Genomic DNA, 144,179 nt, shown 5'->3' with positions numbered 1-144,179 from the left:
ACCAGTGTCATTTGATACTGTCAGTTTTTTTTTTTTATTAGAAGCATTCCAGCATATGTCACAGTGGTATCTCATTATGATTTTAGTGTGCATTTCTCTAAGCACGAATAATGTTGGGCAACTTTTATATGCTTATTTGCTATCATAATATATTCTTTGATGAAGTATCTGTTCAAATCTGCTGCTCAATTTTTATTGGATTGTCTTCTTTTTAAAGGACTTATAAGAGTTCTCTATTCTAAATGCATGTCCTTTATCAGATACATGATTTGCAAATGATTCCTCTCAGCCTGAGACTTATCTTTGCATTTTCTTAATGATGTATTTTGAAGAGCAAAAGCTTTCAATTTTAATGAAACAAACTTATCATTTTCTTTTTTACTAATTTTGTTTTGCTATCATATTTGATATCATTTCCTAATCCAAGGTCACAATGATTCTCTCCTGCATTTCTAGGTTTTCTTTTTGAAGTTTTTTATGTTAATTTATTGCGAACATTTAGTCTATAATCCATTTAATATTCGTGTATAGTGTGGAGTAAAGGCCTAAGTTCATGTATATATATATTTTAGTATAGCCTAGATAGCCTGTGAATTATGTATTACTGCAGAATTTAAGGGAATTTACTTATAAAGCCACATAAGAATAGAACAGTGAGTCTCAAACCTAATTGTACGTTAAAATCACCTAGAGAACTTTTAAAACTCCCAATGCTCAGGCCACACCCCTGATGAAAGAATTCAGAATCTCTGAATTCCAGATTTTGGCATTTTTACATGCAAAATAGAATAAAAGACTCAGAGGTTTATAAAGTTTGTGCTAGATCAAATATTTTCTGGTTTTGTCGATAATTGCTCCAATAGTAAATACTGATTCATCTGTAATCTTTTTGGCACCAACTGATGGAGTCCAATAGAAATGTCAATAACAACAGTACTATAAGCTAATTTCTCTGCCTTTATTTTACTTCAATCATACACCAAACTACTAAGGTAGAACAGATAATATAACCACTATTTCGAAAGCTAATAAAATGAAATGTTGGAAGGTTAAGTGGCAAAGCCTCTTGACTCCCATCACTTTGGTATTTCAATCAATAATAGAGTCTAAAATCCAAACAACAAAGCAATGGTTAACATACAAGAAAAGAAATACGGGTTCATTCACTAATCAGGAGGTCTTATTTCCAAAGGGTAAATCTGATTACATTGCTCCTGTTTAAAACCTTTCAATGGCTTCCTTATGCCTAAAAGAAAAAAAAAAAATCCAAATTCCTTTGTGTGGCATAAGAGGCTCTTTGTGTGACACAAATCTGGCCCCTCATCACCTCTCCAGCCGTATTTCTCAAAGGGCCTCTCGTTCTCCTACACTCAGTCAAGCAAAATGTTCCGAGGTTCTTCAAACGCTCTGGCTTTTTCTGGCTTTTTCTGTGCCCACGGCTTTGCTCAAGTTATTTGCTCTTTCTGAAATGCCCATAGTCCAAAACCTTCTTTTCCCTCCCTCCCTCCAGCTCTGATGACCAGCTTATCTTTAAAGTCTGATTCTGTTTCAGGGCCACCTCCCCGGAGACCTCCCTTCCCTTCCTGACTGCTTCTCGAGTTCCACCATAAAACAGTGACTGCCCAAAAGGCAGCGACTGTTTATTAATCATCCTGTTGCCTAGAACAAGGCCACAGATGGCGTTTAATAAAGGCTTATGAAATCAATGAAGACTGTCATTATTAGTCTTGACCCTGTGTGTTTGAAATATGTGAAATACACAAAGTAAAATAGAATACAATTTCCGATAGGGACTGTGATTATCAGGGACTGCAGGAGATGTGTCAATTGAACTCAAGGTCTTACCTATTAAATGAAATCTCTGCTGTGCCCACTTTGTGCTCCTGGATTATCATGGGGTCTCAGTGGAACTGGGAGGCTGGTGAAGCTGGTAGCCATTTCCTGTGTTTACTCCTTTCCTCAAATGTGATCATACTAATTCAAGAGAATCAATATGCTCTTCACTGATAAAAAAGTAGAGAATCCTTCTGTAGTTGGTTGTTACATTTTTGATGAGGTAAAAATTCAAACAAAACCATAATTGTAAAAATTATAATTGTTTTTTCCTGCTAATAACCATAGCTGGCTGATTGGATTGTGAGTGTGTGGCATGTGCATATTGCGTATGTGATTAGTGTATGCATGTGGGTTAAAGTTTACATCTGCTGATGTGCTTAGATGCACACCTGCAATTTACAAGACAGCCCCAGGTCCTGATGTGGCCAGAGCTTTGTAAAAAGCCTGAGACATAATTCCTCTGCACAAATTCCCACCCTGGGGTGCTCAGCTCATCCTGTTGTCTGTGTGCTCTGTGGCTACACACCTAGCTGAGAAGAGAATTAATGTTGATGAGAAACGTGCCTGATTCTCTGCATAAAAGATGATGTCTAAGTGGAGGGTGGCCAAGGGAGGATTAAAAGCAAGAATGTGGGAATGTGCTCAGGAATCCGTGCGTGAGATGATGAGCTTGTGAGCTGATGTTGGCTTTGTGTAGTTCCCAGTGTCTTATTCACGGGCAAGATTTTCTTGCTCTTCCTTCAGCTTTCAACATTGTAAGTAAAGATTTAAAAAAGATCTAACAGAAAACAGAGAGCCATGTTGAAACTTGGGCAGTCTGGATCTGGATAACTACGGCAGATTGGACAAGAGCTGAGAGCAGTAAGATACTTGGATGTTTCTTATTATCTGAGGCATGAAGAATGGCTGGGACAGGGGAAGGCAGTGAATTCTTCCCTGATCACTCCCTCCTACGACAGTCTGTCCTTCTTTGATTTGCACTTAGGAGTTTTGCACAGACTAGTACTTACTAGTCCTTTAACTGTATCATCTCTCTTAGTTTTCCCTTTCCACTAAGATTATAATATCTTTGAGAGTAGAAAAAATAGATGGTTGTTTTTTGTAGTCTAGCACAGTTTGAGGCACGTTAGAAACTAATACACAGGTGTTAATTGGTCAATTTATTACAAATGCTTTAAAAAATGAAGTAATGTCTATCATTTAAAAATGAAACCAGCCTAGCACAGTGGCTCACACCTATAATCCCAGCTACTCGACTTGAGGCCAGGAGTTTGAGACTAGCCTGAGCAACACAGTGAAATCCTGTCTCAAATAAATAAATAAATAAATAAATAAATAAATAAATAAATAAATAAATAAATAAAAATAAACCCCAAAACCAAATTGTAAAGAACATCTCCCTTCCCATTAATGGAGACTTTCCATGGATTTTTTTTTTTTTGAAGGAGTACGGAGGCAGTGGGCTTCTTGAATTTTCAATTGAATATTTTGCTGCCAAGTAAAGAACCTTAGGGGAAAGGAAACTTGAAGCAGAACAAAGCTGATATTTTTCAAGTGCTCATTTAATTTCAAAACCACAGTATCTTTCATTGCTTTTTACCTTTAAAAAGAGAGCAATGCACATCTGCTCAAAATTCAATCCAGAAATGCAATTATGAACTAAAGCTGTGTTACACATGTACGATGTAGACATCCTCTGTGCGTGCAACAAGCCTGCCAGATGACACGCTCAAACAGCCCGGTGTCTGCGCATGGGGTGTTGCCAAGGGACCAGACACACGCCTGATGAAAATCATTCATCATTTCAAAGAAGAGATGCTGAATTCTTGCAGACTTCTGTTTTGAACAATTCCATTTGAGTTTATATTGGAACAAGCTGTTTTCCATATTCAGTCCGAGCCCTAGACACAAAAAAGTAGATAGAACAGGCATTTCTCACTCCATGCCTCCATTTGCAGGAATTCTAAGATTTTTTTTTCGGAAGTTTGTTCATGTTAGCCTAGTCCCTGACAGGATTAACTACTGAGTTGTACTTTAATATCAATTCTTATCCCCTTCAATTTGTGCAAAAACTCATGGAGGATATTGTCCATCATTTCTTCACTTAAAGCCACATCTATGAATCATTATATAGAGCAATTCTTTTTAGATTCAGATTCTGGGAAAAAAATTTAAAATCCACATTATCGCTTCTGTCTGCTAATAATATTACACACATTTCTCTTATCTCCACTTTTACTTTGGTTGCCAGGAAACTCAGAACCACATTTTGTACTCAATTACAGAAACTATGTTATATGCTAGCTTTACCATATTTCCTATATTCTTTTCTCTTGATCCTTAGTTCCCATTTCCATTGTTTTATTAAGCCTATCATATGCTTTTTGTTGCAAGCTCTATCAAAACCCTTTTGGAGAAAGACAGAGTTCGCATAAATTATCATGTATAAACTTTTATTGTCAAGCTAAGTGGTCTTTGTTTTAGATCATATGCCCTTACAAGAATGGACTGTCTCTTTGAATAACATAGCTTGCTTCTTCATGAAGTTAACCATGGATGCATCATCCACATGATGCAGATGCCCGATGCCTCACCAGGACCGTGTTTGATAACCGGGAGATTTCTCTTACGCATTCTCAGCAACTTTCAATCTCTCAAGTTTGTTTTTTTTTTTGTCTTCTATATTTATTTGTGTTACTTTTGAAACGTACACAAGGTTCTTCTCTAAGAAAAGATATTTAATAAAATTACATGGACAAGAGCAACTAAGAATGAGTATGACTGAATAGAGCAAAATTGTATTAAATAAACTAAAGGAATATGTCTGTGAAACATTAAGAAATATACTGACTCAAATAAACAGTACTGAGACGTGTCAGCAGGTTTGCTTCAAAGCCCTCTAGCATTAAGCTGGTGGCTGCCGGGTCATCTCGGTGGGCAGCAATTTCCCGTAGGAGCTTAAAGTTGACCGTGTCAGGCACAGAAACTCAGCACTTAAACGAGGATTGATGTTACAGCTTGGGACACTGACTCCAGAGGTTTCTTTGATGCTTCCGCGTCTAAGAGGGCCACGCACATCAATCATCTCTCATGATCCTGTCCTAGTAGTCCTTTAAATCGGATCCTTTATCAGACACTCGAAAACAAAAGCAGACTTTGTCAATTACTGGTGGAGGAAGTGCAGCAAAGGGGCTATGCACGAAAAGAAAGGCAACGCGGCAGGATTTCAGGAAGCCTCTGGGGTGATCTCAGCGGGCACCGATGACATCACCCTCACTCGGGACACCCTTGGGCACTCTGCATTGCACAGTGCAGCTGCAATTAGTTAAGCCCTTCTGGGTACCACGTGTTTCGGTGACCTGCTCTTCCTGTGTTTTGTACCCATAATCTTTCCCACTACATCAAACGTCCCTCCAGTCCAGGGACAATGCTGACTTTTCCTCCGTCATTCTCTATAGCACACAGTGAGCCTTCTGTCCCCTGGGCCTTCCTGCGTCCTTGCCGAGCTGGGAGCGCCCCAGGCCTCCCCCTGGAGCCTGCCGGGTTATCGGATTCTTTGGAGAGGCATCACCTTAGTCACTAAACACCTGTGCGCTTGGACAACCGGAGTCCTCAGCCTCCACGGCCTTCGTCTTCTCAGTCGCAAAATGAGGAGATTGGAAAAGGCTCCTGTTTTGAACAATGTCATTTGACTTTATACGCGGGTCTTTTCCCCAAACCGCTCTGCAGCAGCCGCTTTGAGCGCGAAAGTCTTTCTTCGCTAAGCGGTACCGCGGCGCCCTCCCGCGGCCGGAGGCAGAGCCGTCCGCGGCTCCCGGGCGCCCGCCGGGCTCGGAGGAAAACGCGGGCCCGGAACCGCAGAGCGGCGAAGACGGGTACGTAGGTGCACGAACCCACATAACCCGGCTACTCCGGAAAGCGCCGAATCGCCATGCAGACCACGTGCCCAGTGTAGACGCCTCGGTGTCACAGCCTGGAAGTAGCGGTCCTGCACTTTGAGTCCCACTTCTGCGCGGCTGGCGGGAAAGGGACTGTTGCTTGTCAACACAAGGCAGTCCCCTGGGAGCCGCGCCGGCCGCCGCTCCTCCGGGACTCCGACAGGCCCCCGGCCCGGCTCGGCGGCCGCCCCTGCTCCGCCCGGCCACCCGCGCGGCCCCCGCGTCCTGGGGGGCGACGCCAGCCCCGCCAGCGTCCCTTTGCTCCACACTAAGCCAGGTCTGAGCACGAGCTTTGCTGCGAGGCTGAAATGCAAGAACAAACGCAAAGTCCCCTGAGTCCCCTGCGCTCCATAAACTCCAGGTCCCCTCTGACAGCTCAGGGTGTTCAGACTACTTCTAAACTCCTTTAATGCAACGCAACATCTACAGTTAGTGAAAAAGACCCAAGTTATAAAAGGGGAAAAAAGAAAAAGGAAAAATCGGAGCTTTGGTTTCTAGACAAAGTCGAAATGCCTTTCCTCAGGAAGCGATTCGGCAGACACGTTCCCAGGTGGTGAGAAGACTGGCCGTTCATCCAGCGCCTGTCCTCATGCGCTGCCACTGGGAGAGAGAAAAGGCTAAAGGTGGTAAAGTTGGGTACTTATCACCATCATAAGTGAACGTTTACTGAGCACTTACTATGTACCGTGATAGATGCCGGGGAATACTTAGAAGAATAAGGCAGGGCTGTTTCCAGGCCTTCCCCGACAGCCACCCGTCCAAGGCTCACTGTTGGGGCTCCCATAAGCACTCTAACGGTCAGCCCCTGGGCATTGGCTTTTGGTTCTGAAAGATGCTATGGATTTAAGACACATTTTCTGCTTTTAAGAGATGTATATTTTAGCTAAAAAGAAAAGGCAGATGTATAAAGAGATTAGTAATAGCCAAGATATTTTTTGAAAATTTTCAGTTGTGGTAAGATACACATAACAAATTCACCATTTTAATCATTTGTAAGTGTGCAGTTCAATAGCGTTAAGAACATCCACGTTGTTGTGCAACCACTCGCCAGAACACTTCCATCTTGCAACATCTTCCCATTCCCTCTCCCCCTAGCTCCTGAAAACCACCATTCTACAGATGCTCCTCGACTTACAATGGGGTTGTCTCTGGATAAACCCATCATAAGTTGAAAACAGTAAGTCAATAATACACCTAACCTACTGAACATCAGAGCTTAGCCTAGCCCACCTTAAATGTGCTCAGAACACTCACATTATCCTAAAGTTGGGCAAAACCATCTAACACAAAGCCTATTTTAAAATAAGGTATAGAATAACTTAATTATTTAAAGTAATTTATTAAATACTGTACTGAAAACGAAAAACAGAATGGTTGGATGGGTCCTTGAAGTATGGTTCCTACTGAATATGGATTGCTTTTGCACCATTATAAAGTCAAAAAATTGTAAGTTAAACCACCTTAAGTTGGGGAAGATCTGTACTTTATAAATTTGACTATTTTAGCTACTTCATATAAGCGGGATTGTACAGTGTTTGTCTTTTCGTGTCTAATTTATTTCACTTACCATAGTGTCCTCAAGGTTCATCCATATTGTAGCATGTGTCAGATTTCTTTTCTTTTTAAGGCTAAATAAAATTCTATTGTCTATTTATATCATTTATTTTCTCCATTTGTCTATCAGTGGACACGTGGGTTGCTTCCACCTTTTGGCTATTCTGAAGAATGCTGCTATGAACATGGGGGTAAAAATATTCGTTCGAGTCTCTGCTTCCAGTTCTTTTGGGCATATATCCAGAAGATCATATAGCAATTCTATGCTTAATCTTTTGAGGAACCACCATACCACTTTTTACATAGTGGGTGTACCATTTTGCATTCCCACCAACAGTGCACAAGGGCTCCCAAGATATCATTTTCAATCTTTAAAAAAATTAGTTTCAAATTTACAGAAAAGCTTCAAGAAGATTACAATGAACACCTGTATTTTTTTCAACCACATTCCCCAATTGTTAGCATTTTACTGCAATTACTCCGTCAGCCTTTGTCTCTCTCTATATAGACATATTTGTTTTCTGACATGATGCTCATCATCCCTAAATACTTTGTGTGGACCTCCCTAAAACTAGGACACTCTTGCACGTAACCTCCACACGACCCTCCCACCCAGGAAATCGACATCCAGTCAGCACCATCTGAGCCTCAGATCCCATTCACCTGTCACCAACTGCCCCAAGAATGTATTTCTTTCTTTCCTTTTTGGTCCAGGATCAGAACCATGTGTTGCACTGAGCTGTCACATCTTATTAGTTTCCTTCCATTTGAAATATTTCCTCAGTCTTTCCCTCTCTTTCATGTCTGTATTGGTCTGCATGGGCTGCCATAACAAAGTACCACAGCCCTGGTGACTTCAACAACAGAAATTTATTGTCTCACAGTTCTGGAGAGCAGAAGTCCAAGTTCAAGGTGTCAGCAGGAGTGGTTTCTCCCGAGGTCTAATTTCCCTGGTTTGCAGATGCCTGTCTTCTCCCTGTGTCTCATGTGGCCGTCCCTCTGCGTGTGTCTGTGCTAATCTCCTTTCCTTACAAGGACACCAGTCGTATTGGATTAGGGCCCACGTCGATGGTCTCATTTAACTAATTACCTCTTTAAAAAAACTCTCTCTAAATACAGTCATATTCTGAGGTACCAAGGGTTAGGACTTCAACATATACATTTTGGGGGGACATAATTCAGTTTATAACAGTGTTCTTGAGAGTCTTAAAAGGTGCGGGCCCTTCAGCCTGAAAGATGCTGCACACCTGGGTCCGTCTCGCGTTACCTCACGAGCAGACTCAGTCCACACGTTCTTGGCGGGATACCTCAGACATGGTGCTATGGTCTTTCCAGGGCCAACTGAATCACCCTGACCCGCTTCTGTGATGCTGACCTTTGTCAAATGATCAGGTTGGTGTCTGTCCGTTCCTTCAAGATAAAGTTACCATGCTGCACTTCGTATTTGATTAGCGTCTGAGGGGCGCTGTTGCACGTTATGTCCATGTCCCGTTCTGGGCCAAACCTCCCTGATCCTTCCTCTGCATCCAGTGAAGAGAGAAGGAAGTGTGGAACGGAAAGAAAAGAAGGAAAGAGAAAGAAAGTTAAGGTGGTATTTTAAGGTACCTAAGTAGGAGTTTTTAAAAGGGGAGATTAAAACTTGTATTTCCAGTTGCTTACATTTCTTGTAGAATTGCCTTGGATTGCTGTAGTAGTGCTTACATAAATCAAGAAAATGTGCTCTAAAGACATATTTAATTAAACAAAATCTCATTAGTGTGCTGATTTTTTGAGAGTTTATTATGTGCTAAGGTTTCTGTAGGTATTAGTTCTTTTAACTCTGATTGCCACTGGATCAGGTGGCATGATTGTAATTTCTGTCTTACAAATGAGGAAGTGGAGTTTAGAGAGGTTAAGCAACCTGTCCAAGGCCCCACAGCTAGTGAGCTTCCCTGGAGTGTCGAGGACTGAAACCTGTGATTGTCATCTTTATCTATATTGACATGTAGATATATCTAGACAGCTACTAAGACACTGCCAGAGCTTTGCAGTCCTACATGCCCAAAAGTTGACTTCAGTTCTAATTTAGAGTCAGAATAACAGAATTGTTTCCAAAATTGGAAAATGAGGTTTCCATCCCCTATTCTAGTTAGAATTCTTGAAATATTTTCTTTGTTTTGATTTTCAATTTTCAAATTTTGTTTTTCAGAGAAGGTAATGTTTTGACTTTCCATTTCACCTACCTAGCTCAAGAAGAGGATTGCATTCTCTTTTTGGAATAAGTGATGACCTGCACATAGACTACAACTCAGCAGCGGCAAGTGCAGGCCAGAGACAGAATCAGCTTCATAAACACAGAACAGGGCTCGCCGGCCAGGGGAGGCCTGAATGCTGGCTTCAGCATGTCCACACACCAGCCCCATTTTCTCTGAAAGGAGGAGAAGAGCAGGTGTCTCTTGAAACCGTCTGTGTGCTGAGCTAGGAGCTTTACACACTCTGAACAACCACATGAAGTTGGCATGTGGTTCAGAGAGATTCAGCATGGCCTGAGGTCAGTGCTGGAGTTCAGATTTACACCCACGTTTGTCTGACTATCTCCAAATCTCATGTTTTTTTCATTCATATCATGCTGACTACTTTTAGGTGAGTGATAGCCCACTAAGATTTGAGAATTGTGTTTCTTGACTCCCCCCAGATCACTTGCTAAGATCTCCTATAATGTGATCGTACTGCAGTGGGTTAGAACGAGGGACCTAAGAGTGCGGGTACAGCTGCTGGCGGCGGGAGTTGGGGGTGGAGAATCTAGACCACACTTACAGCAGGCTGACTTTGGGTACATTCCTTAACCCACATGTCCACTGGTGTCCTCATCGTGAAATGGGGATTACAATATCTGACACATAGAGCGAAGGTGATCAGATGAGATAACCCATATCACATGCTTAAGACAGAGCCTTGCAAATAGTAAGTGCTCAATAAAAGTCAGCTGTTCTTAATATTTATTATAATTGACTGGTCTGGTCAAAGAATGCTGATCACATTATCCATTTTAACCTGGGACACTTGCTGCTCCTAGAGGGTTACAGAACTCTGCCCTAAGCATACCCCCTTCAACACCTTAAAAGGGACTTGAGTGAGTGTGTGTATGATGGACATACTCATCAAATTCAGGACAACATGAAGCTGGGAGGAGCAGCAAACTCACTGAGCGACAGAGTAAGATCCAAAAGCCTGCAAAGCTGGAGCAGTACACCATGCACAGCTGGGTTAACAACCACCACCAACTCAGTGGCTTAAACTGGCACTTACCCGTTGTCGCCTGACCTCAGCTCTAGACTGGGGCGCTTGAGCAGGGGCATCCATGCTGCATATACATATCTCTCTCATCCTCCTCTCAGACCAGTGGCCACCGCAGACACGGCCTTCTCACAGTGGTGGCAGAAGTACAGCGGTGCAAGTCCACTCACAGACACTTTTCAGGACTCTGGTTCTTAACTTTCCTTCGGGCAGAGCAAGCCACATGGCCACGAGGAGGGCTGGAGAATCACGCCAAGCTCCCGGGGTGAGGTCACCACAAAGCCACATGATAAAGGGCACAGAGAGCACAGAAGAATTGTTATGACTAGTGCAATCTAACGTAGGCTGGATCCAAGAAGATGCATCCAATAAGATGGATACATTTAAGATTTTTTTTACTTGGTTCCAAATTTTGTACCAAGAAGACAAGCCTAAGCACTAGCATCTGTAGGAAAGATGCAGTTGACACCATGTTTCGTATAGGTAGGGGGAACATGCAATTGGTCATCCAATTTGGGACATTTGAGAGCATAAAAAGGAGCATTACTAAATGGTTTCAAGTGTCAGGATGGCTGCCTTAGCAGGTAAGGAGACCATCTGAGCTGGTCAGAGACGTTGGGAACCTCTGGCAAGGATGTGGTAGAGAGGTTTCAAGCAATGCGTGAATCCTCCACCAGATTGTCATTAAGGTCTCTTTCACCCCAGGCAGTCTGCAATTCTGCTGGAGAGGAAAGCTCGTGGCAATTGTGTAAAAAGAGAGCATTGGATAGACACTGATCTAATCTGTGGCCTGGGATGGTGATTCAGGGGATTTCGTGTTGTTAGATAGCATCAATCCTCCTCCTATGAGGACCTGCTGGAGGTAGGTCAGAATCATGCCTGTTGAGCTGCTTATTCTGCTGAAATGTTACCTTTATTTCCAAGATCCATTCTGGGGCATGAATGTAAGTGAAAGAAACAGGCTGGGTGCACACGGTGTGAGCTGAAGCCAACACGACCCATTTAAAGAGGAACAACCGCATCGCAGCCTGGGCTAATTGCTGACCACTGGCCGTTTGAGAATATGGGTCATGTGTTTTTAGACCTTCCAGTTGTCAAGGGAAGCCAGAAATCTAGATTATAAGTGAACTCCTCCAACTTTTAAATGTTGACAAAATTATTTAAATGTTAAATTATTTATTAAATGCTGGCCTGGCCAAAAATGTAAAGGCCAAATGAGACACGTCTGAGGCAGGAGTTCAACTAGGAGACAGGGAGCATGGCCAAGCCCCTGGGCACATTCTTGGAAAGTGGCCTTTTTAAAGCAATAGGTTTACACATTGGTTTTTAAAACTATGATCAACAACAATAGCCACCAAAAAGACATTAAGGAAAGTACCATGGAAACTAGGTATCAAGACAGCTAGAGAAGTTCCTCAAAGGGTGACACTTTAAAAAAATTATAATCATTTTCCCACCATTCTGTGGAAGAGGCCTTCTCTCTCAGATTGCCTGTAAACACTTGTCACTAATATCTTAGCGTGATTCAGTGTATGTAATATTAGTTTAGTTTTTTTCCACCAGAAAAAGTAGTACAGAGCTCTACAACACTCTGACTTGGCGTAGACCAAATTTGATTAAAAGAGAGAATGATCAGTTGATTGGCCTAAAATGCAGAGCGTGGCCAAAGAGATTGCAAGCCTGACCGGGGAGCCACCCACAGTGAGTGTTGAACAGCTAGCTTCCTGAAAGCTCTTGTTTGTAGCATCTGGCTATTATTACCTTGGTGTAAATTCTTCCCAACCGTGACTGATTTCAAGCTGCCAATGTGATGTCACTGAGAGCAGGGTTGGGGAGAGATGTGCACAGGTGGCTGCAGCACACTGCTGGACCCCCCACAGTGGGAACCCGGAAATCTAGCAGAAAGCAAGAAGGCACAATCACCAGAGTTTTGGTGTGAGAAGGCCCCATGCAACACGGCCCGAATGCCTCCTTCTCCGTGAGGCTTTCTCTGTATCTGTTGTATCAGACCGTAGAGGTGTATCCTTAACTGGTTAGGATATCAAACACAAAATTTCATTATGTGACATAGCATCCTGATTGGCAGTTGTGGATGTCCATGAGTGATTAAAAGAATTCGTTAAGGGGATGAGTCAAACTCGGTGCAAGAATATGGGCTCCACAAATAATCCTTTCTATGATATGAGGTGTAGAGTCCGCCTTTACGTGGCTCAGCCGAGCAGGTGGTCATAGAACAATGGGTCTGGAGGTGTGGCGCTTCCGGGCTCAGGTCCCAGCCAGTATCTCTGGTTGTCAGGCACCCTCAGCAAGCTGAAAAGTTACTTTGAAAATTCTTGGGGTCACGTAGTTGTCTTCTTAGTGGGTAAGCACTTTTTAACTATGGGAAGTTTATGAATTAAATATGGAAATATTTAAGGGTATCAAGCCCTTCAACCTTCTGGTATTTATAGTTTAGTGCTGAGAAATAAATTGTACATGTTTGGTGTTTTAAGTATTTGTAATGTTTAAATAAATTGGCACACTGGAGTAACAGAGTGGCCTTGTGATTCTATTAAAATACGTTATTAAATAACTCAGATTGACTTGTTTTAGACTGAATGATATACATTTAAGATATTTTAAGAATCATTACATGCATAAGATTTTTAGATTTGTGGGGAATTTTTTAAGTACTCAAAAAGATTTTGATTATTATAGCACTAAAAACGGAAGTTGAATATTTTACATCTATAAGTAAGTTTGAACTGCTTATGGCAAACTAATTAAGTTGTAAATGTTTCCTTTGTAGAGATCACTGAAATTTGCTACAGCCATACTATTCATTTTATAAAATAAGATTTGTGAGTTGGATTAAAAGCTAAAGAAAAATTAGATTTTAAAATTTGTAACTGAAATGAAATGAATGTTAATTTTGAAAACAAAAATAACCTTTGACTAATATTTTGGTGCACTAAAGCCACTCTTGGGAATATCCAACAACCTTTCATTGACACCTGACCACCCCCCCACCCCCCCCCCCCAGCTGAGTTAATGTCTCCCTCTCTGTGCCTCCTCCCTCAGTGCTTGGTAGATGGGTTGTGGTCACTGTGTCGGGGTGTGCGATTCCCTTTTTCCTGAGACTTTGTGCTCCTCTGGGGCAGGGACCATTCTCATTTCTCTTTCAATTTCCAGAACCCAGTGCAAGGTTTGGCACTAGGGAGACTCAGGAAAGTTTTCCAAAAGGAGTAAACAATGGGGAGGAGTGTGAGGAGGGGCAGGAAGCAGCCCCGGGATGAGCCTGGGAGCAGGTGCATGGCGGGGAGCCTGGGGCTGGCTTCTCACCCGTGTTCCTGGCCTGGCCTCTCACACAGCTTCTCTCCCAAGCTCCGCGTGACTCTGCAGCTGTTTGTGTGACGTGCAGTTGGGCTCCATGTTTTGATTAGTTGCTGTTCTCCACATTCCAAATGCTCATTCACCATGTGGTTATGCCAACACTTGCCCGGTGGTCATTTGTACACAGATTCACCGAATTGTGTCACCCGTGACCTCATGCAGCTGCTCCTGGGCCATCAGAAGTCACCATCTCCTTGACAAAGTGGCCCCTATGAGGAAACAACTGCTTTCTTTACTGTTGCAGAGGAAGGAAGGCCAGGCGTCAATCTTGGGGTGTGAACAATTTCTTTTTATTGAGTAGATTTGTTTTAGCTGGATAGTTGGCTACAAGGGTAAAAGAAAGCCCAGAGTCTTGAGTGGCTGTGTCCTTTTCTTGCTGTGATTCCACCTGAAAGCACAGCACCTGGCATCCGGTAGACATGCAATTAAATATTTGTTGCGTGAACAAATGAGAGAATGAATGAATGAGGAACCGAGCCTTAAAGTGAAGGGTTGAAGTCTATAAAAATGCTGCTGCAGAAAATGGCAGTGAGTGGTAACTGCCAACTCTTCTATCTGCTTACAAGGGGCCCTTTTCTTCGGGAGCTCCGTCATTTCAGGTTTGCGTAGGAGTTACCACCTTCTGCAAAGCCCCCGCCCTGCCTGCAGTGATTGGACGGAGCTGGGCACCTGGGCCAACCTGGGCCAATTGCGGAGTCCCATGAGTCCTCAGCCAGGAAGCCTGTCATTTAGTGCCTCCCAGGAAGAGAATAAAACTGGCCAAAGAGACATTAAAGACATAAAAGAAGACAGACAGGGAATCCTGTGGCATTTTGAGCCCTGGTTGTAGTAATTCCCGCGGCCAAATTTCTTCCCTTTTTGAGTTAGTTTCCTTGAAACAGAGTCCTTGCTAAGCGAGTAAGCATGGTGTGAACAATCGCAGCTCATGTACTGAGTGCTCACCGTATGCCAGGCACTTTTCTCAGGGTTTCATTATCAGCTCCCTTAAAGCTCACAAAAGTCATACTGTGAAAGTTTTATTATTATCCAACATTTTCAGATAAAGAATCAGGACCCACTAAGCTAGTTAACCTGTCAAGGTTCACACAGCCGGGACGTGTCAGAGACTGGAATCAAACCCAGGCCGTCGGCTCGAGAGCAGCCCCTCCCGGGGTGCTGTGCTGCCAGCTGCTCTGTGCTCCACACTTGGTGATGGTGGTGGCCTTGGTGACCCCCATGACGTCGGGAGCAGGTCCCAGCCCACCAGCAGAGTGTGCTGGGGAGTCCCAAATGTCACCAATCACTAAGCTGGGTAAAGGTGGGGCGTGCACATTCACATTGACCTTGATGTTTGTGTGGGTTGTCGTTTGCTGCTGAACCCATAGACATTCCTGGACTTGGGAGATTTTTCTTGGTTACTGCAGGGTGTTCAGCTGGGTGAGGATGGGCCTGGGGAAAAGGAAGGACAATTGTCTAGAATGAGCCAGAGACAGGGGGACAACTTGGTACTAGGCCTGGCCAAGTTCAGGATGCTCATGGTCCCTAACGTTGGTGCATAAATTCACAGTTGACAAGTACATTCTATCTTACTTCACAATTATTATTGCTATTGTGATGGTTAATTTTATGTGTCAAAATTGATTGGGTTAAGGGATACCAGATAGCTGTTGGAATATTATTTCTGGATGTGCCTGTGAAGGTGTTTCTGGAAGAGATTAGCATCAGGATCAGTAGACTGAGTAAAGAAGATCTGTCCCCGCCCCCTTGTGGGCACCATACAGTCCACTGAGGGCCTGGATAGGACACAAGGCCAAGGAAGGGTGAATTCTCTTTCTCTCTGTCTGAGAGGGGACATCACGTTCTCCTGCCCTCAGACGTCAGAGCTGCTGGTTCTCAGGACTTTGGGCCCCAGGACTGACACCAGCATCCCCCCAGGTTCTCAGGCCTTTGGCCTCGAAGATGAAGTTATTCTCTGCTTCTGGCTTGTCAGGCCTTGGGACTTGGACCGAGTGATACCACTGGCTTCCTGGTTCTCCAACTTGCAGATGGTGGATGGTGGAACTTCTCAGCCTCTGTAGTTGTGTGAGCCAACTCTCATAGCAAACCTGTCTGTATTTCTATCTGTCAATCTCCTACTGATTCTGTGTCTCTGGAAAACCCCAACTAATACAGCTTTTATTACTATTAGATAGTACTAATCAAAGAGCTACTTTTACTCCTGTTTGTTAGGCACCCACTGTGAACCAGTCCTGGGTATTGGGGACACGTTCCGTGGATCCAGGAGCCGTCACTGCTGTGGTGGAGGTAGGAGAAGAGGGATGAGTGAGGATGGTGAGGAGGTCCAGGAGAGGCGCCAGCACCCTCCTGGTGCAGGTGGAGATACAGAGTCTCCAGAGACCCATCTGTTTCAGTGGGGTGGGCGGGGATCTGTGGGCCAGAGGGGGCAACATTGGCAAAGGCCCGTGGGCGAGAGGGAAAGGGAGAAAGGAGGGCGAGTACTGAAGGGGGCAAGTGTGAGAGTTGGAATTGAGAGAGCCCAAGGGGGCATCAGGGCAGGAGAGCAGCCCAGAACACAGAGGCTGCGCTCAGAGGAGGGGCCGGAGAAGTACACGGGATCATGGCATGTTCCAAGGTGCACGGGGCCGGGATTCAACACAAGCGAAAAGAAAAATGCTCTGTCAGTAGATCCGTTAGTAGGCACAAACTTCCCTGTTGAAGTTTCTCACCCACCCACAGAGAATTAGGTGCCCGCCTACGCTCCATGGCACCCAAAGGCCCCTCTACACATCGTTATCACCTCGGAGTGTGGCTTGTCCGCGCCTGCCTCCTGCACTGGACTGCAATTCCCCAGATGCAGCAATGCCCCCCTTTCTTGGTTAACCCCAGGCCTGGCACAGCTCCTGACATAGGGAAGCCCCTAACACATCTGGCAAGTATTGCTGTTGCAGGATCTTTCGAAGTAAGGGTTATTAATAATGTGTTGGTTGCATTTAAAGATAGTGCTACTGATCATCTGGCCACGTGCTTTACAACACATCAACATCTTTGAGCTTTGGTTTATTCCTTTGGAAAAACAGGCTAATGAAATCCCTGCATCAGTTAGGGTTGCATCAGCATTTTAAGCATAAGGAGTCTACATAGCTTATGTTGGAATTTTAGCCACGATTGATGGCTTCATCCATTTGACATTTTGGCTTGGGTCAGGGGGACAATGTGGTCCTATGGAACAGAGTAGTTTTCTGAATGAAATAAATCCAATAAAGTCTCAAACTCCAATCCTGGCCATATGAGAAAGTGCTTTAATAAATATATAAATAGGATTATTATAAAACAATATCTTATACAAAATGAATAATATACCTTGAAATATGAATGCTTTATATTTTTGCCTAGACAACCTAATGAATAAATCAGACCAATTGCCACAATTTTTAATTATTATGGGGGCACAATAGTTATATATATTTACAGAGTAGTAATTTTATTTTCAGTTTTTTGAGGAAGCTCCAGACCGTTCTCCATAGTGGTTGCACTAATTCACATTCCTACCAATAGCGTACGAGGGTTCCCCTTTCTCCATGTCCTCACCAGCACTCGTTATTGCCTTTTTGATAAAAGTCATTTTAACTGGGGTGAGATAACATCTCATTGTAGGTTTGATTTGCATTTCTCTGATGACTAATGATGTTGAACATTTTTTCATCTATCTGTTGGCCATTTGTACATCTTATTTTGAGAAATGTCTATTCAGATCCTTTGCCCATCTTTTAATCAGATTATTTGATTTTTTCCTATGGAGTTGTTTAATTTCCACAATTACATGGACAAATGTATTTGTGTGATAGGATAGGAAGATATATATTTTTTTCCTGTTGGGAATTGCCTCACAAGTAATCCATGATCTGGTTTCACATGTGGAAAATAATTGTTATTTTATTGCCAAAATTATTCTATCAGAGAAAAAATGGTATTTAAGAATGAACAACTTTATAATAAACATTAGAGGCTGGAGAAGAGGTAGATCAAGGTGGCAAGCTTGCTGAGAAACTCGGGGTTGCTGGTGTTCTAAATGGAAATTCAGTTTTTGCTTACGCTAGAATTTTAATTCTCTATTGGTGGCAAGAGTAACTGGTGTGATACAAAAAGCTACTCCTGTGATGTTGGAAGCATAACAGTGATCACAACAATGACACTGCTAGTGACTAGTGACCACCAGCACAGACGCAGCATCTCACACCGGCAGCATGAAGGGCTCTGTCCGCAGTCGGGAGCCCTGGCCTTGGGGTCTGGCTCTACCGCTCAAAAGCGACATTACCTTGCGTAAATGGTTTAAATTCCCTGTGCAATGGTTTTCTTACCTGTGTTCAACAGTTGTACCAAGGACTAAAATTTAAGTGGAAGTGAGCAAAACCCCGGCTCGTAGTAGACTGGCAGATACTGTGAGTAGCTGTTGTGGCCCTACGTTCAAAACGTTACTGTGAGGAGCCATAGGTCCGACCCCTGTGTTGACATCCTAGAGAAGCATAGGATGGAATCACCCAGGGGCCTTGGGGGCCTGAGCTCAGAGCAGAGGAGGACATGGGGGCACAGGCTGGTCTCAGGCCCTCTGGGGAGAAGTGGGTGCTCCTGTCACAGTCTACCAGTGACAGGCTTGTAGGAGGCATCTGCCAATCAGAGGCAAGAAAGAAAAAGGCTTTAAGGAGGAAAGTGCTGGCAGGACATGATATTGGAGTGAGGTAGGCTGCAAGGTGTGAAGTCAAAACCGAGACCAGAGCAGTGGTAGTGAGGGCTTATTCCAGACCTTGCCTCCCACAAGTGGGAGCCATGTGGGGCGGGAGTTGGCAACCCGAGAGGGGCTGTTCCGTGTGCTTCACAGGCATGAAACTGCTTCAACCCCATACCCGCCCTAGGTGTGGAACTATCGATAGCCCACTGTTTCATCTGGGCCTGGGATTTAATTTGCAAAGGGGAATGAGGGACAACACAGAGAAGTCGATGCCATTGAAAGGAGTTTCATTACTGACAGTTTCCAGGGGACGAGGCATGCCATGCTGTGCAGGGCTGCAGCGGTAAGTGCTGAGGTCCCTCAGGAGGCAGAGGGAGGGCAGGAGAAAGAAGGGCCCGAGGCCTTTGCTGTGGTTCTGTGGGAAGGAATGGGTGAGGCAGGACAGGCCAGTTTGAGCAAATTTGGGATTGTATGCTTTGAATGATTCCAGGGTGCTCTGGGCTTACAAGGGTGGTCTCTAGTTGTCTGGTACCTGGTCCTGGGGTGACTGGGGCAGGGGACATATTGGCTTGCTGTGTTAGAGTTAGATAAAGGAGGTAACTGAAGATAACAGAGGTTGGGCTGGTTGGTTTGCATCAGAAAGGCATGCACACTGGCAAGTCCTTAGCTATCGATAGGAATTAGCTAGCCCTGGGAGGGCAGTCTCTCCCTGGCCAGCAAGGCCCCCAAGGTGTCAAAGCATGTGACACAGTGTCAGATGAGGGCATTCTGACACAGAGAGGATAATTAACTTGCACAAAGTCACCCAGCTAAGTGATGAAGCCGAGTATTCAATCAAGAAAGACTCTCTTTGCTGAATCACTGCCTCCAGATTAATGTTAATCTTTCTAAAAGTGGTAAAATGCAAGAGTTTAGTTATTATGGCAAACAATTCTTTACAAACAGCTAAAGTGTATTTATCTAATAATAGCATAAAAAAGAATGGTAGGCAATTTTCCCAAGTTCACTTGAAGTCATAATGTGCTATTGCAACTAGACGAAACATATTTCACTTTCATGATCAAAGGAAAAATGCTGTCATTATGCACCAGAATGCCCTCCAGAATTTGAGAGGACAAGTTTGACTCCAGATGTCATTTGTGATTAATGAGGAACAGGTGGCATGATGGCCAGGCTGACTGACACTCATCTCTCATGGGTGGTTTGGATTTATGCTGGCTTGAAGTGGAGAGATTGTCTTTGATGACCCTTCTAAGTTCACCTGGGGCTTAACGTAAGTTTTTCTAGTTTTATGGATCCACAGATTCCTCCTGGTTTACACAAAATGTGCCAGTGAATGAACTGTTCAAAGTAACTTATGCACTTTTCCAGTTAAAAGGACTAGCATGGCATTGTGAATATCTCTACAACTTGCTTAATCCCTTTTTTAAAATCTTTATTAAGTGGAAATGCATACTTAGGTGAAAATGATGAATTTACAAACAATAGGGTACTTTTTTGTGAAAAAAATCAAATTTATCATTTTCCTGAATCAAGAAATATAAATATTTTATTTTAAATACTTTTTTGTTCATTTGCTTTTATGTATGGAAAAGACAAAAACTCACAAGTAAACCTTTTGCTTAATGCATGTTGTGGTGTAATTTAGTACAGTTAAATAAGCACACATTTCTCCTATAGTGTTATGTGCTAGGCATTGCACTGGGCACTATATTAAAATTCCTTATTTTAGTATCTTGTTTATAGGTGTATTACCTTTGTAAATTCACATCACAGTCTGCTGAGGCAGGCGGGACGGACATTGTGGTAGGTATTTCTTTTGTCTAACCAGCCACATTTCTTACCCTGCAAATAATAGAAAACCCGCAAAAATTGGCTTTTCTCCCATGAGATCTCAGTGTTCTTCTCACATAACCAGAAGTCTTGGGGTTAGCAGTGGTTGGCATTAATTTGACTCCTCAGCTGACTTTAAGTAAGAGAGATGACCCTAGATAGCCTGATTCAAACAGTTACAAGGCCCTGAAAGCACAGCTGAGGCTTCTTTGAGGAAGAAGAAAGTCCACCTGTGGTCAGCAGATCAGCCTGTGCCAAGAGTTCTGGTCTACTCTACAGATTTCAGACTTGCTGCCCCAGGCCCACGATGGAATAAGCCAGTCCCTTCCAACAAATCTCTTAACATATTAATATATCTTCCACTTGTTTGGTTGAACCCTGACTCATATAGTTGGTATTACTCAATATCTTGAGAAACACTGACAGTTTCAACCTATTACATGCATTTTTTCAGTTTCTCAGTGGGTCTGTAATTGTACAACGAATTGAATCTGATCATCTGAGACCTAATCAATGTTATTTTTCTGTTTTTTTAATGCATGAGTCAGTGTTAAGATCACAATTTTGAAAACTTAAAAATACAGAAGCACGAGTGTATACAAATAAGCACAAGCATATAGATAAGTCACAATGTATTTTCTCCCCTACAAATTGAGTTTTATTTGATGTTAATTAATGCAGAATATATAATATAACCCCATGTCAGTTTTTCATTTAACCTTAAGAGTAGAATTTTTGAGAAAATTAGGGTTGTCTGCTCTGAGTGATTTTAATTTCACTGCTGTTCTTCCTAATTATAGAGTCTTCTCTGCACTTCCATGAGCCCCAGTGCACTTCACAAATGTCAGGGCATGACAGTGGATTATGATCTGCACTCTTTAGGTGTCCCTGGGGGTCCTTTGGGGGTCTTGCTGCTACTCCCACGGCTCCCACAGGCCTCACCTCCTGTTCCACCCCTGCCCCTCCCTTCCATGAGATCTTATCACAGTCGAGCGTGTGTCTACATGTGTTGGATTTTTCTGGTCCTCCTTTCTTTTATCTTTGTCTTCAGGGAGAAACTTGCAATTTCAGGAGGAATTATAAGCTAACATATTCCAAATATATCTGGGCTGTTTCGAAGATCAACCTCACTTGTTGATGAATTTAAATTAAATTCAAATCTGACTTCAAAATCCGTGAAGGATAATGTAGAATATTATTGTAGGTTTTCTTGAAGCAGTTGATATAGTGCCTCTGCCAGGAAAACTTCCTTAAATTCCTCTGTACCCATCAATCCACTGACTCTGCCTAACAGGCAGAAAAGAAAATTATTGGAAGGATATTGGGTACCTCATTGCATTGTTAGGAAGGCTCAGAAAATAGGTAGGAACCAAGGAAGGCTGGGCAGCGGGCAGAGCCCAGGTCCCACACGGGAGAAGCCGATGACTATGTGCTGGGCACCGTGTTCCCCAGGCCGTTAGTGGTGTCCAGAGTATGGACGCAGCTGCTTGTACAACTGCCACAGATCCTCCCTCAACTATCCCCAAACTGGCGAAACATTCCTTGAAGCTTCAAAACCCAAAGTATAGAATTAAACAGCCTTTGCTTAGGGGATGGGCCCCTATTCCCGCTGCCAGAAACAAGGATGGAGGTGTTTCCCACCGGGGGTGCATCCCACCAAATCGGAATGTCGTCAGATGCTGGCTGGTTAAAAAGGACGAAAATGTGTCCGGACTGCTCAGGCCATACACCCTGCGGTGGTTTAAAAATGCATCCACAAACTCTTTGACACACCTCCCTTCACAAGGTGGAGCTGCTCTATTTGAGCGTGGGCTGCATTTGGTGACTTGCTTCTAAAGAATAGAATGTCATGGAAGATGCCATCATGCATCACTTTTGAGATTAAGACATAAAAGGCATCACAGCTTCCTCCTTGTTCTCTCTCCTGGTTTGTTTGCTCTAGGGGAAGCCAGCTGCCATGTTGTGAGGACAACTTCCATCTGGAACATTCTGTTTTTGTGGCACAAGGAGAAGAGAGAAAGCAGAAAAAGACGAGAAAGAGAGAAAGATGGTGCTTCAAACTCCTGAATCGGCACCGTCACTTCCCCCCACATTTACCCTTCACTGGTCGATGCAGGGGTTGCGGTCAGCCCCGACATCAGTGGGGTCAAGGGTGTATTTACTCTGCAGGGACAGGTGAGTAGAGAGGCACCTGGCAGGACATGGTGCAGTAGAGAGGGCAGCAATGATTCTGCTTTAATACAATTTAGCACAGTCATTAAAAGGACAACTAGAGCTGGTCCGAGCTCCGGCTCTGCTGGTCGCTCTGTGACCCTGGACGAGCCGGTTGACACTTCTGGCCGAGCTGAGCCAGCCCACCAGCCGCCTTGGGAGCAGATGGGCGGGGTCCGCACGGGGCTTCCTTCTGAAGTGTCACGTGGTAAAAATCAAATCACCCCTGACGTCCAAATAAGTTCCAGCTGTGTGGTTATTGGCCGTCCCGTGCTCTCAGGTTCTTCCCTGAGGCTCCAGAGGCCACACCTGAGGGACGCCGGCCCACAGGCCCCGGGGAGGCGGGAACGCCGGGCCCGCCCGCAGCTCAGGCTTTTTCAACGAGCCCCTCCGGCCGCTGGCCTCGGTGTCTGGCAAAACTAGGGGTCCCCACAGCTTCGTGCACTGTTCCGTCTCGTTTTGCCTCCCTCCCAACAGAGTATGCGTTTGTTTTTTCTACCTGGCTTTGCGCCTTCTCGGAGAACGTTCTAGGTTGGAGGCCAGACTGGGTCCCGGCCGGGTCGCATGCCGTGCGTGGCAGCAGCCCGCACCCAGGCTCGCCCCGCGCCGAGGGGGCCGACGCGGGCCGTGCGGGGCCCAGGGCGGCGTGAGACGCGGGGCGGACCGTTAGCGCCGAGCCAGGACGGGCAGGGCCACGGCCGGGACATCTTGAGACGGTAAGTTACTCTCCTGTACTAACTGCTTAATAACGTCATAGCTTGTGCCTAACCACTCTCAGCCAGTCCTTTTCGTTGTCTTCACGGACCTGAGTGGAAACAGCTCTTCAGGGAACGTCTCAGGGAGGTGCCTGGACCAGGCAGGCCCCTGAGGGACACGGCGCCCCGGGGCCGGTCTGTCCGCAAACAAAGCGTTGTGGCCCACGCGCAGAGTGGCGCCCACACTGGCAGGTAGCCCGAGGGCGGAGGGTGCGGAAACTGGCAGGGGAGACGCTGAGCTCTGCAAAGACTGCTCATATTTTCAGTTTTGCTTGTTATCCTGTTTCTAGAGACATGGATTCCTATCCTATCTGCTTTATTAAAAAAAAAAAAAAAACCTCAAAAATCATTTTTATCACAAAAATAATGCAATGAACAGATCATGAACTATTTTGCCACAAATCCATAATCTTACCACCTTAACATATCTATTTTTGGTATTTGGAGTTAATTCTCAGATTTTGGATATGCATGTATATTCCATGCAATTATAATCACAGTGTATTTAGTTCGTGTATTCTATTCACCATTTAACATATTGTAAACATTCTTTATGTTTCTATCGGGGCTGGCTTTGTGACGTCACAGAGAATCCCATGCTCAGAAGGGCCCTGTGCCTGGATTAATGCCCTGCAGTCACCATCTCGAAATTCTCACTAATATTTAACAAGGTAGCTGACGTTTTTATTTGGCAGTGGGACCTGCAGATGGTGTAGGTGATCCTAGTTTCTATTTTTATGACTATATGATTTCATAACTCAGAAATGTAAGATGTATTGCACATAAATATCGCTGCAAGAATATCTTTATGTCTACAGAATTTTGGTTTGTTAAATTATTCAGGATAAATTCTAGGTGTGGGTTTTATGGGTCAGATTGTGTGCATTTTTATGTCTCATGTTGCTGTGTTCTGATATATCTACATTTCTCCACATTCTTTTTGAAAAAAGTGTATTATACATCTCCCTCTTTTTAAGCCAACAAGAGAGTTACTCAAGTTTAGGCCTCTTGCAGAGAGCCCTGCCCCTGCTGTCCTCACCCAGCACCCAGCTCTGGGGTAATAAGTGTGGGCAGGAGACGCCAACATGCCACTGTTCACTCTTCTTGCTCCTTACTGAGGAGGGGGGTGACAATTACTGACCCCTGGGACTGAATCACTCTGGACATCAGCTTCTTCATCTAAAAAATGTAGGATTAACACCTACCAAGAAGGATTATTTTTGTAAAATTAAGAAAAGCATTAGAGTAACCAACATTGTACCTGGAATGCTGTAGTTGCGAAATAAATGCTGGTTTCCCTTCCTTCCTTAAATCAACTTCCTCCACTTATTAGCTCGGGTATCCAAGAAAGTCCAAACGTACATAGATACACATCACAAAAATTGGTTCCATCTCCTCTTATTTAGTATTCTTTTTAGTTTGTTATACTGTCTGCACTTGACCCTTTTTCTGGAACCTCTGTTATCTGTTTAAATGACAAGATTCCTTACTCATAACTTAGAGCATACAGGTGTTTAGGTAAAACTGTATGGAAAGTAAGGCTTATGATATTGAAATGGAAAATGAAACAAGTATTAAAATGAGAAGGAAAACAGCATACTGAATTCATAGGCCAATAGCATCAGTATTATCATAATTGATCATTAAATTTTGCTCTGAACTTCCCAAAAACAAAAAGGCAAACACCCGTGCATGTATAATTACCTTTACTCCTTTACTCACAACAAAAGAAAGTACTTTTTTTTTTTTTTTCTGTCACCCAGGCTGGAGCACAGTGGCCCAATCATAGCTCACTGCAGTTTCAAACTCCTGGGCTCCAAGCAATCTTCCTGGATCAGCCTCCAGAGTAGCTGGGACTACAGTCGTGCACCACCATGCCTGGTTACATTTTTACTTTTTGTAGAGACAGGGTCTTGCCAGCTCAGGCTGGTCTCAGACTCCTAGCCTCAAGCCATCCTCCCACCTCAGCTTCTTTCAGTGCTAGGATTATAGGCATGACCCACCATGCCCCGCCTAAGAAAGTACTTCTTTCATAGAAATTATTCAATAAATAAATTGAATAAATGAATATTAGACTTTTTGCTGCTGACATTAAATATAGAAAACAGCAATGATATAAAAATTCCTTGCTAATTTTTATGGTACAGCTGAACCAGATACTGTGTGTATAAGCTCATTTATTCCACATAATCACTCTGTAGGATATTAGGATCATCCCCATTTTACAGTTGAGGAAACTGAGGCATGCAGACAAGTATGTGTTTCAAGGTCCCACAGTGGTGAGCAGGAAGCTAGGGCTTGAATAGAGTTGGTGCATTTTTGTAACCAGTCTGCTGTATCGCCATGTTGAGCACATTACGGCACAGGACCCGTTCTGTAGGTGCAAGTTTCGACACCTTCCTAAAGTCCTTCATGATTTTCTCACACTGGGTAAAGCCTGAGGAACACCCTGGAACACTCATCTGCAAATGAACGTGGTGATTCTCACTCCCTGCTGGTGGGAATGTCAACTGGTAAAGTCTTTTTGGAGGGCAATTTGGCAACTCTGTCATAGATGCCTTGAACATGTTCATCCCCTCTGGTCCAGTATTAACTTCAAGGAATATAGCAGGAGGAAATTAGCCCACATACATACAAAGATTTACAGTTGCAAATTGAATATATCTGAAATATCCAACAGTAGGGAAATAGTTAAAAACATTATAATGTAACTAATGAGATGGAAGAATATGTCTCCATTAAAAATTGTTTTCTAAAAGGACACTTAAATACCTAGGAAATTCTTTAGTGTTTTATTATGTGGGACAAAAATGTAGTCTTAAACAGTAGGTATGTTGTGGCTCTAATTTTGCAAAGATTACACTTTTGGTGGAATTTTAAACTGATATAGGCACTTCAGATTGATAGTCATTAGAGAGTAGACATAAAAATTTAAAATTTTCTGGTCCAACAATTCCACTTCATATTACCTGCTCTAGGAAAATAGTCACATGGACGTAAGGAGGTAAGATGTTAACAGATGTTAACTGCAGTCTTATTTTTTAGTAATGCAAATTGGAAATCACCTTAATATCCACAGGAAAGGAGGTGTTAAATACATGCACTGTCTTAATTCTGGAATACTATGCAACAGTTAGAAAAAATAAGGCACTCAGATGGTAATATGAGAATATTTACTGACAGATTATTAACTGAAAAAAAGTTGCAGAAGGAACTATAATTTATGTTCTTTTGATGATTCAATATATGTTGCTATGTTTTTATGAATGTGCATTATTGAAAAGGCTTAGATTTACCATAGAAGGAGACATGCTTGATGAGAACGGTCACTCTGAGTTGAAAAATGGGAGATGTTTGTTTTAGTTGCTGTGACCGAATCATTTATAAGAAGAATTCAATTATATGTTACTCCTGTAATAAAAAATAAACTTCAACATTTTGAGTAAGAAAGAACGACAATAAGAAAAACATATGAAACTGTTGAGTGGCCGTCTTTGCATTTGATTTTCCTTTGATTGTTGTTGGTTTTAATGGCATTAACTTACTTTAATAGTTGTGACTCTGGTTCTAAACCTGGAAATTCTATATTTTATAAGCCTTGCGTATGATAAATGTCCAGTAAACAATTTCTGACTGAGCTCATTCTCTAACATGGCACCTCCTCGATGCCATCACTATCTTCTTACTTTGCTTAAGTTTTGTCGTAACACTTTTTGTACCAGTTGGCATGTGTGTGTATTTGTTTATAGTTGGTCTCTCCCCACTAGAATGTCAGCTCCACATGGCAGGGCCCTTGCCTGTTTGGTTTGCTGCTGTTTGTAGCATGTGGAATAGGGCCTGGTATATAGAAGTCACACAATAAATGAAAAAATAGTTGTTAATTGCACATTTGTGCCAAGGAAATGACCAGGGATAACAAATACCCACTAAAATGTGGATGGTGTTTTTGTGAGTGGTAGGATTTTAGTGGATAATCATACATTTAAAATGTGCTATCTTTCAAGTCTTTTTGTTTGTTCGTTTTAATGTAGGAGCCGGAAGGTTGATTTGAGACAACTCCCAGTTGTATAAATCCTGTTTTGTTTTCTGGACTCAGGAAGGTTTGGGTTATTGACAACGACATTTCTTTTCTAGTAGGTGGATGATCCTGTAAAGAGATGTGCACTTTTTTTTAGGTGACCAGAGTGGCTTCAAGCATCACCTTAAAAATCGATTGTAATTTTGCCTATACTGCACTGTGTGGCAGAATTGTGTATGCTGTAATTAAGGTACACAGAATGTGCCATTCTGCATGTAATGTGCTTATGTTGTGGAGCAGGGACAAAAGGAACATGATTTCAGCTTTATACAGACGGCTCCTTCCGAGGAAGCTGCGCGGTGTTGGTCTCCGTGTGTCTGTGTGACGGAGGAGTGGCAGTGCTTATGCTGTCTTATCTCTGTTAGGTACCTGAGTGCCCGAAATGTTTTCATAACTCAGGGTCTGCAAGGCCCTCTTAGAACAAGTCATGGGATCATTTTGCTGTTGTTATTAGAAATGTAACTCGGGATTTTCTGTAAGTCTTGAGCTGAAGGACATTGGTGGCTTTTAAGGGCAATAGTCTTGTGTCTGCTTCTAAAACTATACTTCTTAAATTGGGAAAGTGTCTTAAAGCAGGAATACTAATAACCTCTATGATTTGAACACTTATGTGCCAAACACTTCATACTCCTATATTGGAACATAACACAGGCATACCTTGGAGATATCGTGGGTTTGGTTCCAGATCACCTCAGTAAAGCAAATTTCACAATAAAATGAGTCATGCAAATTTTTTGTTTACCCACTGTATATAAGTTATGTTTACACTATACTGTAGTCTATGAAGTGTGCAATAGCATATGTCTAAAACAAGTACATACCTTAACTAAAAAAATACTTTATTGCTAAAAAATGCTGACAATCATCTGAGGCTTCTGTGAGTTATGTCTTTTTGCTGGTAGAGGGTCTTGCCTTGATGCTGTTGGCTGCTGACTGATCAGAGTGGTGATTGCTGAACATTGGGGTGGTTGTGGCAATTTCTTGCAGTAACACAATGAAGTTTGCTGAATTGAATGACTCTTCCTTTTGTGCAAGATTTTCTGTAGCACGCGATGCTATTTGATAGCATTTTACCCACAGTAGGACTTCTTTCAAATTGGAGTCAATCCTTTCAAACCCTGCTACTGCTTTTTCAACTAAATAACATATAACATTCTAAATCCTCTGTTGTCATTTCAACAATGTTTGCAGCATCTTCCCCAGGAGTAGATTCCATCTCAAGAAGCCATTCTCTTTGCTCATCTGTAGAAAGCTATTGAAATGGGTACCATTAGAACTGAGGTGGCCTTGGAGGGAGTGGGCTCACTTCTGCAGGTGCATGCCTCAACGGCCAGACTGGTGGTCTGCACAGTGCTGTGTGAGAATCCAGTGAAAAGGCCCCCTCAAGACACCATTTCTCCCTGAGAGAAACTTGCTTTATCTGTTGTTATATGGTAATTTTGTTGGAACACGATGTTTCCCTACTATCTCTCAGGAAATTATACATATATATGAATCTGTGAGTCTAGGATATGAAAGAAACGCCATTCGATTCGGCGTCTTCCGTGGCAGCCCTGTGTGGGGCCAGATGCAGGGAGGCAGGGCTCTCCCCACAAGCTGGTGCAGACGTTTCAGGCCTGCTTTGCTCTTCCCCCAGGAGAGAGAATTTGAGCCTTTTCAGGTCTGGAGTCACTTGAGCTGAGTTAGGTATTTTCCCCAGGGGTGAAGCAGTGGGGAGCTTCCAACCTCCAGCAGTTCCAGATAAGTCCAAATTCCAGATCTGTAAGGTAGGCAGCTCTGCTGAGAGAGTGCAGTAAGGAACACCCAGGGCAGTGGCAGGACAGCAGTGTACCAGAATAAACACTAGTGCTATTCCACATCCCTCACTGTGGGAAGCAAGAAAATAGAGCTCTATTTGATTTATTGTTGTGATATTTTTGTTATTAAATTGACACTGGCAATTAAAACTTAGAACAATTTACAACTGGATAGCATTTCCCAGTCCACAAAAGCATTTCCAGTGAATGCCTTCTTTTTTGACCTTCAGCACCTCATACCCAAATCCAAATAACATACAAAAAGCACTTTGTGAGCTAAACCGTGCAATGCAAACACACCGTGTTGTCGTATTATATCTGCAAGTGTGTTGCTGATGTTTATTTTTAGTAAATGACAGGATTTCCAGTCTGAACATTGCCTGGTCACAGCTCTATTTCCCAGGAGGTACAGGAGACCCACGGGTGACTGGTCTAAGGTCACACAGCCAGTGTTTAACAGAGCTGGTCTTCTGTTAGCCATACCCTCCTCCTGAAAATTCATCTTTGCAAGTGAAAAGAATAAAGAATGAACTGACTGTCAGTTTTCCCCACCACGTTGAGCATCCATGCTGCATTTGCAGCATTCCTGACACTTAAGGTTGATGGTAGTGCTATCTCTTTAAAAAAAAAAAAAAAACTCTGGGTAGGGGGAGCCACTGACTGCGGCATTGAGCCTCCCAGACCGAGTGCTGCCGCTGTGCTGCCTGAGCAGTCACGCTGGAACCTGCTGATGGCAGGAGAGGAAAACAAAGGCAGGGAGATGTGATGCCAACGGCTACCAGTAAGTACGTGGGGCTCCAGCTGGGTAACAAACCAGAGGGTGGATAAAGAAGCAGCTTGCAGAATTAAGTGGGTCCTGAGGTTTGGTTGGTCACTGGATCCTCTGAGAGCTGGTCAGAAACCAGGTCGGTCACGGTCACTGCAGTTGTTTGCGGGAGAGCGTGGACCACTTTCCCTAGGATGCCCGCCTTCCTGCGAGGACAGAGAACCTTCTTGAGCATGCCGTGCAGCTGGGAGCACTGAGTTCTTCTGAAAATTTAACAGTTTGGGCTGGCTGCCTGTGGATTTGTGGGTGAGTTGTCAGCCGCAGGGTTACTAGAGAGATCCCCGGTGGTCGGGATGCTGGGACTAACGGCTTTGTCATTCTAATCTCCACGCTGGGCTGCAGTGTGTGGGCACAATGGGTCGGTCACAGTAATACAGAGTGCAGTCCAGAGTCTTGTTGAATAATAAAATGGGGTTCTCAAAGTAGCTTATAGTTTATAGTAATCATTCTCATTTTAAACAGCATGCCCTTACATTATGCCGTATAATTATATAAGAATATTTCAAAACCCTGCTTTAGTTAAAAACATTTTATTTATTTAATTTTATCCTCATAGGTGATTTTTACATTCTTAGAAAGAGCATTCCAGTTTTAACAACAAAATCTCTCTCACGCTCACTTTCTTTGTTTTTTTCTTCCTTAAAATAAGGTTAAAACCTCAGAGAAGAGTGCTGGATTTGTTTCTGACATATCAATTGTTTTGGCTTTGATTTCATGCTATCTATGGAGATGGATAAAAGCCTGTTATGTTTACGTTCGAGGCAGAACACAGGTTGATTCCCTGTAAGCACAAGCTGCGCTGAAGTTATGTTGAAAAACAGCTCTTCATTGCTCCACCAATGCAGATGAAAGTAGTTGACACTTAGTCCCATTTTCTTTGTCGCCTGACAGGTACATTCTCACATTGTTTTTCAAGCTACCCATTGGTAAGCAGATGCACACTGGGTTAAGGCGGGTCACTGTGTCCCACGGCCTCTAGCTTTCCCTCTCCTGCCCGTGGAGTCTTACTTCAGGCCAGGACAGCCGATCCCAGGTCCTCTTCCTCTCTCCTTGGCCGCCACCTTCATCCTTTCTTCACATTACTTGGCCTTTTGGCTGGGCAGTTTCCCCCTTGTTTTCTCCTTGGATCTTCAAGGCTCCTTCAGTTTCCCTTTCAAGCAAAGCAAGCCCGATTTTCTACATTCCCATATTTTCCTTGCACCTTGCTTGCTTTGTAAGAACTTTTCCACGGTTAAAACTGTGTTTTCTTCTCTTCCCATAACAAGAAGAAAAGTCCAGTAACGGCATCTTAAGACCAAGGTTTGCTTACATCAGAAGCATCTTGTGCATTGTTGCTTTCCGCTGGATTTGCCCTCTGAAGCCTGGGGTTCAAATCTCAGCTCTGCCATATCCTTGCTCTGCCACCACTGACAATCCACTTAACTTCTGTGAGCCTCAGTGTGCTCCTTTGTCAGAGACAATGGTGATCATTACTCTCTTAACTGTCACAGGGTTGAAGCCAGGTGATGTGTGTGAAGGCACCCAGCGCAGTTCTTGGCACAGTGTAGCTACTTATAACAGTAAGTGTTCTGTCATTTTCTCATCTGGTCCACCGTCTACCCAACCACCCAGCCATGGTGACGCAGGCCGAAGTGCTTTCGTGCACCATTCCCCAAAAGGAATACATTTTGAAGTGAACTTTTGGCTGAGTGCATCTTAATCAGTTCTGATCAGTACAAAAAAATATATTCAGTTATTGCTATGGGCTAACTACCCCTTTTTAATAGAGGGAAGTTGATATTTCTATGTTGCCACAGGAGTATTCTGTTGGAGGAGGGAAGGCCAATTCCCTTTGTACAACTCCTCCTGAATCCCTTACGAGAGCAGTAGTGATGGTAGTGACCGCTCCCGCCATGAGTCCAAGTGAAGGCTGCTAACTGTGACTGATGCAAAGGATGCCAAATTGGAAATCAGAATGATTTCTTGCTATTCTGGTCTTGGACAGCCTGAGTGGTAATTTGCTCTTTGTATTGCCAATCCTGTTACTATTTTAATCTCTATTTTATGTGTCCTTCTCCTTTCTCCTTGCCATCTTTCCTTGATCTCTACACTTAGGACACTGTGTCAGATTTCAATGTCTAGGATGGAGCCGATGGGCCCCTACCTAAGGGGGAACATGGTGAAGTTGGGAAAAGCAATAAATTGGGGACTGGGGGGAGTGGCTCTGTCCTGCTTTGGCTTCTCTTGTGCTAATTATTAATAGAAAGCCCTTTAACCTGATCTCTAAGATAAAAGGTATAGAGTAGTCTTTAAATTTCCTTCAAGTCCTGGGTATGTGATTCAGATAGCTCTGTTTGGGGTATCCTCAGTTTATAACAATTATTTGATCAAATAAAATGCTTTTGTCACTTTTGATTCTCACAATAGCCTTATGAAATAGGCAGCCCCATTTTGCAGGCTACAAAATGTAAGATTAAGAGAGAATAGAACCCCGACTATTTCTTATTTGTAAAAGAGAACTTGATTAGGTGTTATCGAGATTCACTTGTCTTACTGAACATCAGGGAGTTCTCGGGCTGCAAACCCTGAGCTCTGGTCCCCACCACAGTGTACCCCTCAGGGAACTTTGAGTTGGTGGTGATATGAAACTAATGATGCCATGTTGGTTCTCAGTTTTGTAGGGAAAGATCTATGGTCCTCTTGTATCAACATTACATCCAGACTAACGTTTGTTTTAAATATTCTGCTCTAGATTAGACCATAAGTCTGTCATGTAGGCCAGAAAATCAGGGCTGTACAGCCCACACAGCCTTTTCATGTGTTCTGAAATGACAACATTTTAAAATAGTAAGTCAAAGCCACCCTAATATCATTATAAGTGATCATTTAAATTTTATAGACCTCCTTATTTTATTAAAGTTCTAAGTGCTAGAAAGGAGTATGTATTTGAATTTATAGTGGCAGAGGTTTACATTTTCCTTGTTTTTAATACAATGATAAATTTAACCATTAAAAAATTGTAATAGGGTTACAAGACAAAATACAAGACATATGGCACTAGACATACACATACTAAAAAAGTTACTCATTGTTTATCTGGTATTCAAACTTAACCAGGCGTTATATATTAATAATTTTTATTTGCTAACTATGGCAACACTAAATAAATAGAACTTTAATTGATGAATTAAATAATAGTTACTTTGGCCTTAAGAATATTAATTTGTTAGGTCTTTAAGCTTAAAACACAAGTTACAACCAATCTTTGTCAGTTTTCTGTTAATTATGCCAAATATTCCACTAGTTTTACATTTGTTAATGTTTTTGTTTATTAAATGTTCATGCTAAGTCAGTGTCCTAAGACAATTCTGATCCAGAAGAACATACTTGTGCCCAACTCACCTTCATATTCTCCAAAGTCCCTACTAATAGTAAAAAAAAAAAAAAAAAAAAAGAACTCAATATTTTAAAGGAATTTATTTGAAGTCAGATAGATTTGGCTTTGAAATCTGGCTTACACCATACTAATTCTGATACTTAACCTCTTGGAGCCTCAGCTTCCTCCTTCTTAAATGGCACCCATAACTGCTTAATAATCCCCCCTCAGAGATTGGGTGACAGTTTAGTGAGCCTCTGACATGGCCCAGTATGGTCAGCTCCCCCCAAAAGGTAGTTTTTAAATGAATAAATGAATATTATTTTTCCCTTCAAAAAGCTAGGTAATAATCAGTCAGATAATGTCAAATAAGACCTATTTTAATCATATTAATATAATCTATTTTTAAGGTACTATTTTGACAGCTTTATTGAGACATTCACATACCATACAATTCATCCATATGTTATATTATTTTTATGTAACATTTTATCTTTGAGAATAAATTGAGATTTTGAAGGCAAACCCAAGACTCTAAGGAGGTTCCCATTCCAGTGCCAGCCCTGCAGAGCCCTGCCCCCCACAGTTCTGCCAGTTGGCAGACTGCAATCTGGGGCTAGAGAAGCTATATACAAGATATGCATAGTTTCATTACCTGCATATTGGCTGAAGTGACTGAATTATTCACTCTTTATTGAATACCTTCTGTATCCATGACCCTAACTGCGTATGGGAGGCAAAGGTGAATTAGACATTCCTGAGGTGCTTTCAGCAAAGTGGATGACAAAGATTTGCACGACACAGAAGGGATTTGGCACTCTGGAGAAATAATTTATATGTTTTTGTTATTAAATCTGAAATGTAGTATTTGTACATTTTACATGGAAATCTTTACTTACACAGAGACACACACACACAGGAAGTAGCACTCACCTTTAGCTTTACCGTTGGTGCTCCATACACCGCATTTTATGCACGTATTCAATTTCAGGGACGTATATTTGAGGGCAAGTAATGGCTGTGGTGACCCTGACCTTTGCCTGCAACACATTGTGCCAACACAGGTGTGTCATTAATGACATCCACAATGCTTGTTGTGTCTTACATTTTGGTCTATTGATTTATAGGGTGAACTAATCTGACTTTTCCATTTTGCCAAGATTCCATTTTAAACCAATTTAGTCTTTGCTGACTCATGTTTTATTCTGACATGATGGAGGGCGAGACAATTACTCCTCTGATAATTCCCCTGGAGGCTTTCTGTGGGCCTGAAGTCTGTCTGCGTTTGGCTCCTTGTTTTTGTAATGTTAGGGACTTTCAAGGGTAAGTTTTCACCACACCCCAGAGGAGTTAGCCGGGTACGAGTTTGGTCAAACATGATAAAAAGTAGTGTGGTTTTTTAATTCCCGTTTTCAGATGAACGTGGACACCATTCTCAGGAGATCGCTAAGGGAAATAAATTCTGCCTCTGTTCTTTGCTATAAATGGGCTAAAAGATCGTTTCCAGGGAAACCGAAGCTGTCTGACAGGTAAAGCACAGGGGTGCGCCTGTGAGCTCTGCAGCGCTGGGACAGCAAAGGGAAGGCCACGAGTCCAAAGTCCACGGAAAAGGGCTGGCTCTGAAGTTTGACAGACACCCTTAAACAAACAGAAAGGAGATCATATTGAAGAGGATACAGTAATAGGGTAGCTCCTGATTATATTTTCATCCCATCCCTGCAAGAAAGGCCTTCCTTGTCATTCCCCAGGGGACAGTCAGGTGTTCGTGTGCTAGTTTCCCGGGCAGTTTGCCGTGTCCTCCTTCTGTCTGGTGCAGCTCACTTCCTTCCACTTTAGGACCCGCTTCGCTTCCCACGCGCTCCTGCTGCCCACTGGGGGGAACAGCGCCAGTTATTTATAAGACAGTCGTGATTGAAACCCTGAGTCTCCCGACCTTCTGTTTCAAACAGTGTAACTCAAAGGAATTTTCACATCGGTGAGTAAGTGGACCTGGCTTGTGTCTCTTCTTACTCCTGAAATGAGATCATATATACGGCAGTGCCAAATCCTCGCACTGTGGGTAAAGCCCAGCTTGCCAAAGTAGGATATTTTTGCTGGGAAGGCGAAGAGGTCACTGTGTGGACACACCATGCTTGTTAGCCACGGGCAGTGGCTTCAAGGTTTCAGAGCCAAATGACCGATTCCACAGCTGGCGAGGAGGGGTCCCCAAGCCCGATCCCTAACAGCACTGTGGAGCCCTGGCTGTCTCAGCCCCTGGGACATGAGAGGAGGCTGTGAATCAGGAACACATTTCATGTCACTTCGTGGGTTAAAATATATTACGTGAGCAAAAACAGTGTATCCAATATTTGCAAAATTACTGTAGTTTACTAGGTACTTTCAGACAAGGCTCAGTTTGGTTTTTACCATGAGGCTGTTCATGGCTAGGGCAAGCTGTTTTACCAGTGGGAAAAACTGGGCACAGAGAGATTGATTGTTAAGCTCTGGTGAGTAGAAGACCCAAGACCTCTATCCATCAGGCCACACCACTCCCCAAATGATAGGGTGGAAACGGCTCTCTTCTCCTTTGGAGAAGGTAAGGGGGGAGAAGGGAATATATTTGAAGGCCTATACTTGTGTCAGACACTCGGTATCAGGGAAGAAGAGAAGATCTGGGACTCAGTGGACGTGTCTCTAAGTCCCAGGATGGGCTGCTTCTTGACTCTTCTGGGTACGAGTTTCCAGATAGCAAAATGGAATTAACAATTCCCTCCCAAATCTCCAGGCTGTTTATCAGACTGAATACCATGCCTCCACAATGTAATCTTATTATACTGCATTTTAATTTCACTATCAATAACATTTCAGCTGTAAACAAGATTTCAGATATGCTAATTTCTTGGCCATGTTAATAAACTACATAAACACAAAATTATCATGAAAGCAGTAAAAAATGCCAGACTTATCATATCATAAGTAATTTGATTGTCTTATTGAAGAACAGTTTTAAATTTGTTATTATGGAGAGTTTGAATGTTCACATTTCTCATTTTTTAAAATTGCATTAGACTGCTGTTCAATCTCATTAAATGCCATAAAAAAAGCCACTAGCTTTTATCTTCCAGGCAATTTCATTGTTAAGGATTTATAAAAGTAAACTGTGATATATTGAAGCACTCAAAAGTAGATCCATATCAGATGAGGATTTATATACAAGGGAAATAAACATATAAATCTAGAAGTCTTATACAGTGTTAAGCTGTTAAACACGTAATTATTAAGAAACAAAAACATTTCCATTGCTTAAAATAGTAAAAATGAAGTAGAACTAAATATATATTTCATTATAAGCATAGATATTCTTTGCATTATTTTCAAATGGAAATATTATACATGTAAAACAATATAAATTAGAGCCTGTTGCCCACGTTTTCCTTAGGTGGTTGTTTTTTCTATTTTTGAGAGCTCTTTCTATATTCTGAACACAAACCTTTGTTGACTACCTGCGTGACAAATACCTTCTGATTTATGTAGCTTGCTTTAGGTGAGCAGAAGTTCTTAATTTTAATGTAGTTTGAGCTTAACAATCTTTTGCTTTACAGTTAGTGCTTTCTATTTGTTGTTTAAGGAATCCTTCTCTACCCCAAGGCCATAAAGACATTGTGTTCCACTTCTTTCTAAAAGTTTGAGGATTTTTCTCACTTATGTGCTTAATCATTTAGAATTGATATTTGTGCACAGTGTGAGGTATGGATAAGTTTTTGTGCATGTTTCCATGCAGATAACCATTTGTCCCAGTAACATTTTCAGAGTGGTCCAGCTTTGCCCACTGATACCTCTGTCATGTATCCCTTTTCCACTAACGCAGGGATCCGACTGGGAGCTTTCGACTCTCTTTGTTCCTGTGTGAATACCGTACTAACTTTATTATTACAGTTTCATCTTAGGGCCTGATATCTCGTAAAGCAAATCTTCCCCGTGCTCTTCTTCTTAAGGAGTGTCTTTGGTTGTTCTTGTTTTATTTTAAAAGGTTGTTGGGGTTTTGATTCCAATTGCTTCGGAAAAAAAGATCAATTTCAGGAGAGTTGACATTTCAATGATATCAAAACTTCCTCTCCATCATGTACTTATCTTCATTTTTAAAAGGACCTCTTTAATGTCTTTTGTTAAAGTTTATAGATTTTTTTTCCTAAAATTGTTATATAAGTTCTTTCATTATTATTCCAAGGTAACTTATTTCTTTCTTGTTATGATACATGACAATTTTTTAAAACAGTATTTTTCTTAAACTCTTGCTGGTATATAGTAATGTAATTGAATTTATATCAGTAATCTTGCAAAGCCCTACTGTTAACTCTGTTAATTTGTCTAAATTCCTTTTGAATGTTCTACCTGTGCATAGTGACAGTTTTGCTCCCAGCTCTTCCTTCTCCTCCTTGTTCCTTTTCTTTCATTTTCTGTCTGGTTTTGGCTACCACCTCCAATAAAATGTTGAATAGAAATGGAGATAGCAAAGTGTCTTCATCACTGTTCCATGGGAGATCTGCCCTTAAATTTGCCCTTTAAGGAAGTTCCCATCTACCTGTTTACTAAGAGTTTTTTGTTTTCTTTCTTTCTTTTTGGTCTTGAATGGATATTAAATTTTGTCCTATGATAAATCCAATTTGGTCATAAGGTATTATCTTTATTGAACATTGATGGATTCTACTTACTAATATGAATTGTTTTTATCTTTGTTCATGAGTGAGATTGGCCAGCAATTTTCCCTTTTCATACAGTCACCATCTGGTTTGATAATCTGGTTTGGGAATATTATCAGCCTCATGAAATTATTTGGGCATATTGCCTGTTTTTATGTTCTCTGGTAGAATTTGTATGCTATTAGGGTTATCTGTTTATTGCCTATTTGTTATAATTCACCAGTAAAAACATCAGCCTGAAGTTTTCTCTGTGGTGATTTTTTAAATATAAGTGACTTAATAGGATTGACTTATTCTTGAATGAGTTATGGTACTTTATATTTCACAGGAATTTGTCCATTTTCAAAATGTTCAAATTTATTACCTCAAAATCATTTATGATTTTTTTTTAATCTTTTTAGTTTCGGATATATTCTATTTTTCATTCCCAACATTTTTTGTTACTATTTTGCTTTTACCTTGATCAGTCTTCCAGAACTTTGCCAATTTTAGTAGTCTTTTTAAAGAATTAACTTTTGTTTTTGTTCTCCATTGTTATCTTGTTTTCCATTTCATCAATTTTGCTCTCATCTTTATTTCCTATTTTCTTTTGGTTTATCCCCGTGATATTTTTTTCTAAGTTCTTGAAATGGATATGCATCTCGCTAATGTTTGGCCATTTTCCTTTCTGAATGAAATCATTAAAGACTACAAATTTTCTTATAAATGTACTGATCCCCATTTTTAATAATGAAAGAGCAGGTTAAAGACTCAATGATTTTGGTGGGCACATGTATTCAATCAGAATTTAATGAGTCCTTTTGTATTCATTTTATTTATCTTTAGCATTACCCTCTATTTGTGGCATGTGGTACTGAGTTTCCATTTATGACAGGGGTGGAACGTTTCCTTTCATAAGACGTTTATTTAAGTAGAGAGTCATTTTAAGGAAAAATGGTAAGTAAATAATTGAATAGGTGGTACACAAAGAAGCCAAAGATCCCCAAAGCAGTATGTTGTAGCTCAAATGTGAAAAAAATGATGAGGGTGATTCATTAGGGACTATAGTTTGGGGAACTAATGTTCCAGGTAACACACTACCTTCTGTCATTCCCGTGTATTATCTCATGGCATATATAATTATTCAATCACAGTGGGTAATTTCTGACAGTTGTGGAGAATAAGGCAGGAGAATAAGGGAGATGAACATGTACAAATGTTCTAGTATCCAAGAAAGGAATCACAGTTTTTAGAACTCTCAATTGTGGGTTAGATGTTAATTGTAAAAGTGGTATTAAAATTGAAGGTTAACCTATTCGAGAGAGATTGCGTTCAGGAGGTGATGGACAGGGACACAGTGATCCCTAAGACCTGGCACAGGTTCATAAGAACAAGTCATGTCCTGTTACCCCACTTCCCCCTTATTATTAATGGTAGACAGTATTATTAGACCGGCAGAGCAATGTAAATCAGGAGAAAGACTGTCTTGCTTTTAGGAATACATTGGGCAATGTCATCCTCTCCTGTTAGAAATGATAGGAATAAATGTGACTGATGATGATATATATTCATAAGGGCTCAGAGTTATTGAGGAAACACTATTCAAAGATTGTTTTTGGTCATGAATGTATCATTGTCCATGGGGAGTAAGGTTTAGTAATTTGGCACAGGGCTCTATGCTGTTTAGCAATTTTATGAAACATGCCTGGTGATATAAAGCTAATTAATATTCCAGATTATAGAATATGTATTTTTAAAGATATCAGAAAACTGAATTACGGATTCAGTGAGGTTGGCAAGTATGAACATGCAGAGTTCCACAGAGATAAATACTGCTCCAATTTCTTCTGATGTTTCCACAGAGACAGAGCATTGTGAGCAGATAACCTATGTAGGTGGAGGGCAGAGCCCTGAGGGTCTTGCTTCAAGTATAACTAATTCCAGATTTCCCTTGGCCTCTCATCTTTTATCATATAAACCCTACTTGTATTCTACAATAAATTCATATTTTATGGTTATATGTAAAGTGACATTTTAATTAATAAAAACTTTTTATTTTAAAAGACATATTGAGATTAATTCCTATTTTCAGACTCATTGATGAGTTTAAAAATATATATATTTGTCTAGAATTGTAGAATTTTAGAATTGTTAATAACTTAGAATACTTATTCCAATCTTTTTGTTTTACAGATCAAGAAATTGATCCTAATCCTTTATTATATATGACCTCTCTTAACCTAAACATTTCAAATCAAAGAGTCAAGTTTTAAAAGTCTGTTATCATACAAAAGAATTCCATCCTCTTGCTAATATAATTCCTTAATTTAATTTTAATTCTTAAATCCTAAATTTAAGTCTAGAATTTCTCTAATTCTTGATACCGGGCAATCAAAATTTCATGATATATCATTTTATACAAAAGAATAGTAAGATTTTGGATTGGTTTGTTTCAATTAATCTCACTTATGTTACATACTAACATTTTTAATTTTAGCAAGTTTCTGAGGAATGTTTTTAAGAAAGAGTTTACAGTGAGTTTTGAGTTCTTTTCCTAGGTCTTCAAGAACATCCAACATCTAAGAATCTATAATGCAATCAGTGTAGCTTAGATTATTATTCCTACATTCTTTTTTCACACAACCAAACGTTGTTGGACAGCAGAACAGTAAGAAGTCAGGCTGGTTCTCCAGTTTCCAATCCATCCCTTCCTAGTTGGATAAGCTCGAAGTTACTGACCTTGCTACATCAAATATCTTTAACATACTAGCATTTCTTCCTCTCTTATTCTGTGCACTTCAAAGGACTGTTTAATATGATTAATGTCTGAGAGAGCACCTTGAAAATTATGAAGTATTTTAGAACTGTAACATTGGTGTGAATGGGCAGGAAACACAGTCCCATGTGTCCCTTCACTTACCATCATTGAAAAATTTGTCCCTTTTTTCCTTCCATTTCTTTCTTTTTTTTTTTTTTTTTTTTGAGACAGAGTGTCACTTTGTTGCCCGGGCTAGAGTGAGTGCTCTGGCGTCAGCCTAGCTCACAGCAACCTCAAACTCCTGGGCTTAAGGGATCCTACTGCCTCAGCCTCCCCAGTAGCTGGGACTATAGGCATGCGCCACCATGCCCGGCTAATTTTTTCTATATATATTTTTAGTTGTCCAGATAATTTTTATTTCTATTTTTAGTAGAGACGGGGGCTCGCTCAGGCTGGTCTCAAACTCCTGACCTCAAGCGATCCACCCGCCTCGGCCTCCCAGAGGGCTAGGATTACAGGTGTGAGCCACAGTGCCCGGCCCCATTTATTTCTTAAAATCTTAGACTGTTGCAGGCACCAATGGTTATGAAGAATATTACTAATAAAACAAAGCTTTTGTGACAGACACATTTACTCACCCTTGCCTAAGGTAGATATTTCGGTTTCCAACATGAGTTATTATTGTCCGTGTAAAGCTGTAGGCTTGGATTTAAAGGGTGTTGTCTTGAAAACAGGCACATTGTGTGTGAGGTGAAGCACATATTTCCACTTGGAAGAAGCCAGGGAAATAGAGAGACAATGAAACTCAGTTAAGTAGATGTGCTTTTTATTTCTGGAGACTGACATGTATAGCTACACACATGCATTTGTGGGTTGCATATCTTGTGAGGCGAGAGATATACACCACGTTCTTTGGCAGAGCTGCCGTGCAACCAGCAGTGTATAATTAGAAAGTCACTGGATCTGAGAAGCATGGCTGTCTTCCATGAGGAATTACATTTTCAGTGCACTTACTTCTAATACTTTTGCTTACCTCTTTCTTTACGCTTGCTCGATTTTTCTTCCAGGATTTCAGAAGTGAGGCAAGATGCCCGTCTCACCAGAGCAAGAACAAAGGCCCCCACCAAAGAGTATTCTACATCTGCTGAGATGAGAGTGAGAAACACTGAGTTCAAGAACTGCTACGTCTTCCCCCAGCACCTTCAACAAGAAATAAAGAAGGTTCTCAGATGAAAGTAAATTAATTTTGCTTTGGGAAAAGCCCGAAACCCTTAGCTAATCCGTACTGTTGTACCTTAAGAACATCTGTGGGCTGCTGGATCATAAGGCAGCCGTTATCGGACTGAGGAGGCACACCTTAAGGAACACAAATGCAGAACACAAGGATGTTTCCTGACATCAGATGATGAACGGACAAGGAGGAGAAAAGCTTTTCTCTGGCCGGGAAGAGCTGAACTTGGAGCGCACTTTTAAAGGAAACACAGGCGAAAAGACTTATACAGAAGAAAGAAAAATACTTCCATGGTTTTCACAGACAAATATTACAGGAGAAGTGATAATGGAGACCAAGGAGAATAGGTAAGTGAGTTAACTTTTTAAATGACAATGATTTGCATCGTCATGCTAAGCTTTGTTGGATTTTCCCAAATGGAACATAGGTTGGCAGAAACAAATGAAAGCTCTCCGGAGGTAAAAGTGAACCCACTATTGATACTTTAGGTCTAACTGAAATTGTATACGTAACTTTTCGAGCCGAGAGTTGAAAATAATTTCTTCACCTTTGCCCAGATAGTTTTATGTTTTCTGTTTCCTGGTGTGGCTACTATAATGGAGAGTTGACTCGGTACCCGTTTTTCTCCCTTGTGAAACGCATACGCATGCCTCTCGCTAGCATGTGAGAGATCCTTCCACCTCGGCCTCCTGAGTACCTGGGACACAAGCATGTGCCACCACATCCAGCTAATTTTTTATGCTTTGTAGAGATGGGGGAAAAAATCAGAAGCCAAAGTTATATAATTACCAAGCTTGTGCTTGGTAATTAATATTTCAGTAGTTTCTCTTACTTAGCAATTACTAATGAATATCTATTAGTTAATAAAACTCTGAGATTTCGAGTTACCAAAAAGACTTTGGAAACTCTTTTTAGAAGATATATTATGATACTAAATAAAGCTAGTCATCATCTTAAGTTATTTCCCTGTTAACTATGTTTAGTTAACATAAGCATGTGAGACACATATCACAAAAGCAAAAAAAAAAAAAACTTTAAAAAGTAAATAGATCGATTTTTTTGTTTGTTTTACTGCCATGCTTGAGACACATGAAATAATGGAATAATGAATACCAAGCAATTCATTTTTCCTGTATCTTAACTGATACATTTGTTCTTAGGTTACATTTATAATTTTTAAAATAATTACCTAGTAATGATAATTTTACCTTAATTGACTAGTAAATCCAAGAACAGCATTTGTATTATGCTTAATGCCAATAACACAGAACACACACCCATTTTTATTAAACCAATAATACTAAACTAGTCTTATTTATTAAAAATTTACTCAAATCATGTGAACTTGAAAAACATTTGGGTTAGTTTTTGAATTAATTTGGCAATACCAGCCAGAGGTAGAAGAATATCATATACATAACCTATGTACATACATAAACATACATACAGATGCAAATAGAGACCCTGTAGCTTTCATTCTGAAATCTTAGCCATGGCTCAGGTAAACACAGCAATGCAAAACTCACTAGTTTATATAAAGTAGTTGGTTCTTGTCCTTGCCCCATTTCCTATTTTTATCCGAATTGTGTTTCTGACACATGGAATGAGCTAAGGTTGCCTGCTCACATGTGGGCTAATGCTTTCCCCCAATGTGTAAGGAGGAGACTTTTAAGATTTGCATCTGCCCTGATATCTGAACAATTGTGGGGGTCCTGAGTGCTTTGAGGGCTCCTGATGGGGTGGGGGCCTAAAGTTCTAGTGATTATAGGGAGTTGGGGGGCTGGAGTGGGAAAGGCCTGGTAGGGTGGACAGAGAGATAGAGAGGAGGGGTTGGGGGGCAACGGAACCAAGGCTTCGAAGGAGTTGAAGGAAGATCGAGGATGGTAAAGGGGGGAGGGAGAAGTGGGGGTCATGGGGAGTGGGTCTTAGAGGAGCCAGTTTGGGGAGGCCATCAAGTTCCAAATTGTCCTTAGTAACATCATGCCACAGGGGTGAACGTAGACAGAGTTAGTGACCTAGTGGTGGAGCACATAGTCATCGAGGGCTGTGGGGGGTTCCGTCTACTGAGAAGCTCCCGTATTCTTAACTGATAGGACCTTGTAAGCAGAGACGCTGGCGGCTCTGTCCCGGCCTCTGTTCCTTACAGAGAGAAGCCTGGGGCTCTAGCCCAGACTCTGTTTGCCTGGGACGCTAACGCAGCTTCTAGAGTATACTCAGGGTCTTAAGACTCAAACTCTGCCTTTACCTGGAACACTGGCTCAGGAGGTGGGCTCTTTACTTTCAGTTTAAATTCTCTAAACAAGTTTCTGTTCTTAAAATTATTCGTTGAACTAACAGGTATTGTGCATTTATTATGTGCCTTGGTATATATCAAGGAATGAAACTGATGCAGACACCAACTTCTGTGAATTTTACATTCGAGACAGGGGAAGACAGAAAAACAATAAATCCAATAAGTGATTCCATTGTATCGTGTATTATATCATGGAACAGAAGGAAAGGTGGACAAGGGAAAGGAGGTGAGAGTCTGATGAGGTCACGTGGGAACGTAGTAGCAGGACAGGGCAGACACCATGGAGGAGGCGAAATGTGAGCAAATATTTAAAGGAGATAATTGGTCATAAGCTATTTAGGGGAAGAATGTCCCAGACAAGGGAAACATGTGCAAAGCCCTAGGGGAGAGCTGCCTGGCATGTTCCCAGAACAAGGAAGGGGCCAGCACGGCTGGAGTGGAGTGAGTGAGGCCAGGGAAGCCAATGATGTGGTTGGAGAGGCAGCCGGCACCAGATCCCGGGGAAGGAAACGGGGCCCGTTTAAGGATTGACATGATCCGACTTATGTTTTCAAAGTCTCCCTCTAGCCGCTCTGTAGAGAGGCAAAGGGAAGTGGGGAAACCCACTGCGGGTTGTTGTAATCCAGGTGAGAGATGATGGCGCCTCTAGCCAGGATGGCAGGGCATTGGCAGTACTTACCTGATGGCTCAGTGATGGTTCATGTGTCAGTCTTTCTAATGAGGGCGTGAGTATTTCCTTACCGTCTAGCAGTCGTGGAATGTTGAATACATTTCAGATGAATATTAGCAACCTGATTATTATAGGTGTTGTGTTGTTTTTCCAAAAATAGTTATTTCCCTGATTCTCCTATTCTAGCTTAGTGTCCAACAGTTCAATTCCATTCTGACATTAACCACCCAGAGTTAGCACAGAGCCCAGAGGTTAAGGGCTCAGTCCCACAAGACTCCCCCCACTTTAGATGCCAGCCACAAATGGGGTCCCTATGCTACCTGCACTTCTGCCTGGCCAACTGCAAATCTGAGGGTTCCTATGACTTGCCCCACCCCGAGGTTTGATATTTTGCTAGAATGACTCAGTCCTCAGGGATGTGCTTTACTTAGGATTACAGATTCTCATAAAGGATCTAATTCAGGCAAAGACAAATGAAAGATACACATAGGGTAAGGTGTATGTGGGTGGGGGATGGGTGTGGAGTTTTCGTGCTCTCTCCAGGGATTTACCCTCCCAGCACCAACATGTGTTCACCAGTCTGGAAGCTCCCTCAGCTTCATTATTTCAGAGCTTTCACTGAAGTTTCATTATGTAGAAATAATTGATAAAATCATTGCCTCTTGGTGATTGAACCCAGTCTCCAGCCCCTCTCCCTTCCCTGGATATCAATGAGTGAGGCTGAAAGTTTCAACCCTCTGATCACGTGGCTGGCTCCTCTGTCCACCAGCCCCGTCTTGAAGATATCAGAGGCCCCACCAAGAGTGACCTTTTAGCATAAACTCAGGTGAGGTCACAAGGGCTCTTCATGAATAACAAAAGACACTTCATCACTCAAGAAATCCCAAGGGTTTTAGGAGGTCTGTGCCAGGAATCAGGGACAAAGACCAAATATACGTTTTGGGTGATATCGCAGTGGGAGTACCAGAAGTTCAGATGGGAGAGGAGAGTGCTGTCTTCAGGACGGCGGGCAGATCTGCGGAGTCCAAGTGTCTGAAAACCAGCCCAGACAGGGAAGAGCAGGTGGGCCGTGGAGGGCCAAGAAAACTCACAGCCTCACAGGCCTGATGGGGGACAGCAGTGGATTTAGGCTTGGGGCCATGATCCAGTGGCAGTGACCCAGAGTACAGCCAGGGTCCAAAGAAGGAGCAAGCAGATTAGTCATTATTCCACCCCTCCTAGGTTTCAGGAGTTCATGGGCGTGAATAAGGTCAATTAATATTTACACGCATGTCTCCATGGCTCCAAACCTTCACTTGCTTGACAAGACCTCAACCCGCATGCTTCTCTCATTTGCTTAAATTCTCCCCAGCTATTTCTGGGTGTCCTTGGGACAGTGACATCTCACGTGGGCTTGGGAACAAGTTCGCTCATGTTCTTTCCACTTGAGCCTCTTGGTCCATGGCCTGTGCAGCTGGTACCCTCTGAAAGATGATATTCCCATGCACCCAAAGACCCCTTGAGCCCAGAGTGACTGCAACCTGTGGGTGGGGCGGCGAGGCTTGGTGAATGGCTTCTCCTGAAGCCTGTGCTTAGCCCTAGCCACGGTGCTGCGTGAACTTAGTCCTGCGCAGTATTTCATCAATACTGTGGTTTCACCTTATAGTCTTGTAGGAGCAAAACCAGTTCCTGGCGTGTGGCCAGGAGAGGGAAGAGTGGGATCTGTCCTGTCCCTTCTGTGGCTTCTCCCTCTCTCCTCTTTTTCTTAGACACCCCTGCATCCAAATGAAACAACAACAAAACAAACAAACAAACAAAATCTCTCAGCAAATATCCCCCCACTTCCTTTAAGAAAAAAAAATTGTGTAATGGAAAGAGTAGAAACTTTTGAGCCAGACATACTCGGTGTGAATCTCGGCTTTGCCATTTGCTAGTCATGTGGCCTTGAATAAGTTACTTTTTTTCGTATCATGGGAAAAATAAACCCCAACGATGCTGGAGATCATGAGTGTGCAACACTTAGCAGAGTGTCTGACCCAAAGTGAGCACCGCAGGAAAGACCCGCACAAAGTCCAGCCGTTGAAGGCACGTGCTTTCTAAATGTGTGAACCGCTCCCACCCCAGAGTATCTGTCATTACTCAGGGGTCCCAGGAAAGGAGCTGCCCGCCACCGTCCCAGCCTAATGAGCCGTCAATTGCAAACCCTGCTGTCTAATCGCACTTGGTTGGTTTTGGGGATTTTCCTTTTTGCCACTGTCATCCCTAATTGGTCCAAGCATGCTAGTCTCTGTTTGGGGAAGAGCTCATCTAGAGTCTTTAGCCGTCACCTAGGAAACACGAGATGGAAAGAGAGGGCCTGGGTGGAACCCCGATGACCACCACACAGCGTCTGTAGAAAAGGAATCCTCAAAAGGCAATACAATGCCTCCTGACAAGGTATGTTCCTCGTCAAGCAGTGATAAAAGGAAGGACTGGGCAGACTCGGTTTCCCTGCAGCTCCCTGCCCTGGGCTGCGGCTGCAGCTTGCGCCGTACTGGGAGAGAGAAGCTGTCTGCACGTGGGATTCTGAGCCTTTCTGTTGAGTGCGTGCAGCCTGTGTCTGGTCTGCAGAAGGCGACTGGTTCTTGGCTCTGTCGGCTTCAGAAGGGTGAGAGATCCATTTTCAACGTGCACGTGAGGGAATGCAGTGAGGGAAGGAGGGGACACACCGACTATTGCTTTTCAGTGTTTTTCTGCCCATCAGGCCTGCTGCTCCTTGTCATAACAGTGCGCTGGAGTCCCCTTCTCCCTCCTGGGTAGAATAGGCGATCGCACCGTGTGGGCTGGTCTGAGAGTCAGGCTCCCGACAGTCAAATGGACCTGGGGAAAGTGGTGGCAGTGACACTGTTATCACCTGAGACACGAGGGACCCAGGGTAGGAGCAATTACTTGAACCTTGCAGGACAAAGAGTTGAGAAGCCCCCTTGAGAAGGGCAGTGACCTTGGCTTGAAGGACTCAGCAGGGCCCTGGTGAGGCTGCAGGGTGGGTGTAGGGACATGAATTCCCCGACGTCACTCCCTTCCTTCCTCTAGCTCCTGCCGGGGCTCTCACGGGCCTGCTCCACCTGCAGCCCAAGTGCCCAGGAGCCCTGCCGCCCACGTAGGCCAGCGGGGCCAGACAGCCGGGTGGACAGGGTGGCTAAGGTGCAAGGGAGAGACATTTGGAGTATGTGGAGAGGTGTGCGGCTTTCACCTTCTTCACTCGGAATCGACAGAAATCCTATGCTTGGCCTTGGTATCTCTTTATCTCTTTTAAAGATTTTGTCTTGAAAAATTTTAGGCATGTATAGAAGTAGAGAAAAATATTACAAGGAGCACCCCTACACCCATTATGCAGATTCAGCTACTGTAATCCTGCCACGTTTATTAAATCCCTGTTTTTCTTTGCTTCAGCATTTTAAAGCAAGTCATAGACATCCTATGCTGTGCTGGTTCCCATGCAAGGGTCTGCGGTAGCATCTGGCCTGAGGGGCATGGTCGTGCGGTGGCGCTTCTCAGACAGTCTGGTGGTTTCTGGAGGCACCTGGGGCGGCTCCACTCCAGGCAGGTTTGTGCTAGAGGAGGAGGGACTCCTGTATGCAGAGCTGGAGCACACTCAGTGCCGCCACCTGAATGGGGTCACACACGAACGCGTTTGCTATTTAACATTTATGGGTATTGGAATCATTACACTTTAGACGTTACTTAGGATGTTTGCCTTCACTGAAAAATCAACCGATAGCTTTTTCATGAGAATAATATAAAATTAATGTATTACCCAGCATAAAAACATTAGAATTTTAAATGATCTCATTTACTGAATCTCCTAGGGGAGAAGTCCCATATAGAAACTTAGAGCCAAACAGACTCGGGATTTTCAAAAATTTAAGCAGTAGGAAAAATGATTTATATATGAACCTTCATTATAAATTATTCTTATTTCTAGTATGTTATGATGGAGCAGTAGTCATAAGAAAAACAGTACAGAAGCAAAACACTAATTCTTTTCAGAGCCAAACACAGTTTGAAGTAAATAGGTTCTATAGAAAGAATAACTTCTAAACCACTGTAGAGTGAATAGAAAAACAAATCCCTAGCAAAATTGTGGAAAATATAAAAAATCAGAAAAAGCTGTATAAAAGTGGTTGCATATTATGATGATCTCTGGCATGTGTAAGGACAGCCAAACAATCTGACACTTTGACATAAAACTAAAATGCTCCCTTCTCAACCCCCTGCCCTGAAAAGAAGCAAAACACAAAAAAGAAATTGACCCTTCTCATGTTGGGAGAAAATTATGGCTAAATGCAGAGTCCAAAGACAACAGATTTCAGACACTGTAATTTATTTGTTCTTTTATCTGCATTGAGAATGGAAGCAAATGTGTCCTTCAAAGAGAATAATGTTCTGCATACCTCTCGTACACATACTTGTTACTTTTTTTTTTTTTTAATTGTCGAAGGCTTAGCTCAAACCTTCAGTTGAGTTACAGAATCAGATCCTCCTAAACTGAGGATGGAGTTTGTTGAGGAGAGCATGTACTTTGCAGACATCATATTAAATGGGGAGACAACTGATCATTTCTATCTGCCCACTGACCATGGTCGCTGGACAAGGCAAACACTCCAAGATTCATCTTTATATCCACATTTTACTCATTAATGGTACCTTACCGTCATATTCTTTGGATCCCTAGATCATGTTACAATAAGAGATTGTTAATAACCCCTGCTTCCTATTTTGAATTGTTACTATGCATTTTTAAAGTAAATACCACTAATGTTACCCAACTTAATCATTTAGTGAAGGCTGCACAGTGGTTAGGTTAGGGCTCTTTAGCCCGTTGCTTTGATTCATAAAGTGGATTCTCCCTAGATGATGATGTCTTAAGCCTCTGTGTGCAGTCAGTTGACTGTTTAAACCGTGTCTAGTTGTTGGTAATTTATTTTCACTTGAAGGTCTTTAAAATGGAGAAGCCAATATTTTCCAATTTATACTCTTTCATATGTTGTGTCATGTTACAAAAAGTTAGTTTTCATGGACATTATTTTTTATAATTAAAAAGTCTCTGAAGTGGATTTTAAGCTTAAGGAACAAGTTAGGTTTCAAGTTCATGCTAAGGAACAGCATTCCCTGAAGCTTGCCGTCCGCTGGGTGAACTGCAGAGACCCTTGTCACAAGCTGCATCACCTGGACTCAAACCATCACCTACACAGATGAATGGTATCTTCACGGATAAATAGTTTAATATCAGCCAAATACAAAGACCAAACAGAAATGGGTGACCATAGGAGCCAGCTGATCTGTAAGGGGTATTCTAGGTTCAGAGTGAAGACATAGAACAATAAGTACAAGCATACCTCATTTTATTGCAATTTTCAGACATTGAGGTTTTTACAAATTGAAGGTTTGTGCCAACCCAGTGTTGGGAAAGTCTGTCGGTGCCATTTTTCCAACAGTGTAAGCTCACTTCGTGTCTCTGGGACACATTTTGGTAATTCTCACAATATTTCAAACTTTTTAATTATTATTATACCTGTTATAGTGATCTGTGATCTTTGATGTTACTATTGTAATCGTTTTGGGGTGCCATGAACCATGCACATATAAGATGGAGAACTTAATAGATAAATGTGTGTATACCAACTGCTTTTCCACTGACCAGCTGTTTCTCTCTCTTCTCCTCGGGCCTCCTATTCCTTGAGACACAACAACATTGACATTAGGCCAGTTCATAATCCTGTAAGTGTTCAGGGGAAAGGAAGAGGTGCTTGTCTCTCACTTTAAATCAAAAGCTAGAAATGATTAAGCTTAATGAGGAAGACATGTCTAAAGCTGAACTAGGGCAAAAGCTAGGCCCTTTGTGCCGGTTAGCCAAGTTGCGAATGCAAAGGAAAGTTCTTGAAGGAAATTAAAAGTGCTACTCCAGTGAACACATGAATGATAAGAAAGAAAAACACCTTTTTTGGTGATATGGAGAAAATTTTAGTGGTTTGGATAGAAGAGCAAATCAGCCACAACATTCCCTTCCCTTAATCCAAAGCCTAATCCAAAGCAAGACCCTGACTCTCTTCAATTCAATGAAAGCTCAGAGAAGTGAGGAAGCTGCAGAAGAAAGTTTGAAGCTAGCAGAGGTTGGTTCATGAGGTTTAAGGAAAGCAGCCATTGCTGTAACATAAAAGTACAAGGTGAAGCAGCAAGTGTGATCTAGAAGCTGCAGCAAGTTATTGAGATCTAGCTAAGACAGTTGATGAAAGTGGTTACGTTAAACAGCAGAGTTTCAGTGTAGACACAACAGCCTTCTCTTGGAAGAAGATACCATGTAGGACTTCCATAGCTGGGGAGAAGTCAGTGCCTGACTTCAAAAATTCAAAGGACAGCTTGACTCTCTTGTTAGGGGCTAATGCAGCCAGTGACTTTAAGTTGAAACCAATGCTCATTTGCCGTTCTAAAAATCCTAGGGCCCTTAAAAATTATGCCAAACCTACTCTGCCTGTGCTCTACAAATGGAACAAAGCCTGGATGACAGCACATCTGTTTACAGCATGGTTTACTGAAGATTTTAAGGCCACTATAGAGATCTACTGCTCAAAAAAAATAAATAAATAAGATTCCTTTCAAAATATTACTGCTCATTGACAATGCACCAATCCTCCAAGAGCTCTGATGGAGATGTACGAGGAGATGAGTGTTGTTTTCATGCCTGCTAACATAGCATCCATTCTGCAACTCACAGACCAAGGAGTCATTCTGACTTTTAAATCTTACTATTTAAAAGATAACATTTTATAAGATCACAGCTGCTGTAGATCATGATTCCTCTGATGGATCTGGGCAAAGTAAATTGCCAATCTTTTGGAAAGGATTTACTTTCTAGATGCCATTGAGAACATTTGTGATTCATGGGAGGAGGTCAAAATATTAATATTCACAGGAATTTGGAAGAAGTTGATTCCAACCCTCATGGATGACTTTGAGGAGTTCGAGACTTCAGTGCAGGAAGTCACTGTAGATGAGGTGTACGTAGCAAGAAGAGTAGAACTAGAAGTGGAGCCTGAGATGTGACTGAATTGCTGCAGCCTCATGATAAAGCTTTATTGGATAAACAGTTGCTTCTTGTGGATGAGCAAAGAAAGTGGCTTCTTGAGATGGAATCTATTCCTGGTGAAGATGCTGTGAACACTGTTGAAGTGAACCAAGGATTTAGAACATTACATATACTTACACGTTAAAGCAGTAGCAGAGTTTGGCAGGATTGACTCCCATTTTGAAAGAAACTGTGGGTAAAATGCTATCTATCAAATAGCATCACATACCGCAGAGAAATCTTTCACAAGAGGAAGTGTCAATCAATGCGGCAAACTTCATTGTTGTCTTAATAAATTGCCACAGCTACCGCAACCTTCAGCAACCACTACGCTGGTCAGTCAACAGCCATCAACATCAAGCCAAGACCCCCCCACCAGCAAAAAGATTATGAGTCACTAAAGGCTCAGATGATCCTTACTAGTTTTTAGCAATAAAGTATTTTAAAATTAAGGTATATGCATTGTTTTTTCAGACATACTGCTATTGCACACTTAGTAGATTATAGTGTAAACATAACTTTCATATGTGCTGGGAAACCAAAAAAATTGTGTGACTTTCTTTATTGCAGTATTTGCTTCCTGTGGTGGTCTGGAACCAGACCTGCCATAACTCCAAGCTATGTCTGTACTCAGTAAATGGTAACAATTCTGGCCACAACAAGTTCCAGATCCTACACCAGTGCCAATCATTCCTCCATCCTTTGATATTCCACAGTCTGAATCCCCACTTCCTTTTGACCTGTTTGCTTTTTTCACCATTACCTTTCCCAAGCTAATATATAGTGAAAGAGTGTATTTCTTCTCTATGCTTTGAAAAATTGTTTTGGAGTTTGGTATGAAAAGCTAAATCAACTCACAACTTTACCTAATAACCAGTTTATTACTATCTGTTCAATATGAAAATTATTAAAGAAAAAACAAAAAGGAAAAATTAAGAAGGACTCACTTTTCTTCCCCTAATTCAAATTTGCGCAGCGGTAGCAACGTGCAGACAGTGAGTGGTCGTGAGATGCCAGCACGTGAACTTCACTCTATTCCTGTGTTGGCCAGTGCGTGATGCTGAACACACAGTGGCATAGGAGAGGTTGCAGTTAAGAGGGACTCTCCACAGTTTATGAGTAAATGCAGTTTGTTTGTGTATGATCACTGATGAGTGGAAGTTAAATGCTGACGATGTTCAGGAAGGCAGAAGTCACTTTGCATTGGCTCCACTAGGGAAAGCCTTCAGCTCCTCTGCCTCAGCACTGACTGATGGAAACTCAGCAGTGTTATTAGTCTTCCCATCTCTGATGTCTCTTATCACCTCCTGGAATGGGAAGGAGCATTTGTTTCCAACACCCCATTCATGCACTTAGCCACTTACGTATAAGATCCATATTCTCCTGTTGCATGATTTAAAGCTGACATTCTAGCTATTTACCAGCTCTCCAGAGAAAGTTCTTGCTGTGGCTCTTCTCACTTATGGTAGTCTTCATTGGCTCCATATGGGTTCTAAGCCAGACACTGGGGTTGGGGAGAGAGTGGTGGTGTGGACAAAGAATTTGGAGACCTGTTTGCTGCTCTTGAGAGGTTCATGGTCACCAGAGGGGGACACGGCCCCATAAATACACAGTTTACGCACTCTAGAAAGAGCTGGGATAGATGGATATACAAAGGATTCATGGAGAATGAGAAAGGACACAGAAGCCTTGTTTGTCCCAGATTTATTCCCATTTTTCCTTAAACAGCATGGGGTGGAGATAGAAGGCTTCATAACTGAAGTACATTTGAGTGGGGCCATCAAGAAATGGTGAAAAGTTGACCATGTAGGGAGACAGGTGGTACAGGAGGAAACAGAATGTGAAGACAAAGGTGCAAAGGCTTGAACGGGCCTTAGAGCTCCGGGGCCGCTCAGGAAGGAGGGATGGAGACAAGGCTGGGAAGCTGAGCGTTTGGACTTTACCATGCAGGTAACTTGAGGTGCTAAATATCCTTATGCCAGGGAGGGATTTAGTTGTACTCAATTGTGGAATAATTCGGTGGCAATATGAGGGATTGATTGGAGAGGAAAGGATCTGGGACAGTGAAAACAGCTGGGGCCCTGACCTAGTGGTCTGAGTGAGAGCCCATACCGACCCGAGCCAACACCATGCAGAGGGGATGGATTCAGAAGACCACATTTAGGCCGGGCGCGGTGGCTCACGCCTGTAATCCTAGCACTCTGGGAGGCCAAGGCGGGTGAATTGCTCGAGGTCAGGAGTTCGAGACCAGCCTGAGCAAGAGCGAGACCTCGTCTCTACTAAAAATAGAAAGAAATTATCTGGCCAACTAAAAATATATATAGAAAAAATTAGCCGGGCATGGTGGCACATGCCTGTAGTCCCAGCTACTTGGGAGGCTGAGGCAGTAGGATCACTTAAGCCCAGGAGTCTGAGGTTGCTGTGAGCTAGGCTGACACCACGGCACTCACTCTAGCCTGGGCAACAGAGCGAGACTCTGTCTCAAAAAAAAAAAAAAAGAAGACCACATTTAGTGTGGTCACACACTGCAACGTGGTGGCTGATTGGATGTGTAAGCAGAGGGTTTGCCGAGAATGACCAACATTTATTTCTTGGAATATTCATTATGTAGCTGTAATATCTTCAGAGTATTTAAACCAAAGATTGAAAATATTTAGAAAATAGGAAAAGTGACCAAAGGCTTAAAAGTTAAACACACATATCATAATTTTAATTGCCAATGAATTTAAAAATATGTTTCCTGAGCTATATTCTCTTGCCCTAAATGGTTTTCAAGTTAGTGAGTTCTTTATGTAAATTACTTAGCTATTATGTTTATAAAGATTAAAGAAAGAGTGAAGATCAATCATGATTTGTTCAGATTTAGGTTTTGTCATGTTCTAAATAAAATATACATTTGAGTATTATTATTTGCTTCCCCACTTTTGTCCTTGGTGATTCAAAAACATTCATTTTGGTTTTTTAAAAATTTTTATTTTTTTCATAAACTCAATCAAGTGGTATCATTTTATGACTCACTTAACAAGTAAATATTGTCAGGAGAAAATTTGAAATAGTTTGAGAAATGAGCAAAATGTAGGATTTTAACAGATTAAGTTTCTATTCAATTGTAGTAATCATGTAAAATCCATTTTGTTTTCTGTGGACCCATTCCCAATTTTCCTTTAAAAACTCCCTTGACCTATTTCTAACTGGTATTTTCTTTGTGTCCCCTCCAGTAGTGGATGCCTGCCAACTACTATAATTGTTCTACAAGACAGCAAGCGTGCGCAGCCATTTATAATTTCTTCTATATGAGGAAGGCTGTAGCATGCTTATCTTTTAATAATAAGCAACTAAAAAGATGAAGTGTTATTTCTCACAAGTTCACATATCTGTAATTTCACGGACATCATTTCTATGATTCATCTTTCCAAGTTACTGTGGCAGTGGCTCTGCACAGAAATAAAATAATGACAGCCCTTTGAACTATTCATTGGCAATATCATTCCACGTGCAGATATTTAGGAATGGGATTAAAAAACCTATGTGTTTTATTTTTTAAAAATCTTTAATGAATGTAAGCAAGAAATATTTAAAAATAAAATGACAAAAATAAATGAGATTCCCATTTATATTTCATAAATAAACTCATATTTTTCAATTACTGCTGACCAGAGGATGTTAGCGTAATTAAATTATGGCTAGGAATTTTATCTGAGACACCACTTTAAAGCTAAAAAAATGGCAGTGTGTTTTTAGACAAATAACTCAGTTGACTATAATTAACAATAGAAGTAGATAATTGTAAGATCACACCCTATTTGTTGAATATATCTCTATTCTGTAATTCTATTGTGTACATTTATCCTGTACATTTAGTAGAAGCGTTTTCCAGTGTGTATGTGCGAGGGCTTCGTGCTGCTTACACTCAGACTTTGACATTGCCACGTGCCTGGGAAGGCAAGATACGATTAGCTCCTGGGGAGAGCTTAGGACACTGTTAGGCCTGATGAATGCTGACCATGCTCTTTAGAATCTCAAGCAAAGTGTTGATTTCAATCGTTTTACTTCAAAGCTGGGAGCAGCACAGTTCAGGGGAAACTGAGTGAGACCTGGGTTCCAATCCTGACACTTGGATTTGCAAGGAAACCTTAGACAAATGACCTTCCCTCTCTGATTTATGATGGTGGATGACAGTGTCTCCCTTACGGGGTTGTCTGGGAATTAAATATGATGGTGTGGATGTAAAGGATTCTATACATATTTGGTGATGAATGAATTAAAATGAGTATTGTTCTAATCGCTGAAATATTTTTTCTTATAATGAAGCCCAAATTTGTCTGTCTCTGGAGCCACAGAAACTTTTATAGATGAAAGCCATTCTTCTATTTAAAAAGTATAGCATATCCCCTGGGGTCATCTTTTCTTTAGGGTAAATATCTCTAGTTACATTGATAGCTGATGTCAAGTGATTAAAAACTGAGGCTTTGAGAGCTTGCTCAGAGCACAGTTAGATCTTGGCCTTAGGTGTTCTTGGGCAGTTAGAACTTTTTGAAACTCTTTTTCATCATCTGTAAAATAGGAATAAAAATGCCTTACAGGATTTTAGTGAAGAATAAATAAGATAGTGTTTATAGAGCATTTACGATTAAATAAGGAGTGTTTGGTGCCTACTACATGCTCTATTAATGGCAGGTATTATTATTATTACTGTTAGTAGGCAGGGTTTTCAGTTGCTTACCATCCCAACTGCAGCCTAAAATGAACAACTGTCTTTGTGGATATGATTTCAGAGGCCATGGGGGGGCTAACCTTTCCAAAATAAGAACCCAGTACCCTACACAGCGGTGGAAATTAAAATCCTTTGATAAAATACAAATAATACACTTGGGAGAAGTAGTGGTTGTGAAGAATGCCCTTTAGTTTCCTTCCTGCGTGAAGAAGCAAGCAGTGATCGAAGGGCACTCCAGGGCCACTGAGAATGGTTGATGCTATTGACGGGTACCCAGTCTGAATCACCCTTTCTGAGGAGGTTTAAAGAGGTGGGGGGACATCAGTTCTATTTGCAAACACTCACACACACACACACACACACACACACACACACACACACACACACAAAAGCACAAGAGGGAATCCCAGGGCCACTGTGGGGTGAGACCTTCCTCACGAGCAGGAAGGATGCTGGGGACCTGGAGTGTGGCCCGGATGGGAAGAAGAATCAGCAACACAATGTGACAGGCAGATCTGGCTGGGAGCTGAGCTCTGCAGTGTGCTTGGGAATAAAGATAATTAGGGAAGAAAAGAGAAAACCAGAATTCACTCCACATATACAATCAACCAGAGGGGCAGTCTCTGTCCTGGCCGGGGCATAGAGCCCGGGTGGTAGTCTAGGAAAGCCCCATTGCTGGAAGATGGCATTTGGCAGCCACTGATGACTTAGATAGCTTTTCTTGATTTTGGTACTCTCCCTTTTCTATTGAAATGATACTTATTGTGTTTGTGTAGCATCACATTCTCTGAGCTCCTTGCAGGCAGAGGTGTTATTATCACCATCATCCTTGATTTCTCTGCACCGGCAGCCTGCTGAGCAGGAGCGTGCACAGCTAAGGTTGACGTTCGCTGATGTCAGCAGGGTAGGGGATGGGGTGGAGCAAAGGGTAGGGCACACCAGGAGGCGGAGATGAAGTTGAAATAAAGAGGTTTAAGATACTCAAGACATGCTTTGCCTACTTCACGTTTTTTATGGCATTGGCCTTGAGCGTCCAGATTCCAACGCAAGCGAGAAGGGAACAGAAGAGGCGGAGAGAGAGGAGAAAGGCGTACGGGGCCTGTCATCTCCTGCCTGTGCACAGGAACTGTGCTCCCTTGTCATGGCACCATGTCACATGGTTACATGAGTAAGTGAGCAACTCCCAGGTCTGTGACGCATTCCACCTCCCAATAATCCCCAGAGGAAGGTGTGTGACAGCTGCGAGGGAGAGGAAGCAAGCTTGGAGCGGTGCCTTGTCCACAGGTCGGTTGCACCCTCCATTCACTATCAGAGGTGGGAGGAGGAGGAGGGAGAAGGTAGAAAGTGATGAACAATAACTCAGGAAAATAAAGGACGAAGTAGAAGGAAAAGCTATTGACTGGAAGAATAGCAATAGCTGGAAGACAGAGAAAAGGAAGAAGTGTACTGTAGTGTATTATGGCATTCTTTGCTCTTACTATTTTCTTTTTTGTGTTCAAATTAACCGGTTTTATGATGAAAAATTTTACAAGTTTTGCCCTGTGTTTGTTACTATTGCATTTAGGGCTGAGACTTCATTCAAATGCACCAATTACTGGCATGAATTACATTTAGTTTAATGCATGTGCTGCTGTAGCCAGCTTACTCTATTTCTATATTTTCTATGAAGTGTTGCAAAAGAGGGTGGTTAGTCAGAGGTCATCATAAATGTAAGTGGAATTCAGAAACCTCATGTGGTTTTAATATTCCCTGAAACGGCCGATACAGCTCAAGATGTTTCACCTTTACAACATCCGAGGGCCTGAGTCACATTTTTCCTTTCTCATGCAAAGTCCCCTCAGATCACTGACTTGACATGTGCTTTATGTTTAAGGCCCTTGCTGGTTAACTTTGCTTTGGAAAAGCTGTCTTTGAATAGCCCAGGATTTTTGGCGACCAAGCAACAAACCCTCATTAAAATTACCGATAGATTCAAAAGCATCATGTAAAGTTTGTACAATTCTATTTTCTCATAACTTTTATAGCACTCTAGGGAATTTATAATGTCCTCTTTGGTAGTAGAAAAGGCAGGAATGCTAACTCAGAAACATGACATCATTTCCCAAAGCATGTTTAATGTAACTAAAAATAAAATTTAAGCAATTGTGTCTACCTTAGTACAAAGGGAAGGGAAATTTTGTCATTTGTCTGGCGTATTGGTGATTGAACGTGACCTGTCGGATAAATTCCATGTGGGCCACCGGAATGTCTGGCGGAGGAGCCATGTCTGTCCCTGAAAGGGACAACTCTGCATCAGGCCTGGACGCTGGAGGCGGGAACCCAGGTACTCTGTTCTCGGCCGCTCCAGGCTTGGGAGGAGACACGCCAGAGTGGGCCAGGGGGCAGACATGGGGTCGCAGCACTAGGGCATCCTGAAGCATCAGGCATCCTCAACCAAGGATGCCAAGGTTGAATCCGAAGGAACATAGGTCTGTGCACAGGACGCGTGAGAGCCCGGGGCTGGAAGGGTAGGTGGGAGATGGGGAACATCAGTTGGGTAGGAAATGAGAGATGAGAATGAAAAGGAAAGCTTGAATGCTCTGATAAGTTTATGCTTTATCTTGGTTATGTATGTATTTGGGAGCAAAGATTCCAGTTCTGACCATTCTGGTAGTTGACTGAGAGCATTGTAAGAAGACAGTTAAACTGGAACAAAACACTGAGCTCCCCAGAAAAAGCCAAAGGTAGCCACATTCAAATGTCTTTGTGTCCAGAGGGATTCTACACATGGCAGTCTGGGAAAAGGCTTTGCATTCACATCAGCTACGATGTTAATTTTTTTTTAGATATAATTCACATGCTATAAAATTTACCATTTTAAAGGGTATAATTCAGTGATTTTAGGATATTTACAAGGCTGTGGAACTATTACCACTATCTAATTCCAGAACATTTTCATCATCCCTCAAAGAAACCTCATTACCCGTTAGCACTCACTCCTTGTTCCCTCTCCCCACAATCCCTGGCAACCACTAATCTACTTTCTGCCTCTACGATGTGCCAGGTCTGGACATTTCATATAAAAGGAATCATACAATATGTGGTCTTTGGTGACTGGCTTCTTCTATTTAGCAGAGTGTTTTCAAGGGTCATGCACATTGTAGCATGACTCTCTACTCCATAAAATTCTACAATAAGTTTATAGTTTTGCCACCAAAAAAAAAAAAAAAAAACAAGAATAGAGCAAAGGGGAAGGGGAACAGTGGTACAGATACCCAATGTGCCGGGCCTGAGAGTGCAGGGTGCAGGCAGGAGTGAGCGTTTATTCATTCACTTATTCAGCAATTATTTATTGAGTGCCTGCGCTGCTACAGACTGAATGTTTGTGTTCCCCCAACGTTCATATGTTGAAGCCCTAACTTCTAATGTGATGGCGTTACGAGGTGTGGCATTGGGGAGGTACTTGGAGTTAGATGAGGCCATGAGGGTGGAGCCTCCGCAATGGGATTAGTGCCCTTTTATTATAAGAAGAGATAGCAGAGAGCTCGCTTCCTCTTTCTCCCTACACTCAGACAGAGAGGTCATGTGAGCACAAGACAAGAGAAGAGACCTCTGGAACGAAACCTGCCTTGCCTTTACCTCCACCTTACAGATCTTTCCCCTGTGTCTATTTGCTTACAGTTTTTACTCATACTTTAGGACTTAACTGAATTGTGTGCGCACAGTGTCCTTACCTTTTTATTTTCCAGCTATTGAACAGCTATTAAAGGAATAATTAAACACATTCCATTTCCTAAAATCACAAAGCGTTGTTGCTGGAGACTTAAGTCTCAGCCTCAGGCTCTGCTTCCAAACTGCAGTGCAGCAGCTGTGCGCAGCTGAGAATGGACCAGAGTAAAGACAGACAGTAGCTATTTAATAATTTTCACTCTGGGCCAGACTGGTGTTTTGATTATTTCCCTAGATAGGATTCTCAGTTACGAAAATGAAGTAGTTCATCATCCTGGAGTAATGGGGAAGTTATGGCTCGCTCCTGCCAGGTACTCCATCCAGGGTTAAGGGAAGACAGAAGCATCAGGGCAGGTTAAAACGGGGTCATGAGAAGGCATACCATTGTTTTCTGCTTGTAGCCTGTGTTAGTCCAGCTTGTGCAAAAGGCCAGTTTTATTTGCCCACCTCTACAACTGAAATAGGCTCAAAGTGTGGTCCCATGACTCTCCCATGAGTCGTTAGTGTGAACTCGCTCTAAAAAAAGGGAATAACATTTTGACTTCTTGCTGTGCTGCACTTGATAAAATGCTCCTACAGAATAAGTTAAGGCTCAGCTAAACGCTTCTAAGAAATAAATAGTGATAAAAGGCCATGAACAAAGATATTTATTAAAGTGTGTACAGTTTTAAAAAAATTAAATACCTGTGTTATCATCAATAGGGTTAGGTAGCCTAAGATATTTCTTCTCAGTGAAATATTATGCAGAAATTAGAGATGAAGCTTACAGAAGTGACAAAAATGTTGAAAAATATTATGTACCCATAGTGTAATTGCAGTCATTCAAAAAATCCTTAATGGCAGTGTACAAAAATGTTGCTTATATTGGAATAGTAGAACTATGAATAATTGTTGAGGTTATTTCTTTCTACTTTTCTGTGTTTTCCAGAATATTCTTTCCTCCTTTTCTCTCTCCCTCCCTCCTTCCCTTCCTTCCATCCTTCCTCCTTCCTTTCTTTATATTTATTGAGTACCTGTTCTGTGTTAAGACTTCTTTCAGGTTATGGGAAGCCATCGGCAGACAAAATACACGCCAATTCCAAGTCTGACCTTGGGGCAGGTTGGGAGATGAACTGTAGAGGAGGAAACTAGAGGAGGCAGACCCGGTAGGAGGTGATTATTCCAGCGCAGGTCAAAGATGATGAAAGTGTGAACTACACCAGTGGCTTTGGGCCCCCTTTCTTCTCATATTAGCTTTTCTGGGTCATCTCAGCTTCCTGCTGAGGGGTTCAATAAATATTATCCAAATGATTAAATGCATGATTCCTATATTTTTATCCTTAGCTTTGACATCTCTTCTGAGTTCCAGATCTATTTTTATGCCAACTGACCCTTCTAGATGTATCCCGAGGACACTGAACTCCAAATGTTGAACGCATCTTCTGACCAGCCTCCTTCCCCAGCTGAACCTGCGTGGCTTCTTATGAACGCCTCTTGGTTACAGTCATCCCTTTGTCTCTCAAGTCTAGGTTCTATTGTCACTGCATCCTGTTTGCCTGGCTCCTGAGCAAAGAGCCTAAGGAAAGCTGGTAGAAACAGGGGTTTACTGGGAGTTCTTTTAATCGAAGGATTTAGGTGTGAAGGATTTCTCCTGGAGTAGGCATGCTTTGACGTTATGGCAGGGGCTGATTTCCAGGCCTTGGGGACTGAGCATGGTGCTTGGACCAGAGAGAGAGGCCAGTTGATAGATGAGAACTTAACATTCTTTCCATTTGTTGCTATTCTAATGTGTTTGCTTGTACAGTCTCGTCTGATTAAAGAAGTAAATAGGGTTTTCTGGCCTGATCTTCATATTGAATTACTATATTCTCTTCTAATTGACTGAGCAAGCTTATCTCTTCCAAGTAGGAAGAGGTATGCCTGACTTACATCACTCTCCCTTTTAACTATGGTAGGAGAGGGATGGAACAGCTGTAAGAGTGTTCTATGTATTTATTACTGATGATGAATTTTGACAGCAACATTTTTTGGGGGGAGAAGCTGTAATTTAATTATTGCCATTTTTTAGGTCAACTCTAACATTTAATTCTATTCTATTTGGGGTATTTAAAACAAGAAGCACACAGTTTACTTGTTCACAGTGTAGCTTTTGAATTGCCTTAATAGCGGTTGCTTTTCTTTTTGCAATGTGTCTCATCCATATCTGGAAGAAATAAGCCCAAGAAAGGGCCTCGTGTTTGTGAAAACCTTGTAAAGCCCCACAGATTTTAAAATTACAAGGCAGCATTCTTACTGTGGGGCGACTTCAACTCTAAGACTCACGTTACAGGTTTCAAGGACCTTGCAGTCGTGATGGGGAGACACTCAGGCTACTGATAGTATAAAATAGTTTGCCAAAATAAGTTACATGTATTTTTAACATGTCATAGGATACATTTTTGTGCATTCTTATCTATTACTTTGTCGCTGGCTCTCCTTTCTCCAGCCAACTGAGCCATTGAAAACAAAAAACACGAATGAAACCACGGAAGACACTTGTGTTCTGTGACCGCCACGTTCCCTTCTCATGCCTAAGAAGAGGTCACGATAATCTTATTTGGAGATGCTTCCCATGAGTAAAGATCATTAGAGTTGAAGAGACACAGGCCCTAGAAATGTCTAGTTCTGCATGTCCATGCACTGTTAAACTCTAGCAGGGAAAACGCGTCTCCTTTCTAGACGTACACTCTCCAAGTACCATTGCTGGGTTTGAGGTCGGGGAGAAGGAGCTTCTGCAGGAGGGGCGGGGCGGGGCCGCGCGGGGGAGGGGCTTGGCCTGACGGGGGGCGGGGCGGGGCCTTCGCTAAGGGCCGCGGTTGGGCGGGGCGGGGCCTGGCGGGGGCGGGGCGGCTCCTCGGCTAACGGTCCTGGCGGGCGGGCGCGTGTCCGCGGGCGGCGCCTGCAGGGGCCCGGGCCTGCCGGGAGCGCGCCGCCGCCTCCGCCTGCTCCTCCGCTGCCGCCGCCGCGGCTTCCTCTTGCAGTTCCCCCTCGGCTCGGGCCGCCGCTCTCCGGGCTGCGGCTGAGCCGGGTGTGGGCGGCGCCGGCCTGCGCCATGAGGATCCCGCCCTCCGGGCCCGCGTCCGGCCTGTCGGTGCGGCGGGGCCGGCCGTGACCAGGCGCCGGCGTTGGGGGGCGGACGCGAGCGCCGCAGCGAGGCCGCCCGCGATGGGGGACGGGTACGGGGCCGGGCCGGGCCGGGCCCCGGGCGGGAGGGCGCGCGCTCGGAAGTGCGGGGCCGGCCGGCTCCCTCGCGTGTCCCACTGAGGGTCCCTTTGCTTTCCGCGCAGGTGCGTCCGGGTGACCGTGCTCCCTGGCTGCGTGGGCTGCAGGACCCTGGCGGTGCCGGCGACCTGGACCGCGCGCGACCTGAAGGAGCGCATCTTCGCAGAGACCGGCTTCCCCGCGAGCGAGCAGCGGCTGTGGCGCGGCGACCGCGAGGTAGGGCGCGGGCCGCCGTCGGCAGGGTCTCGGCACGCCGTGCGCTTTCCTTTTCAGCGTCGTGGGCGACGGTGCTCAGATTTGATCGTGCTCTGTCGATAACTTGGGCAAAATTGGCACGGATGTGTGCCCATCATTAGTTGTGATTTTTCCTGATTTATCATTTTAACATTCGCATCTTGCCCCATTTTGTCTGAATCTTCACTTTCTGAAATTAACATAATTTTTGATGGGTATTATAGCCACAGTTCTTTTTATTTTTTTAAAAAAGAGCCACCGTCATTGAAGTGCCTTAATCGTTAGTCATATTTTTCTATTTATGTTACAAATTTAACTGGAATGTCCTCACTAAATGTCTTCACCTTTTGTGTCTTCGAAGTTTTCCCCCATGTTTGAATCACAGAAATTTAGGGCTGAAAGAATCTTTGTATATAATTTAATATAGAACTATTATTTTGAGGAGTAAACTTATATTACAGCTTATAAAGTGTAAGTGAATGACTTGATAGAGCAAAACTTTGGAAAATAGGAAAATTTCATATTGGATCCTCTAAGATTGGTGAAAATTCTATAGTTTTCTTATAGGGGGAGCTTGAAGACATTTTACTGAAAATTAACTTACTCTTTTATTGTTTTTAAAAATTCTTTTATTCTAATAAATATCTTAACATGATAAAGAATATCATTTTCGGGATTTAAAATGAGTCAAAAAGAGTTGAACAGATGTATAAGGAATCCTTATATATAAGGAATATATAAGGATATATAAGGAGCACCACGGAATGACAGGTTAAGTATTGGGTTTCCTTACTGCCCAGTACAAATATTGGTGAAGTATTTGGTACTTGTGATTTTTAATCCTTCAGTGTAATGTTGGCCTGCTGCACTTGGGTCAGTTTTCTGGTCCCTTGCCCTCTTTGACATAGATTTCTGATTAATCTCTTCTCATGTTCCTCCACGGATGGATCTGCCCTCCTTATCACTTCCCCAAGGTGTTTGTTGGCACTCATTCATTGACTTGATTGAGAACTTTATATTTTTAAGAGTTCAGCTTTTTAGCGAACATGTTATAAAAGAGGTTTAGTCAAAAAGACCAAAGCCTGTGTCCTCATCAGACTCCTCGGATTCTTCTTTCCTTGCTTCTACTTGCTTGTCCTCGGCTGGGGCAGCAGTGGTGGCAGGGGCAGGACCTCCTGTTGGCACCGCACCAGCTCTGGAGCAGGTCCGCCAGCCCTGACACTCCAGACGAGGCTCCCCGTGTTGACATAGGCCTGCGCCTCTGCCAGAAGGCCAGGCCCAAAAGGTTCAACGTTTATACCAGCTGCTTTCAGGAGGGCATTGATCTTATCCTCCGTTAAGGTCGTCTCCTCTTTGTGCAGAATGAAGGCCGAGTAGACTCAGACGAGCTCCTAGACGGCCGTGGCGGGGGCAGATGGGGGGCAGGTGCTGCCCAGTGGGAGCAGTGCTAGTCCTCTGATGAAGTGAGGGCCTCCCCCCACCACAGCCTTAGCCTTTTCAGAAGTACTTAGTGGCAGCTGAGGAAAGGCCGATTGAGAACTTTATTTTTTAACTTTTATTTATTAATTTTTTTTTTTAGAGACAGGGTGTCACTCTGTCCCCCAGGCTGGAGTGCAGTGGCATCATCATAGCTCACCGCTGCCTCACACTCCTGGGCTTAAGCAATCCTCCTGCCTCAGCCTCCCGAGTAGCTGGGACTTCAGGTGCATGCCACCATGACTGGCTAATTGTTAAAAATGTTTTTTGGTGCACAGACTGGTGATTGAGGACTTTAGACAGACTTGAAAAGGAGCAAAGTTTGTCATTCTCATCTCTTTTTCTGTGCCTGCTCCCGTCTCTTAACCTTCCTCTCCTGTCTGCTCTCCTGGTTCTATACCCATTTCATTAGTTACTCTGGTTCTAATTTGTCATCTTGTCCCCTAGATATGGTCACACTCAAAGGCTCAGGTGTGGCCCAGTCTTGCCATTAGAAATGTTTTTGCAGGTGTCTGTGCAAAGCGTGAATAATGGATGGTGAAAGTGGCAGTGTGCATAAAGTATTTGGGATTGGGTGGCCAAGCAGAAGGGGGTCTAGGGAGGACGGTTTTTGTCCTGGTATGAGGTGATAAGGTTCTAGACTGTGGCTGTAAAGGTGAAATTGAAAGGCAAGGATATACAGGAGATTTCTAAAGGGCAAAATTATGGCAATTTGGTACCAAATGGATGTGGGAGTTGGGGGGGATGGGTGTAGAATAAGACAGAAGGTCTTGCCAAGAATGTGGGCAAGCTTTGAGTCAGATTAGGAGAATAAGTGTTCGGTTAGCGGAAATAAACAAGTACCGAAGGTGACCTTAGTTTGGAGGAAGTGTAGTGATCAGTTTGCTTTTATATATGGTTCAGCTGAAGGTCAGACATAAAGAAGCATCTAGGAAAATGTAGGAAATGGGATGGGTGACCTAGGTCTTACTTCCTGTCCTGCCTGTGAATATATAATAGAGGCCACATTAATTCACATGGTGGGATCTGCTTTCCTATTTCTAACATGAAAAGGCTAAAACTAATTCTAACCAATTTTAAAGTCTGCTGGATAGTGACATTCAACAGGGAGCTGCAAATCTGGGACTGAAACTCCAGGGAGACAGGTTGGGGCTGGAGATAGAATTTTGGGAAGCAACTGATGCTTAGCTCTTTCTCCTTCTGTACTTCAGTAAAACATGTTGAGAATACAATTACCATTTATTGGTCTCTGTTCCAGACACCATTCTAGGAGTGAAGGATTTATCTTGGAGTAGGTGTGCTGTTCCACTCTAACATACCTACTACAATGTAGATGATATATTTACATGTCATTTTATTTAATACTCAGAAGAACTTCACGTTAGCTGTTACTAGTATAATTTGCAGAAGGGTACAGCTAAGATTCAGAGAGATGAAATATCAGGCCAGGATTTGAATTCAGGTCTGTCTGATTCCAAAGTCTATGAACTTTTTATTATTTCATGCCATAGTCTGTCAGGGTATCTATCAATTGGGGAAAAATAAAAATTAAACAAAGTTCTTTAAAACAAAGAGGAAGGGGTTAAACCATTAAAATAAACTTCAAACGTCAAGAATGAAGCTCAGGCAAGAAGCGAGTAGAGGGCACAATTCTCTCTGGATTCAGAAAGGATGGGCTGTGACCTCTGCTGACCTATTAACTTAGTAATGCTAAGTTGTGCCATCAGAAACGGTCACTTGTATATAAGCATATCTTTCAAAGGGTGGGGTTTTCTTTTCCTTTTTAATTCATGTGTTGCTCAGAACCTTTTAGATTCGAATTACTGGTGAGAATTCTAAACATCTCAGGGTAAGCAGGAAACGAAAGCTGTTGACAGCTCTCCACCACGTGCTGGGCTTGGTTGGTGTGGACTTAGCGGTAGGTGCTTACTTAGTCTTCAGTCTTTCCAGGTTACCTACTGTCTTCTTTCTCTTTGTCTCTGTGTGGCTCTTCCTGGCCTGGAGATGGAATTTGAAAGTGCCTCACTTTATTTCCTGTCCCATAAAGGCACTGAAGCTGTAAATTATAGCTTTGCTTCTTCCTGGTCCTTTTACCTTCATACCAAATGTGCTTGAGCCTCAAACCAGGAAGTTGGAAGTATTACTTAGCTTTTCTGTCTTTTAATTGGTCACAAATGCCCCTTATTCCCCAACTTTTGGGTCTTGAGCATTTCCTTGTGTCCTTGACAGCTGAACAAAGGAAGAAGTCTCAGGAGACCCAAATTGCAATTAGTATTGTATTGTTTGCTTAATAATTAGGAGAGAGTTACTGTACTTGAGTAAATGAAGATGAGCATCTCTGAAGTTTATAAGGGAGGTTGCGGCTGGCATAGACAGAGAGCTAGATGTTCAAATTACTTTATAATCACTCTGTTTTAAAAACAAAATAGACTTAAATGGACAACTTTTAAAATTTCATATGGCATACTGAATGCAGGGACGAATTGTACCAAAGTTACTGTGTTTGGTTGGAGTTATTTCGGATCCAGGAAAGGGAGAAACCCAAGTAAAGCCCCTAAATCTTGGCAAGCTCAGAGAAAGGAGCAGATAGCACTTCTAAGGTGTCTGTGCTGCGTGGTTGCTCTGTTGCGGAATCACTTCCCTGTAGGTAGGCCATGGATTACGATCCTCTAAACGCATGGATCATCAGAACCAGTAGCCTGAGCTCCTGACAGGTTTAGCTTTCGGAACCTTGGAGGATATCAGTGTGAGCTGAGTGGTAGATAGTTGCAAGTGTTAAATTTTTGAAATGGTAAAGGATGTCCTTCACACCCTGTCAGGACGTGTAAGTTAGAAAGGTGGTCCTTAGGTGAGCTTTTGAGCCATGTTTTGCAGTCAGTCGACCTGTAAGAGGTCACGCCACAGGGACACTCAGGGATGAACTTTGATGGGGAAAAGATTGATCTGGCTTTGCATTATTGATCTTTTTTGCAAAAAAGGTGCTCTGTTACACTGCCCCTGTGGATCAAATAACACGTGTTGTACCCTGCCTTTATAAGAAACAGGAAAGTCACCAAAACAAAAGCAAACATCAAGGCATTTTTTAGGAAAGTCAATTTCAGGGAAGTCATACACCAAAGCAGCTTCAGAGGTTAGAAGCCTCATTTGTTCTTTGCTTCCACATAACACCTTTTTTTGGTAGCAACATCTGTAGCAGTGCTTTCTAAAGTGTATATCTAGGAATACTAGCCCATAGGATGCTCTTTGAAAATAAATGAAAAAAAAATTGTTTCTTAGATTTGGGAAATACTGCTTAGTATAATCTTTTCTAAGAAAGTTACCATACATATGAATATGTTAAATGCCCTAAAAACCAAATTGTTCCAATTAATTTAAAAACAGATTTTGTTTTGTCCTCTAATATCTGTTAAGGTCTCATGGAGCTCCGTTATGAGCAATACATTTTGGAAATGATCAAAAGAATGATTTTGTTTATATTAATGATCCTGATTCATCATTAAAAAAGTTTAAATTATGCTAAAGCAGAAATATGTATATTTTTATTAATATGTAATTGAAAAAAATCTTTAAATCCTTAAAATTTTTAAATAAAATTTTTTACTAAATTTATGATCTTTGGAATATTCACTTTTCCAGAGCAACTTACTTCCTGATTAGAACAGTTAACAAGTATTCTTAAGTGAAAAGAAAATTGAGATAAACTTTTGAATTTATAGTATTAGGGACTATATTGCTTTTCATACCTTTTATTTTCTTTTTTTCAGTTATCTGACTGGATCAAGATTGGAGATCTGACTTCCAAAAATTGTCATCTTTTTGTACACCTTCAATCAAAAGGCTTGAAAGGGGGAGGTATATTGACTTTACCAGGAATATATGCCATGTTTAGTTGCATAAAGATTAAGTTTTGACAAAGAAGCAGAGAGTAGATGGTGGTTGCCAGAGCTCGGGGGGAGGGAGAAATGAGGAGGTGTTGGTCAAAGGGTACAAAGTTTGTTATACAAAATAAGATCTGGAGATCTGCTGTGCAACACAGGGCCTATGATGAACAGTACTATGTTATATACTTAAAAATTTGCTAAGGGGGTCGATCTTATTTTAAGTGCTCTTACCACAAAAGTTAAAAAAAGCAAAAGGGACAGGAGAAGGCTTTTACAGGTGATGGATACATTTATGGCACTGATGGGAATGAAGGTTTCATGATTTCGTGGGTGTATACTTGTCTCCAAATACATTGAGTTGCATACATAAATGTCTACAGCTTTTTGTATGTCAGACCACAATAAAGTGGTTTTAAAAAGTTGTTTTAAAAGTGAAATGAAAGCATACATCCGTTGGGATGCAATAAGTGCTATCAGTGCCAAAGAAAATGAGGGCAGATGGAGGTAGTTGAATTATAAGAACGAGTGGGGTCGAAGTCTGTGGAAACAGAGTCTTGTTTGGGCTTGGTCCTGGATAGTTGTACCAAAATGATGCCAATAAATTTATGGTGATGATTTTGTTTTTTTTTAAGCACACATTTCTTTTTACATATATACAGATTTTTAAAATTCTGTGCATCTCAGGAATTTCCTCGTTCTCTCCATTCTCCCTGCAACCTCCTGGCACCTGTCTGAAGGTGACCTGGTCAGTTGGTATAAAAATATCTAGTTTAGCAAGGCTTAAGGGTACTAGAGCTGGACAGCCGTTGAGACGGTGACTGCCAGATTTCAGAACAGTAAGAACGCTGGTTGACTTTGAGAATCTTAAGAATGTGATCATAAGCACCACTATCTCTGGCTTACTATTTAATGGCAAAGCACCCACAAAATAGCACCATTTATTTCCTTTGCTTTGGAAAATAGCAATACTCCTCTCCACCCTACCATGTTCTTTGTTTTCAATTAATAATCTTTTCTTATAGTTAGTATATTTTTGAATATTTTTGAAACCTAACTTGTAGTTTAGTTAAAAACCTTGAGATTTGATACAATTGCATCTGCTTGACCTTCTGCTGAATTGTGTAGGTAGATTTTTGTACCAGGATGCTGCAGTGAGATGTATGAAACCATAGCTTGTATAGTTACACTTTATCTCAGAACCAAATCACATATTGGTGATAAATCATGGAATTGTTTTCTAAATCATTTAAAATATGCTCTGTATTTTAGGTCGATTTGGTCAAACAACTCCACCACTTGTTGATTTTCTCAAGGACATTTTAAGAAGATATCCAGAAGGAGGACAGATTCTTAAGGTAGGGCATGTGTTGTGTTCATGTGTGATTTACTTTGATAAAAATGAGATGAAGTAAATTTACTTAGAAGTCCTGTTAATGTTTAAATTTTTAAAATTTCGTATAGATTTGAATGGCTGTATTTATACACCTCTGTGGCTGCAGTGTATAGCTGGATGGGGTGGATTTGAGAATGGAGTCAGTATGAATATATGAAGTTTCTGGGGCAGAGGAACACACTGCTACTGAGTGCTGTAGTCAAGCACAGCGTCGCTCCAGGAACGTTTTACGTAGAACATTGTACAGGGACCAACCAACCAACCAAAGAAACAAACCATTACCAAGTCCACAGCTAAAGGCCATAAACACAGGCCCACTGGACCCTTGGATTTAAAGGTTTGCTTTTGGGGGGAGGGTTTACTTAATAGTGTAGTTATTTTAGTTATTTATTTCTATTTATGATTTTTTTAGCTTGAATATATGCATTGAAAAACAGAACAAAAAGAAAGCAATACTGCAAAAATTAGATTTTCTGTTTAAGCTTAATAAGAAACCTCCTTAATTGTAGAAGTAGATCAATTATTGTGTATTTTTCTTCTCATTAGCTTATTTTGTGTTTATTACCTTCAGTATCTTAGCTTTCATTATGTTTCTGGTTAGGTGGTAAATTTTTAGAAAATAAGGACTGAGTGTTTTAGATACTCATGCTCAGATAGGCACTGATTGAGGGTTGTTGTGTCTTTAGTGATTATAATAAGATGGGATATTGGATCAGTTTCAGTCCATCTTTTAGAATAGGTACCGGTGGTTCACAGAAGGTGAAGTGAAAACTATATTGACCTAGTAGGAAAGTGAAGATGAAAAGAGTATGGTTATGAGGCTGTTGGGGGGTAGAGAGAAGTGAATAGAATACGTTCAAATGAAGATTTAGTTGGTAACAGGAGTAGGCTCTCATCTGTTCAAAAGTGAGTGAGTGGGATCCTTGCTGAGAAACAAGTTACTGGTATGAGCAATGTCTTTGGCATACAGCTGATGGTTAGTCCTTCTACTTTGCTCATGTGTATGTATGTATGTATTTTAGCCAGCTCAATATAGTCTTTGTTCCATGGGTATTTTAGTAGAATTTGACTATTTTAGATTTAATAGGATCTTAGAAATCACCTAGACCTAGAGATTTTAGGGACTTGCCCAAGAGCAAATGCAAAATACATTGTTGCTGCTTCTCAGAGTCATTTTGAAAGCAATCTCAGGATTACAGCTTAAGGGAAAATCTCATACTATTTTTTGTTCAAGTTGCAAATAATATTTGGAACCTGGGACTTGGGAGTTCATCCTGAGTCTATTCCATCTCTGCTCCCTAAATACATAGAAATCAATCACAAATAGATATCCAATGAAGACAAGATCCAGCCTCTAGATTGCTATCATTTTGTAAGCATATTTTGCTGTTTTTTTCATGCTTTATATTATCATAATATGCTAGTTTAAACAAAATTGTTAGTTTTTAGGGATTGTGTTATACTGAATGGAGCTTAAAAATAAAAATTCTATGAGAAATAGGCAGTTGTGTAGATAGGAGGAATTAGTAACTGACAAGATACAGGAGGAATTAGTAGCTGATAAGGAGATAGTGGAAGGCATGGCTTAACTGTTCAGGTTTGTGTTTGAACAGCTGTTGGTAAGACACCCAACCCTTTGGAATGCAGTGGATGAGCTGAAAGCCAGATCTCAAAGCTAGTTTTCAATTCTGTGCTATTGCCTCTGTCTTCTTTATAGTTGCTTCATTTCTTGTGGACATTGTGTATCACCTTTCCACGCTGATAAAGGCATACTGTTGGCCTTGCTGTGGTATCAGTATACGGTCTCTTCAGTTATTGCCCAGGTTAGCAATGCCAAGGTTCTGGGGACGTAAAAAAGTACTTCTCCCCCAAATTAGAGGTTCACGAGTTTAATAATACAGGGTAATACCTTGTATTTCTAAAGACCCATCCATTTAGAACATAACCTTTTGATTTGGTTTGGTCTAAGTTAGAACTTATTTAGGAAATCAGCATCTATCGATTTTTCCTTACTTTAGACAAGGTCCAAAATAAGCTAGGGATAATAGTATGCCCTTCTTCATGAAAAGAATGAGTCAGTCTTAATTTTGTCAAGAAGCTTTCATCTTAGTACAGGGGAAGGAAACGTTCATGTCTCAAGCTCTCAAGAATGCAGCCTATTAAAGGGTACCTACAGATTGATACTATATTACTTCATTTTTTTCTTAAGAGAAGGTAAGTTTGGTAAGCAAATGATAAAGATCTATTTTTGGTAACTGCTCAAGCATAAGGTACCTCCCACAGAGAATAATATGTACAGCTTTTGGAAATGGAGTAATTTTTTTTTTGAACAAAAGCTTTGGGTAGATTGTAAATAAGAGACAGTTTAAATAGTACCAGAATTTGTATGTAGAGGCTAAGTGATAGCAAATTAAAAGATGATTTTTAGGTGCATATAATTGGAGAAGGACTTTTAAACCGTACTCTGATATGTATGTAACAATTACTTTCAGTGGTAACCTCACCAGATCTTGAAGATAGTGAATGCAGATAGTGGGTTTAGTTTATTTAAGTATAGTTACTTTTAATATATTGTACATAAATACAAAGATAGTCAATAGATTATTATTAAATATAATTATTTTTTGGTGTATTTCATGGTTAGGAGTTAATTCAGAATGCAGAAGATGCTGGGGCCACAGAAGTTAAATTTTTATATGATGAAACTCAATATGGCACGGAGACTCTTTGGTCGAAAGATATGGCACAATATCAGGGTAAGAATTAATAATTAGGAGCAAGTTTTATTTTATGTACTAACAGGTGATTGTTAATGATTTACAATGCTTTGTTTAATGAATAAATTATCATTTGTACTTCCCAGCATGTTTAATTCCACTTCTTCAGATGTTTTTCTCTGCTTTTGGTGGGAAGGTGTCTCTGCTAGTTGGTATTTTGAGAACAAAGAATAAAAATCTCAAAATTCAAAACAGAATAACAAGCCATGTAATTACAAAAGCCTCTTAAGTTGTAAGAGGCTGTGCCTTGTGTGTTATTTTCTGTTTTCAGAGTACTCTCGACACTGTTTGGAAGTGGGGTGGGAAGAAAGATTGAAGGAGAGGATGGAACAAGGAAATGAAAGACAGTAAGAAAACCAAAACCAATAGACTCTTGATCCAATAAGAGAACCATAACCAGTAGACTACTGATATCTCACTCTGACTCTGTGAAGCTTTGTTTTGAAAAAAAATGTTTTTAACTTTTAGTGTAGCTCTGAAGTCAATAGGATGATTGTGAATGCCTGTATATAACAGAATGTAATTGAGAAAAAGAAGGATCAATTCAGACTTCACTAGACAGATTTTTAAAGAAGTATGTCATATATTTTTTAAAAGATATTTTATGATTTAAGTAGGAAATCAACATTATTGTTAATTAAAATTTAGCATTTATTATAGCTTATGTAGTCATTCTTAGATCAATTTGTAATTTGAAAGTTTCACCTTATTTATTCTATAGAAAGAAATGAGTGAGAGGTAACATCAGGAGGCTTTTGGTGTGTTCTAGTCCTGATTGCTGCCACCTGGGTGTTTCAGGCCAGACATCTCCAACGTCAGATCACTTTTATAATGAGAAGATTAGCCTGTAAGGTATTTCGGCTCTAAGAGCCTATGATTTAATGTAACCATTGTGGAAGGACATCCAATTTGGATTCAAGGGACTTGAGATTAAGTCCTGTCCTACACAGGGGTTCCATGTTGTACAGCTCCAGGGGCACTTGTGCACTGGATAGCAGCTCCCACCCTCATGCTGACTCACTGCTCACCTACAGACGGTATGAGAGCAAAATCTTTTTCCCCATCATGTTAAGGATTAAATGAGATCATATTTGTGATACTGTTTTATGTCTGATGTCATACTGATGTTAATTGTTATGTATGTACTGTAGAACCATAAAGGTGAGAGTGTAAAGAGACCCTAGAAGTATTTTGCTTCACAATTTTACCCAATGTCTAGGATTTTTTGCTTCCATCCTTGATTTCACACGTCATTTTTTAAAAAGTTGAAACGAGATTATTTAGCTGAGTTTGTATATAAGAATGTTTGGAGATAGGCTGTTTAAAGATGGCCAGTTTATTAATACAGTCAGCGTGGACATGGAGAAGTAGGTGGCCATGATCTCTGATCTCTATTTAGTGAACATTGATTTAGGGCCCTCCGTACTTCTGCCTGTTTGAGAATGTCTTTCTTCTGCACGTCTCGCTCAGGTGTGAGCAGTCATCGTGGATCACAGCTTCTTTCCCCTTTACTGGCACTTAGTGTTGCAGCTGAAACTTTTGAGTCTAACTTATTTTTGTTCCATTTTATATAATGAGATAAAAGAAGGCTAAGATTGTCAAATCAGATACACAAGAATAAGAGATCTTACCGAGTATCGCACTTTACTAAGGCTTTCAAGGCTATGGTTACAAGGAGACACAGGTGAGGGAAGCGTGGAGTGTGCTGGGACTCCTGGTACCTCCTGTGGGTCCTTTTGTGCTGTGTTAGGACGTGCCTTGGCCTGGATTTCACAGACTTGGTCTCTGGGTGATGCATGCAGACCATTACTTGCACAGAGGGAACTGTTTCAGTCACAAAACATGTTCATGGTTTTCTTTTTTTTTTTTTTTTTTGAGACAGAGTCTCACTTTGTTGCCCGGGCTAGAGTGAGTGCCGTGGCATCAGCCTAGCTCACAGCAACCTCAGACTCCTGGGCTTAAGCGATCCTACTGCCTCAGCCTCCCGAGTAGCTGGGACTACAGGCATGAGCCACCATGCCCGGCTAATTTTTTTGTATATATATTTTTAGTTGGCCAGATAATTTCTTTCTATTTTTGGTAGAGACGGGGTCTCACTCTTGCTCAGGCTGGTCTCGAACTCCTGACCTCGAGCGATCCACCCGCCTCGGCCTCCCAGAGCTAGGATTACAGGCGTGAGCCACCGCGCCTGGCCCATGTTCATGGTTTTCTCTGATAATCACATAGCTTGTAACATTTTCAAGGGAATTATGCCTCATAAATGGATAAATTCCAAGCTTACAATAAGCAACCTTATGAAAGTATCAAGTAGCTAAGGACTCTCTTCCTAATAAATACTATGACTGTGCTTGCCTGGAGATCTGTCGCCAGCATGTTTACAAGGAGATTTGGCTGGGTCATCTCTTTCTTGGGTATTCCTGGGTAAAGGGGAAAATAGACTGCAGGGGTGCTGCCAGCTCTTTCCTTCGCAGGTAACCTTTTTGGTTTCTCCTCAGAATGTTTATTCCTTTTTTAATCTCACTCTTAGAACTAAGAGCATACGCTTTTGATCAGGGTAGATGTGGGGTATTTTAAAATTGATCTTGGTAATGGAAGCAGAGAGTGATCCACATTGATTAGGACAAAGGCAAAATACTCTTGTGTACTAATTCCAGGATGAGTACAATCAGAATTATATGCCATTAAACAATAACTAGGTTCTTCCCTAGTTTCCCCTGCTAAGGTGGCTGCCTTTGTGTGTAGCTCCTGTTCTGATGCGGAACAGCCGGAGTGTAAAGGAAGCTCCAGTCCCCGGGCCTAGTCATTCCACTTACAGGGACGCTTTCCACCATGTTTCTCCTGTCAAGGACTTGCACTGCCGGCATAGGGTGGGAACAGCAGTCTTGACAGGTTAAAAAACTGTGGAGGGTGCGGATGTAAGGAGGAAATTTTTTTTCACGTGAAACAGTTCTTTATTTGATTTTGTCAAAACAAGGGCCTATTACTTTGTAATTGAACGGATATTTATATAAGCAGTCAGGCAGTAAAGGGTTGGCTGTCCAGCCATATCTGGTTGACAACAGGAAGGAAGGTGGGTGTTCCTTCAGGCTGGCAGTCTGCGCGTTCCTGGTAACGTTACTTGGGGATGTTCCCTGCTGAATTTCTTAATTTCCTTTCATGGACCTTGTAGTTACGTGAGTTCTTTCTAGATTCTGGCAAGAGGTTCACTCTTGGGCTTAGTGCTCAGTGTTTGAGTTTTTTGTGGTCCTTTATTCTGTGTCTTCATAGGTGTTTTTAATGGGCATTTGGAACAGGCAGAACCAGACACTGCTTGCTGCATACCATTTTAAACCAGCTCTGGTTAGCTATTGAATAATAACAAATAATTATTTTATTATTTCTGTAATATTTATTATATAAAATTGCTTATATAGATTGAAAGTATTAAGGACTAAAAGTATCATATAATATTGATTATAACAGTAATAATATCTGATTATTACAATTAATTTTTAGGTGTCTACTCTCTGCTAGGTTCTGGGCTAAATCCCTTATTTGTATTGTTTCATTGGATCCTCATCACTCTTTTGTGGGTAGATAACTATTCTTATCTTTATTGTACAGATGAAGAAACTAAGTCTTAATGGCTTCAGTTTCCCTGAAGTGCTGCAGTTGATACTGGAGATGGGAGTCTGACACCCAAACTCACCTCCAGAGCCCCTCCCACCACTGTGCTCATCGTTTCCCAAAAAGCCATTGCAGCCTGGGCTATTTTCATATCCCAACTTTGACTATTTTAAAAAGAGTAGCCATACCAGTTTTGTAAAACAAACTAGGCCAACATCCTCATATCTGTGCTTGAATTTATAGGAGCTGAGGAGAGGCTTCTGGGGGTGCTGGGAGTGCCCTGTATAATTCATTTGGATGGAGATTACATGGGTTGATTTGCTTTGTAAGAATTTATCAAGCTGTACTCTTAAGATCTTTGTACTTTATTGTATATATGTTACAATTCATTAACTTTTGAAAGAAAAACATTAGTCATCTTTAAAGTACGATAGATTAATATGGTTGAATATATTCAAAGAATGTTAGAGATTTTGAAGATAGGCCTCAAAAAAGTGAAGTTCCAAAAATGTTTGGTGCTTAATTATAAATACAGCATTTTAAAGAATCTACTTTGGAGACGGTGGTATTATTCTGGATAAATAGGTGGTATAGTTCTGGTATAATTTGAACATTTGTCACATTAGTGGTTTTCTAATTTATACAAGTAATGCCTTGAATAAAAAAAATCTAGAGGCTGATGAAAAAACAAAACTCTAAATGCTTATAACATGATTATTAACATTACTAAAGGATTATTTTTCACCTTATGAAATAATATATTAACAAAGTTTCTTTATTTTTTTAAAGTAAATCTTATTGTGTATATTTAAGGTATACAAACATGTTACGAAATACATGTATGGATAGTAAAGTGGTTACTATATTGAAACAAATAACATATCCATCATCTCACATATTTCCTTTAGGTAGCAAGTCTCCTTAATATATTTTCATATATTTTATGAATTATATGAAATATTTTAAATGTTATATATTTATTTGGTAAATATTTTCCATATACCAAAAAAAAAATTAAATATGCTACTTAGAACACATTTCACAAAGAGTAGTACACTGATTAATTTCTTTGTTTGCCTTCTGTTTTGGGTGTCTAAGGACCATAACACCCTTAATTTTTCCTTTTTGGATTTTTAGCCAACATACTATATTTCTTCTGCTGTTAATTTTTACCATTAATGTGTGTCTTTATTTTTATTGTAAAAACAATTGAAATTATAATGCAGAATTTAGTCAATTTGATTCACTCCTCTCCATTTTCCCATCAAATAAGAGATTTGTATAAGGGAAGCTCTTGAAGTAGAACTGAGCACTCTGGCTTTCTTCTTTCTGAAGATCTGCCTATGTATTTTCATGCCTAGGGTCAGCTCTCTATGTGTACAACAACGCAGTTTTCACCCCAGAGGACTGGCACGGCATTCAAGAAATCGCAAGAAGCAGGAAAAAGGATGACCCTTTGAAGGTTGGAAGATTTGGAATTGGGTTTAATTCTGTCTACCATATAACAGGTATAGCATTTGACTTTTCAGTCTTGATATTGGAAAGTATTTTAGCCTATATTCTAATTTATTTGGGAAACTTCAGAGATGATGCTATTTTAAAAGAATCTTTCCCAATTCTTCTGTCAATGGCAAGAAGTATGTCTATGAAATATCAGGGTGTCTTGAATTTTCTGAAATTACCATGGTAACTATACCAAAGTTTTACTTCATCACGTGATGCTAAAAGTTAGTCATTACGATCTAGTGGAATCCATTAATATTAATACATTAAGTAATTTTGTGTGAGACTTGAAATGTAGCTTTTGAAATACACAAAATTGTTATTCTGAAAAATTTTATACTGCAAATTTCAGAGTCAAACTGCTTATTATCATAAATTTTCTTGTACATATTTGTAAATATCAGAAGGTTACAGAGGAAAGTATAATATCTAATGGTATTGAATAACTGAGAAAGTGAAGATCTTTAAAGTGGTTCTAGTATCTACATTTTTTTGTCTCTCATAAGCATTCTGCTCTTCTTAGACTTAAAAGTATTTTAAAGATGACTTTGAAATCATGTTTTGAAAGTAGAAAGAATATGAGGTGTCTCGTTCATAATTACAATTGGAAATACTTGAAACTCTTAGGTAGACCTAACAGTATCTGACTATTCTTCCTGAATCAGAGCTCTTAGTATTTACTATAGTTTTGTGATAAAAAATTCTTTTATGGAATTGGTCCTTATTATGTTTAGTCTCAAACTATGTCTTGTGGGAAAAGGAGAGATTGTGCAGGCTGGGGTATAGCTATGGCTGGGATGACCGTGTACTTTCTCATTCAAATTGGGACATGTTTGAGTGTGAAAGAGGATGGTAGTCTCAAACAATTGGCCTAAATTGGGACTGCCCTACAGAAGAGTGGGAAGTAGGGCCATGCTAACTATAGCCAAATTTTAGTAAGCATATTACATTTACAATATTAATATATTATAGTAATGTTAAATATATATCACAATAAAAAATTATATTAAATTATACATTAAATATTGTAACTGTTACCATGAATATTAATACTCGTGTATCCACCTGTTTGCAAGTTATCCCTCAGGTCCGTGACATGCAGTGGTTTGTAAATGTTACGGGGCACAGATTGGATTGCATAAGCTTGGAGACTTGTGCAGGAATGAACTGTGAAGTTCGAGCCCAGCTGATTGCCCAGCTCCTTCATCTCTGTGTGGTTTTATTTCATAGTTGAAAATGAGCACATTTGTGGTGGCTGTTCTCTAACCTGAGGATTTGAGAAGGTCGTGGGTCATGCTTTTACTGTGTCAGGAGTCCTTGGCCTGATTTCAGCCAGGGAGGTGTGGCCCTATGTAACGAAGCGGGGGCAGCATGTCCTGGACTGCACTGTCAATGGATTTAGCCAGGGCATTGGTGGACTTAACATTTGCTAACTTAAAATACCTGTGAGCTTAGGAGTTGGTGATTATGTCAGCCGAACTTACGGTGGACAATCATGGTTATTAAAGGTTGACTTCAGTGGAGTTGCATCTTGTAAGAAGCTTAGTTGCTATTGTCAGCATATGAGGCAAAATGTGTGTCAGAACCACCCTCAGGAGGTTCTCAGAAGGGCACCTGGTGAGGAATTTCCTCAATACACAAAGTCCAGCACATGTGCCTTTTCTGCCAGCATTGAAGTGTCACTCTGTCTTTGGTTGAGGAATGGGTGAAGCAGTTGATACCAATTTAGGGGCGTGTTATACAAAAAATGTGTATCTTCAAGTGCTGTAATTAGGCTCAGCATGGTGAGATGCTCTGAGCATGAGAAGCACTTCCACTCTGGGGGCCCAGGGAGCTCACTTCATGTTTACTCTGGGCGTGTGCTTACTGGGTAGGACGGTGGGCACAGTTGCCTATGTTGTACTTCTCTCCCCAACTTTGTTCAGAGTCCACGGTTGAATGTTAAATTTTGAGCATAGGATGCAGCTCTGTTCTGTTTAATTGGGTTTACAAGGCTGTGAGGTCTGAGTGTAACTCTCCAAATACTCTTCATATCTTTTGTTTAATTAGTATTTAAAGATATAGCCCAGGTATTCCCAGTAATCATGGAAAGTGTCTATACCTGGCACTTATTATTGGAGTGTATCAAAAGAGAAATCATCATTTTTCATGATTACCTCTCTGGAGGTAGTTGAGCATAGTAACTACCTCTAAAGATGTAGTTCAGAGAATTACGTTAACAAAGGTAAATTAAGCTTGTTTTTAGATAAATCTGTTCTCACTTCATTTTCTGGTTCATACTTTTTCATATGTAATATTTTGATGGTAATTATAATTATTTACTTATAATTATTATTGTCCATTAAATTTCAGAGTTGATAAATTTTTCTTTACAGATGTTCCTTGTATCTTTAGTGGTGACCAGATTGGGATGTTAGATCCTCATCAAACACTTTTTGGCCAACATGAATCAGGCCAATGTTGGAATCTCAAAGATGACAGCAAAGAAATCAGTGAACTTTCAGACCAGTTTGCACCATTTGTTGGCATTTTTGGAAGCACCAAGGAAACATTTATAAACGGCAATTTTCCAGGAACATTTTTCCGTTTCCCTCTTCGCCTACAACCTTCCCAGCTTAGCAGTAACCTCTACAATAAGCAGAAGGTTCTGGAGTTGTTTGAATCTTTTAGGGCAGATGCAGACACGGTGCTGCTCTTTCTGAAAAGTGTACAGGATGTCTCCTTGTATGTCCGAGAGGCTGATGGAACTGAGAAACTGGTGTTTAGAGTGACTTCGAGTGAGAATAAGGCACTGAAACACGAGCGGCCGAGTTCTATAAAGATTCTGGGAACTGCGATAAGTAACTATTGTAAAAAGATTCCAAGCAATAGCATCACCTGTGTAACATATCATGTAAATATAGTTGTAGAAGATGCGAGTACTAAGGATGCACAAAAGACATCTTGGTTGGTGTGTAACAGTGTGGGTGGGCGAGGGATTAGTAGTAAACTTGACTCTTTAGCTGATGAATTGAAGTTTGTCCCAATCATTGGAATAGCCATGTGTTTATCAAGCAGAGATGATGAAGCAAAAGGAGCAATATCTGATTTCTCAGGAAAAGCATTTTGTTTTCTTCCTTTACCACCTGGTGAGGAAAGCAGAACGGGCCTCCCGGTTCACATCAGTGGGTTCTTTGGCCTGACTGACAACCGCCGCAGCATAAAGTGGAGAGAGCTGGACCAGTGGAGAGACCCGGCGGCCTTGTGGAATGAATTTCTTGTCGTGAATGTCGTCCCCAAAGCTTATGCTACTCTGATCTTAGATTCCATAAAACGTCTGGAGACAGAAAAGAGCTCCGACTTCCCGTTGTCGGTCGATGTCGTCTATAAGCTTTGGCCCGAGGCGAGCAGAGTCAGGGCGCACTGGCAGCCCGTGGTGGAGCCTCTGTTCAGCGAGCTGTTCCAGAACGCGGTGATTTATTCCACCAGCCGGGACTGGGTCAAGCTGGAGCAGGCCTACTTCTCGGAACTCGATGAAAGTTTGGAATACACAGAAACCGTGCTCAACTACCTCCAGAGCTCAGGGAAGCAGGTCGCCAAGGTACCGGTGAACGTGGCCGCTGCTGTGCAGCTCACGGCCGCCTGTGGCGGGTCGCCTGTGAGGAAGGTGACGCCCGCGTGGGTGCGGCAGGTGCTGAGGAAGTGCGCACACCTGGGCAGTGCTGACGAGAAGCTTCACCTCTTAGAATTTGTGCTTTCCGACCAAGCCTACAGTGAGCTGCTTGGGCTGGAGCTGCTGCCTTTACAAAATGGAAGTTTTGTCCCCTTCTCCTCATCGGTATCAGATCAAGATGTTGTTTATATTACCTCAGAGGACTACCCAAGGTAGAGTGCCACTCCTGAAACGCTTGCTTGCTCCCAGGCGCTCCTCCCCTGCACGCTGAGCCTGCTCTGTTGTGAAATGCATCAGTTGTCTGCGAAGGTTTTATAGTTAGCAAGGCTTTTGCACAAATAGTTACAATACTAAAGGACCCTGACTTTAGCATTATATAATTCATCCATGTAACAGAAACACTTGTACCTCCTTAATATTTTGAAATAAAAATTTTAAAAAATGCTAAAGGGTACATTTTAAATTCTGAAGTTAAAAAGCCTTGAAATATTTATCAGTTAAAAAGTTATCCAAGCAGTTGTTTTTCTTTTGAAATTTCAGTAACAGAGCACTGAAAATAATGATTATAAGGTGCTAATAATAACTAGTTCAGATTTGTAATTAATGAATTGCTTTGATGAAATGTAATTTAAATTAATTAAAATAGTATTCTTTGTAACTAAGGGTATGTACTGACATTTCAGAAAATAAAATTCATTTTATTTCTGAGATGTTTAGAATATTTCTGAATTCAAATATGGTATGTGATGACCTCATGTTTTAAAGCAAAGCCTAGATACTATCTCATTAAAAATTATTATAATTTGATTTGATATGTGCATTATAATTTATGTAAAATGAAATAGGTTTAATTGGCTTTAAAATCTATGATTGATTTTTTGAATTTTAGAATTGTTAGAAGATTAGGATAATTGCTGTGTTCCTTTCACCTTTTAGGTCCCTTTTCCCCGGTCTTGAAGCGAGATTTATTTTGGATAACTTGAAGCCTCACCTTCTAGCTGCTTTAAAGGAAGCTGCCCAAACCCGAGGTAATATAATTGTTTAGCATTTTTTTTAAATAAACCTTTTTATAAAAATACAAACATTTTTTATGTTTTCTATTAAGAGTTATTCATGTTAGACCTGTCAATCAACAATTTCATATGGCTCAACCTAAGGTAATTGTTATATTTTAAAATGTTTCAGTAGCTATTCTGGCATCTAAAAGAATTCAAAGGTGATATTGTATTTAAAAATCTCTTCTGTCATGGTGTGCTGGTGTATATTTACAGAAATAGCATCTTTCACTGCATGGTGCGTCACAGTTTTGCCAGGGCTCTCCCATTTCTCACCAGAGCCTCCCATCCTCATACCTCATAGCCCGTGTGGTAATAGGATGGGGATTGTTAGTTAAATTCCACAGATGAGGAGAGAAAGGTTAAGATCAAGGTCGCCAGCCGAGGCTGGAGGTCAGGTCTTCCACCTTGTCATCCATGCTCTGTTTCCCGCACCATTGTCCCTCCATGGTTTTATGTGGTTGTGCTGGGCTTGCGTTAAGACGTGATCTGCTTCAGGGAGATGTGGACGGATAATATGAGCTCTGTAACAGTGCTAGGAAAGGGGACTCGTGAGGTCTTAGGAAAGCAATGGGTGTCTGATGGGTGTCCTGGTTTTTAGGAAATGGCAATAATTTGGGGAGCAATCATTATAGTTCTAACTTTAATACTGTCTTTCAACGTCTGCAATGTCCTTTTTCTTATAAAATTATTACCTGAACTTTTTCTAAGTTAGATATTGGCCTGAGAAATTCTAGATTTGTCCCACTGGTCGACTTTGTAAAGCATATTCCTTGTGATGTGTCTTTTATAGCATGTGCTCTTTTCTTTTCAAAGGTAATGACTCAAGGAAAAGTTACCAATAATTGTACATCTTTATTCATTAAAATATAAGTGAAAAGAATTGGAATGGGGGAGGCAAATTAGGTTGGAGTTAAAGTGAGACTGAAAGAAAATGTGCGTAAATGTTGCTTACCATAAGGGGTCAGTAACTGAGATGGTAACTGTGAGATTGATTTTTCCAACATATAGATAACTCATTTAATTGTGAACTGTCATCTTCAAAATAGCCCTTTTGGGAGTCTAAACATGGATTACTATAACTCTGCCATGTTTTGCTCCAAAGTTTTGGAAATCCTATTTTTTTTAATTCTCTGTGTTATATTGTTTAAAAATGTGCTGAAGCAGAAGCTACATACAGAAAAATACACATACTATAAATGTTAGCTTAGTGAAATTTTGTAAACTGAACACATCCATGTAACCCAGATCAGAAAACAAGAAGACCACTCAGGGGTAACCATGATGCTGCCTTTTAACAGCACAGACCCATTTCACTATTATTGTGATTTCATAAAAGGAATCACAGTCTATTCTCGTGTCTGGCTTCTTTTACTTACTGTGACATTGGTGAGATTCATACCGATTGTTGCATGTGGCTGTTGATCATTCTTTCTCGTTGCTGTAGTGTTTCCTTTTGTGGTATATGACTTTCTTTTGAAGAGAATGTTTTTCTTGGCAAATAGTTTCTGAGATGGCTGTGGATTTGAAAATCAGCCGGAAATTATTCAGTGCCAAAGTAGGTGCAAGGGGTGAAGGCCAGCAGAGTAATATGCTTTTGCTCAAGATTTTCCAAATAGCCTCTGGCATAGAGCATGGCCACAGCTTGCTTCTGTAGCCAGCTGGGTGCGGGGACGGACCTGGTATATTTTTAGGGATGAGTTAAATTCATAAATTAAGTAATTTGACATCTTTCAAAGTTGAGTCTTCCCACTTTATATGTCTTTTCATTTTCTCATCTACTGTGGATTCAGGTTTGTTATTTGAGGGTTATATGGTAAACACTGTGTTTTATCTCTGGTTCTTGGTTAGTTTTGTTTGGATTGTTTCTTTAGATGTTGTAGCGTTTTTTTGCCACTCATAATGTATAGCTCAGTACTCCCAGAAATTGTCTTTATGGTCACTTTTCTTTATCTAGATTTAAGTTTTAGTCTGTCACTCTCATGATTATTTAATAACCCTGATCTCTAGCCTGTCAGATTTTTTTAACCGATCATATAGGTAATGGGTAACTGCTTCCTGGGTATCTTCCCAATTATTTTTATACTATTTATTCTAGACAAAAATTAGTTTTTGATATAAGTTTATTGCCATTAATAGTTTTACTGTTTTGGGAGCATGATGATGTAGGGACTTCAGCGGCCCCAGTAGTGACACACTGCTTTCCTTTCCTGAGATCGGAGTTAATGAAGAGGTAAGCAGAGGAGTTGAGCAGGTAGATGTCAGAAGCCACTGCTGTCACTGATAATCATGATATTGGAGATTATGGCTTATAGCAGGCAGTGGGCTTCCAGTGAACGCCAGAATTCAATGGATTAGCTCACCAGTCTGGTCCTGGGCAGCACTGGAAGGCTGCAGGCTTCCTTACAGGGCCTGCCCCTGCAAACACAAGCATGGAGGAGCCATCTCGGAGAGACCTGCTGAGCACATTCAGATGTTCTTTCTAAATTTCTAAATGAGTCATCCCTCTTTCTGGTGGTGTGGGACACATGGCCAGTATTAGTGAGTGTGGGAGAAGGGAGGCCAAGAGTATTATGTGTATGGTGCTCCCTTCATATGGTAGGGAACATCCCAAATATATGGTGACATTTGATAGTTTTTGCTCTAAATAGTGGTTACTCCGTTGTTGTGCTGATAGAGAATACTATGGACTTCTGTTTACCAGTGATCCATAAAAACCAATTGGGCAGTCTTGAAAGTACTGCTGCATAAAATTGAAATGTGATGTTTCTTCTCTGCATTGGGTACTTCTCTAATTCTGTAGCTCAAACAAAATCTGTGTCATTATTTGATGATTTTTACCTTTTACTTGGATCACATTTAAAACCCTTAGTCAACTACTAAGTTACTGCTTGTATTTTCAGTATTCCCTTCTACTACCCTTTCCTAGCAATTAAACATGTTTCGCTATCCCTCATTTCAGGGAAAACGAAACAAACCTGGACATTGATTTCCTTTCTTGCATTCTAGCGTAGTCCAGCTTCTAGAAGGAGCGCAATCATCTTATCTGTACTTCCTCATCATTCATTGTCACTGCAAACAAACTTGTGCTTCCACTGTGGTTCCACTAAAATTGGCTGAAATCACCAGTTCGTGATTTTTGTGTTATTAAATCCAGTTGGCTTTTCTGTTTCTTTTACTTGATCTCTCTGAAGTTCTGGTACTATTTGCAGCCTCAGTTTTTGTGATACCATTCTTCCTTGGTATCCTCCTACTCCTTTGGCTGCTTCTCAGAATTACGTGTGAATCCCTATTCCTCAGTTCACTCCTAAAGGTGGGTTGTTCCTTACTTTCTTTAAGTGTATTCATCCACTTCCGTGCATGGCAATGACCTCCATATCTTCAGTTGCTACCTCAGGCTGAAGAGGGATAGTGCAGTAAACCTGGACTTTGTAGTCACACAAATCTGGGCTCAAATGTCTCTATTTGTTGTGTGACTTTGAACAAATTTCCCACCTTCCTCGAGCCTCTGTTTTCTTATCAATAACATGGTAATACAGTAATATCCTTCTAAGGATGTATCTGAGGCCCCCAGGATTTGATTACATAAAATGCAGCCTCACTTTATTGCAAGGTTAATGAAAAGAGAATGTGGATGGGAGCAGTCACAGCTTTCCCATTGAATTTTATGCAAATTTGCAGCAGGGCAGGTTATTGAAAAGCTTTGTTGTAATATTTTACCCATACCAGGCATGCCACTGAAAATCATATGATGAATACATACGTATCTAGTTTAACTTAATACTGACAAATGGCAGCTATTTACCGTTTTACACTTGGAGTTCCATAAGTATTTCAAAACCAACATTTTCAAAACCTCAGTCCTCATCCTCTCCCCAAATCTGCTTCTCCTTTCAAGTGATTCCATTAAGAATGACACCACTGCTCACTAAGTTGCTCAAGAGTGATTCTCAGTATGTCATCGTTGCTCCCCACAGGTTCCAGGTCCTGCTGATTAAGTTTTCTGTATCAGTCCCTTTGCTTCATTCCACTGCCACTGCTGCAGGACAGGCCCTGCCCTTTCTTGAGCCGTCATCACTGCTCTCTTGCAGTTGGTGTCCTCGCCTCTTGTGCTCGCTCCTCATCCAATTATGTCAGTCCCCTGCTGCGTGCTAGAAGGCCCTCCGTAGTGTGAATCTGCTTCCATGATTGTGAGTGCTGTCTCATCGGCCTTGATGCATTCAGGGGCCCTCTTTGTTCTGGTTATACATGCACTTGCAGGTTGACAAATGTGAATGCTCCCTTAATTTCATGAGAGCAGAAAGAGCTGTCAGACTTGTCACCACCATGCAGCACAGTGCCTGCTTCAAGGTATGTACTCAGTAATTTCTTTTTTTACCTGAACAGAAGTTTTCTCATACCTGTACTTTTGTACATGGTATTCCTTTTGCTTTGAATACTTTCTTTCCATCTTCCACTTTACCTAGCTAACTTTTACTCCTCTTTAGTACTGAGCTGGTGAGTCACCTCCAGGAAGCTTTCTTTGACATCTCTCCCTGTGCCCCGACCCCTGCTGTACAAGTCTGAAGTAGATGCCCCTCTTTTGCTCTTGGAACCCAGTACATGGCCCACTTAATCCTCTTTGCATTATTAGAATAGTATTTTTACTATGCTAGACTGTAAAATCTTGAGAGCAGGGGCAATCATTATTTTATTTTTCCATTCCCAGGGTCTGGCCACGTGCCTGGTTGATGAGTTGGGTTGGATGTGTGGATGCTTTCTTTGGGTGGCCCGGGCAGGGATGGCATTGCTGGGAGGGGTACAGAGGTGAACAGGCAAATCCCATTACTATGTCTGTGATTTGGTATTTCTTTTTCTAATCAGGTGTTCTATTATTGTGTTTGTTCTCGGTTAACTGTGAGATAATAGAGCGTGCATTGTCATCTCCATTTGAGAGATGGAGACATTGAAGATCAAAGAAATTGAAGGATTTAAATGACTTGCTTGAGTTGCAGAGTTGAAGCTATGATTCTGGTTTTATTTTTTTATCCCCAAGTCTGAATTATTTCTGTATTAAGTTACTTAATGGCTTAATGACTAAATGGACGAATATCTGACATTGGAGAATAGTTAGAACAACAGGTAAATGGGTTTTGGATGGAAAAATAGAAAAAATGCACTGAAGTGGTACAAATGCCTAATAGATTAGCACCAGGATCCTATTTATATTTTTAAAAATTTTCATACTGATTTATTAGACAAGACCAAAATCCTTAATATTTCCTGTGAGGCTCTTCATTACTTGGTTCCATTTTCTGGGTGTTAGAAAGATGCCTGGTACATGGAAAGGTTAAGTAAAGATTTGCTATTCTTCATCTCCTTCCTAGTTTCATTCTCTCCCCTGATCTTTCTAATATTGGGAGGACAGCATATTCTGTCTCTCCCTCAGGTGTGGTCCATCTGGTTTCCTTTGCCAGCCCCTCATCTCCTGCCTCATACTCATTTTTCATGCAACCCATGTGTGCATCCATAGCACTGGTGTCACCAGAGCACTCACGTGCCTGCTCCTATTTAATTGCGTGCAATATTTTATGTGATACCTGCCTTCCCCATTAAAGTGTAAGACGAGGTCTGGGGCCATGTCTAGTTGTCCATTTCTGTATCTCCAGCATTCCATCAGTATTGCCTGACCGACACAATGTCTGCCTGTATTGTGATCAGAAGGATGTTGAGATTGGAAGAGCTTAAATTCCTTTGGTTAGAGCTTTGGTCTCTATGTTAGCCACCAAGTTTAGCATAAGGTACTGAAATGCACAAACATCTCACAGAGCTGTAGCAGTCCACTTAATCAAACTTGCTTTAGGCATAGGAGGGATAGATATCCATGGAGCAGTTCTTAAAAGTTTGTGATAATTGGTGGTTACCATAGACAAGCAGCAGAAATGTATGATAAAATCTCTATTTATCATGAAGGTAGATTTCTCAATTCTTATCTAGAATTTCTGAATATTAAATGATAATAGCTTGTGCAGAAAGCCCATTGGTAGCTCATCAAGTGACTTTATGTGGATGAAATGTAATTTATATGTATAAAGTACATACTCCTTTCTTTGTTTATTTTCTGAACTAAAACTCCTGACCTTTATGTAGTTTGGATTTAGTTTGCTTTGAAATATTTCTTTAAATTTTACATGTATATTCTGCTATGTTTGGAGTTTTGTTTTTGGCTTTTCTTTTTACATAATGATGTGTAAAGATTCTATAGATAGCAGTATCTTAAGATACAGAATAATTTCTGTAGCCATCATGTGAAAATTGTGATATTTCTGGCCTTTTCTAAGAATGGATTTAATTATATTCTAGCACAACAACTTCTCTGGGGATATTCAGGTAGGATAACTGATTGAATGTTGTGTTCATTTGAAGCCTGATGTTTTTGTTCATTTGGTTCTTTGAATCCTGTTTTTTCATTTACATAAGTAGCTAGAAATTATGTCAATTTTTTTTCTGGTGATAACTATTAAAGGAGAGAGGAAACTACACTAATATAGGTATTTGTTGTTACAAATACCACAATAAAACTATATTTAAATAACTTAAACATTCATTTCATAGAATACTTAGTCTCTAAGGAAAGAATCGTGTGGAAGTTTATATTGTAAGCAGGGGTATTAATGGGAAGTGTGAGAGTGAATGCACCTCTGTTACACGATATACACACATACTCAGATTAAAAAGGAAGGGGGGCAGTAAATTCTGGGATCTGAGCACTCACATGCCTGCTCCTGTTTAATTGTGTGTAATATCTGATACCTGCCTTCCCCATTAGACTGTAAGACAAGGTCTAGGACCGTGTCTAGTTGTCCATTTCTTTTATGTCTAGCACTCCATCAGTATTGCCTGACCGACACAATGCCTGTCTCTAAGGTGATTAGAAGGATGTTGAGATTGTGCAGTTAGAGGGCCTCAGGCTGTTTGGAGTATGGCTTAGTGTGCCGAGGCTGGTTACAGCAGGGAACCCCGTCCTGGGCACGCTGAGGAAAAGCAGAGTGGCCTGCCCAGGTCTCTTGAGGAACAGTCACTGTTCACACAGTGCCTGTTGTGTCATTTTACTGACTGCCTTTTTTTTAAAATAAAAAATTTTTGGCTCAACTGTAGTATTGATTTCCCCCAAGTTCATGTTTCATTTGGAAAATTAGAGGATGCCTGATTTGCTTTACAGAAATTATTTTTATGGTAAATATTATTTGTAGCAGGCCATACATATACTAAAATTAATTTAGAAATCAAGTCATTATTATAATATAATTATAATAATATAATTTATATAACTATAAAATCTGGTTTCTAGCTTATATTAAAAGTGGCTTATCATTCATAGCTACTATTAGTATATTTTTCTTGAAGCTTTATCAATATATCTTACTTTTTTAAAGGTCTAATCAAATCAAAGAGGAAAACAAAATCTCACTGTAAGTCGGCTGCATAGTGAACACCCACAGTAGGGACTGGGGTTACATCAGTGATTTCTCCAACTGTTGCTACATCTCCTATTTAAGACAAAAGCTGGGACGTCAGTAGCAGAATGTCAGAGCTGGGTTTTGGGGAAGAGATGTGGCCACTGGGCTAATTTTGAAGCACATTGGCATATGGGATGTTTGTGCCAGGCGCCAGGGCCTGCAAGTGCCACTGCTAGACTGGAGTGCCCAGACTAGAGCACTGGCTGGAGTCTGAGCTGGCAGGCAGGCTGCCCTTTCCTTTCTGCTTTGGTCTTTTCTTTTTTTCTACTTTCTTTTTTTTCTTCAAAGATTTGACTGATAACACAGTGCACCATTTAATTGAACCTTCACTGTATCACGTGTGCATTTACAGAAATTTGACTCTACACAGTGGAGGATTATTAGAACTCATCAGCCATCAAAGCTGCCATTGCCACTTTCTGTACAAGAAAAGTATAAAAAACTGTCACTGCTTAGAGCCTCAGATGGTTTTTCATTGCAGCCAGCTGGGTGTGACTCTGTAGGAGTCTGGTTGAATGTAGTAAACTCCCAGTTAATTAAAGTATTCAGGACTGAGATTTCTTGGTTAAGTAAATTTTTAAGTAGACTATAATTTTCCATCCATGGTGAAATTCATTCTCAAGGTTAGCATCGAACATAGCATATAAATAAACATAACAAAAAAGTGAAGACTTTCAGTAGTGATTCATTGTGTTGATGTTATTATTTTGAACATTTAAGGGATTGAACTGATCTATAGTAAAGCAAAAACTACTGTTAGAAGATTTCCTTCTAGGTTAAATTTGGTAATAATTTAAATAAAACCTTTCTGTCTCTAGGAATAATTTCAGTACTGATAGTTAACTTCTTTTGACAATGTGGCTAACTTTTAAGGCCACAAAAGATACAAGTTATTTATTAAAATGCTATAAAAATAATTTTTCTGATCCTATTAGATTAGAGGTGCTTTACAATTTCATTGGCTTTCTAACCCAGGACATGGAGACTTTTTCTGTGTTAACATTTATACTTTAGAGTTAAAAGCTAAATGTCTTAAATATAAAGTAGATAGAACTCTGAACTTCAGATCGAATCGACTTACTGTACTTAGGATTGTGTCTTATTATATTTTCTCTCTCCTTTATTTTCTATCATGTTTTTTCATTTGAGCATGACTGGTGTGTTAATTGCATGCTATATGTGGGGAGTGTGTGTTTTATTGGCATTTTATTTATACATTAATATCAGATGATTTTTCTGAAGGTAGGTATGTATATGTTTTATAAATTGCCAAATTGGGTAGGATCATCTATGGAATGCATGTCATGGCATTTATTAACATAGAACAAAGTGGTGCATATTTTAATTTTTTGTTTTCTGAGTGTTCTGAATTTTAATTTCTAACTCTTCTTTGTATCTTTAGTATCATATCCTTGCCTTCCTTGTGACTTGGATATTCTCTTATAATTAATTCAACTCAGTAAGCATTTCTTAAGAACATTGTGATAAAATTATATATTTTAATGGACTCATAGATCAAAGGGGCTTCCCTAGTCGAACTACTGACAAGATTTTTATAATTTCTTAAATTTTACTACTTGAATTACCCTAAATCACATAATGTAGAAACTGAAAATATTCTGAATGTTGGTATTGATACTTTCTTAAAATTGAAAAAGTGTGCCCTTGCTTAAATTTCTATGGCAGTAATTTTAAAATGTCTTATTGTTACATGAAAGGTAATTTCTTGGTGGAAGATAAAGTCATCTTCCTGATAGGTACTCCTCTGCAATAAGGCATCCTTTCTTGGTTAAAAAATAATGATATACAAAAGTTTCCAGGGCTTCAGGTATGCCCTCTCTTATAACATTTTCTAAAGTTGCTCTTTGGAGAGTCTAGAAGTCATATGTACATAGGGAGAAAATTGAATGTTATCTTCCACAATATTAAATTTGAGATGCTTTTTATTTCCCCATATAGGCATATATATACACCTATTGATATATAGTGTTATTTTTTCATTTTGTTTCTACTGATACGCTAAATGTAAATACTCTGAAACATAAAATGCACTTAGAAAGAAAGTGTTAATTTCTAGGATAGTGGTTAAAATCAGCAAAAATTTTCCACTTCCTAATTTATAAAGCATCCTGAGGAGGTAGAGCTGCTCTGGTGGGAGACGCCCCTACCCTCACAGCAACGCCCTCCTTGCTCTTTTTGCATGCCCTTGAAGCATTTCCACAAAGTCCTCGGGCTCTGCAGAACACACGTTGATAAATAATAAGTGGCTAGGAAAAAACTACATTTGAAAAGTTGTTAACATCCTCCCTATTTGGGCATGAATATAGTGCAGTCTTTAGACCTAGAGCCACATCCCCATTGTTTTTCCAGATGAGAGAATTCAAGTCTCAGAAAGATGAAATGATACCTAAATTAGACATCTCTTTAGTGGTTGAAAGGAAACCATGTAAGTTTCTTTGCTGCCTGAGCTTCAGAAAGTGTTGGTCAAGTGAGACTGAGACTCTAGCCTCTGTGGTCTGATTTCATGCCCTCCTGTCTCTGCCACACAGCGGTGCAGTTCCTCCAAACATGAAGTTAACACAAAAAGACATTGACACCAGTTGAGTATGCCTAACCCCAAAATGCAAAACCCAAATGCTCCAAAATCTAAAATGAGCAAGTACATGATGCTCAAAAGAAATGGTCACTGGAGCATTTCAGATTTTTGGATTTAGGATGTTCAGCTGGTAAGTATAATGCAAATATTCCAAAATATAAAAAAGATTGAAATTCAAAATGCTTGTGGTATCAAGCATTTTGTCTCTCTTTTTTTTTTTTTGAGACAGAGTCTCACTCTGTTGTCTGGGCTAGAGTGAGTGCCGTGGCATCAGCCTTGCTCACAGCAACCTCAAACTCCTGGGCTCAAGCGATCTTCCTGCCTCAGCCTCCCGAGTAGCTGGGACTACAGGCATGAGCCACCATGCCCGGCTAATTTTTTCTATATATATTTTTAGCTGTCCAAATCATTTCTTTCTGTTTTTAGTAGAGATGGGGTCTCGCTCTTGCTCAGGCTGATCTCGAACTCCTGAGCTCAAACGATCCACCCGCCTCAGCCTCCCATAGTGCTGGGATTACAGGCGTGAGCCACCACGCCCGGCCAGTATCAAGCATTTTGGATAAGGGGTACTCAATCTGTATTGGGTTTACGATCAATTTTTACCCTTAATTAAGCAGGTGCTTATATAACATTTATCTTCATTTTCTTTGGTGCTTTTATTTGCGGACAAATAAGCACTCAGCATTGTTTTCCATGTTGATTCCATTTGCAGAACATTATAGGGTACGTTTTAAAACACATTTAAATGCATTTTATGTATTTATTTAAAATAAGTACTTTCCAAGGAGAATTATTTCTCATAGGTTATTATAAATGTGGATTTATGTATGGATTCTCTGTCACTATTTAAAAATTATTTTAGCCTAGTTATGCTGACTTTTTGCAGGTACTTAAAACTCTTAAAACAACTTTCTAGTACTATTTTATCTGTGAGAATAGAAAGCTATCATAGTAGAATTATATGTATGTATAACATCTCTGTATGTGATTTACAGGAAGACCATGTACTCAGCTGCAGCTTCTAAATCCAGAACGATTTGCACGTCTTATCAAAGAAGTAATGAATGCATTCTGGCCTGGCAGAGAGTTGATCGTTCAGTGGTATCCATTTGATGAAAACAGAAATCACCCATCTGTTTCATGGCTTAAGATGGTTTGGAAGAATCTTTATATACATTTTTCAGAGGATTTGACTTTATTTGATGAGATGCCACTTATCCCTAGAACTATACTAGAGGAAAGCCAGTCATGTGTGGAACTCATTAGACTTAGGATTCCATCATTAGTCATTTTAGACGATGAATCTGAAGCACAGCTTCCAGAATTTGTAGCAGACGTTGTACAAAAACTGGGAGGGATTGTCCTTAAAAAACTAGATGCCTCTATACAACATCCACTTACTAAAAAATACATTCATTCGCCATTACCAAGTGCTGTTTTGCAGATAATGGAGAAGATGCCATTGCAGAAATTGTGTAATCAAATAGCTTCACTACTTCCAACACACAAAGATGCCCTGAGGAAGTTCTTGGCTAGTTTAACTGATACCAGTGAAAAAGAGAAAAGGATAATTCAAGAATTGACAATATTCAAGCGAATTAACCATTCATCTGGTCAGGGAATTTCCTCTTATACAAAATTGAAAGGTTGCAAAGTCTTACACCATACTGCCAAACTTCCACCAGACCTGCGACTTTCTATTTCTGTAATAGACAGTAGTGATGAAGCTACTATTCGCTTGGCAAACATGTTGAAAATAGAGAAGTTAAAGACCACTACCTGCTTAAAGCTTATTTTAAAAGATATTGAAAATGCATTTTATTCACATGAAGAGGTAACACAGCTTATGTTATGGATCCTTGAGAATCTATCCTCTCTTAAAAATGAGAATCCAAATGTGCTTGATTGGTTAATGCCATTAAAATTTATTCAAATTTCACAGGAACAGATGGTATCAGCCAGTGAACTCTTTGACCCTGATACAGAAGTACTAAAGGATCTTTTTTATAGTGAAGAAGAAACTTGTTTCCCACCCTCAGTTTTTACCTCACCAGATATTCTTCACTCTTTAAGACAGATTGGTTTAAAAAATGAAGCCAGTCTCAAAGAGAAAGATGTTGTGCAAGTGGCAAAAAAAATTGAAGCCTTACAGGTCAGTTCTTGTCCAAATCAGGAAGTTCTTCTGAAGAAAGCCAAGACACTCTTACTGGTTTTAAATAAGAATCATACACTGTTGCAGTCATCTGAAGGAAAGATGACATTGAAGACAATAAAATGGGTTCCAGCCTGCAAGGAAAGGCCTCCAAATTATCCAGGCTCTTTAGTCTGGAAAGGAGATCTGTGTAATCTTTGTGCACCACCAGATATGTGTGATGTCGCCCATGCAATTCTAGTTGGCTCCTCACTTCCTCTTGTTGAAAGCATCCATGTAAACTTGGAAAAAGCACTAGGTATTTTTGTAAAACCTAGCATCAGTGCTGTCTTAAAACACTTTAAAATTGTTGTTGATTGGTATACTTCAAAAACCTTTAGTGATGAAGACTACTATCAGTTCCAGCATATTTTGCTTGAAATTTATGGATTCATGCATGATCATTTAAATGAAGGGAAAGATTCTTTTAAAGCCTTAAAATTTCCATGGGTTTGGACTGGCAAAAAATTTTGTCCCCTTTCCCAAGCAGTGATAAAACCAATCCATGATCTTGACCTTCAGCCTTATTTGCATAATGTGCCTAAAACCATGGCAAAATTTCATCAACTGTTTAAGGTCTGCGGTTCAATAGAGGAGCTGACATCAGATCATATTTCCATGGTTATTGAGAAGATATATCTCAAAAGTGATGAAGATCTCAGTGAACAAGAAAGCAAACAAAATCTGCATCTGATGTTGAATATTATCAGATGGCTGTATAGCAATCAGATTCCAGCAAGCCCCAATACACCAGTTCCTATACATCATAGCAAAACTCCTTCTAAACTTATTATGAAGCCAATTCATGAATGCTGTTATTGTGACATTAAAGTTGATGACCTTAATGATTTACTTGAAGACTCTGTGGAACCAATCATTTTGGTGCATGAAGACATACCCATGAAAACTGCAGAATGGCTGAAAGTTCCTTGCCTCAGTACAAGACTGATCAATCCTGAAAACATGGGATTTGAGCAGTCAGGACAAAGAGAACCACTTACTGTAAGAATTAAAAATATTCTGGAAGAATACCCTTCAGTGGCAGATATTTTTAAAGAACTACTTCAAAATGCTGATGATGCAGATGCAACAGAATGCAGTTTCATGATTGATATGAGAAGAAATATGGACATAAGAGAGAGTCTTCTTGACCCAGGGATGGCAGCTTGCCATGGACCTGCTTTGTGGTCATTCAATAATTCTGAATTCTCAGATTCAGATTTTGTGAACATAACTAGGTTAGGAGAATCTTTAAAAAGGGCAGAAGTTGACAAAGTTGGAAAATTTGGTCTTGGATTTAATTCTGTGTACCATATCACTGACATTCCCATCATTATGAGTCGAGAATTCATGATAATGTTTGATCCAAACATAAACCATATTAGTAAACACATTAAAGACAAATCCAATCCTGGGATCAAAATTAATTGGAGTAAACAACAGAAAAGACTTAGGAAATTTCCTAATCAGTTCAAACCGTTTATAGATGTATTTGGTTGTCAGTTACCTTTGTCAGTAGAAGCACCTTACAGCTACAAAGGAACTCTTTTCCGATTGTCTTTTAGAACTCAACAGGAAGCAAAAGTGAGTGAAGTTAGTAGTACCTGCTATAATACAGCAGATATTTACTCTCTTGTGGATGAGTTTAGTCTCTGTGGACACAGGCTTATCATTTTCACCCAGAGTGTAAACTCAATGTATTTGAAGTACTTGAAAATTGAGGAAACCAATCCCAGCTTAGCACAGGATACAATAATAATAAAAAAAAAAGCCTGCTCTTCCAAAGCATTGAATGCACCTGTCTTAAGCGTTTTAAAAGAGGCTGCTAAGCTCATGAAGACTTGCAGCAGCAGTAATAAGAAGCTTCCCACTGATGAGCCAAAGTCCTCTTGCATTCTTCAGATCACAGTTGAAGAATTTCACCATGTGTTCAGAAGGATTGCTGACTTACAGTCACCGCTGTTTAGAGGTCCAGATGATGATCCAGCTGCTCTCTTTGAAATGGCTAAGTCTGGCCAGTCAAAGAAGCCACCTGATGAGTTGCCACAAAAAACAGTAGAGTATACCACTTGGCTTCTGTGTACCTGCATGGATACAGGAGAGGCACTAAAGTTTTCCCTGAGTGAGAGTGGAAGAAGGCTAGGACTGGTTCCTTGTGGGGCAGTGGGAGTTATGCTGTCTGAAATCCAGGACCAGAAATGGACTGTGAAACCACATACTGGAGAAGTGTTTTGCTATTTACCTTTACGAATAAAAACAGGCTTGCCAGTTCACATCAATGGTTGCTTTGCTGTTACTTCAAACAGAAAAGAAATCTGGAAGACAGATACAAAAGGGCGGTGGAACACCACGTTCATGAGACACGTTATTGTGAAAGCTTACTTACAGGCGCTCAGTGTCTTACGGGACCTGGCCACTGGTGGGGAGCTGACTGATTATACTTACTATGCAGTGTGGCCTGACCCTGACTCAGTTCACGATGATTTTTCTGTAATTTGTCAAGGATTTTATGAAGATATAGCTCATGGAAAAGGAAAAGAATTGACCAGAGTCTTCTCCGATGGATCTACTTGGGTTTCCATGAAGAATGTGAGATTTTTAGATGACTCTATACTTAAAAGAAGAGATGTTGGTCCAGCAGCCTTTAAGATATTTTTAAAATACCTCAAGAAGACTGGGTCCAAAAATCTTTGTGCTGTTGAACTTCCTTCTTCAGTAAAATTAGGATTTGAAGAAGCTGGCTGCAAACAGATACTGCTTGAAAATACATTTTCAGAGAAACAGTTTTTTTCAGAAGTGTTTTTTCCAAATATTCAAGAAATTGAAGCAGAACTTAGAGATCCTTTAATGAATTTTGTTCTAAATGAAAAAATTGATGAGTTCTCAGGAATTCTTCGTGTTACTCCATGTATTCCTTGCTCCTTAGAGGGACATCCTCTGGTTTTACCATCAAGATTGATCCACCCTGAAGGACGAGTTGCAAAGTTATTTGATACTAAAGATGGACGATTTCCTTATGGTTCTACTCAAGATTATCTCAATCCTATTATTTTGATTAAACTAGTTCAGTTAGGTATGGCAAAAGATGATATTTTATGGGATGACATGCTAGAACGTGCAGAGTCAGTAGCTGAAATTAACAAAAGTGATCATGCTGCTGCTTGTTTAAGAAGTAGCATCCTATTAAGTCTTATTGATGAGAAACTAAAAATAAGGGATCCTAGAGCAAAGGATTTTGCTGCAAAATATCAAACAATCCCCTTCCTTCCATTTCTAACAAAACCAGCAGGTTTCTCTTTGGATTGGAAAGGTAACAGTTTTAAGCCTGAAACCATGTTTGCAGCAACTGATCTTTATATAACTGAATATCAAGATATAGTTTGTCTTTTGCAACCAATTTTAAATGAAAATTCCCATTCCTTCAGAGGTTGTGGTTCAGTGTCATTGGCTGTTAAAGAGTTTTTGGGATTACTTAAGAAGCCAACAGTTGATCTGGTTATAAGCCAATTGAAAGAAGTTGCAAAATCAGTTGATGATGGAATTACATTGTACCAGGAAAATATTACCAATGCTTGCTACAAATACCTTCATGAAGCCATGATGCAAAATGAAATCACTAAGATGTCAATTATTGAAAAGTTAAAACCATTTAGCTTCATTCTAGTTGAGAATGCATATGTTGACTCAGAAAAAGTCTCTTTTCATTTGAATTTTGAAGCAGCACCATACCTTTATCAGTTGCCTAATAAATATAAAAATAATTTCCGTGAGCTTTTTGAAAGTGTGGGTGTGAGGCAGTCATTTACCGTTGAAGATTTTGCCCTCGTTTTGGAATCTATTGATCAAGAAAGAGGAACAAAGCAGATAACAGAAGAAAATTTTCAGCTTTGCCGACGAATAATCAGTGAAGGAATATGGAGTCTCATTAGAGAAAAGAAACAAGAATTTTGTGAGAAAAATTATGGCAAGATATTATTGCCAGATACTAATCTTATGCTTCTCTCTGCCAAATCATTATGCTACAATGATTGTCCTTGGATAAAAGTCAAGGATACCACTGTTAAATATTGTCATGCTGATATACCCAGGGAAGTAGCTGTAAAGCTAGGAGCAGTCCCAAAGCGACATAAAGCCTTGGAAAGATATGCATCCAATGTCTGTTTTACAACACTTGGTACGGAATTCGGACAGAAGGAAAAATTGACCAGCAGAATTAAGAGCATCCTTAATGCCTATCCTTCAGAAAAGGAAATGTTGAAAGAGCTTCTTCAGAATGCTGATGATGCAAAGGCCACGGAAATCTGTTTTGTGTTTGATCCTAGACAGCACCCAGTTGATAGAATATTTGATGATAAGTGGGCCCCGCTGCAAGGGCCAGCACTTTGTGTGTACAACAACCAGCCATTCACAGAAGATGATGTTAGAGGAATTCAGAATCTTGGAAAAGGCACCAAAGAAGGAAACCCTTGTAAAACTGGACAGTATGGAATAGGATTCAATTCTGTGTATCATATCACAGACTGCCCATCTTTTATTTCTGGCAATGACATCCTGTGTATTTTTGATCCTCATGCCAGATACGCACCAGGAGCCACATCCATTAGTCCTGGACGCATGTTTAGGGATTTGGATGCAGATTTTAGGACACAGTTCTCAGATGTTCTGGACCTTTATTTGGGAACTCACTTTAAGCTGGATAATTGCACAATGTTTAGATTTCCTCTTCGAAATGCAGAAATGGCAAAAGTTTCAGAAATTTCCTCAGTTCCGTCGTCAGACAGAATGGTTCAGAATCTTTTGGACAAATTGCGCTCAGATGGGGCAGAACTTCTAATGTTTCTTAATCACATGGAAAAAATTTCAATTTGTGAAATAGATAAAGGTTCTGGAGCTCTAAATGTGCTGTATTCAGTGAAGGGCAAAATCACTGATGGGGACAGATTGAAAAGGAAACAATTTCATGCATCTGTAATTGATAGTGTTACTAAAAAGAGGCAGCTCAAAGACATCCCAGTTCAACAGATAACCTATACTATGGATACGGAGGACTCTGAAGGAAATCTCACTACATGGCTAATTTGTAATAGATCAGGCTTTTCAAGTATGGACAAAGTGTCTAAGAGCGTCATATCAGCTCACAAGAACCAAGATATCACTCTTTTCCCACGTGGTGGGGTAGCTGCCTGCATCACTCACAACTATAAGAAACCCCACAGGGCCTTCTGCTTTTTGCCTCTCTCTTTGGAGACGGGGCTGCCGTTTCACATGAATGGACACTTTGCGCTGGATTCAGCCAGAAGAAACCTGTGGCGTGATGATAATGGAGTTGGTGTTCGAAGTGACTGGAATAACAGTTTAATGACAGCATTAATAGCACCTGCATACGTTGAATTACTAATACAGTTAAAAAAACGGTATTTCCCTGGTTCTGACCCAACATTATCAGTTTTACAGAACACGGCTATTCATGTTGTAAAGGACACTTTAAAGAAGTTTTTATCATTTTTCCCAGTTAACAGACTTGATCTACAACCAGATTTATATTGTCTAGTGAAAGCACTTTATAGTTGCATTCATGAAGATATGAAACGTCTTTTACCTGTTGTGCGGGCTCCAAATATTGATGGCTCTGATCTGCACTCTGCAGTTATAATTACTTGGATTAACATGTCTATTTCAAATAAAACTAGACCATTTTTTGACAATTTACTGCAGGATGAATTACAACACCTTAAAAATGCAGATTATAACATCACAACACGCAAAACAGTAGCAGAGAATGTCTATAGACTGAAACACCTACTTTTAGAAATTGGTTTCAACTTGGTTTATAACTGTGATGAAACTGCTAATCTTTACCACTGTCTCATAGATGCAGATATTCCTGTTAGCTATGTGACCCCTGCTGATGTTAGATCTTTTTTAATGACATTTTCCTCTCCTGATACTAATTGCCATATTGGGAAGCTGCCTTGTCGTCTTCAGCAGACTAATTTAAAACTTTTCCATAGTCTAAAGCTTTTAGTTGATTATTGTTTTAAGGATGCAGAAGAAAATGAGATTGAAGTTGAGGGACTGCCCCTTCTCATTACGCTGGACAGTGTTTTGCAAACTTTTGATGCAAAGCGACCCAAGTTTCTAACAACATACCATGAATTGATTCCATCTCGCAAAGACTTGTTTATGAATACATTATATTTGAAATATAGTAATATTTTATTGAACTGTAAAGTTGCAAAAGTGTTTGACATATCCAGCTTTGCTGATTTGCTGTCCTCTGTGTTGCCTCGTGAATATAAGACCAAAAATTGTACAAAGTGGAAAGACAATTTTGCAAGTGAGTCTTGGCTTAAGAATGCATGGCATTTTATCAGCGAATCTGTAAGTGTGAAAGAAGATCAGGAAGAAACAAAACCAACATTTGACCTTGTTGTTGATACCCTGAAAGACTGGGCATTGCTTCCGGGAACAAAGTTTACTGTTTCAGCAAACCAGCTTGTGGTTCCTGAAGGAGATGTTCTGCTTCCTCTAAGCCTTATGCACATTGCAGTATTTCCAAATGCTCAGAGTGATAAAGTTTTTCATGCTCTAATGAAAGCTGGCTGTATTCAGCTTGCTTTGAACAAAATCTGCTCCAAAGACAGTGCATTTGTTCCTCTGTTGTCATGTCATACAGCAAACATAGAAAGCCCCACGAGCATTTTAAAGGCTTTACATTATATGGTCCAAACTTCAACATTTAGAACTGAAAAATTAATAGAAAATGACTTTGAGGCACTTCTGATGTATTTCAACTGCAATTTGAATCACTTGATGTCCCAAGATGACGTAAAAATTTTAAAGTCACTTCCATGCTACAAATCCATCAGTGGCCGCTATATGAGCATTGCAAAATTTGGAACGTGTTTTGTACTTACAAAAAGTATCCCTTCAGCTGAAGTGGAAAAGTGGACACAGTCATCATCATCTGCATTTCTTGAAGAAAAAATACACTTAAAAGAACTATATGAGGTGCTTGGTTGTGTACCTGTAGATGATCTTGAGGTATATTTGAAACACCTCTTACCAAAAATTGAAAATCTCTCTTATGATGCAAAATTAGAACACTTGATCTATCTTAAGAATAGATTATCAAGTGCTGAGGAATTATCAGAGATTAAGGAACAACTTTTTGAAAAACTGGAAAGTTTGTTGATAATCCATGATGCTAACAGTAGACTAAAGCAAGCAAAACATTTCTATGATAGAACTGTGAGAGTTTTTGAAGTTATGCTTCCTGAAAAATTATTTATTCCTAAGGATTTCTTTAAAAAATTGGAGCAACTTATAAAACCCAAAAATCATGTTGCATTTATGACATCTTGGGTGGAATTCTTAAGAAATATTGGGTTAAAATACATACTTTCTCAGCAGCAGTTATTACAATTTGCTAAGGAAATCAGTGTGCGAGCTAATACGGAAAACTGGTCCAAAGAAACATTGCAAAATACAGTTGATATCCTCCTCCATCATATATTCCAAGAACGAACAGATTTGTTATCTGGAAATTTTCTGAAAGAATTATCTTTAATACCATTCTTATGTCCTGAGCGGGCCCCTGCTGAATTCATTAGATTCCATCCTCAGTATCAAGAAGTTAATGGAACACTTCCTCTTATAAAGTTCAATGGAGCACAAGTAAATCCAAAATTCAAGCAGTGTGATGTGCTTCAGCTCTTATGGACATCTTGCCCTATTCTTCCAGAGAAAGCCACACCCTTGAGCATCAAAGAACAGGAAGGTAGTGACCTTGGCCCACAGGAACAGCTTGAACAAGTTTTAAATATGCTTAACGTCAACCTGGATCCCCCTCTTGACAAGGTCATTAATAACTGTAGGAACATATGCAACATAACGACTCTGGATGAAGAAATGGTAAAAACTAGAGCAAAGGTTTTAAGGAGCATATATGAATTTCTCAGTGCAGAAAAAAGAGAGTTTCGTTTTCAACTGCGGGGGGTTGCTTTTGTGATGGTAGAAGATGGTTGGAAACTTCTGAAGCCTGAGGAGGTAGTGATAAACCTAGAATATGAATCTGATTTTAAACCTTATTTGTACAAGCTGCCCTTAGAACTTGGCACATTTCATCAGTTGTTCAAACACTTAGGTACGGAAGATATTATTTCAACCAAGCAATATGTTGAAGTGTTGAGCCGCATATTCAAGAGTTCTGAAGGAAAACAGTTAGATCCTAATGAAATGCGTACAGTTAAGAGAGTAGTTTCTGGTCTGTTTAAGAGTCTACAAAATGATTCAGTCAAGGTGAGGAGTGATCTTGAGAATGTGCGAGACCTTGCACTTCACCTCCCGAGCCAGGATGGTAGGTTGGTGAAGTCAAGCATCCTGGTGTTTGATGACGCGCCACATTATAAAAGCAGGATCCAGGGGAATATTGGTGTGCAAATGCTGGTTGATCTCAGCCAGTGCTACTTAGGGAAAGACCATGGATTTCACACTAAGTTGATAATGCTCTTCCCTCAAAAACTTAGACCTCGCTTATTGAGCAGTATACTTGAAGAACAGTTAGATGAAGAGACTCCCAAAGTGTGTCAGTTTGGAGCATTGTGTTCGCTTCAGGGAAGGCTGCAGTTACTCTTGTCTTCTGAACAGTTCATTACGGGACTAATTAGGATTATGAAGCATGAAAATGATAACGCCTTCCTGGCCAATGAAGAAAAAGCCGTAAGACTTTGCAAAGCTCTAAGAGAAGGATTAAAAGTGTCCTGTTTTGAAAAGCTTCAAACAACATTAAGAGTTAAAGGTTTTAATCCTATTCCCCACAGCAGAAGTGAAACTTTTGCCTTTTTGAAGAGATTTGGTAATGCAGTCATCCTGCTCTACATCCAACATTCAGACAGCAAAGACATTAATTTCCTATTAGCATTAGCAATGACACTTAAGTCAGCAACTGACAATTTGATTTCTGACACTTCGTATTTAATTGCTATGCTAGGATGCAATGACATTTACAGGATCAGTGAGAAACTTGACAGTTTAGGAGTGAAATATGACTCTTCAGAACCATCAAAACTGGAGCTTCCAATGCCTGGCACGCCAATACCTGCTGAAATTCATTACACTCTGCTGATGGATCCAATGAATGTTTTTTACCCAGGAGAATATGTTGGGTACCTTGTTGATGCTGAAGGTGGTGATATCTATGGATCATACCAGCCAACATACACATATGCAATTATTGTGCAAGAAGTTGAAAGAGAAGATGCTGACAATTCTAGTTTTCTAGGAAAGATATATCAGATTGATATTGGTTACAGCGAATATAAAATAGTTAGCTCTCTTGATCTGTATAAGTTTTCAAGACCTGAGGAAAGCTCTCAAAGCAGAGACAGTGCTCCTTCTACACCAACCAGCCCGACAGAGTTCCTCGCCCCGGGTCTAAGAAGCATTCCTCCTCTTTTCTCTGGTAGAGAGAGCCACAAGACTCCTTCTTCAAAACATCATTCCCCCAAAAAACTTAAGGTTAATTCTTTACCAGAAATCTTAAAAGAAGTGACATCAGTGGTGGAGCAAGCTTGGAAACTTCCAGAATCAGAACGAAAAAAGATCATTAGGCGGTTGTATTTGAAATGGCACCCTGACAAAAACCCAGAGAATCATGACATTGCCAATGAGGTTTTTAAACACTTGCAGAATGAGATCAACAGGTTAGAAAAACAGGCCTTCATGGATCAAAATGCAGACAGAGCCTCCAGGCGAACGTTTCCAACTTCAGCATCCCGATTTCAGTCAGACAAGTATTCATTTCAAAGGTTTTATACATCATGGAATCAAGAAGCAACGAGCCATAAATCTGAAAGGCAACAACAAAATAAAGAGAAATGCCCTCCTTCGGCTGGACAGACTTACTCTCAAAGGTTCTTTGTTCCTCCCACTTTCAAGTCAGTCGGTAATCCAGTTGAAGCACGTAGATGGTTAAGACAAGCCAGAGCAAACTTCTCAGCTGCCAGGAATGACCTGCATAAAAATGCCAATGAGTGGGTGTGCTTTAAATGTTACCTTTCCACCAAGTTAGCTTTGATTGCAGCTGACTATGCTGTGAGGGGCAAGTCTGACAAAGATGTAAAACCAACTGCACTGGCACAAAAAATAGAGGAATATAGTCAGCAACTCGAAGGACTGACAAATGATGTCCACACATTGGAGGCTTATGGTGTAGACAGTTTAAAAACAAGATACCCTGATTTGCTTCCTTTTCCGCAGATCCCAAATGACAGATTCACTTCTGAGGTTGCTATGAGGGTGATGGAATGTACTGCCTGTATCATAATAAAACTTGAAAATTTTATACAACAAAAAGTGTGAAAGTATTTAAAGATAAAAAAGCAGAGGTAGATCTTGAATGTGTTGTAGCACAAATACGAATTGCTGTATGTACTTCATTAAGCTTCATTGCCAGTCAGCTAGGAATTGTGAAGCACACTGCAAATTATTCTGGAAGAATTTTGGTGTTTTTAACATGAATACCAACAGAAAACCCTAACTGAATCTAAAAGAAAATTCTTGTGTTGAAGATGGTGGTGAACTGTAGAATAGCTAGATGTATTGGAATGACTGGGATAGCACATTATTGAACTGCACTTTATATAACCAAAGCTTAGCAGTTTGTTAGATAAGAGTCTGTATATGTCTCTGGTTAGGATGAAGTTAATTTTATGTTTTTAACATGGTATTTTTGAAGGAGCTAATGAAACACTGGACATATCATTGGTTTAAACATCTAAGGGGAATTAAGTGTTTGTAGTTAATCATTTTTTTAAGTGGATCCTCTTGGATGCATTATCAGCTGGATCTGATTATGAATTTGTTGCAATTTCACATCTTAAGCACTCAGTGCATTTAAAAATGGTACAGTATTCTAATCCTGAACATTACTTGACTAAGAGTATGAAGGTTGTGCTTCTTAGAGTGCACTGAGTGCACTTTACATGTTTATTTTAATGTTTCTTTTACACCTTATGTTTACAGGCTTCTGTTCCATGAAGATAGTGTATGGAAAACTCAAAATGGTGGCAGTTCTTATTATGTTATCCAGTGTCAATATTATTTCTGAAAACTGCTTACCAAAGCTACATGTATCAATGGCTAGGACACTTGCTTTATGTTTGTGTGTACATGTTTTCCACAAATGTCATAATTTATATAGTGTGGTTGAACAGGATGCAATCTTTTGTTGTCTAAAGGTGCTGCAGTTAAAAACAAACCTTTGTCTTTCAGTATGGCACTTAGTGGAGTTTTTGTTTTTAAATTTTACCTTAAAAACATTAAAAAAATTGTTGAATCATTGTGATATCTAGTAGTTTATAAAGGAGGAATTATCAGCTTGTATTTTCCCCGTGAATGACTGAGAACTGACATTTAATTTTCATCATGTTCAAGTGTCTCACCATACTTACTTAGTATGTTTCTTTTGCAGAATGTAAAAGAAAGGTAATGATAATTAGTTTATATAAGTGTACTGGCTGTAAATGATGCTAAATACATATTTTATGCAATTAAGGGCTTACAGAACATATTAAAACTTTTTTTACTTTTATTGGTAATAAGGAATGTTTGCACCTCCACAATTGTATTGCTTCTGGATGTGAAACTGTGTAATTATTTCTGCTATTATATTAAGTGCCATAATTTTAATAAAGCAAATGTACATATGAAATTACTGTAACTGGTATTCCTGAGAAACAGTTCATTGGAATTCAAGCAATATCTTCCTATATTAAGTTTTGGGGGGGGGGGGTGTGTGTATGTTGAAAACATTAGGATAGAATTTTCCTATATTTTTATGCCGGAATTTTAGGAGGTTTCTTTTTCAGGATGGTTTGAGTAAAATGTTAACGTAGTGTTCAACAAAGAGAAATCGTTCATAGGTCTGATTTGGGGATGGGTGGGATTTACTTATTCCATTAGTGTCCGTTGACCTTTTCTGTACTTTAAATGTTTCATCAGTCTCAAGGATAAATAGTGGTAGTGCTGGTAGAAAATAGCAATTGTAGAAAATTTTAGTTAGTCATGTATCAATCAGGGTCCTACCAGAGAAACAGAACCCACAGCATATATACGTGTATGTGTGAAGATACTTATTTCTGGGAGTTAACTCCTGATTGTGGAAGCTGGCAAGGCCAAAATCCGCTGGACAGCCCTACGGGCCGGAAACGCGCAGGCAGGAGCTGAAGCCGTGGTCTGCAGGTAGAATTTCTTAAAACATTGGCTTCTAAAGTTTTTGAAAATCTATCTTGTTTTAAGAGCTATTGCTTAAAGTAGTGTCATTCATTCATTCATTCATTTTTTGGGGGAAAAAAACCCTTCCCCTCTTCAGCACTCTACTGGCATCACGTTAGGTGCTGGGATAGGGTGGTGCATCCCATCCTGGCCGTGGGTTTTGGTCCAACCGCAGACTGACTTGACTCATCTAATATTATGAAATTGGTCTACTTACATACTAAAGCCAAGTAGATGAATTTTATTTAAAAATAAGAATTAGATGTTATATGTTTAAAATTTATACTTCTCCCTTTCATAGTTGATAAATGGCTCTAGAAGTTTCACCATACAAAACCCAGGCCTCTAAAAAGACAAAATTGAAGTTGCACTGTCTATTCTATTAAAAATATGCTTTTTACTTAGTAGTCCCTTAGACCCTCGTTATCGATGTTCGTAATCATGACCCTGGACCTCCAATGAAAATTTAATCACATTGTATAGTGTGTTTAAGAAGACAGATTTATGCAATACATTTTAGAATACAGCCCATCTAAAAGCTTTGATTCTAATGAAAGATAAATTCCTTATCATTCTGGAGAATGCAGCTATCAATAACAACTTTCAAAATGATTCTATATAGCTAAGGAGCAAAAAATAGATTTAACTTTTGTGCAAAAGGTTCTATTCTCCGTACTTTCTCCTTGATTCTTTTTCTTGACCTCACTTTATCACCTAAGCACCATTTCTGGGACATGTACTGTGAGAACCAAGCTAGTTTATCAATGTTCAGTGATCCTGTGTTGTGGTCAGCTGGGATTGAAGACATGTTTTGCACAAACGTGGAATAGGAGAGTAAATGTGACAAAACAGCAGAACTATTTACTATGACAATAGGAACCTTGCAGTAGGAAAGCAGATATTAATTTTAAAATCAGGACTTAACTAAATGGAAAAGGTGAATGCCAATTTATAATTGAAAGCACACAACCCCCTGTAAAACTTGAGGAGCATTACATTTAGAGTTGAGTTTGCTCTTAACTGCTTGGGAAGCACTGCATTTTTATTTTGCAATCTCAAGTGTTTATGCATACTAGCGATTTAAAAACCAGGGAGTTGTTTTAAGTGAGCTGCACTGTTAAATGAACATATTACTAAAACAGCATTAGAAATGAAGATTTCACTTTTCTACTTTCTCTCGATTCTGAGACTGTAGAAAATGAACTTGTGTTTACAGTTATAAATCCTGTCATCAGAAAGTGGCAATGCTGTTGGTCTCACTACATCTTGAGCTGTCTGGAGATTCTTATTGTAACAACAGGTAAAACAAACCCAAAATCCAATCCCACCAATTTTGTGATGGAGGGCATCTTACAAAGTGCGTCAGTGGCCTGCACAAAACAAACCTGTCTCTCTGTGTTAGATATGTCTTATGGATGTCCACAGCAACTTTACACACCCACTGGCACTAAACATTTTCACAGGCTCCGAGCGTCTGGTCCCATGAAGTTACAGCCAGTCTTTTATCCACTGTGCAGAGGTAAGTACCTGGGCTGAGCAGGGAGGAGCCCACCTCGTACTGATTGAGCCCATTGATGCTGGTGGACGACTAAACCCCTTTGGGCTCCAGGTTCTGCATTTGTCAAATAAGGGTGGGTGTTTTGGATGGAATGAGGCCAGCATATCAACGTTTTTCAAAGTGGAAATAGCTATGCAAACATTTTGATTTGAGTGCAGTAGCTGCCGTGTGACTTTGTGACTTGTCCTATCTGAGTCTTTGTCACCAGACACTTGGGGAAAAATAATACCTACTTCCAAGTGTTGTGAGGATTAAGGAAAGTAAGACACTCTCAAACTGTGAAGTATGTGAAAAATATAGGTTGATTTTTATTGCTCACATGACTGATTTTGTATAATTTATTCCTTTGACTAAATATTGAAAATCAGATCAACCTCAAATTCCCTTTAAAACATGAAGATTTTCTTGTACAACCTGACACACTTTGCATCCAGCTGAAGGGAGACCCTGAGGTTTGAGTGGTAGAAAGGGAACACGGTGTGGAACTTCGGGGGCATTTTAGCACTGACCAATGTGACTTATGGGGAGTTAGTAGCCACAATTGAATATCACAAATCAGTTCCACACAGCAACTCAGAATCTCACTGTACACTGACATGTCCAAGAGAAGGGGAGGGAGGTGAGGAAGAGAACAGTCACAATTGTTCTCATGAAAATTAGTCCAGTGAAATAAATACGGCGCTTTGATATTTCTTCCACTTCTAACACCCGTGCGCCATTTTGAGATCATGCAGTTTCCGAGTTCCTCTGGAAAGTGTGTCCTGCTTCCTGCCCACGGTCACCTTCCCAGTCCTGCAGGGTGTCCGGCCACTCCCAGGTATGAGGGCTTGAGGCCAGTGGCACTGCGCTGCTCCCTGGAGGGGGCGGGTGCTCAGAGACAGATGTGACTGTGCTCCTGGCACGTGGTGGCCACGCCAGCTGCAGACAGGTACAGCTTCCCATCTGGACACACGCAAACCTCATAGAGTCCCTGTGAGCTGCCAGCGGGACCCTGAGTCCCCTGCTCCAACTTGGGTAAACACACAGTTTCAGCCTCAAGCACAAGCTGTGTGGGAGAAAATGAGAGGTGAGTTGTTAAGGGAGGAATGAACAACAGGAAAGTCATGGTCTCAAAAATGTTTTAAACAAATTAGTTTTTCTCCTCATAGAAAATGAAATAGGCACCTGACTTTATGTGAATTGTATTGTAAGTATCTGATGCTTTTTAAAGCCTGGTTCCGTCTTACACACAGGCAGGGGCTTGACAATCCTCCTCCAAGTCAGAGCGAGGTTGCTCTTTCTTCCTCCCACGTGCTAGGCCAGCCAGGAAATGTGACCCATTGTGACAACGGTCTGTATGCTCAGTAAACTGCATTGCATTTCAGTTCTATGATGCTACACTCCTTAAAATGCTTTTCAGAACTACTCACCAAAAATAATGGAATTCTCCCATTTCACATTTATCTTGTGAACCACTTTGACTTTATGCTAAATCATCTCCTCTCCAATTACAATCCACAGAAATAGAGCTTAATAATATTTACCTTCGAATGCTGAAATTTCCCTAAACTTTTAAATATTATTTGAAACTCCTCTGTCTTCCATCAGATGCTGAAAAGCAGTAGACACACAGACTAAAGCCAATTAAAATGAAAGGGTCCGGGTTTTCTGGTCACATTATAATCTAGTTAAACTGAAATGCAGACAAATAGCCATTGATGGAGGTTTGGAAATCTTTTTGATAAGGAAATAAGAATCATCACGTTGTGCAGCAACACCTTGCCCACTCCAGGGCGCTCACTTGTCAGGAGGAATTAAGCTATGTTGTGGGTAGGTGTAATTTTCTTCCTTGTCAACAAGGTGAGCTCCCTCCTCTCCTTTCTGCCGCTCTTATCCATGCCTTCCGATCTAGGATTGACCCCTGCCCGCCGCCCCCGTGCGGGGCCAGCGGTGTCACGGCAGAGCCTGGCCCTGCCTGGTCTGGTGCACCGTCAGACTCAAGTTGAAGAGATGTTATTTTATTTTAAAGCAGAATCTCTTTCTGGGAGACCATTGTTATTCTAGACTTGAAATCTCAGATTTTATCCTCGTTGTAGTTGGCTTTAAAATTAAAAAATGCTCTTATTTTCCACCTTTCGATTCCATTTACACGTAATTCCATGTGACAAGCACAGCACTCTGGGCAATGACATGACGGCTGTCATTACGAGGAGCTCCTAGTGACAGTCATACTGAGAGCAGTTGGATCACTAGGAAATGACAAAATTGATAGGTTCTGTGAACTCTGAAAGTCTGTAGTGTTTTTTCAAAGTTGAAAATAACAAGTGACTTGATAGCACAAATGCCAACCAAAGAAAGCTGTCTGTATCTAATATAGAATTAATGTTAACCTTTCTTGGCCCTTCTAGTAATGCTAAATTAAATTATCTCTTGCTTTCCTTTCACATTTTCTACTCTATGCCTTTCATAAATGTGTTGTTACAAACTACTGGAAATTTAACGCCAGTACCTCAATGGATGTGATACTGAGGAAGCCCGTGAGGACATACAATGGGAGCTCCGTCCATTGAACTCACCGTTCCGTCACTGCTATGCAGAATGATATCCTCCTGGGAAAGGGCCTCGATTTCTCCAGCAAGAGCTTTAATGTGAACACCCATTGGGGCATCCATGCTCAGACTCCGCGTGGGGGATTCCAACCTGAAATAAGGAAAAGAAGCGAAGAAAAGAGTATTGAAAAGAAGCCACCCCAGCAATCCCTCACCCAACGGCCTAGCACAGAAAACATAACAGGGTATACAGAATCTTTAAGTCATTCTTGCATGCTAACACATTGTGCATTATTCATTGATAAATCCAGAAATAATGTGTAGTTTAAAAAAAAAAAACTTCCTATCAATGAGAGCCTATGAAATTCATATCTGCTAAAAACCGCTAAGATAGAAATATTAGTCAGCCATGATCCTGTGCAGTAGATTTACATGGCCTGGCTAAGCACTCCAGAGCACCACACCAGAAGAAAATGCCATTTGTGAATGACTTTGTAAAACTAGTTTTTAATTAAAACGCAAACTTGTTTGGGAAAAAGACTTAAAGGACAGCATATGCATTTTCCATACGTTCATGAGACAATATATGTTTGCTTTTTAGATTTCGCTTGCAGGTTTTTTTTTTTTAATTTAGAAAGATTACAGGACAGATGAAAAGATTTTGTTTGGAAAAAGTATTGAATGGATAGAGTTGATAGACAGGATGGAGGTTGTTCCAGGCTGGCTCTGTTTTTGTAAAATTTATCAGACTCTTCTTGGGGTTAAGCCAAACAGGAACAAAAGCAGGAATATACAGGCCAGAAAAATTCTCTTACTTGCCTCTGGTTAGAAAAGACTGAATTTCCACCAGGTGGCACAATGTGATCACTTGAAAGATTTTTCAGCTGCTCAGCACAAAAGTTTGAAAAGCTGATTTCACTGAGATATTTAAAGAGCAATAAGAGGGAGAACAGAAAAAAACACGATTCGGAAATCCTGCCCACTGCAGGGCAGCATCGGCTGGGGGGAGCGGGTTTGAGAGGAGTGAGAAAGGGAAATGGCCAAAGGGAGAAAACCCTGATAATGCATTTAAATCGGTTGAATGTTTATTTGACAGACTTTTAGATCAGATGGATTGCTACCTTAAATCGGCAACTTTTTTTGTCAATCACCATTTGCTATACAAGGTAAAGTTTCATTTTCCTGTGTACATCTGAGCATGCAAAATTCCACCTGCTACACATTTTGAAATCTTACCTTCAATATGAGAAAACTCTTAAAGACATTGGAATTTATTGGTCAAATTAGGTGGGGCTTAGTTTGTGGGGAAACACTTTGGTGTTCACACACGCGCCTGGTCTGGCTGCCTGCCCAGTTGCTGCTTTGGCCTCTGCCAGTTGCTTACATGTCTCCTGCCCGGAGGCGCCGACGGCAGAACACAGAAGCACGGTCCGGAGGCCCCATCCATTTCAGGCAAATGGTCCGACCGTGACCTTGAAGATGCTAGCGAAGCTGAGTCTGTTTCCAAGATCAACTATTAAACTACAACGACACGACCTCCACATGACCATTTACTAGATTTTAACCATATTATAATATGATGCTTCGAGAATAGCAAACTTGTTAACCTTTGCCTCATTTCTAGCCTTTAAGATGAAAAATTGCAGTTCAGTCCAGGCCGAGACACATTTTGCCAAAAGGCTGTGATAAGACTGCTCTGAAGTATACGGCTCTATGAACACAGTGAACAGTACACAGACACGAAAGAACTAGTTTTTCTGTCTTTTGTTAATATTTTTGTTTGCCAGTTAAATATCTAACTGCTCTTTTCTTTGAATATGTAAATATTTACCTATGACTTAGATGAAGAGCAAAAGAGTTTTGAGAAATGTCACAGAAATATATCCAAATGCTGTGTGTGTATATGTGTATATATACAGATATACACACATTTTCTTTCTATATTAAATATTTAGGTCACATCACAGCAGTTTTCTTATTAGGATATAAGACAATGACTTTGCTTTCTGAATTTGATTCACTCTCTTCTTACTAATTCAACTAAAGATGTGTACAAAACACTTAGAAGTTGACTTTGAAAGCCCTCACAGTGGATTGGTATTATAAAAAGTACAATTAAGATGATTTGATTACTAAAGCAGATGAGTTTTAAATTGTGTTCCTTTTTAAATAAAAATAAATAGAATTCAGTAATTTCCCCAAGCTTTGCCCATATTCAATTTTTAGCTGAGTTTATAGAAGATGACTAGTCAGTCATGTGTGACCTTAATATATATTGCTATTAATATATATTGCTCATGTTAGTGCCACTTAAGACAAGGAGAAAAGTTACTAAAAAATACAGATAATGCTTGAATTTTAAGCTTTTTCAGGCTTAGGTTAAGACCAAATTTTACAAATAGGATGAGAGACCAGGAAGCATAAACATAGGTATGATAAGAAAACCTAGCCTTTTGTTTGGGGAAAAAAAGTTCAGGGGATTATCAATGACTGAAAAATGGATAACTTTATCTTACATACCATAAAACAGTTTCCAATTTTCAAAAAATTAAAATCTAGCAAGTTTACTCAGAGCTAAAATTAAAATGAGCATGACTTTTATGTTGCTTTAGAAATTTCCTACAATTACCTAATATGTGGTTTTTTTTGACCCATCTTTTTTTCAAATGTCACATTTGGAAAAAAAATTTAATACAAAATAAAAGCTCCATATTTATAAGTACAATTATTAAAATGGCATTCAAAATGAAAACTGAATAACATTTCCATATTTACTAGATGTTTTAAAAATCTTACCTCATGACTTAAAGTACAACGATTCTTAAAATTTTATTCCTATTTTTTTAGAGACATGGTCTCACTCTGTAGCCTAGGCTGGAGTGCAATGGCAGGATCATAGCTCATTGTAGCCTCGAACTCCTGGCCTCAAATGATCCTCCTGCCTCAGCCTCCCAAGTAGCTGGTACTACAGGCATGTGCCACCATGCCCAGTTATTTATTTACTTATATATTTATTTAAAAATGAGATCTAGCTAGTTGCCCAGGCTGGTCTCCAATGCCTGGGCTCAAGCGATCCTCCTGCCTCAGCCTCCTGAGTAGCTGGGATTATAGGGGTGAGTCACCGCCCCCAACCTTTCTGGTTTCCAAAACACCAAAACCAACCAGATTTCCTCCTTGGAAAAGAATACATAAGGCTTTTTGAAGCCAAGCAGTGAGCATCTTGTGGGTTTTTATGAATTGTCATCCAGACCAATTTTGCCATGTTGAATTTTCACAGCTATGTATATAAAAGGAATTTTAGCTTACAGAAATTTCTCATTGATAGGTTGTTAGGAAGGAATCTATGAATATGAAATTTGTATGAATCCAAATGTAATGAATTGTTCTTTCATTGGGAGACACCTGGATTTATTTGGAGCCAAAGAAGCAGCCAGTTTACAAGGTCTGTCCAGAAAGTATCCAGCTATGTAATATGAAAAATAGAGACATTTACTGAAGAAGATACAACGTACAAGAAACATTGTCCCCTTCAAAGTAGGCACCTTGGGACCTCACACAGTTCTCCCAGCGTCTCTTAACCTAGCCCGCACACATTCAACATTCTCAGGTGTTCTGCGTGTTGCAGGCCTTCAAGAACGTGGATCACTTTCAACAGATTCTCAACCATCTTTGAAGCGTTAGTGCCACACTTTTATTTGTGCTGCAATCATTGCATCGTTCCCGAAAACCTTAGGGATCATCCAAATAGTTTCTGAGGAGGAATGTTCAAGCTCAATGCAAAATTTGATGCAGATTCATTGCTCTACTCGCTCAGTCATTTTGAATGAGAGGGCCACACAGTACACATGCTCACTAAAGGGCATCTAGCGCCCACTGACTAGTACAGTGAGGGCGCCATTGTTCACGCATGCGCAATACAGTCCACTCGCCTTGACTGCCAGGTTTCCTCGATGTTGCGCAAACCATTCTCATTATATTAACAATGGCTGGGTACTTTCCCGACAGGCCTTGTTTATAGAGACATGCAAAGTGATTAATGGCCTAAGATTTTAGAAGCAATGGGAGGAGTTGGGACCAAGAGAGTAGGTGGCAGGCGAAGCCTTGGAAAAGCCAAGACTCACCTTTTTCTCCAAAATTGCATACAAAACCAAAAGAATACATGCAAATTTAGAGTAAATTTTAGAATTGGGAAGGAGAAAAGTTGAAAGGAGTTGTGAGCTGAATTACATGATCTGCCAAAAATGAAGGTCATGGTGGTGGGTTTGGAGGCCAGAGGACGAACAAAAATAATTTCAATTAAAAAAATCTCTTTTCTAATTTGAGAAATTGGGTATAAAGATAAATTAAAAGATGACTTTGCTTCATTTAGGAACTGCTGGGTTTTTAATATTCGTCTTGAGTAATTTTATCCTGAATAGACACACGAGGTATTCTGGATCAGAGACAGATTTCCTGTTGAATACTTCACCATAAGTAACAGCTGTTTGCCCTCGTCCTTACCCCTAGCGCAACATGATGAGAGCCAAGTCAGTTGGCCTGTAAGAGTAGCCAGATACCTCCTACATGAGGGATGAAGAAAAGTGACTTTCCCCTGCTCACCAAGGGGAAAGAGACAGCTCCCAACAAGGTCCATAAGCCACAAAGTAAGAACCTCTACACTCTAGAGAATAAGGAAGATACACATGTGAAGAAATAATAGCTAATAATTTTCCAAAATTGAGAAAAAACATGAGTTTTAATGGGACAACATAAGATGAATTATTTAATTTTGAGATCTATATTTTTTAAAACACTGATATTCACTTTAAAAAGTGGTCTGTCATCTCTATAATTTACATTATTTTACAATTTTAAAATGGCTTTAATAGGATTATTTTCAAAAATATTGAATCATTTTTCTATCCTAGGAAAGTTATATGTTCTTCTTCTCTATAAAAATTCTTTACTATTGATCTTATGATCCTTTATCAAAATTAATGAGCACTCTTATAATTTAATTATAGCCACAATTTATTTTTATGTTACAGATGTTCTCTAAGTGGGTAAGATAAATTGAATTCCTATTTTCTTTTATGAATATTTAATTAGACATTAAAGATAAGAGAAATGCTGAATTTCTAACTCCTATTTAGTGTGAATATCTGCTTAGTATAATAATAATAAAATGATTATTTGTGTTTGACTTTTCATTTTACAAAATGCTTTTAACATAATGTCTTATTAAATATTTCCTAGAATACTCTGAGGCAGGGCTCACTAGCAGTAATTTTTAACATGAGACAAAATGGTCTGGAAAGGTTAGTTTGGCCAAGGTCACCAGGCTCGTCTGTGTACGGCTGAGGTTGCTACTGCACTTTGTCTTCCCTATTATACATCATGTATTATAATACATTAATTGTCCTACATATGCTTCCAGTTCAAATTCTAAATGTGATTTTCAGTGATAGCTTGGACTTTAAGATCATTTGTTTTAAAAAATATTATTTGGGCTGGGCGCGGTGGCTCACGCCTGTAATCCTAGCACTCTGGGAGGCCAAGGCAGGTGGATCACTCGAGGTCAGGAGTTCGAGACCAGCCTGAGCAAGAGTGAGACCCCGCCTCTACTAAAAATAGAAAGAAATTATCTGGCCAACTAAAAATATATATATAGCAAAAATTAGCCGGGCATGGTGGCGCATGCCTGTAGTCCCAGCTACTCAGGAGGCTGAGGCAGGAGGATTGCTTAAGCCCAGGAGTTTGAGGCTGCTGTGAGCTAGGCTGATGCCACGGCACTCACTCTAGCCCGGGCAACAAAGCGAGACTCTGTCTCAAAAAAAAATAATAATAAAATAAAATATTATTTGGTTTTGAATGAAAATTCTTACCTAAGGTCTGGAAAGGGGTCTGCTGTGACAAGGGGTGTCTCCACGGAATGTTCAAAAAGAGCTCCTTCAGGCCCTAGACAAAGACCAGAGATATATCAGGGACAGAGGTAAAATAAGTGGCACCAAATTAAACATTTAGTCTACATAGTAAAGCACACACAGATTTTGTTCTTTGTTGCTGAATTTGTACAGATGTTTGAGCTGCAAGGGAAAAAAATACATCCAACTGCTTCTGTACTTTTCAGAGGATGCCACAATTTCACTAGGTTCCTGTCAACGAAATATGATTTTCAAAGCAATTACAAATCAGCAGGCTTATTTTAAAACTAGAGAGCAATATTAGCTGTCAAATTGTAAAAGAAAAAATTCCGTCTGAAAATTGCATCTATATAATTTTAGGCAATAGTAATTTGACTAATTCTCTAGATTTTATGTGTAAAAATTATATCTTGTGCCATTTGTTTCTAAGGCACATCAGGATATTTATGGAAAAATCAAAAGTTTTAAATATTTAAAATAGACCTTCTACTTGCTAGGAATCAGCCTGTTGCCAGTTGTTTCTCGCTGCTCTGAGAACCTAAGTGTGTGCAGGGGCCTGTGAGCTGCAGTGCAGGCAAACACAGGGAAAGTGGCTGCTCTTCAGTGCACCCTAACTTGTTTCGTACTCAGAATCCTGTGATGCAGGTGATATTTTCCCATTTTACTCAGGAGGAAACTGAGAAACAGAAAGGTTAATTAACTGGTCTAGGCCTACACAGCTGAGAAGTGGCAGGGCTGTAATTTGAATTTAGAACCCACACTATAGATTACATTAAATCTATATGCTATAGAGTTTCTCATACATAAACAGCAAACAATATGTGATAGAAAGTAATGTACCAGTAGCAAAGTGCAACTACATTATTTTGCGGGTCACCATCAGGGAAGAATTATGTTAAGGCAGCAGTGAAGACTATATAGTAAAATGCAGCGCGTCTGAACCTTAAAATAAAGAGGCATTTATGAACACATGGGGGTTGCGGGCAAGGATTTCAAAAAGAGCAGTAGCCCCGGGGCAGGAAAGGGTGCTGAATGTATAGGAATGAAGGAATACTCCAGTTCACTGGAAATGCAGGATTCCATATGGAAATACAAGTTTATCTTTCATGTTATGTTTAAAATAATTCTCCCCTTGCATTTTATAAGCACACACAGATTTAGGTAGCACCACACGGCCTGTGTACACTCATCCTGACCTGCCTGGCTTGGTCACGCTTATCTTAGGCCCCCGCCCTGGTGTGGGCCCCTCCTGGGTTAGGGGCTGCAGGTTGCAAACAATTTGTTTCTGTCTTCAGTTCCACAAAGACCTCAGGACTTATCCTCACACTGGGGAGACTTTCTCCTTTAGGGAATGCAGATGGTTCCTGAATTGCGATGGTTCACGCATTTATTGGAATGGAACCCCATCGCAAATCACAAAGCAATTAGAATGTTTATTTTCTCACCTACCCTTTGCACTAGTTTTGATATTAGACATTGAAAAAAGTTGCCTGGGTGAAAGTTCCCCAGACACTAGGTTGAGAAATGCTCATCCCAGGCGAAAGGGCTTGTCAGCCCCTAATTTAACTATTCACAATACCCTCACATTCTCGCCACAGTGTTACTACTCGCGTTAGCGTCTTTATTATAATTACTGCTTCCTTAGTAATTTTATTTTATTTAAAGGTGAAGATATGACAAAAACCCAACTGAAAGCCCTATTCAAGGAATAATATCTTGTGGCACATAAAGTAAAGGAGACTTAAATGAGTACAAAATGAAATTTTAAAATTACAGGCAGATTTACTGAAATGATTTACATAAAAACTATAATAAACTGAAACAGAAGAACACACGTAAGTGCAAGTTAATGTTTCATGAACATTATATTATAATTTACATGAATTATATTCAGATGGGAAACAGACCCTCACGCATGCTATACCAAGTCACACCTTAAAACACCACTTAAGCAAACCTAAATGATAATGGGACCATTACGTAAAGTAAGCCTATCCTGAGCACTGGCGTTTCCGAAATAATCTCTGCCTATCAAATTTTACAGACCAGTGTCTGGGTTGCCTGAAGTATAGACAACACTTTCCGTTTGGCGAAGAGCAGGGAAAATTTAGCAGACTGATTTGTACAGTACACGTGTCCCCTTTACCCTTTTCTTTCCTCCTTGCCTCTACATTTGCAAAATATAAAAGAAAAAGGAAAGAGAAATACACCTCAAGTCAACTGATAAGAAGACAAGTGGAGATATGCTGGGCATAGTTTTATATGATAAGTAGATTTGTTATAGTTTATATATCAATAGCAGCATTGTTGAAACATGAGTAGTGCTTTGGTATGGGGAACCTAGCGTGAGCTCTATCAATCGTCAAACAATAATGCTTTCTTATAGCTAAGATGATAGAAAAAAGGAATGTGGGCTATAAATTTTTATGTAATTATTTTCTCTATTTTTATATAAAGAAAATAATATGATGGCTTTGAAAAAAACCGTCAACACATTGTGCTCTCTATAACATATACTCTTTGTAAGACAAAGCTAGAAATTGCAACGTATTCCAGTTGCACAGCTGATTTTTTATTTGAGCACAGTGTCAAAGTCAAAATCAATATAAAGACAGACCTCTAAATTAAACCTTTTATTCGGGAATCACAGAATTGTAACTCAGGGCATATTCACAGACCTGGGCGATCTTCGGTGTGACCAAAGAAAAAGTTGGGGTTCTTACTAGAAAGAGAAATGTTATGTATTGATTTGAAAGAAAGCTCATTGGCGTCAGAGAAGCTTTCGAGAACTGGGTGAATGATGGAGGCAGGTCTTTCTGCAGCCACTGGGTAAAACTGGTCTTGGGGTGACAGCAGGCCACTTCAGCAGCTGGGCCTGCAGAACACTCAGTGTTGGAGCAGGTGCTATGTACCCCAAGTGCTTCTGCTCCCAGCCCCTCAACTCCAATTTAATTGGGTGTGACAAGAATGACCCAATTCATATAATCAACGTTCACAACAGCTTCAATTCTTTTTCCACTAAAAGCTGAAATTATTCAAAGAGTTTCAGTGGCACTATTTTACAGGGCAACATAACTCACTAATTAGTTTTTAAATGCATGCCAATTACTTACCTTCTACTATAACCATAATTAGTGATATTATATTGACATGTCATTATTATAATGTATTTATAGGCAGATGTAAAACCTATAAACTGATATGTATTATCTTTAAATAAGAGCAGCCATTTATGTATCACTGAAATTATAAACACACAAACTATATGTCTTGATTACATCATTACTATTCACTGCAAAGAAAATACTCCTCAGAACCTATTTGCATATAATAAAATGGATTTTTTTCCTAAATGGTTTCATAAAATGATTCTCAGTAAATAGTTTTTTATCTTCAATCTAATTGCATTTTATGTTTGTACTCATATTTAAATATTCCCAACCAAGATGACATAAAAAATATAATTGGCATAACACCTGTTCCTTGTGTAAAATAGGACATATTAGTTGAAGTCGTATAATCTAAATTTTAGGCAGGGAAGAAAGTTCTACTATAAAATATTATTATATAAATCATGCACTAAAATGACCCTGTATAACATGCATTATGTACAGGAAAGTATGACCAAAAAGGAAAATAAAAGACAGCCCAGTCTTATGTTTGTTTGTTTTTAAGAATATGTCACTGAAATTAAGACATAGTAAATGGTCTGGTTATTTCTACTATGAAGCAGTGGTATTTGAATGACACCTTCTTCTCTACTAGATTCTAGAGCATTCTATGAGGAGTGACACTCCTGTGGAGGTCTGTAATAAGACTGTGCTACAAGGCGAACTGAAATGGTGTTGAGGGAGTTGAAAAGTTCCAAGCTCATGGGATGTAGCCTGACAGTCATGATGTCCCTGGGCTGAGCTCAACAGCTGGATGGCACATGCTCCAAGCTGCTCCATTCTTTCCACGTGCTGCTGTTTGTAGGTTCCTTCAGTCATACGAATACATAGAATTCAATATTAATACTGTGTTCAAACAACGGATAATATATACTTGGACATTTGTTAGATTTTTGCATCTACACTGATAACTATTTATTAGGATTCACCCCACACATGCCTTGAACATCTGTGGATGGATATGAGCTTTTCCAGTGATGCCAAATGGTTTCACTGCTCCCGTTCACTGCCGAGCTCCCACACCATGTCCCCACGTAACGTCTCTCCTACCTCGGTCCTGTTCCCCCATAACCACTTCAAACTGCCTTTCGCCTCTCACACTCCAGTGAAAAACGCTCTCCTTAAGAGAGAGCGTGGTCTCACGTGGCTCTGCTGCGGATGGCTTGGTGCGGTCTCTGCCCCGCAGCCTGGAGCCCCCGAGATGCCAGCAGCGGCCTTTGGGGGTTGATTTCTCACGAAATCTTGCTCCTTCTTATTCTGTTCTGCTTCTTCCCATGGAATCTCTGGTAGATTCCAGCATGTTTCCCTCAGAATTCTACCTGAGCTATGTTTTTTTTTCCATCTAAAACTTTTCCTTCTTTCTGAGACAATCTGGCAACCAATGTTTCTCATCAGGCATCTTGCGTCAGGTTTTTCCAAATGAGTCCGTTTTGAACCTTATTCAAGCTTTAGCTCAAGAAGAGAAGAGTTTTTTTTTTTTTTGTAGAAATTTAGGGAATCCACGTACCTGGTATCATGAGCATAAAAGAAACTTGGAAATAAATAAATAAATAAATAAAAAAGAAACTTGGAAAACAGATACTTGAATTGTGGAGATGATAGAGAACTAGGATAAACCTTTGAGTTACTCACTTGGAAAGAGACAAAGGGTAACAAGGTGGCAGAAGAAGAGAGCAGACGAAGATTTGTGAGAAGGCTTTCATTTTTCTAGGAGAGTACCAAAGAACTGCAGTAGAAATGCCACCAGAAAAGTCAACACATTCAAACTCCCTTGTCTTATCTGCCTGAAAAATTCCAAGGTAAACTTGCCAAAAGTACATTTGCTTTTGCAGAAGTTTGCTCTGTGGGATATGGTTTTTGTCAAAGATTACTACCTACCAGTTACTCGAAGTTTATCTGTACCAACCACAACTTCCTTCTCGTCAGCAGTGAACAGCGGCTTGCCGTCTTTGGAGCTGATCTGAAACTGTTGACTCTGGACTTCTACCATTTGGGGACCTGATGGATTAATTAAAACAGATTATTATGAAGTGTTTACTACAAGCAGTGTAAAAATCTCTGTTTTACACATACCATGTCACCCAGTGATATCAAATAACTAAACATTTAAGATTTGTTGCTAATAGTTTTATTTTTTTATTTTGTAAAGTTTTTATTTCTTACTTCAATAGATTTAGGAGGAACCAATGCAGTTTTGTTTCATGGATATATTGTACAACGCGAAGTCTGCCCTTTTGCTGTATCCATCACCTGCATAGTGTACATGGTACCCATTAGGTCATTTTTCTTCTATGATTAAACTTTTCGAGTTTGAAGCCTATATCTATTGTATTGTTAAAATTAATTTATGTCACACATATGTTAATCTACATCAAATATATGTATGAAGAGAGTATTTGTAAGTTTATTTCCTAAGATTTTTAAAACTTGTCCCAAATAACGTCTCCTAGTCATAATTAAACTTGTATTCTTTTGCTTATTAACCAACTAAGGATCTTGCAATTCGAAATGTGAGATTTGTGAAAGACCATATTACAAATGGCTCACTTTAGTGGTTAAAGTTAACCCAGAAGAAATCATATCTTGAATCTCTTCTTTGCCATTATTCTCAGAAGAGATCCTCACTTCTTACTCCACCGGGAAAACACTGTGGAAGAACACCCTTGTGTGTTTACCCTTCCGCTTCTCCTAAGAAATTGTTGCCTTCTTTATGCCTCTTCTCCTTGTGTTTCACTTTCGCCTCTAAGTTAACCCCTTCACCTGAGCTCTAGCCCATTGCCTTCTGGCTCATGGATGCACTCGGCAAGTGAGTGATGGGCGCCGCTCTGTGCCAGGCCCTGGGACCCGGTGCCCTCTGGGCATGTGAGCTCGGGGTCAGTGTCGTACCCTGTCACGCACACACGCAGCTCTACAGGGACCTGGCATTCATCACTGTGTGTTTCCTCGTTCTCTCTTCCCGTCCTTCTAACCCAGGCAGCTTCATGGATTAATCTGTGCAGCACACAGCTTTTGTCATTTGCTTAAGAGCTCCCCAATTCTTTTATGATAGTTTATACTTTTATCTATAAAAGTAAGTTTATTGAGAACACAGGTCATATCTTATAATTTTTGTGTGTGTCCCTGTGTCCCTCACAGCACTCATCGGAATTGTGGGGTACCTGGTAGAAATTAAATAAAGCTCTTCACTTAACATACTGATCAGCCGTGGAGGTGGCCAGCAAGGTATTTAAATGAGTCTTCATTTAAATAAACACATAAATGTTTTTGGTGAGAGTGGCAGTTAAAAGTAAAGCTCACTTTTTCCTCTGTGTTATATATCCTATTTCTTAAAAAGCCTTGCTTTATTTTTTTAATGATTATATGTTATTTGCCCTCCCTTGAGACTCAGGGTCACTGTTTACTTTTTCTGGGTCACTGAAATATCTTATATATTATATAGACACCAATTTTCATTTAATGGTGAATATGAAGTTATAACACTTTAAAATTAAGCAAAAATACTAGAATAATTTATTCAGTAAGACTTAACTGTTTTGCTCAGTGGAGGTTTATATCACAATTCTAGAAGGCTCTATTAAATATAAGGAGTTGAACTACATGATGAATAGTTTTTTCTGTAACTATTATTTAATAGACATTGATAAAATAGTCAAAAATGACTTTAGTTACATACTATGTATGAGTAGCAAAGCCATATAAACTTTTAATCAAATCGAAGAAAATGCAGGAAAGTGAGTCCGTATCATTCAATGCAAATTCATTTTCTATGTACAAGGTGCTGTGCTAAGAAACGAGGAGTGGTCCACTAAGGGAAAAAGCACATAAACCTCGTTTCAGGACAATTTGATAAGTGCTATGATACAAGCGTGAGAGAGTCCTGACCAGGAATGCATGGTCCATCCTCTGGGGTCGGGACAGCATCCAGGGGAGCATCTCTGAGCTGACCTTGAAGAATTCATGTTTTCCTGATGAAGCGAGAACGGGGCACTCCAGGTAGAGGGAACTACCTGAGCAAAGGCGTGGAGATGAAAAACACTCCATCTCCATTTTATTAAAAAATTAGGCACTTAATGTTTAAATTTAAATATGCTTTCTACTTCTGAGGAAACTGGACTGTTCTCCAAGTGCTAGCAAGCCCATAATTACTGAGTTTGTAATTAGTCTTTTAACAGTTATTAATATTCTATGTTGTATAACCTACTTGGACATTGGTTAGAGCTGAAAAAGTAATTATCTTTTGCAGTGGAGATCTTTAAGAAATAAAATTCCAATTCCACCTTGTTGATAATGAAAGAGCCATCTGAACAATACGATTTTTAATGAAAGGCTCTGGTACAAAGAAGGAAAAGTTAGTGGCTTACGATCTGATTGATTAAGTGTGTGAAATTAGCTTAAGGGTTTTTCTAGTGAAAATACAATCAAATTCTTCCTTACATACAGTATGTCTAATTACCAACCTTTTTTTCCCTCATGATATCTTTCATTTAAAAATAAACATCACGAAGTTCTTTAGAAAAAGGAAATGTATATTCTGCTGCTACAAATATGGTATCATAGAGAAAGTACTGGAAGCACAAAACCATGGTTAAGTTAGCCCTACTGACATTCTGGAGTAATCTTGTAGTATCTCGTTCCACGTTTTAAGTCTGGCTGTCCACAGCAATTGCCTTTTCTTATTCCTGGCCTGCTCTGCTGAAGTTCTGCCATCTGTCTTGGTTGCTAAATCTTGGCTTTGTTTCCCATTCACGATCCTCTCCATGACCAAAAGTCCCTTAAGGCCATGCCAACTTGAAACTTTTTCCACTGTGGACCACCCTGGAGAAGCCATCGTATCCAGAGGCAGAGAGGCAGAGAGGTTCTGAATATCCTTTCGGCTCTCAGCCAAGAGACCACTCTGTTCTCTGGAGGCCAGATGCTTTTGTGTCCTGCAATAAATGTTTTGTTGCTTTTACTAGGTTGATGGCCCTGTATTTCTCTTCTCGGAACCCAAATAACTTTAATTGAGACACTTCAGGCTGTCTCCGTGTCCCCTGCCCTCCCCATCCTGTGGTACAAACTATTCTCTGCGGTCAACCCAGCATGATATTTAGAAAATTCATACTTTGTTCATAATTAGCTTTGGATTCTTTAGAAGAAAAAACAGTCTATCCACTTAGCGCTATTCCTGGACCACATGCAGGCAAAGCACCGTGGCAAAGCTGGACTCACCCACTTTTAACCTGCCCGTGACCTCTCCTTCTGAGTTGCGCGGGTTCAGGGTCACATTCTGAGTGGACTGTAGCAGCAGAGATGAGTCCTAGAAAGAGATGTATAAAATTAGCAAAATATGTGCTATTTAAAATGATTATATCTTGTATTTCCATATAAATTTAGGCTTTATGTAAAATTATTTCTCCATAGTCACAGATCCTGGGATCTTATAAATTTGTGGCTAAAACCATTAAAAAGTCCTGAATTATATTATGTTAAAGGAGTAAAAGTATTAACTTTTTAAAATAAAACATAATAATTCCTTGGGTTTATAGTGCTTGCATGTACTAGTTACAATGTTCAGCTGTAATAATCAGTTCTCGAGGTAAACATCTAACACGATCAAGTTTTAATCAGTGCTTTTCCTTTTCTAAAGAATTAAAATACCACTTTTTGTTATTTAGGTCCAGGACAGGACATATTTTAAGACATGACGTAAATCAGAGAATGGTTAGCCTTTCTATAAGAAATACTATGTTACTTATTTTCAAAACACAAAGGCTTCACACAATTTCAAATAAGCTTTTAAAAATTTTTGGTGCTTTTTTTTTTTTTGTACTTCTTGTTGAAGATAAAGTGGTTTTATAAGCATGCCAGTGCTTTCTGAGTTACTGTAATTCTGATGGGGTGTTTTGTTTTACAGGAGATAGCTTTTATATAAACAATCTCCTTCAAAAGGAATGCTGTAATTTGGCTGTTGGATGCCAGTGGGTTTATTGTTCACTCAGAGGAAACCAAATATCTTCCAAAGTGATAGGGATTTATGTGATTTTTCAGAAGAAAAGAAGTCTCAGGAACCCTTGGGAGCTCTGTCTGGGATGTTAGAGTTCTCCACTTGCTTTGTGGAAGCAGATGAATCTACCAGCATCTTACGTTTTATCCAATGATGTGACCTTAATACTTGTTTTTGCATTGTTAGACAATAACTAGCACGATAATAAAAGTTAACATTTTACCAATGATTTTATCATCGATCCTCTATTTATTTTTCATAAAGCACATATTATTTAAACCTTTCATCATTTTCTTACCGTTCTGGAGCATATTTCTTTGGCGTATAATGGGAATAAAAATTCTGATTCCCCTTCCAGGCGAAGTCCATCTTCTGTTACTTGCAAGTGACCCATGCCTGTCTGTGAAAAAAAAAAAAAAGAGACAATACAGATTTTCTGTTGCTCTTTTCCATTTCTCCTGGTATTCACGTAAATTATGCGTGCATTTCCACAGAGTTCCCACCACCTTTTCTGTATTTCTCCAAATGCCGTATTTAAAACTTGAAGTGTTTTATTCAATATTCAATACTTTTATTAAATCTTGGGTAAATACAAAGGACTATTTAGAAAATACATATAAGATTTAAAGAATCATTTTATAATAAATACCTAAGAGCCCACCACCTTGGAAGAAAAAAATCTTACTAATTTTTAAAATTTTTTCAATTAAGAAATAATAAAATGGATTCAAGGTATACGGTTCAACCACAAACTCAAGATCATTGCAATCTTCCCATCATGTATTACGGAGACAATGAGTAATAAAAACAATTATAATAAAACCAAACAAAACCAACACAGTATAGTTCACAATGACGTAAAAAAGGGAAAGAAAGTAAATGCTACATAGACATTTTGCTCCTGAAAATTCTGATCCAGACAGAAAAGAAACAAATATTAATTACATTAAAGGAAACTTCTATCAGTACAATCTAGATGAAGTGATACAGCAAACAAAACAAGAACGTACTTAAAGAAAAAACGTAATACTTACTGGAGAAAACCACATCACTTTAAGAATCCAAATTGTAAGGGCCAAATTCACAATGAGGATGATGAGTAAAAGAAGAACAAACAAGTAGAGGCAACGCTTCCTCCAGCCATAAATGCCAATATTGTAGACACACTGATTCTCTGGCCTCTCTATGTGGGTGCCTTCCGTGGTTGTGGTGTACTGCTCCCGCACCATCTGCCACGGGTGTGTGGCGGGAGGAGAGAGAGGGACAGAGAGAGAGAGGGGGACAGAGAGAGAGAGAGGGACAGAGAGAGAGAGAGAGAGAGAGAGAGAGGGAGGGAGGGAACGTGTTTGTCAATACTGATTTACTATGAGCCTAAAAAAATATTTTTCACCCTAGCAACAAATTTCCAAAATTAATGATTTTTAAAAAAAAGAACAAATTATTACTTTGCAACATGTCACTGTGTTTCAATCACAGGGAGCTATTTAATCTGTCATTTAAAATATTTTAACTGACAAATTTATTTGAAATCTAGTGACTGTATTTTAAAATTTTAATCAATACATTCAACGTCTATTTATGCATATAACTTTCAAAATTCTGCAGGGTTGAACTTGGAATTGAAGCATCAACCTAAATTAATCAAGTTAAGAAGTTCCTAAAAGATTCGGTGGGAGGAAAATCAAGCTGGTACCTATATTTTTTTTAAAAAAAGAATCCAATTACTCAATTTTATGTCAAATGATTAAATTAAATCTTTTTTTCCAGCTACTAAATTACTCAGAATTTAGAAGAGTATTCTGCAAGATACCTACTACACTAACCTCTGCCTGTAATACAGTTCCCAAGTATTGACCTAGAGAAGATCACAATGTGTGTGTGCATACTTATTGTTGATGTCACAAATGATCACCAACTTAATGGTTTAACATGACACAATTTTATCTTATAGTTGTGGAGGTCAGAAGTCCAAAAAAATGGGGCTTACAGGGCTGAAATCAAAGTGTGGGCAAGGCTGCATTCTTCTACAAGGTCTTGGGAGGGAGGATCTGTTCTTTTTTTTTTTCTTCTAAAGGCTGCCCATGTTCCTCGGCCCCAACCTCTATTTGCATCATCACGTCTCCTTCTCCGACCCTCATACTCCCCCTCGCCCCTTCTGAGGACCGTGTGATGGCGCTGGGCCCTCCTGCATACTCCAGGGAATCCTCCCATCTCAACAGCCTGGCATGATCACATGTGCAAACATGCTTTTTCCATGTAAGGTAACCCAGGCACAGGTTCCTGCCCTCCCCTAAATCTCCAGCTGTCAATTTTCAATACAGAGGCTGGCGTGGTCCTTTCAAAACCTGCATTGGATCATGTCCCACCTCTGCAGGAAACCACCCTGTGTCTTCCTATTTTACTCAGAGTAAAGGCCAGACTCCTCGTCTGATTGGCATGGCCCCCCCGCCGTGGTTTTTTTACTTACTTATACTCATGAGTTAAATGACGAGGTGGAGCACTCGAATTAAATATTTTTCTAAAAAGTGGATTTTGTTTTTTAATATAATGTTAGTTGATACTGCTCACAACTTGCAAGTGGCTTTCATTTTTATTAGATATTTAATATAACAAATAAAATTTATTAAATACATAAAATTAAATGTATTAGATAAATAAAATTTATTATATTAAAATTTTGGAGACGCATATTTCTTACTAGGTGCCACCCTGTTGCACCCCCATCAGCATGACGAGGTAGCACACGTGAGAAGCCATTCACGGCCATGTGACTGCTTAGCTGTGACTAGGGTGGATGACGTGCACGTAACAGGCAGTCGGTAAATGTCTGCAGAGTACACGAATGTGCAGGGAGGGGGCTCATCCTACCAGATGTGGCGGCATAGCTTTGTGCTGCAGGGATGGAAGCAGGAGGTAGAGGACAGACAAAAGGACAAATGGACAAAGAAAAGAGAATAGGGAGTCCGGAAACAAGCCCATGCACAGAGACGGTAGTAAGTAAACGGGAAGTGGGAAATAAGAGCCATCCTACATGTACAGCTCCCTCTTCCAGGGCGCCGGCTGGGAAGAAGGCAGTTGGTGTGGTTATTACATTAAAGCTGACGAGGTCACGCCAGCACAGAGGATGACTGCACGGTTTTCCCTCTGTTTTCTTTCAGCCTTCCAAGGCACGGCTCATCCCCATGGCAATTAGTGGCAGTAATTCTCAATGTATTTTCAGCCTCACCGTTTGCACCATAACTCACATCATTGTGACTGAGCTCCAACATTCCGGAAAGCAAGAGGAACGAGGAGGTGCTTGCCTAAGGAGATGTGTGGCCCAAAAGAACATCATGGCAAGAAAAGTTTAATACCAGATAAACTGGGAGAAGTATTGGCCTTAAAGATAGGACAAGGTTAATATCCTTAAAATATTAATCAGCAACAACTATGCACATACATCAAAGAAATACAAATGACTAATAAACATAGCAAAAGTGTTCAGCATCACTATGAATCAAAGAAATGAAAATAAACACAAAATTGCTACAGTTTTCAAAAATTAGGGAAAACTTAAAAACTGATAATAGCCAATATTAGCAAAGTGTCTGAATAATGGATGTGCTACTCCTTTGTTGTTGAAAGTGGGAATTAATATAACTCCTCAAGAGCTGCTGTCCCCAACCCTCAGGCCACAGACTGGTACCGGTCCATGGCCTGTTAGGAACCAGGCCTCACAGCAGGAGGCGAGAGGTGGGCCAGTGAGCAAAGCTTCATCTGTATTTACAGCCACTCCCCATCACTCGCATCACCGCCTGAGCTCCGCCTCCTGTTAGACCAGTGGTGCCATTAGATTCTCATAGGAGCGTGAACCCTACTGTGAACTGTGCAGGCGAGGGATCTAGGTTGCAGGCTCCTTTTGAGAATCTAATGCCTGATGAGCTGAGGTGGAGCTGAGGCGGTGATACCAGCACTGGGGAGGGGCTGCAGATACAGATTAGCAGAGAGGTTTGACTGCACAATGAATGTAATGCACTTGAATCATCCCAAAACACCCCCACCAGGTCCATGGAAAAACTGTCTTCCATGAAACCCATCCCTGGTGCCAAAAAAGTTGGGAACCACTGCTCTAGAAAGTTATCTCACTGCATTGAGCTTTGGCTCACATCAGAGAGACCAGCTCTGATGATGAGCTCTTTGCTTCCAAATCTAGCATTCACTTTCCTACACTCCGTTCGCTCATTTTACTTATTATTTCACTCTCTATTTTATTTGAAATGGTTGGATAGTCCCTCCTTGAAAACACGTCTTTTCTTGTTTTCTTAACTCATTATGCTCCTAATTTTACTCTCTACCCTTCCGAACTTTGACTCTCAGCCTCTTTCACGATCTCTTCTCTCTCTCTCACCGCCACATGTTGCGTGATGCCCGGCCTCGCTCTGCCCCCGTCTCTTCTCCTCTCCCATCACTCTCTCAAGGTGATGCTGGTCGTTATCATGTCTTTAAATGTTATTTATAGGGTGATGATTCCCAAATTTACATATTACCTAAAATATCTCTAAACTCTAGACTCATATTTGGTAATTGCCTATTTGACAAGTAGCTCCAGGGAAGGCCCTGAGGAGACAGTTCTCGTGCTCGCATGCCTGATAAACGAAAACTACCACTAAAGACTGCAAAAACCGCCATCTTGCACAAACACCATCACAACCTTACATATAAAAAAACTTGCACGAGCACATCTGCCCAGCAACTGCCTGTCCAACCTGGGACTGGCACCACCCTGTGGCCATGGATCTTTGGAGCCAAGGATAATTACTCAAATAATTATGTAATCCTCCTCATTTTAAAACCTTTAAAAACCTCTGTCTTCCTTTACCTCCCTGAAGATGCACATAGTTTCCTGTGGTGCACATGTTTCGGCACTGCTCCAGCACTGAATGAACCTCTGTTCTTTTAGAGAGCCTGTCTGTTATCTCGCTTGACACTATCTGAAGTCAAGTTTCCAAGAAGCAGGGTCTGAGATGAGGATTGCTGGGTGGGTGGTTTATTAAGGGAAGGCTCCCCAGAGGGACATGCCAGGCAAGGAGGGAAGCAGGCCAGGGCACGAGATGGCTCCGGGCAAAGATGTGGGCTGAGGCCCAGGGCACTTCTCCAGAGAAGTGTGAAAACAGCAGAACCCCAACAGCTTAAAAGACGGTGAATATACCAGCCCTGCGAGGGGCAGCACACGTTGCATTTACACCATTTATCCTGTGCAGACATGCCCCTTAAGTTGGACGTTATTTACAAAGGACAGAGTTTAGATCGTTCTTAAATTCAAATGACACATGAAAGCTGTGTTTAACCAAGAGAGAATAAAGTAGACGATTGCCTATTTTAGTAAGTCTTTTGGTGTTTATACTGAACCTGAAATGTTCAGGCCAACCAACTCTAACCCCACCACCTCAAAAATACCCTCTGTATGCCTAGGCCCTCAAAATAGCATTTAATGAAATTCTACCTGAAAAATATCTACACAAAATTAAGGACAAGTTTTAAGAAAAAAAAAGTTACTTAAATTCATCAACTAAACTGAGCTTCTTTTTAGTTTCAAGACTCTAAATGAATGATTTAAAGCAAAAAGAAATGCTTGAGGCAAATATGATGAAGGTTCTTATCAAATGTGGTGTAAATGCAATTTTCCAATTGCCTTGACAGTTCGTTAAAACAGTCTCGGAGGGCTCCAGGGCCATGACTCGCTTCCACCCTTATCATCACCTTTGCTTTGGGACTGGAATGGGATGATTTGAAGTGGCTTTCAGATGTTGCCAAAATGTACACATTCTAAAGCATTCCAGTGTGGGGACAGCACACTTCTGTGTTTCAACAAGATGAACATTTTATATAAAGTTTTTGTTAAGATCTAAAATGTTTAATGAAAGTAAAATGTTCATGAGAAACCCCAGACAGTCATTTGATTTTCTTTCTTCATAAATCTCACCCTTAGAGATAGTCAGTCAGCTGCAGAGAATGTCAGGGAGGGCTTTCTATTCGCACCCTGGGATGCACCATCGCTGCACGTGGGGAACATTCTCTGCCAGAGCAGAGACAGTGTCAGCCTGGGATCCGCCGCCCATTGAGGGCTCAGGCATGGCGCCTTCTCGGGGGATCGGGAGGTGCAGGTCAGAGATCCTGACCCTGCACCACCATTCCCCTGAGGTTCTTCCCGGCTCCCCCATCAGTGGGGGTCAGGATAGCGGTTATGTGTTTTCTTGTTATTGATGATGATGATGAAAGCTATTATTTACTAACAAATCAGAAACTAAGTGCCTTATACGGATTGAATTTGATACTCATTAAAACCGAGGAGGTAGAGGCTGCAATTTTACTCCCTCCCTTCACAAGCAAGTAAGCAGCTGTCTGACTCCACAGCCTAAACGTTTCATCATTGACATCACACTTCCCAAAGATGTTTCACAAGTAAAACCAATTGAGAATTTTAAAAAGAGTTAAAATGGTCACCAAGGTGAAGCTAGGTTTGAAAGTACCCTTGCTGCTTCCGGCACTGCCCCAATCCGTTCTCCATGGCAACCAGAGTGATCCCTCCAAAGCAGAAGTGTGACTGTGCTGCTGTCCTGTTGTCAATGTTCGAAGGACGCTCTAGTGATTTAGGACGAAGCACAAATGCCAGGGCATCATGAGCCCTCCCTAATCTCCAGCTTCGGGACTCCCTGGTAGTACACTGCAGGACAGCCACTGAAGTCCGGTAGGCAACATTTTGAGACACCTTTGCAAATCCACAAACTACTAAATACCCCTGTACCGATGTTCCCATAAAAGTCTCTACAGCATAACATATAAAATTAAAAAGGAAGTTGGAATGTGAAATGGCAGGTCTGGTGGGCGATGAATTCTGCAATGGTCATGAGAACATCGTAGAACTGGCTGGCCTCACAGTAGGTCCAGGGAAGAATAAACCCAGACAGATGCAGAGAAAAGGAACAGGGAAGGGTAGAAAGCACAGTGTCATGCAGGTGGAGGCAGGCTCTGAAGGAAGGGACAGTAGCAGAGTCATCCTCAGGACTCCGCAGTTTTTCCCTCCCCATTAGCAACCACAGCTGGGGGGTGTGGCTGAGAAGCAGCAAGGGCCATGAGGGGCCAGAGAGAACCCCAGGTGCGGTGGGAGAACCGCAGGCTCTACAAATTAAGCAAACTGGAAAAATTTGGCACACACTCATAATCTACAATTAGTATTTAATTTTCACATGTAATTTAAGAGCAATTTAGTTTAATGACTAGAAAGTATACTTTTTAAAGAACAATATGAAACAATTTTATTCTCAGCACTTTAACTGCAAGCTCAGCTGACATCTTTTGGACGGCTGGATGTGGTAGGCTTTGTATCTAACTACACTGAAACACTGCTTTTCATTTGGCTTTGAAAGAAGATCTTAAATACATTCTGGAACCTATAAAACTAACTCCGACTTTAAGCATTAGTTTTGAAATCCCATAAGGGTGTGTCTTTGGACCTGTCTCCACAAAATGTTTGCAAGAAAATAAGCAAAAAGGAGACATAGCACATTTTGTAGTTCATTTTGTACCAGGGAGTTGCTCCGTCCCATCCCACTGGCAAATCTTTCAGCCAGTTGAGTTCTATTTTCCCTTGTTATCTAAGACCTCTGTGTTTCCCAGCTGCCACATATTAACTTAGGAAACACAAAGAACAACCACAAAAGAACAGACAATTTCAATAAGCCTGAGCAATACCACATACTTACTTTTACTCCATGTTTACTTTTTGATACATATTTTGAGCAACACTGCTTTTTTTCCAGATTTTAGGAGAGAAACATTTTTCCCTTTTTCACTCCAAAAATAGAAAGCCAGGGTGACATTTTGCCCCCTTTTTGCTTATTTCCAATGTATAAAACTACTTGACTTTTGTTCTCATTAATTTTAGTCTATTTCTTAATGTCTGTAACAAAACAACCAGTAAAATCTAAAGCAAACGTAATTCTACCACAAAAGTTTAAGAGTGGAATTAGAAGTAGGTGGTCTTAAAGATTTATACTTTGTCTAGATTAACGACAGTACACAATTTAATGCCCAGTTACACAGAAATGCTATCATTAGCATTCTACAAATTAAAATAATAGAAACACATGATTATGCTAAAAATACATAGCGTATTAGTCAGAATAACTTAGTTAAAATGAGAAGTTACTGAATTTTGCTGATAATTAACACATTATTTCGGGATATATAATTTATTCAACATTATTTTTACTTTAACTTGTTAATTGTTATGTCACCTATGAACAAAAGAAATAAAGAAATCTTGTAACTATCTGGTTTTTAAGTTGTTCTTTGGAATCATATAAAATCCATGTTAAAACTGATCACTCACCTTAGATATTTTGAAAAGCACAGTACAACCGGCTTCACCGAAGCTCTATCAAAGACAGAATGTCTCGAACTTTTCCATCAGTTACAGACCGAGAGTGCAGGAGTAAAGCTGCACCTACTATCCCCGGAGAAAAGGCTCTCACGTGCTCTGCTCCGCCCCGTCTCGTGTTTCATCCCCTCTTATTAGCAACAGGCACAGCTAATTTTACTCAGTGACGTAAACAGCTCATACCACACTTAAAATTGTTTGGGCACCAATTCCAGGACATAGTTCTCAGTGTGCCAAAAACCAAACCAAACCAAAAAAAAAAAAAAAAAAAAACCCACAAAAAACCAACCTAAACCATTCTTACAAAGCCAACATTCCAACATTTAGACCCTGAATCATGATAGTCTTATATAATTATAACTTACTAAAATGAAATTTACCACAAATACATAGCAAAATCTTCTGAATCTAATGGTGATAAAATCTCTTGAAAAAATCTCTTCAAATTAACATGCAAGATTTAGAACTTATGACTTTATTACATGTATACTGGTCTCGTCCACATAAACTATATACTATCATATAATAGCCACTCTTTAAAAATTACTTTCCTTGAGCCTTTTTTAAGTGAAAAACTTTAATATTTGAGGAGAAAACCTTAAACAATGATCATCACAATAAACAGATGGTAAACAAACTCTGCTTGTTAAAATTATGAGAGTTCTTTTCTGGTTAAATATTTATATTATGTTTAACAAAATTTGTGAATGTAACAGTGTCACCTTAAATTGCCTTCATCTTTATTTAAAAATAATTAGATCATTTGATTTTTATAAGCTATAAAAACAGAATAAGTACCAAACTTTTTTGAATGACCTTAATCTTTCATTTTGCATTATTTTATTTTAGCACTCAACCTGGAAGTAGCAATGCAATGATAATCCATATGTGGAATTTTCATTTTCTTCTCCTGAGATTTTTCTCTTCATTCTGTTTATTCAAACTCTAACTTCTTTTGAAATTGGATGCTCCTGTCACACCAGCAGCTGCAGGCCATAAATTAAAAGCTGAAGCAGCGTCAACTAATCATACATTTGTAAGACATTTAAAACTCTTTCACGAATTCTCTGCACATTAGTATTTCTCCTACCATGACAATTCAATTAGACCTAAAATTACAGCACAACTGTCAATTCCTAACAAAAATATCTAATGTGTTTAATATAATGATACGAGATGCATTTTCATACCAGTCTGTGTCTGAAAAGTCAAAATTTGAAACTCCTAACTCAATATTCTGATTGAAATGTCACACATTTAAAGGTTACATACTGAGGGACCTTTTCATCAATCAGTAAATTGGTTTTGTGGCAATGAATTTTTCCATGTTTTGGGGACTACTTTGTAAAAATATTAGTTACGTGTTTGATCTCCACTTACATTTACAGATTCATTTAATACTATCAAAGCCTCTTTTCAGCACTGCAGGAAAATGATTTAAAGAAGGCTTTGATTTTATCAGTTAGCTGAAATTATGAAAACATGATCTTCAAAGTTTTCAATGTAGGTCTAGCTTCAATTTGTAACTCACATACGCACATGTGATATGTTTTCAAAGAAATCATAACGTTTAAACCAACAAAAGACCCTAAGGAAGACCTAGTCTAACACTCACCTAGGTGCAAAATAATTTGTTCAAGGTGACAAAGCTAGTAAGCCTATGAGTGGAAATGACTTTGAAAGTCCCTTGGCTTAACACACCCAAGGGTACACTTGGGTGCTCCACTACAAGCCTGCTTGCAACCCTGGCCCCACATACCTGTGGGGTCCCTTCTAGGATCCCCCCTTGTTCTCCTTCTGCCCCACTCTCGACCACTGCAGTCGTCAGGAGCGGCTTCCCCTTATCCCCCACTTTGAAATTAAAAGGCTTTACATATTAAAAGCCAAGCTGTTATCTCAGGACTAAGAAGGGGAAAAAACCCAAATTGGAGCAAATTTAAATATATTGTCCTTTATCTTTTTGGTCAGTCTCTTAGTTCTGTGAATAGATCCGTTTAGTGAAACAGCTGTGTCTCGTTCCAGGACCTGGCACTGCAGACGAGTTTTCAAACAGGAGTTAATATTTGGAGCAGTTCGTACAGTAGTTTTCTTAGAGTCTAAAGGGCATCTAGCCGAAGTGCCTAGATGTTAAAGTCAAAGCATCCTCAGTTAGGGTCAAAGTAGGCAGTGGCAATCTGACAGGTTCTTTTTTCACCCAGAGTTTGTATGTCCCAAAGTATGTTTGCAGGGTCTCAGGAAAAGGCAGTGGTGATTTCATTGAGTCCAAGTCAGAAAGATGAAAAAAAAAAAAATTGAAAATGTTATCTGGAGACTTGTAGCCAGGAAAGAATTCAGGATTCAGCCCAAATTATAGGCAAATAACAAAAACTCAAAAACAGTGGACAAGCCTAGAATCTAATATCAGGTGGACTATAGTTTTTTTTATTTCTGAACCATATTTTTTTCTCTCTCCAGTTTCCCATTTTTAATAAAGGTGAATCATAGTAGGATCCATTTACTTGCAAAAATAAACTTTAATCTCATTATACTTGGCCTGATTATTTGCATAAAGTGCAGCAAGAATAATTATTAGCCATATGGACTTTTCTTTTTCTTAAGTTGGCTTTGCTGGAATCTTTCATAAGGAATCTCAGGTTAGACTTGAAAGCCTCGAGTCCAGCCAAGGATTTATCTGTGCCGTTAGGTACCTGTATGAATTGCGTAGACTCTTCTCTTGAGGTCCCAAAGTAACTTGGGGTTCCTGGACCTGTCAGCAAGTGACATTCTTTACTTACTACAGATCAGGAAATGTTATTATTGAGGTACCCGGCCAGTTTTTCCGAAGGGCTTTTTACCAGCCTCGTAAAGTCAACCTTAATTCCTTAACTTAGCCTGGGCCCCTCTGAAAATGTGCCATTTCAGTCAAAGCCTTGGTAAATTAACCAGTGTCCTGTTATAGAACAAAACAGATTCTTATTGAACTTATGCAAGTAACTATATTGCTGTAAATTAAGAATACTTACAAATAGTCACATACACCAGGATGTCAGAATGAGCTTGAATTAGCCCGGTTCAGGGTGGGCTCTCTTTCCCGGGGGACTTCTACCTTTCAGGGCAGAACTCCTCAGGCTCTGTCCAGTACTTTGGGTCTCCGTGAAGAGCATAAGTTGGTGTCATCACCATTGCCCCTTTGGGAATGAACACCCCATTGACGTCAACATATTTTTTGCAGACTGGCTCAAGTCTTCCAGCAACTGGGGATAGTCTGAGAGTTTCATTCACCACCATGTCAAGATACTCCATCTGTAGCAGGGCATCATAGGTACTATGTGCCTGGGAGGAAAGAAACAGATTTGAATGCATTAGGATTTAGAATTAACTTTTAGCTCGGTGTGTGCAGTGCTACTGAAGTGTTAGGAGCACCAAAGAAACACATTGGTAAAGGGCCATTGTGTTTAAAAGGCGTTTTAATACCCGTCATGTGCTTGATCTACTCAATGGCCCACTGAGATGTGTGTAGTAGTTATGAATGTGGGAGACCTGCGGGGACATCCCCTCCCCAGGGACTGAAATCCTTCACATCACCATGTAGTGCCTTTCCCTTCTCATGTTTGACTAATAGACTGTGATCACTACTCTTGAGTAAGACATGCCAAAGTCACTGTCATCTGGCAAAAGGGAGGCCAGATATCTGTACCAGAGAGAACATGGAAAGAGAAAATCCCCTATTCCTTACAAGGCTTTTTAATTAAATATCCTAGAAAAAGACTCCTACCTCTGTCCTTAATACAGTGAAATAAACAGAAATAAGCACTAAGTAATATCTAATTGCAGAATTATTCATAAAAGCAAACAATTAAAAACAATCTAAATAAATAATGGAGGGTTGGTTAAATACATACAAAAAATATCATGCAGTTATTATAAGCTGCAGACAATTATTTAGTAATGTGGAAATATTTTTATAAATAATTAAGTGGAAATGCAGATTCCTAAACAAGTTATAAAATCTGGTCCTACTTTTATAAAAAGAAAAAACATGGGTTTATTTTGCCTATGTGGATTTACACACTGAAAAATAATCAGAAGGATATATATAACATTTAATCCTGATTTGCCTGACTTCAAAGCCCAGGAACTCCTCAAAATTCAGGTGGCAGCTTTCAGCTAGACCGAGATGGAAAATCATAAGAGATACCCTACACCTTGGCTCAGTAAGCCACACTAAAACTACAGCTTTCATTAATTGGCTCCTAGAATGTTAAAAGACAACAAAAGCTAGAATTGTAACGTCTCTTTTTCCTTTATAGATACACTGTATTTAATTGTAAAATTGGGAATAAAACTATGCATAAAAGCTAACAAAATGGCTGCCAAAATGGCGACCAGGCACCACTCTTCCCTCAGTCCAAGGCAGAGACCACAGAGACTCAAGTCCAACACATCCCGGTGGAACAAAAACAAACAGTCCTTTGATAGCAAAACCAGCCAGGAAGTGAGTGTCTCCTGACCTGTATTTAAAAAAAGAAGAAGAAGAAGGAACTGAGTGTTAAAGAGCAAGCGGAAGCCTTCTAAGGTCAGCGAGAGAGGCGTTGTGTTTGTAGCAGGTTGAAAAGCTCCAAGCCCGGTTTCCATCTTGACAGCTGCTCTGATTCTCACAAATCGTTGCCACGGCTACTCTTCAGCTAATCTGCACCAGATGGTTTGAGAGATTGTTAAAATTTCCCAAACCTGTCCCAATTCCCCAAGACAATCAACATCTATCATCAGATTCCAAAAGCACCTTCATACAATAGTAAGCAACGGTACCTTACATAATGAGAAAATAAGAACAATAGAATTTAAATTTAATACTATTTCAGTCTTCAAAGAGTTCAAATAAGCCATGTTTTTCCCCTTCACAATGCTGCCATGGCACAGGCAGGGGTGGCACTGTGACCCTGCTTGACAGCTGAGGAAAGCAACGGTCAGCGGGACTGGGCGCCCTGCGCAGTCACACGAAGATGTCAGGACGAGTGCACAGTTCTGCTGCCCCTGGGAAATGTCTTTCCAGGCCGTTGAAGACGTGCAGCCCAGAGTGATTACACACCTGCCTCGCCCCCTCCTCTCTGCCTGCCCCAAACCCAAACCGCTGCACGTCTACACGTTCCAGCCACCGTTTGCCACTCCCTGCTCTGCACATTTCACACCAGTCAAGGACTAAATTCTGCCTGTATAGAAAACACCTGTTAGGTTACATAGTTGTTTGCTCAATAATTATTCTTTAAATTGTACAGATGGTTTTATGTATTCTTCTGTATTATATTTCCCCCCAAAAAAGGTAGCAATGAAGTAAACATTCTATGAAGAGGAAAATGGTTAACTTTTAGCTTTTTAACAAATTGTGTCCTTTTCTTGCCTATGCTCATTGGCAGGTCTTGACAGAATTTTGACCCCGTCACTACCCAAGCTTTGCCTGGTGCCCGATCCCTGTGCAGGCAGGTGTCCTCTGTGCCCACCAGCTCCCACCTGTGCTGGGTCCCACATCCCACCCCACACAGAGGGGGCCTCACGGGCACGAGGGTCGGGCTCCTAAACTCTGGGAACCCAGTCTGGAGGCCCCCACGCCCCAAGTGTGGACACGGGGGAATACCGAGAATTCTCGAAGTCAGGTAGGACTTTGTATGAAAATAGCAAAATGGACACATTGAAAATGACCAAACATACACTGTGAAATGAAAATGATGCACAGTTTGTTATACACATGCTAAAGGGCATTTTACCCAGGCCAGAGCCAGGAGCCTTAGAACCTTAGCCTCATGCCCTCTGACCCAGGGATCAGCTTCGATGCTGCAGGCCGACCCACTTCTCAACTGCCACAGAACCCTGGGGACGTTCTTAACTGTCGCTGACGGCAATGCCCAGCCACATCTCCTGATGTACCTGAAGGAGCAGGAGTCCAGTGGGGACCTTTGAAACCAATGTCTATTCAGATATTTCTGTGGGACCCGATGTCCCCAAAAGAAATCAGGCCGACTGAAGGGGAAAAGTATAGCTGTCCTGAGAGAAAATCCTGGCTATTGGAGAAAGTTAGCCAATTGCATGTGACAGAGCAGCCATGCACGTCCCCCAGGCAGCAGGGACAGGCAGCTCCCGGGAAGATGGGCTGAGCACAGCTGCCCTCCCCTTCCCCAGAGGAGGAGGGGAGAGGAACAAACTGTCACGTGCGCTCCAGTGTCGATGGAGGGGTGACCCAGGGGAGCTGGCAGCAGGGCAGCAGAGGGGGCAGAGAGGCTGTGACACACTTGGGCTTGGCTTGTGTGACGGAAGTCACCCTGCCTCCCTCCAGGTTCTTCTGGAAGCAAAGGGATCAAACCTGCCTAGAAGCAGGGGGGATTCAGATCACAAATGAAAACACACTTGGAAATCCTGAAGCACACTTTGGAAGAGGTTTCATGAGGGGGAAACATGCAACTTTTGCTGGGTGAAGAAGCGGGAGGAGGGAGAAGGGCAGGGTGGCTGCAATGTGGAGTGTGTATGTGCTCACTGGCCAGCGAAGCGGCTGGAAAGGAAAGGGGCTGCATGGTGGGTGCTGGTCTGAGTCTGGAGCTCACCGTGGCTGAGGGGTGGGCGGGTAGAGGAATCACTGAAGGTCAGGCTGAATCCACTTCTTTTCGTCACATGTTCCCTGCCCCAGAGAGCAGATCTTCACCCGGGATCCTGCTTTTGCTTTGGGGCCCTTATTTCTGAGACCTGGACTTGGCTTAGGCAGTTGCTGGAAGCACAGTCTCTAAGTGTACCCTCTTTCTCGTTCACTTTGTGGGGTGCTCTGCTTCCCTCCACTCTGCAGGGTGAGGTTTGGGGGGCCAGGGAGCCGGCTGCACCTGTTTCTGTGTCCTCTTTATCAGTTTTCTCTCTTTGGGATCGGGCTTCCTCTTACACACTATGGTAATCAGGTGTTTTAAACTCATCTCAGCAGCTAAATATACACTCAAAGGGACTTTCTATTGGACCAAAAGAAAAATGGGGTTTGGGTTTAAATTTCAGTATAAAAAGTCAGCTCCTGCTTGAAATAGGAGGTGAAAAGTTTTCCCCTTTAGTCCAAGACGTGGACACTAATCCATTCCTCACGCAGTAGTGGCAACGAGCTTCCCTCCTGCCCACACCCACGCCCCTGCCACGGTAGCTGACAACAGATACATTTTGCCAATTTTGTGCCTGGGGTCAGCGCAAACCTCTACACAGCAGGCCCTCAGACCAGCCCTGAGGGGCGGTTGCCCGCCTCTGGCCATTTCGTTTCTTTGTTTCTTAACTGGCCCCACCCAGTGTACTGATCCCCATCTTGCTGCTGTCCCTCCCCATTGTCCTTCTGAGGGCCAGCAGGACCCAGATAACAGGAGCTGGCGTCCAAGGGAAGAGGGGTCTGGAAGGTGGAGCCAGGGTGTTGAACTCCAAAGTTGGTTGAACTTAGGAGGGAAGAGTAGACACCATAGTCTACAGAGACAGGCCAGGAGTTTGGAAATTTAGGTTTCCTGTAGAGCCCCCTGGGGTGGAAGCTCACACCTTTGGCAAAGGCCCCGTGACACTAAGCAAAGTTTACAGCCTCTGATTCTTACTCTGCCACAATGTGCTGGGTGCAACTGGGCAGGCCACTGTCTTTCCAAACTCTGTTCGTACCTGGGTCTTGGGGAGGTCGGGGGAAGCTGCGGAGGGTGACCCCGAGATGAGGAGATGGGGGAGGGCGGGAGACAGGGGCTGGGACTGGCCGGGCTGAGGGAGGGAGCTCCGCTGTGCTCCACCAGGCTCTGGCTGACGCTGACGAGTCCTGTCCCGTTAGGCTGCCTGCTTCCCCGACACTCAGGACCCCACAGACAGGGCCCAGGGAAGGGCACTTCTCCAAGTCTGTGTCCTTTACCGTCATGTCCCCTCGCACGCGGGGCAGCGCTGGGTAGCAATCTTCCTCCGCTGTGAAAAAAGACACCGAAGTCTAATATCAGAGCAGCCTCGTTTTGTCATCTTTTCCTCTCTTTTGATTATTTTATGTTTAATTGTATGCATCATACGCAGTGCGTACTGTGTGAGGCATATGGCACTTCCCCCACTTAAAAGCTTAGGTGAGGCCCCGTTGTCAGCAAGTTAAATTCTTGGTGTGAAATTCTTGATTCTTCACAATCTGGCCCAAGCCTCCCTCTCGAATGTTGTCTCTTGTCCCTTCTTCCCTGTCCATTATGCTAATAATCCAAAGCTTATCAGAGAGCCTTGGTGTTAAGCGCTCTCATGCTTTTGTGGGTTTTCTGATGTCGCTGTTTCTTTTGTGCCTCCTGGAGGACGTCGCCTCCACCTGGAGAGCGCGCCTCTGCCGGGATTTCTCCAGCGCCACCTCGCTGAAGACCCCGCCCGCCTCACTCCTCCTTGAAAGGCGCCTGCTCTCCCCCGAGCCCGTCACATGCCCCCAAAAGTCTACGTCATTTATCCCAGTGTTTATACACAGCCTTCTATTACGTAACTTTCGTATGTGTCGTCTTCCCCACTGTTGTAAGTTGTAGGCTGGTTCTTCCACTTTCCTTTCCACCTCTCGTGTGTGTTACACCTGCCGCAGTCCAGGCACGCGGCTGCACAGTGAGGGTGTA

General features: G+C 40.6%; 2 protein-coding genes and 1 pseudogene across 2 annotated transcripts; 1 reads left to right on the top strand and 2 right to left on the bottom strand.

Moving 5' to 3' along the window:
* The first annotated feature begins 63,956 nt into the window (after positions 1 to 63,956).
* Positions 63,957 to 107,468, top strand: SACS (sacsin molecular chaperone). Its single transcript, XM_045566641.1, has 8 exons — positions 63,957 to 64,107; positions 69,366 to 69,453; positions 70,752 to 70,837; positions 73,520 to 73,631; positions 78,620 to 78,766; positions 81,137 to 82,625; positions 83,350 to 83,441; positions 94,559 to 107,468. The coding sequence occupies exons 4-8, from the start codon at positions 73,616 to 73,618 to the stop codon at positions 106,114 to 106,116; spliced, it is 13,302 nt and encodes a 4,433-aa protein (XP_045422597.1). The 5' UTR covers positions 63,957 to 64,107; positions 69,366 to 69,453; positions 70,752 to 70,837; positions 73,520 to 73,615; the 3' UTR covers positions 106,117 to 107,468.
* Positions 65,188 to 67,701, bottom strand: LOC123649095 (annotated as a pseudogene).
* Positions 107,469 to 109,872: 2,404 nt separating the features above from the next.
* SGCG (sarcoglycan gamma) lies at positions 109,873 to 135,673 on the bottom strand. The gene is made up of 8 exons (XM_045566640.1): positions 135,544 to 135,673; positions 128,207 to 128,401; positions 127,471 to 127,572; positions 126,398 to 126,485; positions 123,068 to 123,187; positions 117,981 to 118,053; positions 112,144 to 112,267; positions 109,873 to 110,633 (listed from the first exon to the last, which is right to left on the bottom strand). The coding sequence occupies exons 2-8, from the start codon at positions 128,399 to 128,401 to the stop codon at positions 110,460 to 110,462; spliced, it is 876 nt and encodes a 291-aa protein (XP_045422596.1). The 5' UTR covers positions 135,544 to 135,673; the 3' UTR covers positions 109,873 to 110,459.
* Positions 135,674 to 144,179: the final 8,506 nt, after the last annotated feature.

Source organism: Lemur catta, chromosome 13 (assembly GCF_020740605.2).
Source record: "Lemur catta isolate mLemCat1 chromosome 13, mLemCat1.pri, whole genome shotgun sequence".
NCBI lineage: Eukaryota > Metazoa > Chordata > Mammalia > Primates > Lemuridae > Lemur > Lemur catta.
This window is presented reverse-complemented; position numbering and strand designations above follow the sequence as displayed.

Coding starts and splice junctions, on each gene's coding strand:
- SGCG (XM_045566640.1), bottom strand. CDS start 128,401: ATGGTGCGGGAGCAGTACACCACAACCACGGAAGGCACCCACATAGAG. Junction 112,268..117,980: donor GACCCCTTTCCAGACCTTAG/GTAAGAATTTTC, acceptor TCCTTATTTCAG/GTTGGAATCCCCCACGCGGA. Junction 110,634..112,143: donor TGCATAGCAGTGACGGAACG/GTGAGTTCAATG, acceptor TCTCCCACACAG/CTTGTGCTTGAGGCTGAAAC.
- SACS (XM_045566641.1), top strand. Junction 78,767..81,136: donor TTCTGTCTACCATATAACAG/GTATAGCATTTG, acceptor TTTTCTTTACAG/ATGTTCCTTGTATCTTTAGT. Junction 82,626..83,349: donor ACCTCAGAGGACTACCCAAG/GTAGAGTGCCAC, acceptor TTCACCTTTTAG/GTCCCTTTTCCCCGGTCTTG.